This window comes from Eucalyptus grandis, chromosome 10, assembly GCF_016545825.1.
Source record: "Eucalyptus grandis isolate ANBG69807.140 chromosome 10, ASM1654582v1, whole genome shotgun sequence".
NCBI lineage: Eukaryota > Viridiplantae > Streptophyta > Magnoliopsida > Myrtales > Myrtaceae > Eucalyptus > Eucalyptus grandis.
In genome coordinates, this window is record NC_052621.1 from 7,452,498 (window position 1) to 7,574,625 (window position 122,128).

At 38.5% G+C, this 122,128-nt stretch overlaps 7 protein-coding genes and 3 pseudogenes across 10 annotated transcripts; 2 read left to right on the plus strand and 8 right to left on the minus strand.

Moving 5' to 3' along the window:
* Positions 1-5,256: 5,256 nt before the first annotated feature.
* On the minus strand, positions 5,257-16,920 carry LOC104437042 (probable L-type lectin-domain containing receptor kinase S.5). 2 transcript variants are annotated; one of them, XM_039303187.1, is made up of 4 exons: positions 16,496-16,920; positions 12,656-13,104; positions 11,846-12,556; positions 5,257-6,364 (listed from the first exon to the last, which is right to left on the minus strand). In XM_039303187.1, exons 2-4 carry the CDS (start codon positions 13,083-13,085, stop codon positions 6,006-6,008), a joined length of 1,500 nt encoding a protein of 499 aa, XP_039159121.1. In that variant the 5' UTR covers positions 13,086-13,104; positions 16,496-16,920; the 3' UTR covers positions 5,257-6,005. The 2 variants fall into 2 exon arrangements, with proteins under 2 accessions (XP_039159121.1, XP_010048212.2); XM_010049910.3 differs by having other exon boundaries at positions 5,257-6,337; positions 16,496-16,917.
* Positions 16,921-35,916: 18,996 nt separating this feature from the next.
* On the minus strand, positions 35,917-37,040 carry LOC120289245 (probable L-type lectin-domain containing receptor kinase S.7). Its single transcript, XM_039304023.1, has one exon. It carries the CDS (start codon positions 36,961-36,963, stop codon positions 36,130-36,132), a length of 834 nt encoding a protein of 277 aa, XP_039159957.1. The 5' UTR covers positions 36,964-37,040; the 3' UTR covers positions 35,917-36,129.
* A 4,406-nt stretch (positions 37,041-41,446) lies between these two features.
* LOC104437041 (probable L-type lectin-domain containing receptor kinase II.1) lies at positions 41,447-48,142 on the minus strand. The gene is made up of 3 exons (XM_018870761.2): positions 48,097-48,142; positions 42,942-43,388; positions 41,447-42,842 (listed from the first exon to the last, which is right to left on the minus strand). The coding sequence occupies exons 2-3, from the start codon at positions 42,967-42,969 to the stop codon at positions 42,097-42,099; spliced, it is 774 nt and encodes a 257-aa protein (XP_018726306.2). The 5' UTR covers positions 42,970-43,388; positions 48,097-48,142; the 3' UTR covers positions 41,447-42,096.
* An 11,186-nt stretch (positions 48,143-59,328) lies between these two features.
* On the minus strand, positions 59,329-65,314 carry LOC104439367 (probable polygalacturonase At3g15720). Its single transcript, XM_039302780.1, is given in 10 exon segments — positions 59,329-59,577; positions 59,723-59,836; positions 59,983-60,091; positions 60,391-60,472; positions 60,801-60,932; positions 60,935-61,007; positions 61,385-61,594; positions 62,728-62,871; positions 63,860-63,939; positions 65,194-65,314. Coding segments are annotated over 10 exon segments (1,314 nt in total).
* Positions 65,315-70,813: 5,499 nt separating this feature from the next.
* LOC104437040 (DEAD-box ATP-dependent RNA helicase 15) lies at positions 70,814-76,679 on the minus strand. Of its 3 annotated transcripts, XM_010049907.3 has the most exons (13): positions 76,541-76,679; positions 76,379-76,442; positions 76,124-76,248; positions 75,796-75,896; positions 74,862-75,034; positions 74,539-74,770; positions 74,319-74,437; positions 73,690-73,743; positions 73,426-73,610; positions 71,896-72,040; positions 71,721-71,804; positions 71,583-71,646; positions 70,814-71,301 (listed from the first exon to the last, which is right to left on the minus strand). In XM_010049907.3, exons 3-13 carry the CDS (start codon positions 76,237-76,239, stop codon positions 71,291-71,293), a joined length of 1,284 nt encoding a protein of 427 aa, XP_010048209.1. In that variant the 5' UTR covers positions 76,240-76,248; positions 76,379-76,442; positions 76,541-76,679; the 3' UTR covers positions 70,814-71,290. The 3 variants fall into 3 exon arrangements, with proteins under 3 accessions (XP_010048209.1, XP_010048208.1, XP_010048210.1); XM_010049906.3 differs by having other exon boundaries at positions 76,379-76,601; XM_010049908.3 differs by having other exon boundaries at positions 74,862-75,176; positions 76,379-76,600.
* A 2,491-nt stretch (positions 76,680-79,170) lies between these two features.
* LOC120288687 lies at positions 79,171-80,099 on the minus strand (annotated as a pseudogene).
* A 564-nt stretch (positions 80,100-80,663) lies between these two features.
* LOC104437038 (SPX domain-containing protein 2) lies at positions 80,664-83,299 on the minus strand. The gene is made up of 3 exons (XM_010049903.3): positions 82,788-83,299; positions 81,881-82,007; positions 80,664-81,289 (listed from the first exon to the last, which is right to left on the minus strand). Exons 1-3 carry the CDS (start codon positions 83,049-83,051, stop codon positions 80,898-80,900), a joined length of 783 nt encoding a protein of 260 aa, XP_010048205.2. The 5' UTR covers positions 83,052-83,299; the 3' UTR covers positions 80,664-80,897.
* A 2,157-nt stretch (positions 83,300-85,456) lies between these two features.
* LOC120288688 lies at positions 85,457-102,891 on the plus strand (annotated as a pseudogene).
* An 8,604-nt stretch (positions 102,892-111,495) lies between these two features.
* On the plus strand, positions 111,496-113,368 carry LOC120288689 (annotated as a pseudogene).
* A 6,676-nt stretch (positions 113,369-120,044) lies between these two features.
* Positions 120,045-121,378, minus strand: LOC120288690 (protein PATRONUS 2-like). The gene is made up of 3 exons (XM_039302781.1): positions 121,300-121,378; positions 120,616-120,665; positions 120,045-120,388 (listed from the first exon to the last, which is right to left on the minus strand). Exons 1-3 carry the CDS (start codon positions 121,376-121,378, stop codon positions 120,194-120,196), a joined length of 324 nt encoding a protein of 107 aa, XP_039158715.1. The 3' UTR covers positions 120,045-120,193.
* Positions 121,379-122,128: the final 750 nt, after the last annotated feature.

Genomic DNA, 122,128 nt, shown 5'->3' on the forward strand with positions numbered 1-122,128 from the left:
TCTGCAGCTACTTTAATGTCTTATGCTTCCTCACCCCGACAACCTCAACATCCGCATCGTCACTGGCATCGACCTCAACCATGGCGACATCGTCGGTACCTCCCCGAGGAGCTCGGCTTGCTCGCCGACCTCGCGCTCTTCCACCTCAACTCCAACCGAGCGTGCTGCAGAAGTTGTGAAACCTAAAGCGACTCTTCGAGCTGGATCTGAGCAACAACCAGTTTGCCGAGAAGTTCCCGAGGGTCGTGCTAGAGCTCCCGGCACTAAAGTTCTTGGACCTCTAGTTCAACAAGTTCGATGCGTCAGTCCCACAAGAGCTCTTCGACAAGGATCTAGACGCCATTTTCATCAACAACAATCGATTCCGATTCAACCTATCAGATAATCTTGGCCACTCCATGGTGTTGTTTTAAAATTACGATGATTTTCCCTCCTCCTCCCCCTTCAACCGCCCACATCCCTCGCCTCCACCTCCGCTGGTGATGGGCCAGTCACCGTCCTCGACGGCCCCCATGCTCAGCGGCCACGGCTCCGACCCCGACCCCGACCCCGACCCCGATGACGGCCACTCGACAGCCAAGTCGAAGGCTGTGATCTCGCTCAAGTGTGAACCTCACGTCGCCGAGCGATAGTGGCCAAGCGAGCTAGGTCGACGGCCGAGCGACGGCGGCCAAGAGAGGTAGGTCGGCAGCCGATGAGGATCATAACCCTAATTTCAATCTCCAAATAAAATAAAATAAAAATCCCAAAATGAGTTGTGTGGTGTCGCTTTTGTAAGGCCATCCATTTAGGATGGCAAAACGACGTCGTTTTCTTAATACAAACGGAAAACGACGTCGTTTCTCAAGCCATGTCGATTTTTTTTTTTTAAATATAAAAGCCACATAATCATTTTGGCCGGAATCTCTCATCAATGGCACCAAAGTGATCGTTTTTCCTCCGATTTGGCACTGAAGTAATCCGATTGAAACTTTTGGCACCAAAGTGAGCACCATACACAACTTTTGGCACTAAGAGTGTACTTATCCCATTTTTAGAATTTGTTTCTTTCTTGCCCCCGAAGAATTGACTACCATTGATTGGAAGGAGATGCAGTCTCTTGCCTCGTTAGGAAGTGGAGATATAGGGACATATATCTATTCAATGACAAGCTAAGGAGGCCTTTTGATTTAATTGGATGCGGGTAATGCATATGAGCCCAAAAGAACACAATGTGGTTCTTCTCTTTCCCTAGTCAAAGCATAATGCGTGGGCGTCCTTGCACGTTTGAAAATGAAATGTTTCATTGCATTGCGCAATTGACCTCTTCAGCGTGGGGCAAGTAGTTTTCTTCTCCTCTCTTGCGAGCCTTCTTTACAGCATATTAATTGTTTACTTGGTCATAACTCTCTCCTATGGACCTGTTACTTGATAGTTCTAAAGATATATGATGTGCTTTTGGGCGCCGGTTCTTAGTAGCTTGCACTTTTTGAAGTAGTCCAATAAGGTGCAGACTTTCTTAATGATAAATAGAGATAATTTCACTTTTAAAAAAAATGCAAACAAGTCATTTCATTTAATCTATTTGATTTGACTATCAAAAAACGCTGAGGTGATTTTTCTTTTCATATTTTCTCTCTCACGTGATGCTGACATAGCTAAAACATGAGACGTAACAATGTCATTTTGCCTTAAATCTATATATCATATTTATATTATAAGATAGAATTAAATTCGAATTTTTAAATAATAACATTAAATTTTTTTTTAAATGTTATTTTTTGTTTTTTTGAATTTTTATATTATAATTCAAATATTATTTATATTTACATATATTTTTAATTTTATTAATTTAAAAAAAGTATTCAAGAAATATAATTTTCCTATTACGAATATTATAAATCATATCCATCTTTATCCTATCTCCTCATATGATAATTTTTTTAGGGCTATATCTTTCTTATATCCATCTTTATCTTGTCCTAAGCAAACACCAAATGCGGGATATGATATTATCCTATTATAAATTTTATCCTAATTGCCAAATATAGCCTTATCTTTAAAAAAAATAACAAATATTTTGCTACTTTCAAGTTATTATCACTTTGTATTAATAGTTTCTCGAAATGTGAGTTTACATCATAGAGTTAGGGGGATTAGGGATGATCGGTTCGTGAGTTGGTTCAATTTCATTCAGGAACTAGGAACTAAGAAGCAAATCATCTAGTCCTGGGACTAGATCAAACCGGTTTGTTTCCCAGCAATCCAATAGAATCGGTGGATTCTATATCTTGGTTAAAAGTTTTTACTCGTCACTCCGATTAGACCTGACAACTTTGATCCTATATATCTAAAAAAGGTTTTATACCTCTACCTAAGGAACATTCAAATACAACAAATGGAACTGGAACTCTAACAAGTCCAACTCACTCTGTTTTAATTAATTGAATTCCCAAGCCATGTCGCAATTCAAGTTTGGGATTCATCCAAAATTTGCAAAGAAGATTGACAAATGATGGGGCCATGCTTATGGGGGGGCATGCTCGAAAAAACAAGGATTATTTGGTGGATTCTTTTTCATAAATGATGGACTCACAAAGTATGAGTAAGCAAGGAGGTAAAATTAGTGAATAGGAAAAGAAGGAAAAGGTAAAATAAAGAAAGAAGCAAGAAACAAAAGGAGCAACTTGGATGAACCAATACAGTAATATGAAAGAAACAAAGATTTACTTCATCATTTGGAATAAGCGAGGTGTGAGAGGATATTAAAGTTTGGGTTTACACTTTACTTTTTGAAAATATATATTTAAATTGGTCTGGTTTGTTCAGTCTGGTTCTCTCCTTGGAACCGAGAACCGGACCAAAAATCACCAATTTCAATTTTATGGAATCAAGAACCAAACCGGCACCCTCTAGAGCTGCCCAAAATCAGCTGGTTTGATTCAGTTCAAGTGGTTCCAATTCGGGCTGTTCTATATGCTCACCCTAAAGGGGGATTTTTTTCCCTCTATAAGGAACGGTAATTTGGTTCTTTAGATAATGTGGTTTGTCTTAAGATGTAGAATGTACTTCAAAAACTAAAAGGAGAGAAAAGTGGTAATAGAATGAAAAAATAAGGAGGGTGTGCAGTATTTTTACTTTTTAATATAGGATCACATAGTTCATCTCAATTATCATTTTGTGCATTTCTCCTTTTTATCTTATCTTTTTTTTTATGTAAGTTAAGAACTCCATTATTATTTCACTGGCTGCTCGTAATCATGCTCTTTTTAGACTTTAATCGGCCTTACTATCTTTGCTTATATGAATAGAAGTACCACATCACTATCTAATTACTCAAATCGCATATAGCGCACTGCTGGCTAAAAGATATTGAAACTTACTAATAAGAATGGTTTACTTAGTAATATCCAATCACCTAACAACATTTTTTTATAATAATACTCCAAACTAAGTCTATAATTCTAGCACTCTCCATTTTTACAGTAGTAGCATTGCCGACAACCTTGTTTGGAGAGCTCTTTCTTTATGTACTTATGTTTATATCGATGTTATGGTTCTATTTCTACCAAAAAAGTAAAAGTCAACAACATGAATATATTTATGAAAAGACCCAAAAGGGTGTGTTTTCAAGTAAAAAGGGATGTGAGATAGTATGGCCCGAACATCAACTTTAATATCATTCAGGATGTGAAATATATCTATTTCTCTTGAGCGTCGGTGATGCATAAAGTTCATGATATGATTCAGGATTGGGCGTGCTCCATTTGATCCTTGGAGTCAAAACTCGCACTCCACAACAGGGTTAGGTGCGAGCCAAGGCCCGTCCACTTAATAAGCCTTCCAATGACTGATTCAAATGTAGAGTTGGAGAACTACTAATGCGGTCGTGAAAGGAGTGTTCGCCGCTTGTCACTCGGCAATCCAGTGTGGAGTACCCAAGGCTGACCTAAGAATCTCGGGTTTTCGACTTGTTCTTGATTGGGCGAAGACGGAACAACCCATTCATGTGATGTGTCAGTTGGCACAGGTGTGGCCCTAAATGCTTACCTGCATTCATTAGATGTTTGCTTCTGCTTTTATCTCAACCATGATGCTCGAGCCTAATCTGCCCAATGGTTCGTTAGCCGTGCAGCGACCGTGGAAAGGAGATATTTCGACTCTCGGTAAACGCACGTCAATTTGCCTTTTATTTTTTTGTGGGACTTCCTTGTAACTACAAAACCAAGCTCTCTCTCTCTCGCTAGAAACGCTTCTTTTTCATTTTACACATTATTTTTCTTTCATTATATTAATTTGAGCATGAAATTCATAAATATACAAATCGACATATGTAACTTCCCTGTAGCTGCAAAATCAAGCTCTCTCTCTTGCCAGAAACTCTTCTCTTTCATTTTACACATTGTTTTTCTTTCATTAAATTAATTTGAGCCTTGAAATTCATAAATATACAAATCAACATATGTAAATCGTTCCTAATTTAAGTGGGTCTTCTTCTTCATATGCTTCATGTAACTCTTGCAATGAGACGTTAGGACTTGAATCACTCTAGCTTGATTTCACGTAAGAACGTAATATTCACAGAGGAATGTAAATACAACAAGCTAGCTTCAAAGAGTGTCCATTATGCACCACATCATGGCATAATATAGAGTAAAACTCATTCCTATATGAATTAGATGTGAATCATGTGGAATTTTCCGATATGTTCTTTAATTCTCAAGACCATTAACGCAACCCTGACATCCCCTATTTATGATCAAGTTCTATCTCCTATGGTGATCTGAGCTATGAGCAAGTGAAACACTTCTCATTCATTTCATAAATATACAAATCAACATATTTAAATCATTCCTGATTTAAGTGGGTCTTCTTCTTCATCATAACTCCTACAATGAGGCAGCAAGCATTACTTGGACCACTCTGGCTCAATTTCACATAAGAACATACTATTCACAGAGGAATGTATATACAGCACAGCTAGCTTCAAATAGTATCCATTTTGCACTACATCATAGCATAATACTGAGTAAAACTCATTTCTGTATGACTCAAATATGAATCATGTGAAATTTTCTCATATATTATTTAATTCTCAAGACCATTAACACAACCCCAGCATCCCCTATTCATGATCAAGTTCTATCTTTGGTGGTGAACTAAGTCGTGAGCCTTGAAATTCATAAATATACAATCCACATATGTATATCATTCCTGATTTAAGCGGGTCTTCTTCTTTGTATGCTCCATGTAACTCCTGCAATGAGGTGGCATGACTTGAACAACTCCAACTCAATTTCACATAAGAACATAACATTCATAGAGGTATGTAAATACAGCACAGCTACCTTCAAAGAGTATCCATTCCGCACTACATCGTAACATAATAAAGAGTAAAACTTATTCATGTATGACACTTATTCATAAATGACTCAGATATGAATCACGTGAAATTTTCTGATACAATCTTCAATTCTTGAGACCATTAACGCAACCCTGGCATCCCATGTTCATGATCAAGTTCTATCTCCGGGGGTGGACCGAGTCGTGAGCGAGTGAAGGCAAAATTGGTCTTGGATGTGGAGGAGTAGGTGACAGTGGTCAAGCCCGAGAATGAGACAGGCACAAAGGCCATGCTGGGTTGGGACTTGGGCAACTCCATCAGCGGCTCGTCTAGGTTCAGGAAAATTTGGACCACCTTTCGCATCTTTGGCCTGCATGCAGAGTAAGGGTGCAAGCAAGCAAGGGCCACTATTAGTGCCCTCTCCACTTGCTCCTCATCAAATTGACCTTCCATTTGCTCATCCACACACTCCGAGAGTAAGCCTTCTCCATAGAGACTCCACACATAATCCACCAAGTTGTCCTCTTCTGTGATCCCCTTTGACCTCTTCCCACACACCACCTCCAGGACCACCATCCCAAAGCTATACATCCGACTCTGGTGTGGCCTTCCCTAAGTATGCCACCTCGGGGGCTAGGTACCCAGGGGTGCCCGCAAGCACGGTTGTTGCTGAGGCATCGCTTTAGATCAGCCTCGCGAGCCCAAAGTCACCCAAGTAGGCATTGTAGTTGGCGTCTAGCATGACATTGTTGGGCTTGATGTCTCGATGGACCACAGGGTTCCCAAATTCTTCATGGAGGTAGAGTAGTGCCGAGGCCACACCAATTAGGATCTCGTACCGGGTCTCCCAGCTGAGGGACTGCTTGCCAATAAAGCGATCAAGGCTACCATTGGCCATGTATTGGTAGACTAGCAAAAGTTGTTCCCCCTCATGGCACCAACCTTGGAGTTGCACTATGTTCTTATGCCTCATCCTCCCAATCGTGCATATCTCTGCCAAGTAGTGTCTTTCACCTGTTGAATTTGAGGTTGAAAGATTGCCTGAAATTAATTAACGAATACTCGAGAACTTTTTCATAAAGGATCTTTGTAGTTATGGCAGTTGTTAGATATATTTAGGTATTTTCTAGAGATATTTAAGATATTTCCTTTGGTTATTTTGATTATGCATATTCAATTCAATTTCCCTAAATTGTCATGTATTCAAGCCCATGAATAAGCTCCATATACTCTTTTCTAGATACATTGAAATTAAATAGAATTTCTCTCCCACTTTATTCACATGGTATTAGAGCCGTCACTCATTGCGGAAATTCTTATTAAAAAAAAAGTTGCTGGCTTAGATCTGGCATCGCCATCCAACTTAGGTTAGATTTGGCAATCATCAAATGTTGCCTACTCCATCTCTTTGGCTTTTCACCACTCGAGTATAGGTTGTTGAGCTTAACTCTTGCTTCATTGAGGTCAATTTGGTGTTTCCCTCTATTTTCTATTTTTTGAAGTCTTCCAAGGCTGCCTAGATCATGTCTTTTGTCTAATGGTCGAGCTATATTGTATTAGATTGGAATTTTATGGCAATTTTAGCTTGTATTGATTGAGATGTTTCATTATGCAATGCACTGGGTGAGTGAACAATAAGCTGTTGCGTAGTTTGGTGAGTTAATCAGCATGGTCCCTGGAGATGGAGACGTTTAGAATCTCAAGGGTAGTTCAAGGAAATTGGCTTGCGAAAACTGATTTTGCAAGGATCAACTCTGTGAGATATATACGAAATCTGGGAGGGTTACCTAATTTGGTCTTTGTTGCTCTTGTTCTCTATGATTGGTCAGTTGGAATGACATAGATGCATGAACTTTCTACCTAAAGAACCTTCAAACGCTACAACTACTCTATTACTATGTCTGCATTGTTGGTTCAATTGGTTGTTAGTGTTGTGACAACATTGTTAATAGTCCATTGATGATATTTTTCAATTGTGTTGGATTATTAAACTATTGAGTTGATTGCTTGAAGGAAAATATTGTGGTAGTTTTCTTATTTTTATTAAAGAATGGGTGATTTTGAGAAGAGTAATGTTGTGATGATTGAGGTGATTTCCTCTACTTCTAATTGAATTACCAATAAAAAGCTTGAGGATAGTGCCAACTTTCAACAATAGAAGAAAATTGTGAAGCTAACTTTAATAGGCAGAAATTAACCTATAACTTGACTAAGACTAAACCTAGTATTGATGCAACTTGGAATGTAGTTGGTTCACAATTCTTGGTCAGATGTTGAACTCCATAAAGAGTGATATAGTTGATCTCATAACTCACATTGACATAATTAGAGAATTGTGGGAGTATTTGGCTATATTGTACTCTGACCAAAATAACCTTTCACGGATTTATGAGCTATCGTGAGAGTTTTACCGATCTAATAGGAAGGGGTGTCTGTTGCACAATATTTTGCTGATTTTAAGAGGGTGTATAGGAGTTGAATCATCTTTTCTTGATTTTAGCTAATGTTCACCAAAAGCATCTTCAAAGAGAATAATTGGTTGTATTGGGATTCGAATGAGGTTTCAGTCCAAACAATGAAACCGCCATATCTCTAATTCCTAGGAGAGAGACCATCGCTCACTCATAGGTACATTTGCTTGAGTTTTTTGGGTATCTCGTGAGTCTTCTCAAGGACACCACATTTGTGGTAGATAGTCAGCTCTTGTGTCCTAGTCTTGAACCAATAGTGGTAGTGGAAGTGAAAGGGGAACTCATGGATGACATAATGGTCACGGTGGCCATGGTGGTGGCTAAGGCATAAGAATAGGAAGAGGCCAAGGCCAAGAGCAACTTTATGGATAGTCCCACAATTCCATTTATAGCTCAGGGGCCGTTTGGACTTATCATTAATATGGCAAACTTGGTTGCATTTGAAAATCTTGTTACAAGTTATATGGGAGACTAGGATAGCAACAATAGTTTGCAAATGCTACATCAAGTACTAACTCTTCTTCTTTTCCACAATTTTCAGATGGCAACATAGTGGTTATGTTTGATGAGGAATTTGTTTGATACAGCTAGTTTCAAATCTCACAACCTAATTCTTTCGCTACTATTCCGGTATAAACAGGTAATGTTACTGCATGTCTTTTAGCTATATCTCGTCCTTTGTCAGGTCTTTCAAGGTTTTTTTTTTTTTTGGTCTCTTACTCCATCATCATCCACTATTACCTTAGCTAATGGTTCATCTACACAAGGTAATGGGATTGATGTAGTTCATCCAACTTCTTCATTGCCATTATTCTCGATGATTTATCTCCCACAATTACCATTTAACCTTACATTTGTTGGTATATTAACCAAAAACTTTCGGTGTTCGGTGACATTCGACTATGATTCTTGTATTTTGCCAAGATTTGGCTACAAAGATGACGATTGGTAGAGGACATGAGGTAAGGGGCTGTATGTGCTTGAAAATGTTCCATCTATTCCATGCTCTAGTGTTGCTTCCTTACATCAAATCCATTGTTGTCTTGGCCATCCTTAGTTGCACAATCTACAAAATTTAGATTCTAGTTTTCAATCTCTTTTTAGTTTAGAGTGCGAGTCATGTCAACTTGGCAAATTGCATCGTGTTAGTTACCTACCTTAAGTCACTAAGCGAGCGATACCTCCTTTTTCATTAATTCATTCAAATATTTGGTAGGTTTTAGATACTTTGTTACTTTTAGTGGTGATTATTCTAGAGTCACTTGGCTATCTCTAATGGAAAGTCATTCTAAATCGTTTTCTATATTTTGTGCTTTTAATTCTGAAATTCATATTCACTTTGGTGTGCATGTTAAAATTTTGCATTTTGATAATGCTAAAAGCATTTTTTTCGCACCTTTTCTAACTTTATGACTCAACATAGTTTGATCCATGAACCTTCCTATTTCGATACACCACAATAAAATGATGTAGCTAAAAGGAAGAATAGGCACTATCGGAAGTCACCGGGTCCATGTTATCTAAGATGAAGGTCCCCAAAACCTTTTTTTGATGTTGTCCTAATTGCATGCTATCTCATTAATCACATGCCTTCTTATGCTATACAATGTGGTATTCATTTATAATAATAAAAAGAAAAAAAGAAAAGAAGAGAGGGACGGTGGGCTTTATGTCTCTGTTTGATTTTACAAGGTGGTATTTCATTTTCTAATTCGTTTCTCAATCAATCATTATTTTTCTTACCACCTTGTATATTTTATTGTGTCTATTCTATTTGTGGTCATTAACTTGGAGTATCAAAATTTAATCCTAGAGCCATCAAGTATAGGTTTCTATGTTATTCTCGTACTTAAAAGGGATACCATTATTATTCTCCATCAAAATTACTTTACAACTACTAATGTTTCCTTCTTTGAATCTATTGTATATCACGATGTTCCAGTTACTGTTTCTGAGGTGGATGAAATTTTACATGTGATCACCATTTGGTCAATTGTACCACCTACTTCCCTGATATTTGCACAAGAACCAACTTCTCTCAAGGTCTATGCTCGAAATCCTTGACTAGATATTGCTCCCCCCCCCCCTTCCTACTGCCACTACTAGGTCATCTTCAACACTAGATCTATCATTAGTCGACCCATATTGTTCATCCCAAAGGTATCGTGCTTGTACTCAACATTCCATTGTAAACTTTAGTTCATACTCATCTATGTCTCCTTTCTTTCGATCCTTTACATCTACTATTGAACAATATTTTATCCTCAAGTTTGTAGCCGAAGCATTACATAACTCTAGCTGGAGAATACTTATGAAAGAAGAATTAAAGGTCTTACAAGTTAATCAAGCTTGAGACTTGGTACCTCTTCCTTCAGGCAAAATTGCTATTAGTTGTCAATGGGTGTATGCTATCAAAGTCATTCCCAGTGGTTCTCTTGCTTGCTTAAAAAAAAAAAGATTTGTTGCGAAAGGGTATACTCAGGTGTATAGGGTTGACTCTTTATACACTTTTTCTCGTGTTGCAAAGTTCACATTTGTTGGTATTTGATCTCTTTTGTAGCCACATATAACTGGCCATCATTGTAACTTGATGTCAAGAATGCTTTCTTGCATAGGAGGAGGTGTGTATTGAGCAACCTCTTGGGGTTGTTGCTTAAGGGAAGTATGGGAACTAGTTTGCAAGTTAAAAAAATCGTATGGTTTGAAGTAGTCCCCGTAGGAGTGGTTTGGAAGATTTTCTAAAGTTGTCCTCTCTTTTGGAATGTCTAAATGTGGATATGATCATTCCTTTCATAAATAATCAAGGGGAGGCAAGTTGTTCTTAATTATGTATGTTGATGACATTATTGTCATGAGAGATGACTTGGTTAGCATAAAGCTCTATTTTCAGCAATAATTTCAGACTAAGGATTTGGGCAACTTGAAGAATTTCCTAGAAATTGAGATGGCACAGTCACAAAAAGGTATTATTCTATTGCAATGAAAGTTTTCCAGAATTTGCTCACTGAGACAGGCATGTTGGGATCAAAGGCTCTTGATTCACCAATGGAATAAGGAGATAATCCAATTGCTGAGGGAGGAGAGACTCTTGATAATCCTAGTAGATATTAAAAATCTGGTTGGCAAGCTAAATTATCTTGCAATTGCTCAACCAGACATTGCATTTCCAATTAGTGTGGTATGCTAATTTTTATATCTGCTCATTGTACATTTCATTGGGATGCAATTATTCGGATTTTGAGGTACTTGAAGAAGGTTCCAAAAAATAAATTGTTTATCAAAATTATGGCCATAGTAGAGTTGAAGGATTCTTTGATGTTGATTAGAGAAGGTCTCCAAATAAGAGGAGATTGAGTACTAGCTATTGTACCTTGGTTAGAGGAAATCTAGTACCATGGAAGAGTAAGCAATAGAGTGTTGTTGTCCGCTCAAGTGTTGAGTCAAAATATAGAGTCATGACACAAGTAACATGTGAATTAGTGTGCATTTAGTAGCTATTGACTATATTAGGCTTTAAAACTTCAATTCCTATGCCCCTATGTTGTGATGATAAGGCTCTAGTACATATAACTTCCAATCATGTATTTCATGATAGAACACAACACATTTAGGCTATCATTATATACAAGAGAAGCTATAGAGTGGAGTGATCCTTTCAAATCACATTACGATTGGTGAACGACTTGCAGACATATTTACTAAACCTCTGGATCGTGGGAGGATAGAATATACTCGTAACAAGCCGGATTTGATTAATATCTATGCTCTTGTTTGAGGGGAGAGTGTTAGAGATATTTAGGTATTTTCTAGAGATATTTAGGAAATTTTCTTTAATTATTATAATTATACATATCCGATCCAATTTCCCTAGGTTGTCGTCTATTCAAGCCTATAAATAAGCTCCACGTACTCTTTTTCTAGATACATTATATATATATATATATATGGAATTTCTCTCTTCTACTTTATTCACAGCAATTATAAAATTGCTCCAACACTATGTTTCTGTGATGTTTAGATCTTATCTACGAGACCCTGTAAAGAAACAAACCTTGTTTCGAGGTTGCGGAGATCTTTTTCACGGCTATTTCAACCGGAGGATCTAAGATGACCCCTTTGTAAACACTTCCAAAACCACCAGTGCCGAGCAGGTTCTCCTTGCTAAAGTTGTGAGTGGCCTTTGCTAGCTCCTTGTAGGTGAACATTTTTGGAACATTCGCAGCCTCCCTCGATTGGCTCTCTATGTCGACGTCCTTCTTGTCTCTCTTCCTTGGTGCTCTCTTAATGAGGTAGACATATATCATGATGAACAATACCGTCATCACGCTTGGCACGACTAGAACCAGTATGGTTTTGATCCTGTTGTCTCTCTTGAGCCGCTTATCAGCCATAGATAAAGGAAAAGAGCTGAATGCCCAGTTAATCACCTTGTGGCTTTCGGGAAGAGGACCAGTGCCTCCCGAAAAGCCCACGTACACGAGCCTAGGGACCATTTCCGACATTTTGATCGAATAATTGAGAACGCTTGTTAGCGAATTCCCAGAATATGCTATTAAGATTTGGAATTCATTTTTATAGCCATCATATTCAATTTCGACCGTGATGTCCCTTCCACTTCTTAGGTTCACTCCCGTGCTCTTTAGGCTCTGGTTGACGACTGAATTAGTAGTGCTCATCGTGTCTATGCCTACGTGGTTCCCGTCAATATCAAACTCGTTCATGTAAGTGTCCATCTCCACGGCTAGTTGTCGAACAACACCACCTAAATATTCAGTTGAAAAGAAATCGTTTTTTGATCAACACTCTACAGCAAAGTGCCACAGATTTGGTATTCATCTAACGAAAGATTGGGTGGAAGTACCTTGAGTAGACCGATCAAGAATCCCCATGTATGAGCCAGTACTGTTTAGTGGTGAGGGGCTATTGTCCTGTGCAAAAAGGAAAGCCATCCCATCACCAGAGATTGTGGAATTCGGCGATGGGGTGATCCTGACGGTGAATGTGGTGGAGATCATGGCAGGCCAAGCAACCACTGGTTGGGAATAAAGAACCCGCCCTACCTGGTTTGTCGGCATTGAAGCAAGGCTCGAATTACCCTTCTCTGGCGTGATGTTCAAATACCCATCTCGCGAGCTTACCGAGCCCATGCAAATGAGCTCTTTACTAGTGCAAGAGCCAGGGTTGAAAGAAGGGAAAAAGAAACTTGTAGGCTCAAGACTTGAAGAGGAAGTTGAGGAATAAGCTTGCTGAGAACCGAGGAAGAGTGAAACTAGGATCAAAAGCAAGAACATGGTTTGGACACGAGAGATCCTATAACACCAAATGAGGCATTGTTAGTGCCTAATTTTTTTGTGTTGGGTGGTGACATGAGTCAATAGATGGTGATCCAATTTAAGTTACGAGTGCTGAGCTAAAGAGGCAATTCAATTTAAGTGGATGCAGCAGAAATGGAAGCCCAAAAGAACAATTGCAATTTTTATTTTCCTAGTCAAAGCATAATGTGTCCATGCACATTGGAAAATGACATGTTTCACTTCATTGCGCAATTGACCACTTTGGCGTAATGACTACAAAGCTTAGAGAATACGCTTTGCATCCTTTGTTTTTAATATCGAAATAAGAGTTTATACCATAAGTTTTACGTTGGATACCTAACCGTATACCTCATATCGGTTGACAGACTAGACTTACAAAACCGTTTCTTATTCCTTAGCACAAATTCCGATTTCACCAACTCCTGTCCACCCCCAACAACTTCCAACCGTCGTCTATCTCCACGGCCTCCACCACCCTCCAACATGAGGTCACCATGCCCTTTCACGGTCCTTGCGAGAGAGATAGAGGCAGAGACGAGAGAGACGGTGGGCTTGCGCTATAGAGCACAACTGCGGTGCCTATGATAGGTAGCCATGATTGACGAGTGCAAGTGTTGGTGGGTGCAAAAGACTGGGCTTTGGAGATATGTTATGAGTTTGTGGTTGGTAATATTAGATCTAGGTTGATATTGTTTGTATGGGAGACTGATTTGGTTCTTTGGATAATTTGTTTAATAAGAAGCGGAACAGTATTTTAAAAAAGGGATAAATATATTTAAAATTTTAAAATTTATCACCAAAATGCAATTGAGTCTTAAAATTTTCAAAAGTGCAATTAAGTTCGAAGATTTATAAATTAATGTAATCGAGTCTTGTCATTAACTCTATCCAGCTTGACTAATGGGAAAGAAAAAAAAATTAACATGACTTGTTTACTATTTTCTCTATACTACGTGATGTTGACATCACTAAACAAAAAACATAATACTAAAGTGATATCGTTTTGGTCTAAATCTAATTCTTTTTTACCCAAATTTTAAATAAAAGGTTACATTTTTAAAAAGGGACACAAAAAAGGAGAGAGAGAGAGAGAGAGAGAGAGAGAAAAAAAAATGGTGCCCTACAACAATTTCAACCTTAGGTGAGGACTAAAGACCTAGGAACTAGTGGATGTTAGCTAGAGACCTGAGCAATCGAGCATCGCCCTACCATTGCCAGTCGCCCCACCATTGCCAGCCATTTTTAATAAAGATAAAGCGTCCGAAAGTATACTCAATGAAGCACCAATTACAAAATTCACATAGCACTGTTATTAAGGGCCAGGATAGCAGCCCCATGAGTTAAAGTTCAAATTGGGTTGAAGTTGTTACTTAAAAGAACGATCTATCTAAGTCAAAGCTATCTCAAAAGTAACTACTAAAACTCGAAAAATTAAGAGTTACGTTATTCAATCAAAACTAAGCTAAATATATCACTAAAATTTAACAACATAATCAAGAATTCTATGCCTAGCCATTTTCTGAATTTTTTATTTTATTTTGCGAATTTTTCCCCTTTCTTTAAAATTATTACCCTTGTGTGGGATTAGGCATGGGCTTCACATGGACACGGGCCACCACAGGCAAAAGGGCTTACTAGTTAAGCCTCTCTCCAGTAGAAATTCAAAAGCCCAATTTCCTCCAGAAATAAACCAAGCCCCTATTTACTAGAAACAGATTAGGCCCAAATCAACTAGACCCATTGGAACCTACCAGAACGTAAGCGTCAAGCCCACTCTAAGCCTGGGTCCATCAAGCCAATTTCCAAGCCCGAAAATCACCAACCCTATCATAACTAGAACAACTAAGCCCAAATATATCAAACGAATTTAAGCCCAAAAATCTCACTTAAGCCCACCTACACCAAACCCAGTCTCCTCTTCCTTGTGTTCTCGTCGTCTTCCACGCTCACTTCCCATTTCCAGAACTCCACCCCGTGTTATTTTACAAAAGGGTGATGCTAGCATGGTGATGTGACCATCTGACGATTTTTTCCCGTGAAAATTCCCAAGCAAAATACAAATTTTTCTCCCTCATGTGAAAAATATATGGCTGAGGGTTCGCCATCTGTTTTCCAAACTAACAGTACAACTGGCCAATCAATTCCCTTTACAATAAATCACCTTTGACCATTTATGAGTACAAAAAGAAGGGACCCTTTACAATAAACGACAAAATGAGGGAATTGATTTGCTAATAATACCGTTAGCTTGGAAAATAGAGGGTGAACCCTCAACCAAACATTTTCCATCAGAGGGAGAAAACTGTGTTTTGCTTGGCAACTTTCGCGCACTTGTTGGAGAAAGAAAGTTTTTGGATAATAAACGGTGGACCCTCAACCATACATTTTCCATGAAAGGGAGAAAGCTCTGAGTTTTACTTGGCAATTTCCACGCGCTTGTGTTGGAAAAAGAAAGTTTTTGTAAGTTTTTGTTGCAATCCTCCGAAGGTGGTCCGTTAGCATCACCTCAAAAAGAAATAGGGTCCATCCATGATTTACACCTCCAAAGCTTTAAACCAAGCATCGCCTTTGCTCACCACGGAACCACCACCAAATTTATCGCTTAGTCTCCCCTCAGATCGCCAGCCATCAATACCCACGTCTATCATCAACCCCGTTCACACATAAACGAAATGGTCATGACAGAGCAGATAAAGGTACGTCGTAAGCAAAACCAGTTTAGATGCACATGATGGTCAAACACTCATCCATGGATACAACATCATCAACTCACCGACAATCGCCATTGGTTGGGAGCATAAAACACGAGAAAAACGAATGATTGAGGAAAAAAAATACGCATTCAATCATTGGAAAGACTTTCAAAAACAATTAAGGTGACTTAATCCCGGGCAACATGCTCTCGAGTTAGACAAAAAAGGAAAGTAACTTGCATTGGATTGTTAGGACATATTTGGTAATCATGTTTTTCTATTTTTTTGGTTCTTCATAACACAAGTAAATTTGATAACATCAATTAATTTTTATTATTTTTCGGAATAAAAAATAGTATAAATTTGAAACAAAGAAGTAAAAACATTTATATATTTATTTTCGAGAGTAGAAATAAAATATTTTTTTTTTTAAACAAAATTTTTGCAAAAATAAAAAACGTTACCCGACACTCCTATAGGCATTTCGTGAGACAGGTAATGAACGTGGATTTCAGGAAAAAAGTACTCAACCGTTTCAAGACTTGAACTCCCATCCAGGCTCGAAAGAAGTCTCTCAGAAATGTTCGAAAATCAACACAACCAACCTATTCAGATCCGACACGAGCATGAACGGAAGAAACCGAGTCTCGGCGTTCCACTCGTGACAGAGAAAGGCAGAGGGTTCAACATTACCTGGCCAAGGAGGAGTTGTCGGTTGAGGATGCGGGTTAAGTTTACAAGTTTGAAAAGTATTGCCGATGAGAATGCACGCCGGCGATGAAGCTTCAAACACGTACGAGTTGCTTCGGATCTTGACAGCCGAAAAACAGGGGCAAAACAGGGTTTACAGCGCTTGCTGGACCAACAATGATGACACGGCTATCTGCGATGGCGAGGTTCGGCAAAGAAAAGGAAAGAAATGGCTCGGAGAGAATCCTGGAGGGAGCGACTTCTGGACGCCCGAAAAAGGCCGCAATTCTCCTCAGTCCATGCTCTCTGTTCTTGGTCTCTCTTAAAAAGGAGGCTCGTCAGTGGCCGGTAAAGGCGGACTGCTGGTTACTGTTGGATAATGGAGAGCGACCAAGATAAGGATAGGGAATATTCGCCTAGGGAAAACCGTGCTCTCCTTCTCCTTCTAAGATTTTTTGGAATAAAATAAGACCTATTTTCCTTGACGCTGTCCTTTTCTCCTTTCGAACGTGGAAGTTCTTTAATTCCAAAGGCAGCTCCGTTTTTCCAACTGCCCCCACAGCGAACGCAAGAAGACAATCGAGTGTGAAAGAGGCGCCTTTGTCTTCTCTACGGTTTTCCATCCTTGCGCCACTTGACCAAAAGAAATAGACGCCCGAGCAACCATTGTGAATAGTGAGAACTTTGACTGATGGGAACGTGAGTCCATGTGGTATGGGAATTTTGGCCAAAGAGAGAGGGGCACGCTTTTATTGCCGGATCGGATCAAGTCCTATCGGTCCGGGTCAATCCCGATTCAAGTTGAGTTGACCTGAGTCTTTGTAATCTTTCATAACTAACAAAAAATTTTCAGGCCACCCATCAAAAAAATTCATGTGTCAATACTATCCATACTATCCATTTTAACAACGATAGCATTGCCAACAACCTTGTTTGGAGAGCTCTTTCTTTACGTACTTGCATTAATATTGACGTTATGGTTCTATTTTCACCAAAAAGTATAAGGCGACAAAATGAATGTACTTATAAAAAGGACTCAAAAGGATGCGATTTAAAATAAAAAGGGGCATGAAAATAGTTTCACCTGAACATCAATTCTAACACCCTTTGGGCCCTCCCATGAATTACAAAACTCGCACAAATTATCTTGACCACTAGACGTATGTAAGTGTGATTAAACTAATGATATGATCTATCTTGATCTTTGGTCGAGAAAAGAAAACTACCTCAGTCAGCTTATTGCATGGGTGTTGTGGCTACTACGATTAACCTTACGAACTGTGGCAAGAAATGGGAGGATCAACGGAAGTGAAACTAGCATTGACAACATTCTTGCAATCGGCGGTTCCTCTTCTCGGGTTCCAAAGAATTGGGTTTGATGTTTTTCATCACGATGTCCATGCAACCCATCCCCTCCAGCGCAATGCAATGTGATTGATGGCTCATTCCCCGAAGTCTCTCTCACATTTCAATACGTCACGTTATTTACCTCTACTGCTTCAATGCATTTTATACATAGATTTATGATTGCAGCCATATGAGCACACATTAGCAGTGTAAAAGATCCCTAATAAGTCATGCAAGCATTAACTAGAAATGTCGCTTTTCACCTTGCAGCACTAATTTTGATCATCACAATAGTTTTGGTCGATCATTATCAGGTTATGAGCATAGGAAAGAGTAATACTATTGAAAATCGATACCGCTAACATAAATAGATCCACTCTACATGCAATAAAATAAAGATGATGAATTCACTATAAAATATGTTAATGCAAACATGAATTTGGCTAGAAGTATATTTTCTTTTGTGTTGTAAAATATCGCGTGGCGAATATATAATAGAGAAGAGATTTGAGAAGAGAAAGCAAGTGAACACAAGAGATAGTAGAGAGATGAGAGAGCTTTATTTCTAGTATCTCACTGTCGTGTTTTTGTGTGATTGTGTATTGTACATCAAAGCTAAACTCCTATTTATAGGAGAACAAGAATGTACTTATCATTAATATCAATGTATCGAATGATACATGTACAGGATAAGGGAGACGAATGTTCATTGTATAGGAGATGTACTTAGAACATTTGATACAAATGTACCATAATAAGTACATTGTTACGCTTCCACATCAAAGTGAAATATAGTACTTAATTCTTTTTTCTTTCATTTTATGCCTATTGGTGTTCCATTATATTCATTCATGTATTTTATCCATTCATGTATTTCATAACACTCCCCCTTGAATATTCATCATATTCATTACAAATGTGCATTGAATGATACTGCCTCATTAAAAACCTTAAGCCGGAAAAACCCAGTGGGATAAAAACCGGGCAAAAGGGAAAAAGAGTGCAGAGCACAAATATTATGATCTCTCCCTTTTATGGATGCATTAATTGCCTCGTTAAAAACTTTAAGCCGGAAAAACCCTATGGGAAAAAAAAACGGACATAAAGAAAAAAGAGTGCAATGCATATATAGCCACTCCTGGGGCTAATCATTATTGCATCTTGTGAACTAGCCACATATCAATGATGCAATGTATAATTCATAATATATCCCCCTCAATTGAGCCATATAACCACTTCTGGGGTTAATCAATATTGCATTTTAGTTATAGAGTCAAATAAATATTATATAAGGTTCATAAGCATTTCATAACCATATGAAAGAATAATAATAAGTAATATATCTAAAGCGAAACAACTAAAAAGAAATTATTAGAATCATAAAATTCGAAATTCAAATCATCATCCACCAATCTGATGTCTCATCAAAGTAATCAGAGGTCTTCACATTTGCTACTTCAGGAGCAAGATGAGTTCCACCAATGGAGATATTGTTGGCCTCAACAGTGGTTATGGCAGTAGGATTGATTTCAATGGCATGAGATTCACCACGCTTGCCCGTATGCTTTAAAGATGCCTGGTATAGGTCAACAAAATGTTTTGGCGTACGACAGGTACGTGACCAGTGCCCAGTCATGCCACAGCGATGACAAATACTTTCATTAATCACCTTCTTTTGCTTCTTTTCTTTGCCATGATTCAGGCTAGAGTTTGATTTTCTAGGGAGGTTAAATTTCTTGCCATCCCTTCTAGGATTATATTCTTGCCTGCGCTTATAGCCCTTAAAATGGCCAGTATTTTTCTCAAAGTTAGCATGTGCTTCAGGCAATGCTTTTGAGCCAACAGGTCTAAGATCATGATTTTTGAGCAGCAATTCATTAGTTTGCTCGGCAGTAAGAAGCACAGAAATTAATTCAGAATATGTGGCAAATTGACGTTGCCGGTATTGCTGTTGCAATACAATATTCGAAGCATGAAATGTGGAAAAAGTTTTCTCAAGCAATTCTGCATCGGTGAGTTTGATACCGCATAACTCTAGCCGAGAAACGATATCAAATAAAGCAGAATTATAGTCGACACGATTTAAAATCTTGCGTCGAGATTTTGCCAATCATATTGTGCTTGAGGGAGGATAACAGTTTTGATATGATCATACCTATCCTTCAATCTCCTCCACAAGATATGCGGGTCTCGAACGGATAAATATTGAGTCTAAGGGCTCTCATGCAAATGACGGCGAATAAAAATCAGTGCATTTGCTTTATCCTTTTCATTTGAGGTTCCATCCTCTGTAATTGTATTAGCGAGACCTTGCCCTTGGAGGTGCATTTCCATGTCAAGGCGCCAGGATAGATAATTCTTTCCACTCACTTCCAGGATGTGGAATTTGGGCTTTTCAATATTTGCCATAATCCTTGCAAAAATAAATCCTTAAATCAATTAAAAGGATTTCCAAATATCCACCACTACTTCAGGAGCAAAAGGATACTTTTAGACTTGAATTTTGGCTTCGGGCCAAGAAAAATAAAAATGAAGAATTGATAGAAGAAGATGAAGTATAAGTTGATTAATAAAAATAATACCCACCTTGCAAAATTTACTTACTCAATCGGTAGATCTTCGTGCTTGCAAAAGTTACTTACTCAATCAGTAGATCCTCGTGCTGATAACGTGTTGTAAAATATCGCGTGGCAAATATATAATAGAGAAGAGATTTGAGAAGAGAAAGCAAGTGAACACAAGAGATAGTAGAGAGATGAGAGAGCTTTATTTCTAATATCTCACTGTCGTGTTTTTGTGTGATTGTGTATTGTACATCAAAGCTAAACTCCTATTTATAGGAGAACAAGAATGTACTTATCATTAATATCAATGTATCGAATGATACATGTACAGGATAAGGGAGACGAATGTTCATTGTATAGGGAGATGTACTTAGAACATTTGATACAAATGTACCATAATAAGTACATTGTTACACTTCCACATCAAAGTGAAATATAGTACTTAATTCTTTTTTCTTTCATTTTATGCCTATTGGTGTTCCATTATATTCATTCATGTATTTTATCCATTCATGTATTTCATAACATTTTGCCTAATTTTGTCATTAGTTTCTGAAAATTAATTTATACCGACCAATCTCCCATGTCTTGATCCTCGCACCATTTTCAGTTGAGTTGAATACGCAAACCTAATTCCATGGCCGGTCCCACAATGAACGCCAATGACGTTGATACACGGGCCCTAGAGGTGGAAAAATGAATCTTAAACCCATATATGACCCATTTAAATCATAAATTGGTCATATAACGGTCACTTAGTTTTTGAGAAAAAGTAGTTAAATGGGTTTAACAATCAAAGACTTAAGAAAGACAGGTTTTAAGCGGATCTTAAATGAGTTGGATTTAGAACTCACTTTTAACCAAAACCTCACAATCTCTCGCTTCCCTCTTTAACTTTAAAAAATATTTTTTTGTAAAAATCAAATTTATAATTATTTTTATTTTAATTTTCTCTTCTTTTTTTCTTTTTCTTTCTTCCTCCTCCTTCCGATGGTTGTAAGGCAATGGCCGGCGAGCCTCGAGCTCACCGAATCTGGCGAGGCGAAGGCCTCACCGATCTAGCGAGACTTGAACTCGTTAGGGTCAAGCGAGCTCAAGCTTGCCGATCTGGCAAGACTCGAACTCGCCGGCATTAGGCAAGGCTCAAGCCTCGCCAGATCCAGCGAGGCACGAGCTCGAGCTCACCGAATCTAGCAAGGCGGAGGCCTTGCCAACGTCCGGCGAGACTCGAGCTTGCCAACGTCGAGGTGAGCTCAAGGCTCGCCCGTGGCCGATCGCCAATTGTTGTCATGGTTGGTGGCCGGCCAAAGAAGAAGAAGAACAAAAAAAAAAAGAAAAGAGAAAATAAAATTTTAAATTATATAATTAAAAAATAAAAAATAATTAAAATTTTAAATTTTAAAAATAAAAATAATTAATATTCGATTAACATAATTATTTTAAAATTATAAAAATTGTTCATTAAATTTGTGTTGGGTATGAGTCGAGTATAGGTCGAGTCGGGTATGGGTCAAAAATTTTGCATTGCAATAAATTGGTCATAAACGAGTTAAATTGGTCGATTTGAGTCGGACCATTTATGACTCGACCCACCCATTTAACGGGTCTAACGGGCACCCACCCAAAGTGGCAATCGCCATCGCCCGCCCACATTTTCGCTGGATCAATACATCAATAAATAAAAAGTCAACAAAATCATAGGAATTTGAGAGCTGAGACTCCATTTATTTAACGAAAATAATAATCCAAAGAAATATTTTTCTAAAAAATAATTTTCCGTATCACTTATAAAAATATATGAAATAATATTTTCATCATTCACAACAATCTTCGGACATAAATTGTGTCAATAATAAAAGTATTTTTCATTGAATAATTTATCAAGTGATAAAAACGATCAATTTTAGAAAAAAAAATCTGAATTATTTAAATTTTGAGAAATAAATAAATTCTAATGATGCGTTTATTTCGTCAAAAGTGAATGATTTAGAAAAAAAAAATTCTTAGAAACAAAAATGCCTCATGAGCCCAAAGTGGCGTTGATTTTAATCTCAGTGGGTCCATTTGGGGAGAAATTCTTGCCTAAATCTGGATTGATAGCTTCAACTAATCAACAGTCATGATAAGTTCGGTCATGCACGACCTATCGTCAATTATAGAATATCAGACTCACATGCGTATGGTTCACGGAGTAATAGCTCGTGAGGAAATGATAAGTCTTCTTCTAATTCCTTGTAACTTTTTAAATTTTTCCATTTAGGTTGGTTGGTATGTTTTAGGAAGCCCTGTAAATGCAATATTTTAAAATTCATCTATGATAGACCTAAAACAAAACAAAAATAAATATTTGCCAAATAAAAATAAAATAAAAAGAGGGGTTTGACCTTAGGGCTTTTACAAAGGGTGGTGGTTGTTGTTTTTTTGTCGGTCCTACTTATTCCTACTCTACACTCACTCTCGGACTTTTGGCATGCCTCTTGCGGTGCGTGGGAGTCGAAACCTACCCCTGAAACTTACGCGTCCCCACCCCATCCCCCCCTAAGAAGATGGGGATTTGAACCCCTCACCTCCCTCTTCTATATTGGAAGGGTGGCCACCGGGGCGAATCCCAGGTGGTTCAAAAGGTGGAGGTTGTTATCGTGTGAAAAGAGATATGACTTGACTCTGCTCCGCCAATTATGACCACGCTCATCAATGACTCGACGCTCGCTCTCACCCGCTGTCAAATTCGTGATCTCTAGAAAGCAAATCCAGCTTCTAGATTAATTGTTCTCCCATTCCTCTATTTTTTTGTTTCCACCCATTCCTCTATTTTGGTAGGTGCTGTGATATTCCCTAAAACCTGTTTTATTTTAACTTTTTAAATTTTGTAGTTCTCAAAATTTGATTAATCAATAAAAAAATTAAAAAATATTTTTGGAACTCATAATATTACACGTTAGATAAAATCAATAAACTCATATTACATATCTTGGCACTCTCCTTTTCTATAATGAGCAATATTACCTTTGCAAATTGAAAGGATTTTATAAATGGGTAAGCCAAGCCTAAAATCGCTCTATACAGAAAGCATAATCTTTTTCACATAAATTTGATCAAGCTTGGGCAGGCCAAAGTGGGTCAAATAAAGCCCGAGAACATTTTCGCTTGTCCAAGTCAATCCATGCTGCCTTTCACTCCAGTCAAGTCTAAAATGGTCTAATTAAGACTTCATTTATTTCATAAAAAAAAATAACCCTTTGAAAAAAAAATTAGGATTTTCATCATTTGTTGAACGGAATATAAACTGGTAAACATTTTCCATCAACAATTTTTTTTCTAAAATATGGGAAAAAAAATTTCACTTTCTTCCATTCTCATTCTTTTACTTCTAAACCTAGTATTTTTTTTCTTTCACCCAACACGGTTTCTTTTTTTATAAATGATTTTTTTAATTCTTTTTGTATCTTTTTTTCTTTCTTCTTCGACTTGTCACCCACCATGGTTGGTCGCAAGCGATGACAGCTAACAACCAACCACAAGCAAGCTTAAGCCTCGCCACAAGCCGATGAGGCTCAAGCTTGCTAGATTCCAGCAAAGTCAAGCCTCACCTCACCCAAGTGAGCCCGACAATCAAGCGAGCTTGGGCCTTGCTAGATTTAACGAGTTAGCAAGGCTCAAGCCTCGCCTATCTCATTGGATCCGATGAGGCTAGAGCTTGCTGGCCTAGAGCAAGGAACTTTGCCAGCCTATAGTAAGACTCGAGCTAGCCTATGGTTAGTCGTCGTGGCCGAGGAAGAAGAAGAAAAAAAAACGTAAAAATTGATTTAAAAAATATAATAAAATTATTGAAAAGGAATAAATGAAGGAAAAAATTTTCTTTATTGAATAACGGAAAATATTTTCCACTTCATTTTCAGATTTTAGTTAAATACCGGAAAACATTGTCATTTTTCTAAAAGAAATATTTCATGGAAAACTTCTAGAAGCGCTATATTTTTCGTGAAATCAACGGAGCAAAATTAACTAAAGGCCATTGTAATTTGCCTAGTATTTGAAATTTCCATGAGAACAGCCTTGTAAATGTACAAAGACAATCCCAGCAATAGAAATTGTTCGTGATTTGAAAAAGTTGAAATAACAATAAAGAATAAAAAACAATTGACTTTTTATGGCCATCTCTAGGGTCTTCTTTTCTTTTTTTTTTTTTTCCAATTAGCTTTTTTTTAAATCTTTTTAGTACCTGAAAATCGACGGCGGGGAACTAGCAAGGGCCCTTGAAAATGGAGAGGATGGACTAAGGGTGATTTCCTGCTTCGTCACATTTACACGCTGCTTCCCACGTTTTCAATAAGTTAAGGATTTTTTGTGATTAAAGAATTATTTTATGTAAATTTTTCATATGTATATGAGTTTAGGGTGTTTCATGGTGTTAATCATTTTCTTTCACTATATTAATTTGAGCCTTGATTTTAAAAAAAAAAAAAATGTGAATCGACATATTAAATTGTTCCTAATTCAAACGGGTCTTCTTCTTTGTGTGCTCCACATAATTCCCGCCATGGGGCATCATGACTTGAAATACTGAAGCTCAATTTCATTTTGGTCAAAATATGTACGTCTATTGTTTCCCTAGTTCATGTAAGGATGTTTTCCGGTTCTAAGCAAGATCTTAAAAGATTTTGACATCTTGAAAAGACAGGATAGAGAGAGGGTTCCCCCTCCATAAAAATGGAATCCCCACGGGGCCCGGCCACAAGGGAAACCTTGTACAGGGTTTCTCAGGGTAACCCCGCCTGGATTCCCGCGACGCCTTCCCTCTTGAAACACAATTCATGTAAGGATGTAATTTTCACATAGGAAGGTAAACACACCTAGCTTTATAAGAATATTCATTCTGCACAACATGTGTAACATAATAAGTACTCAAAAAGAAAACTCAATCTCGTACAATTCAGGCATGAACTGCTTGAAATTTTCCAATTTAGTCTCTAGTTCTCGATGGCATCATCACAATCCCGATGTCCCCAATTCATGCTCAAGTTCAATCTCATGCAGCGAATCGAGCTATGAGGGATGGAAGGCAAACCTGGTCCTGGAGGAGAAGGTGGCGGCGGTCAAGCCCAAGAATGAGACCGGCACATAGACCCCTCTGGGTCGGGACTCAGGCAACTCCATCACTGGCTTGTTCGGGTTCAAGAAAATCTGGACCACCTTTTGCATCCTTGGCCTAAACAGAGTTCAGGTGTAGGCAAGCAAGACCTACTATCAATGCCCTCTTCACTTGCTCCTCCTCAAATTGGCCTCCCATTTTCCCATCCACGCACTCCAAGAGTGAGCCCTTCATAGAGACGCCACACATTATCCACCAACCTGTTCTCTCCCAAGATTCCCTTTGACCTCCTCCCGCACACCACCTCCAGGACCACCATCCTGAAGCTCTACACGTCCGACTCCAACGTGGCCTTCCCTGTGTATGCCACCTCCGAGACTAGGTACCCAGGGGTGCCCGCAAGAATGGTCCTGACTAAGGCATCATTCCGGAGCAAAGTCACTCAAGTAGGCATTGTAGTTGGAGTCCAGCATGACGTTGTTGGGCTTGACATCTTTGTGGACCATGGGGTTCCCGCATTCTTTGTGGAGGCAAAGCAATGCCAACACCAGGCCAGTCAGGATCTCGTATCGGGTCTCCCAGCCAAGGGACTACTTGCCAATAAAGCAGTCAAGGTTACCGTTGGCCATGTACTGATAGACTAGTAGAAGTCGTTTCCCCCTCGTGGCACCAACCTTGGAGCTGTACTATGTTCTTGTGCCTCATCATTCCAATGGTGGATATCTCTGCCAAATATTGTCTTTCACTTGTTGAATTTGAGGTTGAAAAATTACCTTAAAGTTAATTGGCAGATAGTGAAATTGAGAACAACTTTGCAAAGGATCTTCGCAGTTGTGGTGATTAGTGATATGAACAAAAGCGAAATACAGAATCGCTCCAGCACTATGCTTCTGTAATGTTTAGATCTTATCGACAGGACCATGTTCAAGAAAATGTGCTAAAAGGATGTGATACAAGTACGGAAGCAAACCCAATTTTGATGTTGTCGAGATCTTTTTCACGGCTACTTTGACCGGAGGATCTGAGATCAATCCTTTGTAAAGACTTCCAAAACCACTAGTACCAAGCAGGTGAGTGGCCTTCGCTACCTCATCGCAGGTGAACATCTTTGAAACGTTCACAACCTACCTCCATTGGCTCTATGTCAGCGTCCTTCTTGTTTCTCTTCCTAGGCGCTTTCTCAACGAGTAGGTAGACGAATATCGCGATCAACAATACTGTCATCACGCTTGGCACGACCAGAATCAGTGCAGTTTTGATCTGTTGTCTCTCTTGAGCCGCTCCTCCATAGATAAAGGAAAAGAGATGAATACCCAGTTAATGACCTGATGGCTTTCGGGTAGAGGCCCAGTAGATCCCGAAAAGCCCACTGGGGACCGTTTCCGACATTTTGATCGAATGATTAAGAACACTTATTAGTGAATTCCCAGAATATGTCACTGAGATTATATTTATAGCCATAATAGTCAATTCTGACTCTAATGTCCCTTCCACTTTTTAGGTTTACTCCTGTGCTATTTAGGCTCTCGGCATAGACTGAATCAATAACATTTGTCGTGTCTGCCTACGTGGTTCCCATCAGGATCAAACTCGTTCATGAAAGTATCCAGCTCCACGGCTAGTTGTCGGACAAGGCCACCTATATATATTCAATCGAAGAGAGATTGTCTTTCAATCAACACTCCAGCAAAGTACCACCGATTTCATATTCATCTAACAAAGGATTAGGTGGAGGTACCTTGAGTGGACCGATCGAGAATCCAGATATATGAGCCGTAACTATCCGGTGGTGAGGAGCTATTATCCTGTGCAAAAAGAAAAGCCATCCCGTCACCAGAGGCTATGGAATTCGGCAATGTGGTGATCCTGACGGCAAATGTGGTAGAGATCATGGCAGGCCAAGCCACGACCGGCCAGGAATAAAGAGCCCGCCCTACCTGGTTCGTCGGCATGGGCACAAGGCTCGAATTACCCTACTCCTCCAGCTCTGGTGTGATGTTCAAATACCTTTCTCGCAAGCTCGCCAAACCCGTGCAAATGAGCTCCTTGCAGGTGCAAGAGATGGGGTCAAAAGAAGGGAAAAAGTAATTTGTAGGCTCAAGGCTAGAAGAAGTCGAAGAATAAGCTTCCTGAGAGCCGAGGAAGACTGAGACCAGGATCAGAAGCAAGAACATGGCTTGTACGCGAGAGACCCTGCAAAACAGATGAGGCATTGTTGGCGCATATATAGAACGGTTCGCAGGTTTGCTTCCTAATTTGTTTTCTTGGGTCGTGACATGAATTCGAGATGGGGATCCAGTCGAAGTTACGAGGGCTGTGGATTGGCGGGATGGGAAAGAAGTGAATTCTTGTTCTTGGCTGTATTCAGATTTTAGGGTTTGTTCCTTTCTTGCCCCGAAGAATTGACTACCAATGATTGGAAGGAGATGCAGTCTCTTGTCTCGCGAAAACATGGAGATATAGGGACAGAAATCTATTCAATGACAAGCTAAGAAGGCCTTTTGATTTAATTGGATGCGGGTAATGCAAATGAGCCCAAAAGAACACAGTGTGGTTCTTCTCTTTTCCTATTCAAAGCATAATGCGTGGGGGTCCTTGCACGTTTGATGTTTCATTGCATTGTGCAATTGACCTCTTCAGCGTGGGGCAAGTACTTTTCCTCTCCTCTCTTGCGAGCCTTCTTTACAGCATATTAGTTGTTTACTTGGGCATAACTCTCTCCTCTAGAACTGTCAATTGAAAGTTCTAAAGATATATAATGAATCTTTGAGCGCCAGTTCTTAGTAGTTTGCGGTTTTTGAAGTAGTCCAATAAGGTGCAGACTTTCTTAATGATAAATAGAGATAAGTTCACTTAAAGTTTTTTTTTAATTAAAAAAATGCAATCAAGTCATTTTATTCATTCCATCCAATTTGACTATCAAAAAACGCTGAGGTGATTTTTTTTTTTTTTCATATTTTCTCTCTCACGTGATGTTGCATGAAACATAACAATGTCATTTTTTCAAATATTATTTTAATTTTAAAAAATAAAATAAATAAAAAATGAACATGAAAAAAGAAAATATAAACAAAAACCAAGCGGCTACCTCACTATCATCGAAAGGGTCTGCAATGACTAGTGAGGGTCGTTGGATCTAAGCCAATGGGCTAGCCACATCCAAAATGACATTGTCTTAGTTTTATGTTTCATATTTTAGCCACATCAATGCTATGTGTAAGAGAGAAAAAAAAAAGGTCATACTAATCTTTTTCGTTAATCATGTTCGACAAAGTTAATGAATGACTTAGATTACACTTAGTTGATAAGTTTTAGAACTTAATTACACTTTTTAAAAGTTTTAAGACTCGTTGTACTTTCTTAACAAGAACTTTCAATGCACTTAGGCTATATTTGATTGTCAAGATTTATAACCAATATAAGACTTGATAGGATAAGGCATGAAATTTGGGGATTTTGCTAAATCTTGTCCATTTTTTGGTAAATTGCAATAATAAAATTGAATATATTCATATTATATCATATATACTTTTTAATATAAATAGCATATTAGTGTAAATGAATGTAAAAGTTCACAAATGGAGATAGTAAAAATCTCTTGTGACATTTTTACCTACTTTATTTTATTTGCTTTTTTGTAATTTTTCCTATCTTATTTTTAAAATTATTTTCATTTATATTTCTTTTTCCCCTTCCTCATTCTCTAATAATGTCTTATTGAATAGTAAATTGTACTAATATACCTAAAATACTAAAATACCTATACATTGGATTTATATTATAAGAAAAAAATTTAAGTTCGAATTTATAAATAATAATAAGATTAAATTTTAAAAATAAATTTAATTTTTTTTTATTTTGAATTTTTATATTAGAATTCAAATATTATTTATATTTACATATATTTTTAGTTATATTAATATAAAAAAATTATTCTAGAAAATTAATTTTCCTATTATAAATATTATAAATCTTATCCATCTTTATCCCATAATTTTATTAGGGTTATATCCTTCTTATATCCGACTTTATCTTATTCTAAGCAAACACCAAACATGCGATATAATATTATCATATTATAAATTTTATCCTAACTTGTCAAACATAGCCTTATCTTTAATAAAAATAACAAATATTGTGCTACTTTTCAAGTCATTATCACTTTGTATTAATAGTTTCTTGAAATGCAAGTTTGCATTATAGAGTTAGGGGGATTAGGGGTGACTTGGTTCATGATTCGATTCAGTTTTATTCAAGAACTAGGAACCAAGAAGCAGATGATCTAGTCTTGGGATTAGACCAAATTGGTTTCTTTCTCAAGCAATCCAATAGAATCGATGGATTCCATATCTTGGTCAAAAATTTTTAATTAATTGAATTCCCAAGCCATGTCACAATTCAAATATGGGATTTCATCCAAAATTTGCGAAGAATATTGAGAGATGATGGGGTTGTGCTTATGGGGGCATGCTCGAAAAAAGGAGGAGGATTCAGTGGATTCTTTTTTTTTATAAATGATGGACTCACAAAATACGAGTAAGCAAGGGAGGTAAAATCGATGAATCTTTGCAGGAAAAGAAGAAAGGTAAAACAAAGAAAGAAGCAAGAAACAAAAGGAGCAACTTGGATGAATCGGTGCAGTAATATGAAAGAAACAAATATTTACTTCATCACTTAGAATAAGCGAGGTGTGAGAGGATATTAGAGTTTGGGTTTACACTTTACTTTTTAAAAAATGAAAAAATAAATTTAAATTGGTAATGTATGGTCAATCTTGTTCTCTCCTTGAAACCTAGAACCGGATTGAAAATCACTGATTTCAATTTTATGGAATCAAGAACTGGATCGGCGCCCTCTAGAACCGCCTAAAATTGGCCGGATTGGTTCGATTCAAGCGGTTCCAATTCCAGCTATTCTATATGCTCACCCCTAAGAGGGATTTTTTTTTTTTTCTCTATAAGAGATGGTAATATGGTTCTTTAGATAATCTGGTTTGTCTTGAGATGCAGAATGTATTTTTAAAACTAAAGGAGAGAAAAGTGGTAATAGAATGAAAAAATAAGGAGGGTATGCAGTATTTTTGCTTTTTAATATAGTATCACATAGTTCATCTCAATTATCATTTTGTGCATTTCTCCTTTTTATCTTTTTTTTTTTAAGTTAATAATTCCAATTATTATTTCACTAGCTACTCGTAATCATGCACGTTTTAGACTTTAATCGTCTTTACTACCTTTGCTTATGTGACTATTAATATATGAATAGAAGTACCACATCACTATCTAATTAATCAAATCGCATATAGCGCACTGCTGGCTAAAGATATTAAAACTTACTAATAAGAATGGTTTACTTAGTAATATCCAATCACCTAACAACATTCTTTTTAATAATTCTGCTAACTAAGTCTATAATTCTAGCACTCTCCATTTTTGCAGCAGTAGCATTGCCAACAACCTTGTTTGGAGAGCTCTTTCTTCATGTACTTATGTTTATATAGATGTTATGGTTCTATTTCTACCAAAAAGGTCAAAGTAAACAACACGAATATATTTATAAAAAGACCCAAAAAGGTGTGTTTTCAAGTAAAAAGGGATGTGAGATAGTATGGCCCAAACATCAACTTTAATACCATTCAGGATATGAAGTATATCTGTTTCTCCTAAACATCGGTGATGCGTAAAGTTCATTATATGATTTAGGATTGGGTGTGCTACATTTGATCCTTGGAGTCAAAACTCACACTCCACAACAGGGTTAGGCGCGAGCCGAGGCCCGTCCACTGAATAAGCCCTCCAATGCCCTACTTAAATGTAGAGTTGGCGAACTCCTTATGCGGTCGCGAAAAAAGTGTTCACCGCTTGTCACCGGCAATCCAGTGTGGAGTACCCGAGGCTAACCTAAGAATCTCGGCTTTTCAACTTGTTCTTGATTGGGTGAAGACGGACCAACCCATTCATGTGATGCCAGTTGGCACAGGTGTGCCCCTAAATGCTCACCTGCATTCATTAGATGTTTGCTGCTGCTTTTATCTCAACCACGATGCTCAAGCCTAATCCGCCCAATGGTTCGTTAGCCGTGCAGAGACTGTTGAAAGCAAAGATTTCGACTCCCGGCAAACGCACGTCAATTTGCCTTTCATTTTTTTGTGGGACCCTGTAGCTACAATTTACAAAACCAAGCTCTCTCTCTCTCTCTCTCTCTCTCTCTCTCTCTCTCTCTCTCTCTCTCTCTCGCTAGAAACGCTTCTCTTTCATTTTACACATTATTTTTCTTTCATTTGATTAATTTGAGCCTTGATATTCATAAATATACGAATTGACATATGTAACTTCCCTGTAACTGCAAAACCAAGCTCTCTCTCTCTCACCAAAAACGCTTCTATTTCATTTTACACAGTATTTTTCTTTCTTTAGATTAATTTGAGCTTGGAAATTTATAAATATACGAATCGACATATGTAACTTCCCTATAGCTGCAAAACCAAGATTTCTCTCTCGCCAAAAACGCTTCTCTTTTATTTTAGACATTATTTTTCTATGGCATCCAAGAATTTCGACAACTTGAAATATCAATTTTAAGGAAAGGAGATTTGTCTTTAAATGGCCATATGGACAATTACATTATCAGCCACTTTATTTTATCTCTTGGACCAAACCCCCCATGTGAAATTTTGTTATGGGAATATAATATTGATTCCTATATAAAAATCAAATGCCCTAAAGTGGTGTAGGAATTATGGGCTTATTATTGATATTTTCTGTGCGCTATTTAAATTGGACATGGGACAACTTGGCCCAAAAATTTTGGGCCCAAAGCAGGCCAAGAGGCCCAAAAAAGCGGCCCATGTTTCCTCTTGATCAGTCGACTAAGGCCCATCCGATTGAGGCCCATCATCCTTGGATGAAGATTGACAAGAGGCAAGGGGGAGTAAGCAAGTGTTGCTGCCCCCATTGCTTCACCAGTGATCTCCATGTAAAATCCAATGATTACTAGCTAATCATGAGAGTGCAAGAAAGAAAAGAGAGAGAGAGAGGGGCAGAGTGAGCGAGGGAGTGTTCGCGAGAGAGAGAATCCGAGACAAAGAGAGAGAGTTTGAGAGAAAGAGGGAGTTTGTGAGGGTGCATTGGCAAGGGAAGAAGGAGACCAGCCCCGCCGTGCGTGCACCAGCTGCTGCCATCAACGCCGCCTAGTTCCACCATCGATCAAGCCACGTTCGGAGCCCCAAGTTGCCAACTTGCTTGTTGTGGTTGCTTTGGATTTGAGGCAAGTAGAAGTTCTTCAATCTATGTTTGGCTTGTTGTTTTATCTAGTGAGGAATTGGTAGATGCGAGAAAGATGAGAGCTGCATGTTGGATTTGGACATGAAAGATGAAGCTAGATCAAGAAAACTAGGTGAAAACAGGGCATGCATTGTGGATTTCGAATTTTGTGATGGAACAAGAATTTAAAGATCCGACCATAGAGGATTTTTGGAAGTGATAAGGCTGTGTTATAGTGTAATACACTTGTATACATTTGATTGTAGATGTTGGAGGTCGAAATTCAAGGAGTGGGAAAAATTCTAGTTAGATCAGTGGACTGTTTTGTAAAGGACAGTATGACCTCCGGTGATTTCTCGATTTTTCTGAAATTTTCTAGCAAAAATTTGACTTCAAATACTTAATTAAAGTTGGAGAGCACATCTGTAATAGTAACATATCAAAAATTTAGCATAAATGGATAATATTTGGTCGACGAAATGATTTTCATACGGAAATGCTAAATCTGGAAATTTTACAGAAACTGTAGCAATAAATACCGAAGTTTTTACTCTCTATATGTATGGAATTTGACTTGGTGTTCTTCATGAAATTTTTTCCTTTAGGTCTTATTGATAACGTGTCAAAATTTCATAATTTTATGAGTCAATTTAATATTTATTTCAAAATTTCTACCAGAACTGTGCATTGTAAAAATCGAGCTAGTCTGTTCTTGAATTTTCACAAAAGTATCCGAAAGTGAAGGTATTTCGAATGGCTATGTAATATGATGGTATTGGCTGTGGATATTTTTGCAATATTGAGATGTGTTAGAGGGTCCATGAGACGTCTTGTTTTAGCATTTGAAAATGTTTTGTGAATTAAAATGCTAAATTGTTACCGTTGAACCCTCGGGTCAACAATACCCCGGAAGTGAGGATGCCCAAAGGATCGAGTGAGTCAATGCCTTGTGGATGCCCGGTGGCCTTAAATGGCTGAATGCCAGAGGTTATTCCCCGGGAGCTTCGGGATGCCCGGTGGTATGCTAGTCAGTACGTAATTCCGGATGGCCAGGGTAACCATTTTCATGGGAGGCCCTCGAGGTTCCTCGTGATGCCAGGTGGGGTACGAGATGCCTAGAGGCGTGATTCACTTCAGATGCCCGGTGGCCTTAAATGGCTGAATGCCGGAGGCTTTTGTGATTCCTGAAGGGATGCGAATGCTGGAGGGACGCAAAAATTAGTCCTCAGGAGATGAAACCTTTCGAAAAATAAAATGAATGATTCCATTATAAGTGTGTGTGGGTCTAGATATAAGACTGAGCGTATGGCATGGAATGGAACGTGATGTTTCAGTTTGACCCTATGATTGAGATTTGTCTATCTTGGATATGTTGCACTACATATTAGGACTACATTGTTATTACATTGAAGGTTTTCATGATTTTGATACACATCTATTGTTAAATTTCTTGTTTTGTCTACCATATTTGAATCTGGATATTGATAGTAATGCTTGATATAGCTTGAGGAATCTTTTACTGCTAAGTGGTTGTACTCATCCCTTTGGGGACTAATATTTCAGATTAAGAGATGCCTCTGTTACCGATCACACGTGGTACTTTCTATGGCTTACCGTCTGACGTTGAGGTTGAGTGCTTGAAGTACCCCCTATGTTGGTGTTCGTGGACTGGTGTTCATCCGTGTTCGAGTTTTAGTTATGTATGACGTGGGTCTACCTGATTCCTGTCCGTGCATGTTCGTCGCAACGGGATCATGATGAGGATGCTGCCGCTACCACCAGCCGATGCACCGGGCTGGGTGTGATTGTGTGTGTGGCTGGTAGCGGGTGACACTTTTTGGATAGCCAACACTAGAGGATGGATCGATGTACATGACTGATGTGGGGTCGAGTACTTTTGGGTTATAGCCGAGCTTAGTAAAGCCTTGGCCTTTTGATGTACCGACTCGTGATATTTATCATAGTCGGTATATTTATCATAGTTATGTAAATAAAAGTGTTTCGGCTCTAACGTGTGTGTGTGTGTGTGCGCGCGCGCGCGCATTGCATTGTATTATTAGTTTGAGTATGGGTTAGGGAGATGTCGAATATACTTCCGTTATAAGAACTGCGCTGGGACCGATAAAAAAAAATTATAAACCCCCAGGATATATGGACCCACTATAATCTCAATCGTATCAGAGTGACATGTTATTAGGACAAGTGAAAGGTAAGCAAACTATGACGACCCTAACAGATCGGGGGCCGTTTTTGGGTGCCACATTTTCTTTCATTAGATTAATTTGAGCGTTGAAATTCATAAATATACTGATCGACATATGTAAATCGTTCCTGATTTAAGTGAGTCTTCTTCTTCGTATGCTTCATGTAACTCTTGCAATGAGACGTTATGACTTGAACCACTCTGATTTCACATAAGAATGTAACATTCACAGAGGAATGTAAATACAACACTGCTAGCTTTAAAGAGTATCCATTATGCATCACATCGTAGCATAATATAGAATAATACTCATTCCTATATGACTTAGATGTGAATCGCGTGGAATTTCCCGTTATGATCTTTACTTCCCAAGACCATTAACGCAACCCTAACATCCCCTTTTCATGATCGAGTTCTGTCTCCTATAGTGAACTGTGCCATGAGTGAGTGAAATACTTCTCTTTCATTTTACACATTATTTTTACTTTCATTAGATTAATTTGAGCCTTAAAATTCATAAATACGCAAATCAACATATGTAAATCATTCTTGATTTAAGTGGGCCTTCTTCTTCATATGCTCCATGTAACTCCTGCAATGAGGCGGCAAGCATGACTTGGACCACTCTAGCTTGATTTCACATAAGAACGTAATATTTACAGAGGAATGTATATACAATGCAAACTTCAAATAACATCCATTTTGCACTACATCATAGCATAATGCTGAGTAAAACTCATTTCTGTTTGACTTGGATATGAATCACGTGAAATTTTATGATACGTTCTTTAATTCTCAAGACCATTAACGCAACCCAGGCATCCCCTGTTCATGATCGAGTTATATATCTAGTGGTAAACTAAGTCGTGAGTCTTGAAATTCATAAATATACAAATCGACATATGTAAATTGTTCCTAATTTAAGTGGGTCTTTTTCTTCATATGCTCCATGTAACTCCTACAATGAGGTGGCATGACTTGAACCACTCCAACTCAATTTCACATAAGAACGTAACATTCATAGAGGTATGTAAATACAGTACAACTAGCTTCAAAGAGTATCCATTTTGCACTACATCATAACATAATACAAAGTAAAACTCATTCTTGTATGACTCGGATATGAATTGCGTGAAATTTTTTGATACGATCTTTAATTCTCAAGACCATTAACGCAATCCAAGCATCCCTTGTTCATGATTGAGTTTTATCTCTGGGGTTGAACTGAGCTGTGAGTGAGTGAAGGTGGAATTGGTCTTGTAGGTGGAGGAGTAGCCGACGGTGGTCAAGCCTGAGAATGAGACTGGCACAAAGGCCATGTTGGGGCGGGACTTAGGCAACTCCATCAGCGACTCGTCCGAGTTCAGGAAAATCTGGACCACCTTTCGCATCCTCGGCCTGCACGCAAAGTAGGGGTGCAAGCAAGCAAGGGCCACTATTAGTGCCCTCTCCACTTGCTCCTCATCAAATTGGCCTTCCATTTGCTCATCCACACACTCCAAGATCGAGCCTTCACCATAGAGACTCCACACATAATCCACCAAGGTGTCCTCTTTTGTGATCCCCTTTGACCTCTTCCCGCACACCACCTCTAGGACCACCATCCCAAAGCTGTACACATCCGACTCTGGCATGGCCTTCCCTGAGTATGCCACCTCTGGGGCTAGGTACCCGGGGGTGCCCGCGAGCATGGTTGTCGCTGAGGCATCGCTCTGGATGAGCCTCGCAAGCCCAAAGTCACCCAAGTAGGCATTGTAGTTGACATCTAGCATGACATTGTTGGGCTTGATGTCTCGGTGGACCACAGGGTTCCCACACTCTTCATGGAGGTAGAGTAGTGCCGAGGCCACGCCAATTAGGATCTCATAACGGGTCTCCCAACTGAGGGACTGCTTGCCAATAAAGCGGTCAAGGCTACCATTGGCCATGTATTGGTAGACTAGCAAAAGCTGTTCCCCCTCATGGCACCAACCTTGGAGTTGCACTATGTTCTTGTGCCTCATCCTCCCAATCGTGCATATCTCTGCCAAATACTGTTTCTCACCTGTTGAATTTGAGGTTGAAAAATTGCCTAAGGTTAATTAACAAATACTTGAGAACTTTTTCACAAAGGATCTTTGCAGTTTTGGCAATTGTTAGATATATTTAGGTATTTTCTAGAGATATTTAAGATATTTCATTCGGTTATTTTGATTATGCATATTCAATTCAATTTCCCTAAATTGTCATGTATTCAAGCTAATGAATAAGCTCCATATACTCTTTTCTAGATACATTGAAATTAAACAAAATTTCTCTTACTTACCAAAAACAAAAACAAAAAACAAAAAACAAAAAACAAAAAACAAAACAAAACAAAACAAAATTTCTCTCTCCCACTTTATTCACATGATATTAGACGTTGCGAAAATTCTTATTAAAAAAAAAAAAAGTTGCCAACTTAGATCTTGCGTCGCCATCCAACCTAAGTCAAATTTGGCATCATCAAATGTCACCTACTCCGTCTCTTCAGCTTTTCGCCACTCAAGTATAGGTTCTTGGGCTTAACTCTCGCTTCATTGTGGTCAATTTGGTGTTTCTCTCTAATTGCTATTTTTTCAAAGTCTTCCAAGGCCACCTATATCATGCCTTTTGTCCAATGGTCAAGCTATATTGGATCACATTTGAATTTTATGGTAGTTTTAGTTTGCACCAATTGAGATGTTTCGTTATGCAGTGCTATGGGTGAGTGAGCAATGAGTTGTTGCGTAGTTTGGTGAAGTTAATTGGTGTGGTCTCTGGAGGTGGAGATGTTTGGAATCTCAAGGGTAAATTCAAGGAAATTGGATTGCAAGAACTGATTTTGCAATGATCTACTCTGTGAGATTTATACAAAATTTGGGAGGGTTATCTAATTTGGCCTTTGTTGCTCTTGTTCTCTATGATTGGTCAGTTGGAATGACCATCGGTGCATGAACTTTCTACCTAAAGAACCTTGGAAGGCTACAAGTACTCTGTTACTATGTCTACATTATTGGTTCAATTGGTTGTTAGTGTTGTGACATCATTGTTAATGGTCCATTGATGATATTTTTCAATTGTATTGAATTATTGAACTATTGAAGTTGAGTTGCTTGAAGGAAAATATTGTGGTAGTTTTCTTATTTTTATTAAAGAATGGATGATTTTGAGAAGAGTAACACTTGCGATGATTGAGGTGATTTCCTCTACTTCTAATCGAATTACCAATAAAAAGCTTAAGGATAGTGCCAACTTTCAACAATAGAAGAAAATTGTGAAGCTAACTTTTAATAGGTGAAAATCAACCTATACACTTGACTAAACCTAAACCTAGTATTGATGCAACTTGGAATGTAGTTGGTTCACATATTCTTGGTCAGATGTTGAACTCCATAAAGAGTGATATAGTTGATCTCATAACTGACATTGACATAACTAAAGAATTGTGGGAGTATTTGGCTATATTGTACTCTGGCCAAAATAACCTTTCACGGATTTATGAGCTATCACAAAAGTTTTACCGATCTAATAGGAATGGGTGTTCCATTACACAATATTTTGCTGAGGCATAGGAATAGGAAGAGACCAAGGGCTAGAACAACTTTATGGATAGTCCCACAATTCCACTAATAGCTTAAGGGCCGTTTAGACATATCATTAATGTGGCAAACCCGATCGCATTTGAAAATCTTGTTACTAGTTACATGGGAAACTAGGATAGCAACAACATTTTGCAAATGCTACATCTAGTACTAACTCTTCTTTTTGCCACAGTTTTCTGAAGGCAACGTAGCGGTTATGTTTGATGAGGAATTTATTCAATATAGTTAGTTTCAAATCTCATAGCCTAATTCTTTCACAACTATTTAGGTACAAACAGGTAATGCTACTACATGCCTTTCAGCGATATCTTGTCCTTTGTCAGGTCTTTCAAGTTTTTTTTTTCTGTCTCTTACTCCATTACCTTAGCTAATGGTTCATCTACACATGTTAATAGGGTTGATGCAGTTCATCCAACTTCTTCATTGTCATTATTCTCGATGATTTATCTCCCACAATTTCCATTTAACCTTATGTTTGTTGGTATATTAACCAAAAACTTTTAGTGTTTGGTGACATTCTACTTTGATTCTTATATTTGCCAAGATTTGGCTACAAAGATGAGGATCGGTAGAGGATGTGAGGTAGGGGGCTCTACGTGCTTGAAAATGATTTATCTATTCCATGCTCTAGTGTTGCTTCCTTGCATCAAATCCATTGTCGTCTTGGCCATCCTTAGTTTCACAATCTTCAAAATTTAGATTCTAGTTTTCAATCTCTTTCTAGTTTAGAGTGTGAGTCATGTCAACATGGCAAATTGCATCCTATTAGTTACTTGCCTTAAGTCATTAAGCAAGTGATACCTCCTTTTTTGTTAGTTCATTCAGATATTTTGTTGGTTTTACATACTTTATTACTTTTATCAATGACTATTTCAGAGTCACTTACCTTGGCTATATCTAATGGAAAGTCATTCAAAATTGTTTTCTATATTTTGTGCTTTTAATTCTAAAATTCATACTCACTTTGGTGTGCATGTTAAAATTTTGCGTTCTAATAATGCTAAAAGCACTTTTCTGCACCTTTTCTGATTTTATGACTCAACATGGTTTGATCCATGAATCTTCTTGTTTCGATACACCACAATAAAATGATGTAGCTAAAAAGAAGAATAGGCACTATATATATAGAAAAGGAGAGAGGGATGATGGGCTTTATGTCTCTGTTTGATTTTACAAGGTGGTATTCCATTTTCTTGTTTGTTACTCAATCAATCATTATTTTTTTTACCACACTGTATCTTTTATTGTGTCTATTCTATTCATGGTCATTAACTTGGAATATCAAAATTTGATCATAGGGCCATCAAGTATACATTTCTATGTTATTCTCGTACTTAAAAGGGATACCATTGTTATTCTCCATCATTGCAAAATTACTTTATAACTACCAATGTTTCTTTCTTTGAATCTATTGTATATCATGATGTTCCAGTTACTGTTTCTAAGGTGGATGAAATTTTACATGTGATCACTATTTGATCAATTGATCCACCTATTTTCCTACTATTTGGACAAGAATTAACTTCTCTCAAAGTCTATACTCGACATCCTTGAGTAGATACTACTCCCCCCTTCCTACTACCACTACTAGGTCATTTTCAGCTCCAAATCCATCATTAGCCTACCCATATTGTTCATCCCAAAGGTACCGTGCTTGTACTCAACATTCCATTATAGACTTTTGTTCATACTCTTCTATGTCTCCTCTCTTTCGATCCTTTTTATCTATTGTTGAACAATATTCTATCCTCAAGTTTGTAGCCAAGGCATTACATAACTTTGGCTAGAGAATAGTTATGAAAGAAGAATTAAAGGCCTTACAGGTTAATCAAGCTTGAGACTGGGTACCTCTTCTTTCAGGCAAAAGTGTTATTGGTTGTCAATGGGTGTATGCTATCAAAGTCATTCTCGATAGTCCTCTTGCTTGCTTAAAAGAAAGACTTATTGCAAAAGGGTACGCTCAGGTGTATGAGGTTGACTCTTTATATCTCATGTTGTCAAGTTCACATTTGTTGGTATTTTGATCTCTCTAGTAGCCACATACAACGGCCATTTGCAGCTTGATGTCAAGAATGCTTTCTTGCATATGAAAATGTGTATATTGAGCAACCTCTTGGGGTTGTTGCTTAAGGTAAGTCTAGATGACTAGTTTGTGAGTTAAAAACTTGTATAGTTTGAAGCAATCCCCATAGGTTTGGTTTGGAAGATTTTCTAAAGTTGTCCTCTCTTTTGGAATGTCTAGATGTGGAAATGATCACTCCTTTTTTATAAAAAGCTAAGGGGAGGCAAGTTGTTTTTAATCATGTATGTTGATAATATTATTGTCACGAGAGATGACTTGGTCATTATAGTTGAACTAAAGCTCTATTTTTAGCAATAATTTCAGACTAAGGATTTGGACAAGTTGAAGTATTTCCTAGAAATTGAGGTGACACGGTCACAAAAAGGTATCGTTCTATTACAACGAAAGTTCGATTACAACAAGTTTCTCCAGAAGAGACAGGCATGTTGTGATCAAAGCATCTTGATTCACCAATGGAACAAGGAGATAATCCAACTATTGAGGGAGGAGAGATTCATGATAATCTTGAAAGATATTAAAAACCGGTAGGCAAGCTAAACTATCTCACAGTTGCTCAACCAAACATTGCATTTCCAATTAGTGTGGTAAGTTAATTTATGTCTTCTTGTTGTACATTTCATTGGGATGCAATTATTTGGATTTTGAGGTACTTGAAAAAGGTTCCAAGGAAATAAATTGTTTACCTAAATTATGGCAATAGTAGAGTATAAGGATTCTCTAAAACTGATTGAACAAGGTCTCCAAATAAGAGAAGATCGATTACTAGCTATTGTACCTTGGTTAGAGGAAATCTAGTACCATGGACGAGTAAGCAATAGAGTGTTGTTGTTTGCTCAAGTATTGAGTCAAAATATAGTCATGACATAAGTAACATGTAACCTAGTGTGGATTTAGCAGCTATTGACTAAATTAGGCTTTAAAACTTCAGTTCATATGCCTCTGTGTTGTGACAATAAGGCTGCAGTACATATATCTAAAATCTTGTATTTCATAAGAGAACACAACACATAAGGGTCGACTGTCATTTTATACAAGAGAAGCTATAGAGTGGAGTGATCCTTCCAAATCACATTACGATTGGTGAACAACTTGCAAACATATTTACTAAACCTCCGAATCATGGGAGGATAGAATATATTTATAACAAGCTGGATCTGATTAATATCTATGCTCTAGTTTGAGGGGGGAGTATTAAAGATATTTAGGTATTTTCTGGAGATATTTAAAGTATTTTCTTTAATTATTATAATTATACATATCCGATCTGATTTCCCCAGGTTGTCGTCTATTCAAGCCTATAATTAAGCTCCACGGACACTTTTTCTAGATACATTATAAATATATGGAATTTCTCTCTTCTACTTTATTCACGTCAATTATAAAATTGCTCCAACACTATGTTTCTGTGATGTTTAGATCTTATCTACAAGACCATGTTCAAAAAAAGAGTGCTAAAGGACATGACACAAGTAAAGAAATAAACCTTGTTTTGAGGTTGCAAAGATCTTTTTCACAGCTATTTCGACCGGAGGATCTGAGATGACCCCTTTGTAAACGCTTCCAAAACCACCGGTGCCAAGCAGGTTCTCCTTGCTGAAGTTGCGAGTGGCCTTTGCTAGCTCCTTGCAGGTGAACATCCTTGGAACGTTCGCGGCCTCCCTCGATTGGCTCTCTATGTCAGTGTCCTTCTTGTCTCTCTTCCCCGGTGCTCTATTAACAAGGTAGACACATATCATGATGAACAATACTGTCATCACACTTGGCACGACCAAAATCAGTATGGTTTGGATCCTGTTGTCTCTCCTAAGCCGATCCTCCGCCGAAGATAAAGGAAAAGAGCTAAATGCCCAGTTAAAGACCTTGTGGCTGCTTCCAGGAAGAACACCAGTGCCTCCTGAAAAGCCCACGTACACGTGACTAGGGACAATTTCTGACATTTTGATTGAATGATTGAGAACGCTTATTAGCGAATTCCCAGAATATGCCACTGAGATTTGGAGTTCATGATTATAGCCATCATAGTCAATTCTGACTTTGATGTCCTTTCCACTTTTTAGGTTCACTCCTATGTTGTTTAGGCTCTTCGCATCGACTGGGTCCATAGTGTTCGTTGTGTCTATGCCTACGTGGTTCCCATCAATATCAAACTCGTTCATGAAAGGGTCCAGCTCCACGGCCAGTTGATGGACAACGCCGCCTATATATTCAGTTGAAGAGAAATCATATTTTTATCAACATTCTACAACGAAGTACCACAAATTTCATATTCATCTAACAAAAGATTGGATGGAAGTACCTTGAGTGGACCGATCAAGAATCCCCATGTATGAGCCATAACTGTTCGGCGGAGAGGGTCTATTGTCCTGTGCAAAAGAAAAGCCATCCCGTCATCAGAGACTCTAGAATTTGGCGATGGCGTAATCTTGATGGTGAACGTGGTGGAGATCATGGCAGGCCAAGCAACCACTGGTCGGGAATAAAGAACCCGCCCTATCTGGTTTGTCGGCATTGGTGCAAGGCTTGAATTACCCATGTCCGGCGTAATGTTCAAATACCCATCTTGCGAGGTTGCCGAGCCCATGCAAATGAGCTCTTTACCGGTGCAAGAGTCAGGGTTGAAAGAAGGGAAAAAGAAACCTGTAGACTCTAGACTTGAAGAGGAAGTTGAAGAATAAGTTTGCTGAGAACCAAGGAAGAGTGAGACTAGGATCAGAAGCAAGAACATGTTTGGACACAAGATACCCTGCAACATCAGATGAAGCATTGTTAGTGCCTAATCTTTTTATGTTGGATTGTGACACGAGTCAAGAGATAAAGATGTAATTTAAGTTACAAGTGTTGTGGATTGATGGGAATGGGAAAGAACTGAATTCTTGTTCTTGGCTGCATTCGGATCTAGGGTTCTTTCTTCCCCAAGAATTGATTGTCAATGATAAGAAGAGATGCTATCTCTTGACTCGTTAAGAAATGGAGATATAGGGATGGAGACCTATACAATGACATGCTAAAGAGGCAATTCGATTTAATTGGATGCAACAGGAGCAGAAGCCAAAAAGAACACATTGCGGTTTTTTCTTTTCCTAGTCAAAGCATAATGCGTCCATGCACGTTGGAAAATGACATGTTTCACTGCATTTTCAATTGACCACATCCGTAATGACTACAAAGCTTAGAGAATACACTTTGTATCCTTTTCTTTTTTATTGAAATACAAGTTTGTACCATAAGTTTTATGTTGGATACCTAACTATATACCTCATATCAGTTGACAGACTAAACTTGCTTATAGAACCTTTTTTCATCCTTCAGTACAAATTCCCATCTCCCCAACTCCTGTCCACCCCCAACAACCTCCGACCGTTGTCTGTCTCCACGGCCTCCACCGCCCTAAGACGTGAGTCATGATTTGGTTCTTTGGATAATTTGTTTAATAAGAAGTGGAACGGTATTCTAAAAAAGGGATAAATATACTTGAATTTCTAAAATTTATTACAAAATATAATTTAATTTTAAAACTTTCAAAAGTATAATTAAGTTTGAAGATTTATAAATTAGAGTAATCTATTCTTGTTGTTAAATTTATCCAACTTGACTAATAAAAAAAAAAGACATGACTTGTTTATTATTTTCTCTATGCTACGTGACGTCAACGTCACTAAACATAAAACATAAGACTAAAACCAAATCGTTTTTGTCCAAGTCTAACTTTTTTACCCAAATTTTAAATAAAAAGGTTACATTTTTTTAAAAAGGACACAAATAAGAGAGAAAAATAAAAGAATGATGCCCTGCAACCCTCTCAACCCCAAGATCAGGCGGTTGTTAGCTAAAGACCTAAGCGATCCTGCATCGCCCCACCGTCACCGTTTCTTTTGATTTAAAAAAAAAAAAAAAATATTAAACCTTTTATTTTTTTATTTTTTTTTGGAAACCTTTTATTTTTAATCTAATTTAAACTCAAATTTTGGCTTAAAAAGAAAGATTCAGATCAAAACAATGTCATTTTATCTTAATGTTTCATGTTTTAGTGACGTTACACAGGAGAGAGAAAATAGTAATAAACATTTTATGTTAGCCAAGTAGGATGGAGCTTTTGACTAAAAAAAAAAAAAAAAAAAAATAGGATGGAATTATGGAAGGACTCGATTGCATCAATTAGACAAGTTTTAAGACTTGATTACATTTTTTCGAAATTTTTAAGAATTTAATTGCACTTTTGTAACAAGTTTTAAGATTTCTAAAATTGAAAAAAAGTTGTAATAAAGTGAAAAAGTGAATAAATAAGGAGGGTATTTGGTATGGGTCCTTTGTAATATGATATCATAGTACATCTCAATTTTCATTTTGTGCATTTCTACTATTTATCTTTTTTCTATATAAGTTAGGTAGACCAACAATTATTTTCAATGGTTTATTGTACCCATGTTTTTTTAGACTTTAAACATTCTTTCAATTTTGCTTATGTGACTATTAATATATGAGTGGAAGTACCACATCAGCCTTATTACTCAAATTGTATATAGTGTACTGCTGGCTAGAGATACTAAAACTTACTAGTAAGAATGATTTATCAAGTAATATCCAATCACCTAATAAGATTCTTTCTAATAATTCTACAAACTAAGTCTAAAATACTAACACAAACCCCCCCAAAAAAAAAAGAGGTTCATAATCTAGCACTATCTAATGCGACCCTCCCAACAAGCATGTCAAGGAGATGGTAGGTTTGGAGGTATTGTCGAATTTGGGACCAACAGTCTTCAATCAATGTGGATTTCCCAAATTATTACCTCGCTCGACATTAGGAAACTACGACTGAAATTGATCTATCTATGAAGCCCAATCTAAATAGGAGTCAACACTAGCCTATGAGATTGACTACAAGTCAAGTAAGGCATTGAAGGATACTTCATTTCTCGTGCAATTAGAGATTTAAGAAAAAAGCTTGATTAAACTAATTAACCAACTAGTGCTCTTTCAGTATCCTAACTTGATTGGTTTGTTACCTAAATGATTCAAGCAATCTTTGACCATTTTTAATTAATCTATGCCACTAAATGCTATCCATGCATGAGTGCACAAAAAAAAAAAAGTAGACAATCATAATCGATGCAATTAAAGTGTGTAGGAAAGTAGACTCAAGGAAGCAACAAGTACAAAATATACATGATATTCTTATTAAACCCCAGGATAGCAGCCCCATGAGTTCAAATTGGGTTGAATTTGTTACTTAAAAGATTGATCAATCTAAGTCTAAGCTATATGAAAAGTAACTACTCAAACTCAAAAAATTAAAAGTTATGCCATACAACTGAAACTAAGCTAAATATATCACTAAGATTTAACAACCTAATCAAGGCTTCTATTCCTAGCCATTTTCTGATTATTATTTTTTTTCGAATTTGTTTCCCTTTTCTTTTTAAAATTATTACTCGCTTGTGGGATTAGGCATGGGCTTCACATGGACACGGGCCGCCGCAGGCGAAAGGGCTTACTAGTCAAGCCTCTCTCCATTAGAAATTCAAAAGCCCAGTTTCCTCTAGAAATAAACCAAGCCCCTATTTACTAGAAACAGATTAGGCTCAAATGAACTAGACCCAGTTGAACCGACCAGAACGTAAGCCCATTTTCACTACAGGGTAGCATCAAGCCCACACTAAGGCTGGATCCATCAAGCCAATTCTCAAGCCCGAAAATCACCGACCCAATCATAACTAGAACAACCAAGCGCAAATAATATCAAACCAATGGGCCTAAACTCCCAAATTTGTCAAAAAATCTCACTTAAGCCCACCTAGACTAAACCCATTTTCCTCTTCCTTGTGCTCCCATCGTCTTCCACGCTCACTTCCTATTCCCCGAACTCCAACCCCCGTTCTTTTACAATAGGGTGATGCTAGCATGATGATGTCACCATCTGACGATTCTTTTCCTGTCGAAATTGCCGAGCAAAATACAAATTTTTCTCCCTCTCATGAAAAATGTATGGCTGAGGGTTCGTCATCTGTTCTCCATGCTAACAGTACAGTTAATCAACCAAGTCCCTTCACAATAAACCTCCTCTGAGCATTTGTGAGTACAAAAAGAAGGGACCCTGTACAGTAAACGACAAAAGAAGGGAATTGATTTGCTAACAGTACCATTAGCTTGGAAAATGGACGGTAAACTCTCAATCATACATTTTCGATAAGAGGGAGAAAGCTATGTATTTTTATTTTTTTGGCAATTTCTACGTGCTTGTGTTGGGGAAGGAAAATTTTTACGGCTATCCTCCGATCCTTAGACGGTCGTCATGCTAGGATCACCCCCAAAAAAGGAAACAGGGTTTTGTCCATGATTTACACCTCCGAACCTTTAAACGGGCATCGCCTTCACTCACCCCGAAACCACCACCGGATTCACCGGTCACCCGCACCTGGGACCACCAGCCATCAATACCCCCCTCGATCATCAACCCCATTCACACATTCACAGCATGGTTAGGACGATGCAGATAAAGGGACACCATCAGCAAAACCAATTTAGATGCACAAGATGGTCAAACACTCAGGCCACGGATACAACATCATCAACTCACCGACAATCGCCATTGGTGACCTCAGGAGCTTAATCCGAGAGAAACGGATGATGGAAAAAAAAAAACACGCACAATCATTGGAAAGATTTTGAAAATCAATTAAGGTGATTTAATCTGGGGCAATATGCTCTTGAGTTAGACAAAAAAGGAAATTAACTTGTATGAATCAGGTCTGTTTGGTAACATCCTATTTTTCAATTTTCTGTTCTTTTTTTTTTGGAAACACAAATAAATTTGATAATATCAATTAATTTTTTTATTTTTCAAAATAAAAAAATTAGTTGAAAAATAGATTTAAAATAAAAATAAAAAGTTATGAATACTTTTTTTTTGATCCAGGAAACCCGTACGCCTCAAGCAGCTGGAGTAAACCCTAATGCCCATGGAAAGACCCACCACCCGTGGGAACGGATAAGACACAAAGCGTCTCCGCGGCAAATTGAACCCTCACCTTCGAGAAGGGGTCAGTGGGTCCTCCACAATGGGAAGACTTGCTAGCAAAGCCACCGCGGTCGGTGGTAAAAAAAAATTATTAATATTTACTTTTTATTTTCAAAGAAAAATAAAATAAAATAATATTTCTTTCACCAAAAAAAAATAAAATAATATTTCTAATTATTCTCGTAATAGGTTTTATCACCAAACGCACCACTATAGACATTTCATTGGATAGGTTATGAACGTGGATTCAAGGGAAAAAAGTGCTTGACCGTTTCAGGACTTTGAACTCACATCCAGACTCGAAAGAAATCGCTCAGAAATGTTCGAAAAATCAACACAACCAACCTATTCAGATCCAACACGAGCATGAACGGAAAAACCAAGCTTCGGCGTTTCACTCTTAGCAGGGGAAACGCAGGGGGTTCAACAATACCTTGTCAAGGAGGAGTTGTCGGTTGCGGTTGCTGGTCAAACTCACACGTCTGAGAAGTGTTGCCGACGAGGGTGCACGCCAGCGATGAAGCTTCAAACACGCACGAGTTGCTTCGGATGTTGACAGCAGAAAAACAGGGGCAAAACAGGGTTTACCGCGCTTGCTGGGCCAACGATAACGACACAGCGTTCCGGTGACGGCGAGGATCGGCAACGAAAAGGAAAGAAATGGCTCAGAGAGAATCCTCGAGGCAGCGACTTTTGGACACCCAAAGAGGCCGCAAGTCTCCTGAGTCCATGCCCTCTGTTCTTGCTCTCTTTTAAAAAGGAGACTCGTCAGTGGCCGGTAATGGCGGACAAGGGCTTACTGCTAGCTAATGAAGACCGACCGAGATAAGGCTAGGGAGAATTGGCCTAGGGGAAAACCGTGCTGTCCTTCTTCTAAGATATTTTTGGAATAAAATAAGACCTATTTTCCTGTGACTGTCCTTTTCTTCTTTCGAACGTGCAAGCTCTTTAATTCCAAAGACAGCTCTGTTTTCCCACTGACCCCACGGTGAACGCAAGAAGACATTCGTGAGTCATGTGGTATGGGAATCGTGGCACTGACCCCACGGAAAGAGACGCCTTTGTCCTCGCTAGGGTTTTGTATCCTTGCGCCAGACACCCAAGTGATAATTGTGAACAGTGAGAACAATGACTAATTGGAACGTGAGTCATGTGGTATGGGAATTGTGGCACTGACCCCACGGAAAGAGACGCCTTTGTCCTCGCTAGGGTTTTGTATCCTTGCGCCACGTGAACAAAAGAAATAGACACCCAAGTGATAATTGTGAACAGTGAGAACAATGACTAATTGGAACGTGAGTCATGTGGTATGGGAATTGTGGCTAAAGAGAGGGGGGCACGGTTTTATGGCCTGATTGCGTCGAGTTCTATCGATCTGGGCCTAATGAGCCAGGGTCAATCTCGGGTCAAACTGAGTTGACCTAAGTCTTTGTAATCTTTCATACTTAACAAAATTTTCTCGGGAGCATCGGTCGAAAAAATTCAGGTGTCAACACTATCCATTTTTACAACAATAATATCACTGACAACTTTGCTTGGAGAGCTCTTTTTTATGCGCTGGTGTTTTTATTGATGTTATGGTTCTATTTCTACCAAAAACGTAGAAGTTGACAAAACAAATTTACTAATAGAAGGACTCAAAAGGATGCGTTTTAAAATGAAAAGGGACGTGAAATAATTTCACCCGAACATTAATTCTAACACCTATTGGGCCCTTCCATGAATTACAAAACTCGCACAAATTATCTTGACCACCAAACGTATTTAAGTTTGATAAAACTAACGATATGACCTATCTTGATGTTGGGTCGAGAAAAGAGAACTACCTCGGTCAACTTATTGCAGGGATGTTGTTGGCTTCAACAATTAACCTTACGAAGTGTGGCAAGAAATAGCAGGATCAATGGAAGTGAAACTTGCATTGACGACGTTCTTGCAATTGGCATAGCTCCCCTTCTTGAGTTCCGAAGAGTCAAGGTTGATGTGATTCATCACGATGTCCGTGCAACTTGTCCCCTCCAACACAATGTCACATGACCTACAGTTTGTTCCCCAAAGTCCCCCTCACATTTTGATGTGTCACGCCGTTTACCTTCATTATCGACAACGCTATATATAATCATAACTTGAATAAGACAATACGTAGATTACAAGTTATATTGTTTCAATGCTTTTCATATGTAGATTTATGATTGCAACCACACAAGCACACATTGGCCACTTTAAAAGATCCCTAATAATCCATGCAAGCACTAACTAAAAACATAGTTTTTCACCTTACAATAATACTTTTGATCATCACAATAGCCCCAATCAATTATTATTGGGTTATGAGCATAGGAGATAGTAACATTTGTGAAAATGGATATTGCTAACATAATTAGATCCACTTTACATGACATAAAATAAAGATGATGAATTCACTATAAAATATATTAGTGCAAACATGAATTGGGTACAAGCATATTTTATTTTGCCTAATTTTGTTATTAGTTAGTGAAATTAATGTACACCGACCAACCCCCCGTGTCTTGATCCTCGTACCATTTTCATTTGAGTTGAATACGCAAACCTAATTAAATGGCCGGTCCCACACTGAACGCCAGTGATGTTGATGCACGAGGACCCACCGATGGTGGCATTCGCCATCGCTCGCCCACATTTTCGTTAGATCAATAGAACTATATAAAAACCGACCAAAAAAAAAAAAAAAAAGCAGAACTATATAAAAGGTCAACAAAATAATGAGAATTTGAGGATTGAGACTCCATTTATTTAGTGAAAAATAAATGATCTAAAAATATTTTTCTAGAATGTAATTATTCATACTACTTATAAAAAATACATGAAATAAAAATATATTTATCGTCCACAACAATCTTCGAGCATAAATTATGTCAATATTAAAAATATATTTCATTGAATAATTATATCAAGTTATATAAACAATCAGCTTTAGAAAAATATTTTCTAAATTATTTAACTTTTGGGAAATAAATAAAGTCTAAGGGTGAATTTATTTTACAGATAGTGGATGATTTAGAAAACTTTTTCCTAAAAACAAAAATGCCTCGTGAACCTTATCCGGCACATATTTTAATCTCGGTGGGTCCATCTAAGGAGAAACTCTTGCCTAAATCTAGATCGATAGCTCCAACTAAGGCTCATGTAATCAACGATTGCGATAGATCCAATCATACACAGCCTATCATCGATTATAGAACATCGAACTCACTTGCATCTAGTGTACAGAGTAATAGCTAGTAAGGAAATGGAAAAGTATTCTTCTTAATTCCTCGTAACTTTTTTTATTTTTTTCATTTTGGTTGGTTGGTATGTTTTAGGAAGCCATGTAAATGCAATCTTTTATAATTTATCCTGTAGATCCAAAACAAAACAAAAATAAATATTTTCCAAATAAAAAGAAAATAAAAAGAGGGTTTTGACCTTAGGGCTTCGGCAAGTGTGGTTGTTATCACGTGAAAAGAGCTTGGACTTGACTCTGCTCCACCAATTATGACCACGATCGTCGATGACTCCACGCTCGCTCCCACCGTCAGATTAATGATATCTAGAAAGCAAATCCAGCCTCTAGATTAACAGTTTTCCCATTCCTCTGTTTCGGTAGGCGTTGTGATGTTCCCCAAAACGTGTTTTATTTTAACTTTTTAAATTTTTTAGTTCTCACCGACCAAAAACAAAAAATTTAGCTCTCAAAATTTGATAAATCAATAAAACAATGGAAAATCTCAATAAGGATCCAAAATGAGTATACTTTCTTAAATAAAGACTCGAAGCGACCGTTGTTCAAAATAAGAACCCGAAGTGGCTAACAAGTTTCAAATAAAGACCTGAACCACCGGCCGACCAAAATGTTCACCGACCAGCAAGTGTATGACATTTCCAATTGCAGGAATATGGGCAATTTTGTCCCAAAAAATTATAGATAGAAATTAACAAACCCTAAAAACAAAACTCTCCAAACTCTTCACATTCTTCTTCTTCCGCTCTTCATCTTTTACGTTATTTGTCCCCTCTCGTTTGGAGAACCCAAATTCTCTATTAATGAAGCAAGATCCCTGTCTCCCCAAGCTCCAAAGGTATGTGCCCTCCCTCTCAATTTGAACGAAACTGACCTCGATTGAACGGGAGTGTGAATCACAGTGTATAGGAAACCTAGGAAAAGATAATGAAGAATTGAGGTCCTCGTGTTACACATGAGTGTCTCAATAACGAAAAAGTGGCTTTACTCGATTTGTCTTCTTTGTTGGAAAGAAACGAAGACATAAAACAAAAGAAGAAGATGTGAATAAACGAAGGTAGGGGTTTCTTGTTGTGTTTCAATTTGTGTTCCATTAACAGAAAATTTTTGTGCTCCAAGCGAGAGAGGACAAAGAATGGAGAAGATGAAGAGCAGAAGAAGAAAAACGTGAGAACATAAAGAGTTTTTCTTTTTAGGTCAAACGAACGTGAAGAGTTTGGAGAGTGATTTTTAGGGTTTGTTAATTTCTATCTATATTTTTTTGGACAAAATTGCCCATATTCCGACCATAGGAAATGTCACACTCTCGCCGACCGGTGAACATTTTGGTCGGCCGGCAAGTTAAGGTCCTTATTTGAGGCTTGTTAGCCATTTCAGGTCCTTATTTTGAGACAACGGCCACTCCGGGTCCTTATTTGAGAAAATAGGCTCACTTTAAGTCCTTATTTGAAACTTTCCCATAAAACAATTAGAAAAGATTGTTGCGACTCTTAATATTACACATTACATAAAATCAATAAACTCGTGTTACATATTTTGGTACTCTTCTTTTCTATAATGAGCAATATTACCTTCACTAATTGAGGGGATTTGATCAATAGATAAGTCAAGCCTAAAATCACTCTATATAGAGAGTATTAATTTTTTCACATAAATTTGATCAGGCTTAGGCGGGTCAAAGTGAGTCAAATAAAGCTCGATAATATTTTTGCTTGTCCAAGTCAACCCATCTTGCCTTTCACTTTGGTCAGGTCTAAAATTGTCTAACTAAAATTTTATTTATTTCATGGAAAAAAATTTCTAAAAAAACATTTTCCTGATTGTGATCGCGAAACAATTGAAATAACAATAAAAGGAAAATAAATAATTAACTTTTTTATGGCCATCTCTTGGGTCTTCTTGGCATTTTATTTTTTTCCAATTAGTTTTTTTATTTTCTTTTTAGTACCTGAAAATCGACGGCCGGGCACTTGCAAGGGCCTTTTAAAATGGAGGGGATGGACTGAGGGTGATTTCCCACCAGGAACAACAAGTCTTGGACATTGTCCTGCTTTGTCACATTCACACGCTGCTTCCCATGTTTTCAATAAGCCAGGGAATTTTAATGCGGGGGCGTCCTTGCACATTTTCAATGCGAGGGCGTACTTGCACGTTAGAAAATGAAATGTTTCATTGCATTGCGCAATTGACCTCTTCAGCGTGGGGCGAGTACTTTTTGTTCCTCTCCTCTCTTGCGAGCCTTCTTTACAGCATAATAAATTGTTTACTTGGTCATAACTCTCTCCTCTAGACGTGTCAATTGAAAGTTCTAAAGATATATAATGAATTTTTGAGCGCCAGTTCTTGGTTGCTTGCACTTCTGAAGTAGTCCAATAAGGTGCAGACTTTCTTAATGATAAATAGAGATAAGCTCACTTATTTTTTTAAATGCAATCAAGTCATTTCATTCATTCCATCCAATTTAACCATAAAAAAATGCTGACGTGACCCTTTTTTTTCATATTTTCTCTATTTCGTGATGTTGACATAGCTAAAACATGAAATGTAACAGTGTCATTTTGCCTTAAGTCTTATTTTAATTTTAAAAAATAAACTAATAAAAAATGAATGCAAAAAAAGAAAAACATAAACAAAAACCAAGCAACTGCCTCACCATCATTGAAAAGGGTCTGCAATGACTGGAGAGGGTCATTGGATCTAATCCAATGGGCTAGCCACATTCAAAACGACATCATCTTAGTTTTATGTTTCATATTTTAGCCACAGTAGTGCTGCGTATGAGAGAGAAAATAATTATTAAAAAAAAATGTCACGCCTATCTTTTTCGTTAATCATGTTGGATGAAGTTAACGAAAGACTTGGATTATACTTATATGATAAGTTTTAAAACTCGAAACTTTTTTAAAGTTTTAGGACTTGATTATACTTTCTAAACAAGTTTTGGAACTTTCAATGCACTTAGGGTATATTTGATTGTCTAGATTTCTAACCAAAATAAGACTTGATAGGATAATGCATGAAATTTAAGGATTTTGTTATATCTCATCCATTATTTGGTAAATTTTAGGACTTGATTATACTTTCTTAACAAGTTTTAGAACTTTCAATGCACTTAAGCTATATTTGATTGTCTAGATTTCTAACCAAAATAAGGCTTGATAGGATAATGCATGAAAGTTAGGGATTTTATTATATCTTATCCATTATTTGGTAAATCGCAGTAAAAAGTCGAATATATTCACATTATATCATATATATTTTTTTACATAAATAACATATTAGTGTAAATGAATGTAAAAGTTCACAAATGGAGATGATAAAAATCTCTTGCAACATTCTTACCTACTTTATATTTATTTGCTTTTTTGTAATTCTTTTGTCTTTTTTTAAAATTATTTTGTTTTATATTTTTTCCCTTCCATCATTCTCTAATAAAACTTTATTGAATAGTAAATTGTACTGATATACCTAAAATACTAAAATACCTAAAGTTATATCTATATTTTGGATTTATATTATAAGATAGAATAAAATTTGAATTTATAAATAATAAGATTAAATTTAAAAAATAAATTGTTACTTTTTTATTTTGAATTTTTTATATTAGAATTCAAATTTCATTTATATTTACATATATTTGTAATTTTATTAATTTAAAAAAATTATTCGAGAAAAATAATTTTCCTACACAAGATTGTCGAGACAAAGCCATGACATTCCAACAAGTGCCAGATACCTCTGCCAATAGAAGGATGCAACAGAGCTGGAGCCTTAGCCCCTCTATCTTCTCTGAGTGAGCTATGGCTTGGCCTTTTTGTTTATCTCCTCTTTTGGCCGAGGTTGTTTTCCCCGCTTCTCTCATTTGGGTACCATGACACCCTTGCACTCTTATTGACATTTACTATTGTCACCATGAGTGCAAATCCTTGTTGTTGGTGTCGGGTCTCCTTTCTCTTGTATAGTTTCCTTGTGGGTTAAAGTTAATACATACATTACCTTTACCAAAAAAATATTATAAATTTTATTCATCTTTATCCTACCTCCCCCTATGATAATTTTGTTCAAGCTATATCATTCTTATATCTAACTTTATCTTATCCTGAGCAAACACCGAACACGGGATATGTTATTATCCTATTCTGAATTTTATCTTAACTATCAAACGTAGCCTTATCTCTAGGAAAAACAACAAATATTTTGCTACTTTTCAAGTCATTATCACTTTGTATTAATAATTTCTAGAAATGTGAGTTTGCGACATAGAGTTAGGGGGATTAGGGATAATCGGTTCGTGATCTAGTTCAGTGTCATTCAAGAACTAGGAACCAAGAAGAAGATCACTTGGTCCTGGGACTAGACCAAACCGGTCTATTTCTCGAGCAATCCAATAGAACTGATAGATTCCATATCTTGGTCAAAAAAAAATTATTAATTGAATTGCCAAGCCATGTCGCAATTCAAATTTGGGATTTCATCCAAAATTTTGCAAAAAAGATTGAGAGATGATGGGGCCGTGCTTATAGGGGCATGCTCATAAAAAGGAGGACGATTCGGTGGATTCTTTTTCTTTTTTTTATAAATGATGGACTCACAAAGTAGGAGTAAGCAAGGGAGGTAAAATTGGTGAATCTTTGCAGGAAAAAAAAAAAAGGTAAAATGAAGAAGGAAACAAGAAATAAAAGGAGCAACTTGGATGAGCCAGTGCAGTAATATGAAAGAAACAAAGATTTACTTCATCATTTCCTGCCAAAATCAGAAATTTCCATTAAGCAAAATGCAATAAAAGCGAAGTTAGGTGAAGATGGGGTAAAAGAACGTGTCTCACCATCGTTGTAATCAAGAAGAAGATGGGAGATTTTTAGGTGCTTGCGACCGTGCAAACAAGATGTGTCCGAAGTCGGGGTACCAGCGCTGTCTTCGTTCTTCCTCTCTAGATTAATTGGGGACTTGTCCTAGAATATAAATAGGAAAATGAACCATGAAAGGCTTAGACCAGATTAAAAAGAAAACCACGAAAGGCAAGAGGCAACAGTTGCAACTTCCCAAAAGGAAATGTGATCTGACAAGATACGTTGAAGAAGCAATCCTAAGTTCTCTTTGTACCACAGTCGATCGCACTATGTGATTAATGTGAATATCCACTCACAATCTGAAATGCTTCTATCCATGACAAATTTCTATGCATAAAATTCCCTTAACCCTTTTTCTTTTCTTTCATTAATTTCTGCAAATTTAATTATCTACTGATATCAGAATATGCCCAGCCAAATCCACTTTACTTTTTACGAGTATTAATTTGGTTGACTTTATTTTTCTTTATATACTTCTTTATTTCGAGAATAAAAAGGAAATGGCCTTGTATGTTACTAAAAAAGGTACTAAACTTATTACATTTTTACCATTCAGTCATAAATCTTTTAATTGTGTTAATTAAATTATAAATATTGTTCAAATTTTGCCAATCAAGTCCATCCAATCAATTTTAATCGGAAATTGTTGGTATGAACGTCGGCTATCCTACATTATAGATTATATGACTAGCGCAAACATGGATATCTTTTGAAATTAATTTTGAACTTTTTATAAAGTGTATGATTTTTTTTCTTTTTCTGTACTTTTTTTCTTCTTCTTTGCAATGAGGGCCGCAAGCCGGCGAGGGCTTGGCTACCCTCGCCCTAGCCCTCAAGTGGGGGCCACAACACCCTCATCAGCCAACGCATGGGCATGCCAGCCCTCGTTAGATCCCTAGCAAGGACCACTAGTCAGGGTGTCGCAGCCCTTGCCTGTAGTCGATGACCCTTGCCGACCCTCACAACAAAGAATAAAAAAAAAAAAACTAAAGAAAAGGGGGAAAAAAGAAGTAAACAAAAAACCAAAAAACAAAAATTAAAAAATTCAACGAATATTTTAAAAACTAAAAATTTCCACATTAGTAACGACTATATACATAGGATGGTAGGCATTTACGTTAGTAATTTTTTGCCAAAATAGGCTCAATTGAAAAAATATGAAAAAAAAAATTAAAACTCAATTAGTACATTTTAAAGGTTTTGAATAGAATTAGTAAGAGTACAATAGAATTATTGCTTTTTTGGTAATTTTACCCTTTTTGACAAAGTCCACTTATCAATCTACGCAGTAAACCACTGGGATTCGCCCCAGTGACCACCCTTCCAACATGGAAATGGGAGGTGAGAAGTTCAAATCCCCACCTTCTCATGGAGGGATGGGGTGGGGACGCGTAAGTTTCAGGAGTGGGTTTCGACTCCCACGTCCTGCAAGAGGCAAGGCAAAAGTCTGAGAGTGAGTGTAGAGTAGGAATAGAGTAGAGAGACCAAAAAAAAAAAAATCTACGCAGTAATTACTCCACATTGACTCCATATAATCCCATTTTTTTGTGTGATTATTTTTAGTTCGTGTAGTTCTTTGTATATAAAAATAGGGCTACCTTGAGGACGAGGGAAAAATTACCAAAACAAACATAAACTTATTGCAATCTTTCCAATTTAATGATAAACCTTTGGCATTTATGTCAACTCAATTCATCTTACCAATTTTGGCCAATCAATACTGATGTGGATGCCAATCATCTGACCGACGTTGACATGTCAATTTTTTTATTTTTATTTTTATTTTATTTTATTTACTTTTTTCGAGAGAGAGATAAAAATAAAAATATTGACACATTAGTGTCGGTTGACGACTAACGTGGTCAGCCAAAATTGGTCAGGTGGATTAAATTGACATAAATGTAAAACGTATAGGACTAAATTGGCAACAAAAAAAGATTTATAATTAAATTGAAAAAAAAATGCACTAGGTTTAAGACTATTTTGGTAATTTTCCTTGAGAACGAATGTCAACAAACTAAAATGACTTAAACTCCCCGTTATTCTTTTACTTGAAAGATACAAAATCTAATTATTAATTGATTCCACTAAACGAAATGATTTGAGTCCGTTTTTCTTCTTTTAGCAAAGAGCACAATCATATTTCACCAAAAAAATTTCATCAATTACTTTCCATGAACTCCACTTTCTGCAAGTTTGAATGCATTTCAATTGCAGCTCAAATTTGTTTCTTTTTACCATCCAGTGGAATTATAATAACGCACGCTATACAATCTTTGTATAATCAACCTTTTATAGGTACATGTTGGACTTCTTCCTGACAGATTTTACATCTTCAGTTTACATCCTTAACCATGGATTGACTTGGTCATTGTTTGAGGGACATCCTTGTCAACCGAGACGTGAGGTCGCCACGCCCTTTCACGATCCCACAGTGGGCTTGCGCCGGAGAGCAACGCTGCGGTGCCTGTGATAGGTAGGGCTTTGGAGGTTTGTTATGGGTTTGTGGTTAGTCATTTTAGAGTTAGGGTGAGACAATTTACTAAGGGAGGGTAATTTGATTTTTTGGGATAATATGGTTTGTCTTAATATGCAGAACGGTATTTTAAAAAATAGAGAAGGGAAAAGTTGTAATCGAGTGAAGGAAATGAGGAGGGTATCTGTTATTTTTTCCTCTTTTTAATAGGTATCATGGATAGTACATCTCAATTTTAATGTTGAGCATTTCATCTTTTTTATCTTTTTCTATATAAGTTAAGAATTCTCGTTGGACAAGTCCTTGAAAGGCTCAAGGCAGAAATGACAAGAGAAAAATACCTTCAAGAGGTGGAGACTCCCTCTTGCATACTCCAGTATTCCCTTCTTTCCGGGAAGAAAAATGTATGGGGGGGAATTGAGAAGATTCATCTCATCCTTTTTTATCTTTTTCCTATATAAGTTATGAATTCTAACTATTATTTCACCCATGTCTCGTAATCATGAGATTTTTACAGTCTAATTGTCCTTGAAATCTTTGCTTATGTGATTATTTATATACAAAAGAAGTATCGCATCACTATTTGAATACTCAAATTGCATATAGTGCACCGTTGGCTAAAGATACTAAAACTCATTAATAAAAACGATTTACCAAGTAATATCCAATCACCTAACAAGATTCTTTTAATAATTCTGCGAACTAAGTCTATAATTCTAGCACTATCTATTTTAGCATCGCCGACGATCTTGCTTGGAGGAGCTCTTTCTTTGTGTACTTACGTTTATATTGATGTAATGGGTCTATTCCTACCAAAAAAGTAGAACTCAACAAAACAAATGTACTTATACAAAGACAAAAAGAGGCACGTGCTATTCAGATATAAATGAAAATAGTTTCACCCGAACATCAACTCTAGTACATCCATTGCCTGAACTACAAATTGCATAAGTCATCTCGACCACCAGACACATATAAGTCTGATTAAATTAACCATATAACCTATCTAGATTTTTGGACCGGAAAATAGCAACCACCTCGGTCAACTTATTGCATGGATACCATCAGCTACAACAATTAACCCTCCGAAGTTCGGCAAGAAACTTGAGGATCAACGTCGTCGAAATTGCCATCGACCACGTTCTCACAATCGGCGTAGCTCTTCTCCCCAGGTTCCTGAGGGTTGAGTTTGACGTGGTCTAGCACGATGTTCGTGCAACCTACGCCTCCCGCACACTGCAGTTTGATCGACGGCTGGTTCCCTGAAGTGCCTCGCACATTTCGAAATGTCACATTGCTCACCTTCACTACCGACGACGAACTCATCTGCAATCGTGGTTCGAATGAGACACAACACGGATCACAAATTCTGCTGTTTTAATGCATTCTATATGGATAGACTTATGATGGCAGCTATTTGATAAAGTTCCCTAACGAGCCATGCAAGCATTACTGGAAACATGGTGTTTACCTTGCACTTGGTCTTTTGATCGTCGCAATAGTTCTGATCGATTATGATTGGGTTACGAGCGTCAGAAATAACAATATTTTCGAAATGGATACCTCTAACATAGCCGGATCCACCCTACACAACACAAAATAAAGATGATTAATTCAATATAAAATAATTAATACAAATTAATACAGACGTCGATTTGGGTATTATGATTGAAATTTGTGTTATGCCTAATTTTGTTATTGATTACTGAAAATTAATGTATCCCAACCGACCTGCCATGTCTTGATCCTCGCGCCATTATCAGATGATTTGAATTCGCAATTTCGAACATTGACTTCTTCCACCGTCTCGTATTCTCCTTCGTATCCTAGGCTTCCCACACTGTGATTGATTTGTATGCACTCAACTCAGCAAGAAAGGGATTTCAATAATGTCATTGGAAAAGTGTATCAAATAACATTTTTGAAAGGTTAAAATCATAATACTAAACTACCATTTATACTTCAATTTCGTTGTTTGGCAATCTCTGTTTTCAATACATTCCAACATGGCCTGTTTACGAGATTTATCCTCACTTTATACATGGTACGCCAAACGAAAGGCTGAGAATTCCGGGTCGAAGTAAATAAGATACAAAGAATTTGTGGGGATCTATGTTATGAGGAGGAAGAATGGCAAACCTAATTCCATGGCCAGGCCCGCATTTAACGCGGTTGACGTCGAGGAACGAGGTCCCACCCTTGATGGCAATGCAATCATCACCTGCTCACATTCTCATTAGCTCACCAGGGTAGTCAAAAAGTCAACAAAATGATGGAAATTTAAGTCAAAAGGCCCACCTTATTTCATGAAAAATAAATGATTTGAAAAAATATTTTCTTAAAATTAATCGTCCGTATCACTTAAAAAAACAAATGAATGAAAAATATTTACATCGCCCCACAAAAATATTTAGACAGAAATTGGCACCAATAATGAAAACATCAGTCATTAATTAATTATTTCAAATAAAATGAGCGATCATATTTAGAAAAAATATGTTTTAAATCATTTATTTTTTAGCGAAATAGACGGAGCATGGCGGGCTTACCAGTTCTGATGGTGGAGTCATGGATTTGGATGTGGCTTGAGGAACCAATGGCGATCCCATCGGTGTTGGGGCTGTCATCAGGGGCCTGGATTAGAAGGGAAGTGAGCTTTGCACCAGTGCAGTTCTCAAGCTTATGTGGACCCTTGGGCTGTCCAAATGGGTGAGCCCACTGAGTTCAAGGTTCTCTATTTGGTAGAAGGTTACTCCCTGCAAAATTCCACCCATGATCAAGCCAAGAAAGGAAAGAGAGAGAGAAATAAAAGAAAACCCCTTCGATTTTAATTCCAGCAGGTCCGTCCATTTGGCAAAAGACTCTTGTTTGGACCCAAATCGACGGGCCTTAAGTGAGGTTTCACATAATCAACTGTTACGATGGATCTGGTCGTGAACAAAATGCTGGACTTGTATGCCTCCGGTGTTACATATATTAAGAATCAATGTAAACGCAATTTTCTATATAAAATTAATTTATTGTAGACTTAAATGATAAATGGTGTCCTAGTGTTTTTTTTTTTTTCTTACCCAAAAAAAAAAAAAAAAACATATTTGCTAATTAAAAAGGAAATAAAAAAGAGGGGACTGACCTTAGGTCTTTCGCAATCGCCGTTGCTGTCATCATGTGGAAGGATGTCGGACTTGACTTTGTTCCACCAAATCTGACCACGACCGTCGAGGTATCCAGTCCCTTCCCCAGTCACCTTCAGACCGTTGATCTTCGAAAAGAGAATCCAGCTCTGAGATTCACAATTTTTCCACTCCTCTATTTTGGCGGGCGCTGTGATATTCCCCAAAATCTGTTTTTTTTTATAAAAAAAAATTATATTCAAATCCCCAGAAGAATTGATAATTCAATGAAACGATTAGCCAAGATTGCTGGGAAATTAAAGTTCATTTTTTTTTTATCTTTTATTTTGAACAGTCCAAGAGGATTTGATCAATGGCGAATTGAGTCAAAAATCTCTGTCATAAATAAGAAAATACTAATTTTCCCATGTAAATTTTACTGGGCCAGGCTGGCCGAAGTGGGCAAGTCGAGCCCAAGAAATTTGCTTGTCTAAGTTGGCCCATTTTTCTGTTCACTCCAGTCTAAAACGGAGCCGTGGCTCCGCCTATCCAATTACCCAATCTAAAGTTGACTATCTCGTATTGATTAAGGAACAATTTAACTAAAATTAACCTAAGAGGTTACTGACCAAAAAAAAAAATCTAAGAGGTGATTGTGATTTCCATGATATTGAGAATGGCCGTGAGAACAGCCCCATAAAATGTACTAAGACAACTTGAATAAATTAAAGGGTTAATACCCTGAAAAACTCTAAACTGGTACACTTGTAACAAATTTACCCCAAACTATTTTTTTTATCATGAAAAATCCCAAATTGATACGCCTGTGCCAAATTTACCCTGACTGACCATAAAAAATCATAAATTTGTTTATTTATGACAAATTTATCCCAAACTAATTTATTCGACTGCAAAAAACTCCAAACTGATAAATTTGTGACAAATATATCATTCGCTAAATTAGATTAATACCACAAAAAAATCATAAAAATTGTAAACTCAACCATAAAATTTCAAATTGGTATATTAGTCAATTGTCACGTGTCATTTAACTTAATAATTTGATAATAAAATTTAACGAAAATAAACATAGAATAAATTTGTCACAAGTATACCAGTTTATGATAAATTTGTCAAAGGTATACCAGTTTGGGGGTTTTTTGTGGTCAAAAAAATAGTTTGGGGTAAATTTATCACAAGTGTACCAGTTTGGGGTTTTTCAAGATATTAATCATAAATTAAAACCTCATAAAATAAAAATGTTCATAATATATAAACATAAAAAAAAAAACAAACAATTGGCTTTTTATGGCCATCTCTAGCGTTTTCTTTTCTTTTAATTTATTTATTTTTCCCGAAATACCTTAAAATTGATGACGGCGGATTTGCAAGGGCCTTGAAAATGGAGGGGATGGACTAAGAATGATTTCCCAGCAGGAGCCACAACTGTTGGAGTTTGTCTTGCTTGGTCACCTGTACATGCTGCTTCCCACGTTTTCAAGAAGGCCTTTCAATACACACACACAAAAATTAGTTCTTCATTAATGTAATATAAGTAAATAAAACCTTGTGAATTATACATATGGTGTTTTGATTGAGTATGTTATGCCACATCCCCTAATCTTGAATTCTCTTCATCGAAGTAATTTCATATTGACATTAGAGTTTAGCTTAAATCTACATTTTCTCTCTAACTTCTTTTGGCGAGCTCTTCAAAAAATATGATCTTGGAAATTTTTTATAATTGGGCATCTTAGAGGTTAATGCATGGAGTCACGATTATAAAAGATTATGCTTCCATAGAACTCTCGAGTACGGAAATTTAAAGGGAAAATTACCAAGAAGGATGGATTATAAAAAGTCAAAAGGTGAAAACTTAAAGAGTTAATTATTGTAATGGGTCAAGTCAAAAATGATCCAACACAAATTGACAAATTTCCATACAATGTAAATCTAGCGATTTATAATCAACCCATACTCAACCCAATCGATCTATAGTGCTAAAACGTTCTTATATTTACCGAATCTTGATTAAATGCGAGATCTAACAAGCAAGAGAATTTGAAGAGTCATAGGATTACATTAGATCTAAGTAAGTTGAGAACTCATTTTTTACCTATATTATTTTAGACTTTATCAGTTTAAATATATTTATGACTCATTTATTGAATATAAATGACATTTATAAGGACTCAACTCATCAAATATGGGTTAAAAATGGGTGTATGACCCATTTTGACAAGTCTAATCACATTCTATAAGAACTGGACGTGTGGTTACTTTTCACACTTCGATTCACTCTAGTAACTGATTATTTCTTTTCAAGAACATACCCAAAAGTCTCACAACTTTAGTATCGGCACACCTATTCATGCATCTCCTCATATCTTAAACAGGTAAAAGCTTAACGATCAAAGACCAATTAAAATAGAAAAAATAAAAATTCTAGGAGATCCATGCATGTACGAGAATTGAAAATATCTTAGAGGACTTACCTGGGAATCATCGGAGTTGCCATCTCCTTTGGCGCCGTGATCCAAAACATTGAAGACGCTGTTGCCAAACGCTGTCGAAGCTACACATAAAATCACGATACCAGCCAAAAATCCCTGCCAAAATTTTAAAAAAATAATAATAATAATTTAGCAAAATGCAAGAAAAGTAGAGACGGGTGGAGATGGGGTTCAGGATAGAGATAGGGGACAGAGAGATGGGAGATATATAGAAACATGTCTCACCATTATCGTATCGAGAAGAAACTGAGAAATTTTTACGTGCTTCTTCTTCGTTCTTCCTCTATATATTTATTGGGGACTCGTCCTAGAGAATAATAACCAGGAAAATGAAACATGAAAGGCAGGAATTACAACTTTCCTTTTACGATGTGATCCTATTTTCTGATATGATCTGATGCTTACCAGATCTCTTACGCCCTTTTTTGCTAATTCGCCGATGCCTAAAAAAGTTATCTTCTTTCAATATATCTTATCTTCACTGATTAGTTTCCTTTTTCATTTTGGATATTTTCTCAAAAGTGAGATGTATATCCAATTTTGGCAACACTATCCTTTCCCTAATTGGGAAAAGGTTAAGGATTCCCGATAGGTTGAAATCGGTCATACTTTAAGGGGCAGATTAACCAGCAAATATGGATACTTCGATCATATGATCATATGATGCAAATGACACGTGGGCATTCGATAGCTCACTGGGAGATTTACTTCATTTTTGAATCAGGATCAAGTTTTGTTAAGAGAGTGGACAACGATATTTCCACCCTACATATATGAATATCCACCCTTATTTCCACTAAAGAAAATAAAAATAAATTGCCTTCAATCATTTAATTGCAATTCGATATGCTGATCCCATCTAATTTATTTATTTGTTTATTTCTCTTTAGGATTTGGTTATTATAATTAAGCATTTCACATGTTTCATTTTTGTTTATTGTGGTATCCCACATATATGGGAAAATTTTAAAAAAAGTCCTAAACCTTTTGTATTTGTGCCAATTTAGTCCTAAACTTTTTTTTTGTGCCAATTTAATCCTAAACATTTTTACGCTATGCTAATTTAGTCATTTCTGGCCAATTTTGACCGGATTTTGCTAACTGGATACAGGTCAGCAAATGTGGTCTTAATGACGCTAATATGAACAACTTTTAATAATATTTTAATATTTTTGAATTTTTTTCTTTTTTTTTTTCTTTTTTTTCTTTTTTCCTTCTCCTCCTCCTCCTCCTTCCTCTAGCCAGTCATCGAACCTCAGCGATCGGCTAGAGGTGATGGCCGGCAAGGTCAAGGTCGACCTTGCCGACCGCCTTACCAATAGCCACGAGGGCGACCTCGTGCTGGGTGACAAGGGTCGAGCCTCGCCCATGGCCGGTGAGGCTTGCCCGCCCGGCGCTGAGCCTCACCAAATTAGGCAAGGGTCGAGCCTCCCCCATGGTTGGCAAGGCTTGCCCTCACTGCCCAAGCCTCGAGGGTGGCCTCGCGCCGAGCGGGCAAGGCTCACTCTCGCCGGATCAGGTGAGGGTCGAGCTTTGCCCATGGCAGCACCGAGCGGCCAAGCTTCACCACCCAACGCAAGGCCGCCCTCACAGCCATTGGCGAGATGGCGGGCAAGGTCGACCTTGACCTCGCTGGCTAGAGGAAGGAGTAGAAAGAAAATAAATAAATAAATAAAAATTCAAAAATATCAAAAATATTATTAAAAGTTATCTACGTTAGCGCAAATGATGCTACGTCAGCCAGCCGACGTCCAATCAGCAAATTCTGACCAAAATTGGCCGGAAATGACTAAATTGGCACAATGTAAAAATGTTTACGACTAAATTGACACAAATGTAAAAGGTTTAAAACTTTTTTAATACTTCTCCCCACATATACTAAAGGGCAGTATGTTTTCTTTTCTATTTTTAAATCTTACTTCCATTGAAATAAGTTTTATCAAAAGAGATATTTCCAAGAAAATGTATATCAACTCTCTTAATTTATTAAATCAAATAATTTGTCTTTTTCCTTACCATTAGTAGATATCTTTACACATAACATGTAAGGACAATATTGGAGTATATAGGATTACACTAAAAACATTGACAAGAAAAAGTTATGTATAATGAGACATTTTGATATTTTTTTTCTAACAGCTCATCAATGATATCACTTTCTATTCATCCAATGATTTTTAAAAATATATTTTTATGCAATTGATTTAATTATATTTTACCTTTTAAAGTCTCTTTTTGGAAAAAAGTAACTATGATTATAATTTGGAAAAATTTTCAAGACGGTCTCTTTTTTGTTTCATCCTATGATCCCACTATGTGTATGTATAAATGACAATTGATAGGGAAATATTTGATAGTGAAATGCCCAATAAAAGTGTAAGTTTATAAACAAGTGATTGTGTTAAGAAATCGCCTAGGTCAAAATTTGTATACATTCTACTTGACGATTGACCCATTCATATGGGCAAAAGAACAATAAGAGTGTCAAAGCTTAACATAGAATGAAACTTAAGTACTAAAAGTTACGAAAAGTACACTTAAGTGCCACTTTTTTTTTTTAAATTGAGATATTTGAATGTTAAGTCCGGTGACCTCTTATGTGGCAATTTTTTTAATAATATAATTTGCCTATGTGGCTCGCTGAAAAGCTGAGTCAACAAAGAAGAGCCAAAACAACGTTGCTCTATCCTCTTTTTTGAATTTTAATATAAATATTAATTAAATTAAATTAAATTATTTATTTTTATTATTTAATTGAGAGAGAGAGAGAGAGAGAGAGAGAGAGAGAGAGTGAGAGTGATGAAGATTGCAGAAGGCGAGGGCCCAGCCCTCGCCATCGCCTCCCCACTATCACCGGGAAGGGTTAGTGTCGCCTGGTCGATGGCAAGGGCATGTAAGCCCTCACCCAACTAGGCCAAGGGTTGTCGTCTACTGGGGCAACCCTTGCCCCAAATTTGGGTGAGGGGCCACAACCTCACCCCAGATCAAGGTCACCAAGTCCTAACCGACCCTTCCCTACTATCATTAGCCTTTCTCAGCGATGATGGGGAGGCGATGGCAAGGGTTGAGCCCTCACATTCTACAATCTTCATCTTTGTCTTTTTTTATATAAATAATTTAGTTTTAATTTAATTTAATTAATATTTATATTAAAATTCAAAATTCGAAAGCAAAACAACATCGTTTTGGTTTATCTAGCCACGTTAGAGTACAAAACGACCGTTTTGCACTTTTCTTGCCAAAAAAATGCCACATTAATATTTTGGCTAGATTTTCTCATCATTAATACTTAACCGGTCAATTTTACTCCGATTTTGATACTTAAATATCTCTTTGTCCCAAATTTTGGCACTCTAGGGGTACGAGTCTCAATTTGCTCACCAACATAGAATAGAATTAGGTTTCTTGACAATTTTCTTTTCAACAAAACTAATTTCTATGAAAGTAAAATTCTAAATTAAAGATGAAAAAATATTGCCTACAATAAACAAAAAAAACAAGTGAAATTCTTAATCATGACAACTAAATCCTACATAAAAATTGAAATCAGCCGCCACTTTAATCTACGATGGATTGGTTAGGGAGATTTTGTTATTTAGGTAAAAATTTGGTGGATTTAATCATATTGGGGATGAAAACAGCACCGCCCAGAAAAACTAGCATATCCATTGCTTAAAAGAAAGCCTTCATTCACTGACCCGCTTGTTGCAAGACTTTAACCCACACCTTACAACACGATGGTTCCGGAGGATTCTACTACAGGAGAATCGGTGGATCTCCAAAACCCTATGTTGTAGGTATTCAAATCCTACATAGCGTGGTTATACGAAAATTTCATTATTCTCATTGGATCTATCCTTGTCTTTTGGTGCCCACTGTAAGCCTATTTCTAAAAAAAAGGGGATAATCGTCCAAAAAGTTCTAAACCCTAAATCTTTTAATTATACAAATTTAGTTCTAAAACTTTTAATAATTTATCAATTTAGTTCTTAACTTTTTTTTGTGTCAATTTAATCGAGTGTCAAACACTAAGAGTGCCAAAACTTAGCACGGATGGACACTTAAGTGCCAAAAGTTATAAAAGTGACACTTAAGTGCCAAAATCAGAACAAAATGGATCATTTAACTACCAATGGCAAGAAAATCCAGCCAAAATGCTAACATGGTGATTTCCGGACAAAGTAAATGCAAAACGACATCGTTTTGTATGCTGACATGGCTAGACAAATACAAAAACGATATTGTTTTGCTACTGACATCGTAATAAATTAATATAAAAATTAAATAAATTAAATTTCAAACTAAATTTATTTAAAACATTTATTTTTAAAAAAAAAACCAAGGAAGGAAGAAACTGGTTGAAAGCTAGCACTCCCTTCCGCTGTTGGGATTTGGACAAGGGCTTGTGGGCCCTTGCCATCAACCCTGGCTGACCCCCTCGCCGCCTCCTTCCTCCCTTGGCTCTTTTTTTGTTTTTTAATTATTTATTTAATTTTTAATTAATTTTTTACAATTTAATTTAATTAATTTTTATATTAAAACTTAAATCTACGCCAAAACGACGTTGTTTTTGCGGTTCTTTGCTAAGTTAGCTCTCCGGTGAGCCACATAAGCGATAAAAATAATAAAAAATTGCTACGTAAAATTTTCAATGAAGTTCGTTGGAAGTGGCACTTAAGGATACGAATGAAAAAATTTCTGGAACAAAAATTAATTTCTCAATTTCTATTTCAAAAATTGAGAAGTTAAAAGTTTTTAACTTATGACTTCTTCTTCAAATTTATTTCTAGAATATAAATCTGTTCCGAAAATAGAAAAATCAAATTGCGTTACCAAACGGATTTATGTTCCAAACCTGTTCTGGGAAACAGAGAAATAGAGAAATAAAGAAATAGAAATTTTATCATATACACCCTAAGTGTCCCTTTATGCTAAGTTTTGGCACTTAGAGTATACTTCTTCCTAATTTAATCTTAAACCCTTGGAAGATTTACCAATTTAGTCTTGGATAGTTACTCGGAAGAACTACATTGGCAAATCGTCAAAAGGTTAATGAGAAGATAAGCAAATCATCAAAAAATTTAAAACTAAATTGGAACAATTAAAAGTTTAGGACTAAATTGGCCTCTATATAATAGGTTAAAGGCTTTTTGAACAATATTTTCTTAAAAGAGACTGCTTTTAGAGTTGAAAATGAAGATTTTGTGCTTAAACCTGTAGTTAGCTCAATTTTTGCTCGTGATTCCGAGAAGCAATATAGAATCAACGCAGTCAACTCAATGACCTAGAAAAGAAAAATATATGTGCTTATAAAATTACTGCAAATTTAATTACCCATATGTTACAAGAATATTCTCTGCCAACTACATTTTTGACTTTTTACGAGTATTGATCTGTTTGACTTCAATTTTTTCTTTATATATTTATAAATTAAAAAAAAAAAAAAAAAAAAAAAGGAAGTGCCTCGAATCCTTCTTTTTCTCGTTTGGACGATTAAGGAAAGTCCACTTATAAATCCACGCATTAATTACTCTACATTAACTCCATACGATCCCATTCCTTTTGTTTGAGTACGTTGTTTAGCTTTTGTAATTCTTTGCTACATGAAATAGAGTTGCCACGACGATGAGTGTCGACGGACAAAATGACTAAACTCTCTTTTGGTTCTTTTACTAAAAAAATTAAAATTTCATTATCATTCTGCACATGAATTAACCACTACAAACCCACTCCATTTTTCAGAAGCTTTGTTTGAAAAAAAATTATTTTACCTTTTTACGTTCTCCCTATATATGATATAGAGTGATACAAAATGAAACGATTCGAGTCCCTTTTGCTTCATCCAATAATAAGCAAGATCCCATTTTACCTATATGATTCTCCATAAACTCCAATTTTTAAAAGTTCGAATTAATCTTCAATCTATAGTTTTTAACCACTGAGACGCTTGGTTATTCTTTGGGGTACACACAAGCAAGCATGTGCTTTAAGCGCAATTTTTCTAGTACTATCAAATGCTATCAATTTCACGTAGGAGTTGTTCCATCTCGGGAATCTTACGTAATCCACAAAGTTGTTAAATTACTCAAGGGAAATAAGTTATATATACGGTGTTCCCTCTCATAGTGAAAAGGAAAAAAATGAAAGGAGAACTACATTAAACTGCTACTTGAAAAATAATTTAGTTGATTCATACCCATATCATCCATCATATTCGATAGCATTTTGCACAAGACATCTGACTATGACGTAATTTCTAGACACTAGACATATAAGAACTTGGATTTAGCAACCGCCAAAGCTTACACATCCGAGAGAATCGACCCGGCATCCAGCGACCGCCAAACGATGTTACCGATGCAATGGCCGAGGATAGTCAATGAGAGTCAATGGTGGGCGGTGGTGAGCCTGTCACCCTACCGACGACCAAGTTGGACTTGGAACAACCATGAAAATAGAAAAGGTAAAAGGGTGACCAAGATGTAAAATCTCAAAGAGCAACCATAGCACCGTTTATTTCATGAAGAATTAAGAATTGAAAAACATTTTGTAAAAACCAATTACATATGGTACTCATGAAATTAAATGAAAGAAAAAAGGTGTGCCTTCGCACTAGCTCATGCCATGAGGTGTTTGGGTATTGCCTCGCAACAAGCAGCCCTTATGCTTCGTTGCCAACATTGAATTTGAAACCCTAAACGTACTACTGGCGACGTGTCCAAGGTGAGGATTTTTTACGATCAGTTAGACTAAACAATACAATCATTTCTAAGAAAACATTTTTCAATTCATTCATTCTCTGATTTTCCGCAAAATGAAAAACATATCTTCTTCAAATGTCGAATGACAGTTTAATCTACCATCCAATGACCATAGTAATCTAAGAAACCAATCGCTAAAAGTCAACACCAGACAGGGTAGTGCAAGAATCACTCCAGAAAGATGTGACATTCACAGATTGACCTCATCACTTTCGTGATTAAGTTCACATGTTGGAAATGCAGCCGTGCAATAAAAGTTTTGACAGTCAGTTTTGAACAGGCTCCTAACGACCCCGAGCAAAACTCCGTAATCCCAAAATAATTGGAATCGTCTCATCTACTTGATCTGAATTAAAGAGATATACGGATAACATCTAAGGACTAAGTCACTAAAGTATTACTGCAATTAAAAGTCAAAAATAGTTCTCGAACTCTAATGGCACACCGGATATATGATAAAAGCAGAGTAGAGATGGCTTAATACTAAAAATTACAAATTCCTCAAAGAAAGGGTGAGCGCCAGAAGCATGCAACTCTCTTCACAACGCAAGAGTCTGTCAGAGAAAGTTCGAGGAACAAAACCCACAATGCCTCTGGCAGCAAAACCCGTCTTCTGCGAACGGTGTAGCCTTCGATATCGCCAAGCAATCATTTAAGATGGCACTGCACAACGGAAATCATACATAAAAGTCCTCATTAGAAATTCTGACCCCAACAAAGCGTGTACTCATACAATATAAACTCATGAAAGAGGAGATCAAATGCCATGCATACGAACTTGATGTCAAGATGAAAGGAAAGAAGTCTATCAAAAAACAGCCTGTCCTACAGTGTGAGGCTGAGACATGCTAAAATACATCATGCAACACTAAAACCGGACACTCATGCAATCGTCAATTGACAAACCAAAGCTTCTGAATGAGTTCAGGAAAAAGAAAACATACTATATGTAGACGTATCAATCTGCTCAGGAAGCTCCTTTATGTCAACCTCAAATCGTGCTTGCACCTAAAACCACACAAGAAGTTTAAAACACATCCCTATGGATCAAGATAATAAAAGACTAGGAACACCAAATCTACCTGATTGAGAATGTCAGAATCAGAGGCAGAGGAGACAAATGTGATCGCAAGTCCTTTAGTACCAAACCTCCCAGCTCTACCAACCTGTCATTTAAGTGGGCCCAGAATATCATTTTGAAAGTACTATGAATATATTCAAAAGTAGAACTTCACGTTGAAAAAGTCAATAGCATACCCTGTGCAGATAAGTATCAGCAGAATCTGGCATATCGTAGTTGATCACGATGTTGACACGCTCAATGTCTATTCCACGACCAACCAAGTCTGTAGCAACCAGGATTCTTTTATGCCCCTCCTTAAAGCCCTTGTAGCGTGTTAACCTACAACCACATTAAATTCAGCTTAAGGTCAATCACTTCTTAGCACGCCATGGTGAACACCAAAACAGCATTCCCAACATCAAAGGCAAAAATAGAACATGACACTAGTTGAAGGCCTTTCGCAACTGATACCAATATTCACTTTAGCAGTGCACATTCACAAAAACGACATAGGGGCAACATGTGTAGCTCAGTGTGAAATTGTCTATGCAGACTAAACCAACAAATAAACCTAAAAGGAATCACACAACAGTATTAGCAACAGGAAAGAGAACAAAAACACCAAGCAATGCTAACCTCTAAATCCTACACTAGAAAAGCCAGTCCTTGAAGTCGACAGCAACAGAATTACCACACCAACACAAGTGAAACTACTCACGCTAGAAAAAGAATAATATAATACACATTCAAGAAAGGAACATCAGTGACAATCCTCAAGATTGGCTATACATTAAACATTAGTTACAGTCCTAGACAAAGGATATCTAAAGAGTTAATCTGTTTAAGGGTCAATGGGTAAGAAGCCAACCAGCTTCCTATAGGGTGACTTAAAGGAGCAGTCTGTAAGAGAATAAAAGATATGATGCTAATCAAGCACAAGCAACACATACATGCCATTCCAGTATACTTGAAAGAAATAAAAACACATTAGTCTTGCACTACCACAAGTGATGGCTCTTTAACATGAAGCCCACAAAAGCTTCTCATTCCCTTAAGGTCAAGAATAAAATCTCCCAGTTAACATTCCCAATTGCCTCAACTACCTATAAATTGGATAGAAAATTTTTGAAATTCACATGAGGCTGATAAAGTTATATGGCCCCCATACCATTACATTAAGCACATAAAGTTTTCCACAAATGAGAAGACATTTCCCACAGCTGAACTGTTATCACAGTGCAGAAACCTAATCAGATATTGCTCCTAATGCATCTCAGATTACATAAAAAATCAAGAGTGAAGATTAAAAAGCTACTGAGGATGTTAGAGCTGCTGCGAGTTGGCTGTTGGCAAAATTAAAACTCATCTAGCACCATTATGTCCCAGATGGTAGCAAAAAAAGGTGATGAGAAGTCTTAACAAGTCTTGAATAACACTGACAGTGTCATGTCTCCTAGATGGGTTCTCATCTCAATCTGTTATAGACACAATAAAATGTCACAAATCAAAAAGATACATAAAAACACCTCCACCTCCACTCTATAAGCACCATACCAGTAAATGAACCAAAAGGATCTCTTCCGCAGGCACACATTGATAGTGCTCACCCAAAATCCTTAGTATATAGCAGGGGCCAAGATAAAATACAAAAATAAAAACTATACACCAAGACAACATTAAACAAGCGAACAAGAGCTAGTGAAAGGAAGCTCGCCATGACTAACCTCTCCTCCTGGGACATGCCAGAGTGAATGCATATTGAGGGGAAGTTGCAGTCAACTAATAACTTGTTCAGCTCGGCAGCTCTATTCACACTCTTGACAAATATGACAACTTGATTGAAGTCCAATGCATCAAGTAGGTCATTCAGTTTGCGATTTTTCTCCCCTTCGCTCAATTTGATGTAGTGCTGCATAATTTTCCAAGTTAAAATATTACTTCACACAAAGCAGACCAATTAAGCAGAAAACAAAGGAATCAACTCATACCTGTACAAGACCATGAAGAGTCAACTTGGCCTCATCGACATATATTTCCATTGGCTGAAAGGAACAAAGGTCATAGCAAAATAATATTAGATGCCTTCTCGAAGCTAACAGAATCCAGTGCTAATGACTCATGGAAGCAGATCGCTTAGTCTTGCTTCATCTGGTGCCTCCTTGCTGGATTTTCAGAATGTGTACCACGCAAGTGCCAGAATCCTTTTACACATCCTACCTAGGAGGAGCCATCCCACAAGAGGCTGCAAAACTAACCCCAAGCTAGACAAACCCCTCTATGGGTGGCAAAAAGTTAAAAAGGTCATCTTGAGCTATGCACAGCCAAACTCGAAACAACTATATAAAGCAAAACTAGTGCAGGGACAGACTGAACGATCTTCAAGACCTTGACAATCAACTCATGTCACTACGTGCATCTCAACATCCTCAACTTTCACCAACTCTTCCACCATCAAGCTGCGATTCCAACAAGATGACTCAATGAAATAATGTGACAGTGAGAGCAGACAACTGTAGCACCCAAATTGAATTATGACTATCTTAAAACCCATGGACTTAGCTCGGAAAACAGAAGAGAGACTTCTAAATTGAAGCGATAACTGGCCACGAGAAATTACATCTTGCATAAACTTCTTGCAAACTGGACGGATCTCCTTGCTGAGTGTTGCTGAGAACATCATGACTTGCTTATCATGTGGGGTCATCTTGAATATCTCCTGCACATCTCTCCTCATGTCTGCAAAAGCACATGAATAAGTTAGCCATAAAAAAAGGCCCGGCAAAATATTAAGTAGACCAGCATACCAAGTTAGAGACATAAAAGGACAAGAATCATACCAAGTGATTCAAGCATCTTATCACACTCATCAAGTATGAAATGCCTGACATTCTTTAAAGAAAGGTCCTTATCTCTTGCTAGAGCAAGTATCCGGCCAGGAGTTCCAACAACAATATGGGGGCACTCATTCTTCAATAGTTCTTTATGGATTTTGATATTGACGCCACCATAGAACACAGCAACCTTGATATCAGGTAAGTATACACTGAACCTCTCAAACTCGTGGCATATCTGCAGAGCAGATAAGCATTAGAAAACTTAATGTGATGCCCACAAAATTTACAACAATAAACATTAAATCAATCTCGTATCTAGCAAGAACCTGATAAGCTAATTCCCTCGTATGACAGAGGACAAGTGCAGCAACTTGCCCTGCCACAGGCTCAATCTGCTGCAAAGTCGACAGGACAAACACAGCAGTCTTTCCCATTCCAGATTTAGCTTGACAAATGACATCCATGCCCAAAATGGCTTGCGGAATACACTCATGTTGAACTGGTGAAGAACCAAAGAAAATTGGATGGAAGGAACCGTCGGTAAGTAAAATTATAACCTCCCAGAACCTTTCAAGTGAAAGGTTTATCAAACCAGGTTATTTCTCCAAAATCAAGAGAATGGCTTTAGTATGTTATATTACCTGAAAGAAAATAAGACCAAAATGAAAGTCATTGAAGCAGAACATTCACCAGGAAAGCCAATAAAAGTAAGGCAATTCAAGAGGATGAAGTTAAAATTGAAGCAGCAACTAGACAGAGATATCTTTTGAAAGACTCATTCTAAGTCCCTATTTTGAGGTTGAAGCTTCTTACAAGCAAATAGACAGATCATTTTGTCTAATCTGATGCACACATGCTTTCATTTTTATTTTATTTTATTTGGGGGGGGGACTTTTACTAATTGTCCCATAACTCTTTGTTACGGAATAAAATACTTGGGATATAGCTCAAAAATCTCGATTAAGGTCTCCTGTTCTGAATTCAAGGCCTCTTACTAACAAATCAACAGATAATTCTTCTAAAATCTAATGGCTATATCTTTGTCACTTCTTATGTGCTTGTTACTGTTTAAACGGCTACTCAGGTTTTAGAATTAAAATTGCATGCCGGTTAAATACTTAATTGGACCAGTACAACATCCCCAGAAAGCCATCCACTTCAACCAAAGCACACCACAGGAAAACACACACCTTTACACACAGCAAAAAGAGATATATTCAGATAAAAGAGAAGAGCAACGAATCATTTAATAAACTTTGCCTTCAGAGGGATGCTCAAATCCAGAGTCAACAATAGCTCGAAGTAGTTCCGGCTTCAAAAGGAAGTCTCTGAATCCTGAACTGTGAATTCCCACGTATCCCCTGGCATTAGGCACATGAAAACCCAATTAGACACGCTCCCAAAAGCACAGACTGATATAAAGCCCCGAAACTCCAGCTTCTACTGTCCGTTTCCCTTCATCCCACGCCAAAACGAGACCCAAATCTATTAAATCCCCCTCTCAACGAGCAAGAACAACAGCAGCAACTGAACTAGAACGGACCCCATAGCCCAAAAAACCGAAAAAACAAAAAAAAAAAAATCAAACCTTTTGGCGGCCTCGCCGTTGGCCTTAGCGTTGACGGAGTCGGGGGCTTTGTCTTCCTCTTCTTCGTAGTCGAGGAGCTCTTCTTCGTAGGCATCGTTGTCCCTAGCATCCCCCATTTCTTTCTCCTGCAAAACACGAACACTCCACACGTCAACCCAAAAAAACCCCCCACACGACCGACAGAAACCCACGACCGCGGAAGCCGCGAAGTGGGGGAAAAATTAGGGTTTTACAGCGGGGCGAAAGAGCGAGTACCTCCGAGCTCGGCGAGAAGAGGGGCTTAGGGTTTTACACACACACACACACACACACGGAGCGTCTGCAATGGAAACACAAGGTTAGCTGCTGCTGCTAGAGAGAGAGAAAATCGGGGGAGGCGAAGATCTCTCTGGTTTTTGTGCAGAGGAGGAAGACGACCTCGATCGGGAAGGGGGAGGAGGAGCGGATTAGGGTTCTCTCGGTCTCGATTGGGATTGCGATGACGAGCGGGTCCTATTTATAGGGAAATTCGGGTTTCCCCATTTTGCCCCTCCCGCAGTCCGCTGCGGAGGAAATCGCCAATCATCGATCATAATCTTTCTCGCGCTTCGCAGCAGCGTCGTCGAAAGTTCTCTCCCCCACTTCTCTCTTATGTTTTTTCAGGATTAGGGGGGGATGTGCGGGCGCGTTTGGTCTCTTGTATTTTGCCAATTTAGGGCAAACGATCGTGGATCCTATGTTGACCACAAAGGGAAGGAAAAAATTAAAGAATTCATGCGTCCTATTATGATTTGATGCCAAGTAACGTACTATTCAATTTTAGTCATCTGATCGGCAATCGAACTTTTGAATTATGTTCCATTAAAGGCCCGTGCCATTAGGAAACTTTATGACGATACCCGATATCGCGGTCGCCTATGCCCCGTCGATCTGCTCATCTAGTTGAACATTGATGGCGAAGGAGGAAAAAAATCTAGAACCAAGAACCAATGAAAGGGGGCGATGGCGATAGGTTAGAGATGAAGAAGAAATTGAAGGTATCGTTTGAAATTATTTCGGTTTCTATGGAATTCATAATTGTCTCAATATCAATTTTATTTTATTTTTTTGCTTTTTTATTTGTCTAAATATATAGGAACTAAGACTAAATAAACTATACCTACAATAAAGATAAACGACTCTTATTACATGGTATCTCGTTGTCCATAAATAAAGAAAAACCATTTCATCATAAAAAGTTAAGAGCAAACATATACAACAACAGTGGCATGCCTAGCCTTCGACTGGGGTTAATGAACTGTTGCCCGATGGTCCGATGCACCGATACTCCCCTCCCTCCTCCTTGCTCTAATTCTAGATTTTTAGGATGCGTTTAGTAACATTTTTGTTCAAAAATTATTCCCAATTTCTGTTCTTGGGAACCATTTTTGAAACGCAAAACACATTTGATAATTATACAAAATTTCTGTTTTTAAAATAAAAAAGAATGTAAACACATTTGGAAAACTTGTATTTTTTTTTTTTTTTTTAATTTTTAATTTTATTTTCCTTTTTTTCTTCTTTTTTATTTTTTCCTTTTTATTTTTCTCTTTGGCCGGTTCTTGCGAGGCCAACTGGCCCTTTGGCCTTGCCGGGCCACCAACGAGACCCGGCCTCGCCCAGGTGGCGTGAGGTCGGCCTCGCCCTAGCTTAGCAAGGCCCAACCTCACGCCGGCTGGGGAGGCCGAGCCCACCGTGGCTGCACGAGGCTCGACCTCCCCAGCCGATGCAAGGCCAACCTTGCCCAGATCTGGCACAGCTCGGCCTCGCCCAGCCACTAGTGAGGCTCGGCCTCGTCAAGCCACCACCAAGCGACGCCATTCTGGAGGTGGCCCAGCGAGGCCAAGCCTTGCGCGGCCACAGTGACGCTCCAGCAAGGTCGTCGACCCTCATCTGGCCAGTCACTGGCGTCGATCATGGCCAAGGCCGATGACCGACAAAAAGAAGAAGAAGAAGAAGAAAAAAATGGAAAGAAAAAAAAAATGTTTCTCAGAAATGTTCCCAAAAACAAGAAACAAGTTTTTTTTACTACTTGTTTCTATTCCAAATCATTCTTAAACAAAAGTATAAACAAACGCATTTCTATTCATTTTTTGTTCTCCTAACTAAGAAAAAAAGAAATTGTGTTCCGGGAGAAGAAACAATTTTAAACAAACAAACCCTTAGTTTTTCCTTTCAATCACAATGATGCTTAGTTGGACGATAATACTGATGTGGCATTAGCGTGGATTTAAGTCAACAATTTTGTTAGTTTATAGAAGTACCAATCTGAACAAATAAATATATAATTTCAAATGGCATTAATAAATCAACTGGCAAAAGTCCAAGGCACTTGTGTCGTCATCCCTAATATTATTTAGGCGTGTATTTTGCTATTAAACTACGATCTCTTTTGGGCAAGACATCATCGAAAGCCCTTAACTTTACACCTTTCATAAAAGGGATATATCTTGATCTATAAAATATCCTCCAACTCATTATTTTCTTACCAAAGATATTCTCTAATGAATAAACCACTAAGATATTAACATGGTGATGAATACTCCAAATAAGCTAGCGTGGGCACCACGTTAAGTTGACAATGGCATCAACCAGATCCCGAATCTAACTTCTAGGACGAGAACAGATCCCGTTCAAAAACTGCACCGTATATTGTCAAGTTAAATTTGCTATTAAGTCGCATGTGATCAAACTAGTAGATCTCGACTTAGAGGCCTCAAGCCTAGTCCAAGTTATACGTGTATTTCTACACTTTAAAGTTCAAAGATTTTGATTCTGAGCTCCACCAAATACCGTCAAGAACATTGATTTCGCATTTGGGGACATGGAATGCTTCACCAAGGCAAGCTAGAGTGCTAGAAATGTCAACTCATTTTGTCGAGAACCCACTAAAATGGGTATTATGTTCTATTTATTCTTTAGACAACTAACAAGAACTTGAGGGACTTTCGAGATTGAATCTCCAATTTTCCTCTAATTGGGTCCACTTCCATAAGCATTAGTAGTTTAAATGACCCATCTAAGATATGCTAAAATCGCTTCATGAAGTGAATCATTTGCTTATGGAGCAAAGAAGTGGCCTCAGATTTAGGATGAAACACATGATAAACATGTTGCTCCCCCTTAGCCTCCACCAGCTCCACCTCCTTCACTCCTTGCCCCTTCAGGAACTCTGCATACTTCACCCCCTCTCCTTGAGAAAATCCAGCTCCGCCACGTGAACCACCACCGCGGGGAACCGCCGCCACTCCTCGCCGACATTCTCGCCATCTCGAAGTTGCACCCGGGATAGTCGCGGTCTGAGCCTTCCGGTATGCTCAGTCTCCAGAACAAGTCGTTTGTGCTGACGCTTTTGCCTCCTCCATCTGCTAATTCCATCTTGGTCCTTCTCTCGCTGCCAAAGTACGGATGTATCGACATCAACCCCACGATTGACACGGGGCAGGCGGCATCCTGCAGCGCCCTGATCGCCATGTGGTGAGCTATGTTTGCCCCGGCGCTGTCTCCGGACAAAAACAGGCGGGAGAGGTCGGCTCGCTCGAGCCAAGGGTCGGTGCCTTTAGAGCGGCTTAGCCACTCCAGGGAGGCGTAACAGTCTTCATAGGCAACAGGAAGGCGGTTCTCGGGCGCCAGTCGGTAGTCCACCGAGAGGACAATGCACTGGGACGCGAGACAGAAGTCCCCGAGAAAATGGTGGTAGCCTAGCCATGTTGTGGAGCCAATGCAGAAGCCGCCGCCGTGGAAATAGGCTAGGACGGGGAGGCGGGCTAAGGAAGTAGGAGGAGCATTGGGGATAAAAATTCTTGCAGTTATTGGTTTGGACGGGTCGATCGTCACATCCTTTGAGAAATACCCAAGGGAAGAATCAGTCGAGGCGGGCGATTTCGGGCACGAAGCGCTTGACAGATCCGTCAGACAGGACTTGAAGGAAACCGGGCACTTCTTCACGAATGGACATCTTGTTGGAAACCTTTGAACTGATCCACACGGCTTAGAAGATTTGGAGCATTCAGAAGAAAAATCAGAGTGGAAGAACTTGGACGGAGGCATAGGTTGATATATAGGGCGTCATAATGGAAAAAGGTTGGAGCCTGTCACATGGAACTTGCCCCTAGGATTAAACTCGATGTTTGGTAAGTCTCATGCCAGGTGTGAGTTGCTCCAGTTTCGTTCATGAAGAGCGTGAGCGATGGAGATCACGAAAAGAACATGGAATACCAGATGCAAAGAGTCAAATGGCTATTACATTATAGGCGCAATGCGAAGATGGTGACGCGACAAAAGGGGATGGAACTGTGGCATTGCTACAAAAGCTTCATATGAGAACCCGATGCAGTCTCGACAGCAACTAAATCCCTATAAAAATCGACTTTAGTTCATAAAACGCAAAACATTCTGCAACAATTTGATCTTTCAGACACTCGTGAGAAATTCGAAGCAAGGACATGAAAAATAGCAGGGTCTTGCTCCACAGAAGAGCAAGCAATCAAGAAAATGAAGCAATGAAAAGTGTTGCCAAAGATGAAACAAAATATTTTGCTTAAATTCCACACTAGAAGCTCAATGTTTTATTCTGCTTGTTCAAGGATAATTTTAGGACAAGAAGCACCAACTGACTCTGGAAAAGAAGAAGGATAACCAACATCGACATCAGTAGACCTTTCGAGCAGGAAGAGAAAAGATACTGCATAATAAGAAGCCAAGGATCCTTCCAAATCACTAATTAGCTTGTGTGATACCAAAATGGGTGATTCTTCTAATCTTCACCCTTTTGATTATTATGCAGAGGCGGTAGCGAGAACGTGCTCACTGTTGAGCTCCTGCTCTGAATCTCCTCAAATACACGCAAAGCTGATAAAGTGAGCTTCTTGTACACGCTCTCCATGATCTCGATCCCAACGAGTTCACTGGGAACTCTAACCAGGCTATCTTTCGGATCAGCCACAGTCTCGCCGTACTTTGCCTCGAAGTTTACCCTCTGGTGGTCATTCTTGAAGGGAAGTTGATTGAGTATTATGTCGCACTCCTTCACAAACTTTTTGAGCACATCTGTCCTGCAAAATGGCTGTTGCAGAACCTTCTGGATGAAAGGCAAGCAGATCAGCGCGCCGCTTCGCTTGTCGTACTTCTTTATTATCTTCACTAACCCTGCGGTTTGAAACATGATCTAAGGCAAGAAAAACAAGGGAAGCGGCAAAGCAGTCATCTTGAACCTTCAAGTAGGAAGTTTCTTTCAAGTGAGATGTTAAGCCGTTTTGATTTTATGAGACAGATCTACTCGATGGCTCCGTAGTTATGATTTAATCGGCATGCCTTTTGCTGCAACTAGCAGATATTATGATTTCCGAGTGGTTCCACAAAATTATGAAAGGTCACCAGCAGTGTAGTCGGCCTATCAGTACAGAAACTAATTACAATAACACTACCCAAATTACAGCAATCCAATGCTATTCTTAGAAAAGGCTTTCACCCAAGCAAATCATCCTGAGATGGAACGTATATTCATCTCCATGCATCATCTAGACCAGATTTCCAGATAACTAAACGGACAGAAACCATGTTCCGAGTAACTATGGACTAATACTGCATGATTGCTAATTCACAAATTCTGAACTTCATGTCCGTTGCTATATGTTTCTGTGGATGTATGCACTTAAATGGAGCTTCAATGACCAGACTATTTTACACGTTGTCATAGCACAAGCTTTATCCAACAAAAATCTTTCGCCTATTAGATACCTATGCAGTTAATAGCGCTGTAATTCTGCAGCAAAATCATTTCTCCATGGAAATCCACTATTTCTCTATGCACTTCCATCAGCTTGTTGTCCATGCCCTCGACCTCTGCTACCCGATCTTGCAATGCCTACACTCCAATGAGACCCATGAGGAATGAGACTGGAGTTTCAAGTTAAGAGTATCACAGTAGTAAAACCAATGGATTGCTTTTAAATTAGAAGAAAAGTAGGAAAGACACCGAACAAAGACACGCATGAAAAAGTTGGAAAAAGGGGGTAGTTATCACAAACAGCAGCACCGTGTTAATGAAGTTGCCGGCTTTCAGAATTCTGGTCCTTCCTAAGGCATTTTATCAGTCCAAAGCACCTTTGTTCAGTATCATATACCGAACACGAGCAAAATCTCAGTTTTGAAATAGGTTCTGTCCTCAAGAAACAGAAAGGAATTCATAGTGATGTGCAGGCCTGATTATAAAATTCCAAGATGATGTCTTCTGATATTTCCACCGTGCTATTCTATAAGCATTGAAACACAAATACCAATCAAGTTGATCGTGCGGCTCGTTATTCTGAAATTTACCATCCAGCTCAGATCCTTTCGTCTTTCTAGCTCAACCCCATGAGTAATTTGATCAAGCCCTCAGTTGGTAAGGCTCTTGCATGATTACCAGTAAGATGCTAGAAAACAGAACCATTTCATTCATTCATTGATTACCAGACTAATTCAACAAGTATGAATCACACCCTCTGCCATTCACAGAAAACAAGCTATCGTAAATGTTAAATCTCACTCCTGGTGCACTGGATTCCGTTGCCTCAAATCTCACCCACAGATTTCTAATTCAAAATTATAAAAAAATCTAGGGAGATGAAAACCAAGCAAGAAAAGTGAGAAAGAAATTACTTACCTCCCACTTGACGATATGCCCTTCCTCTTGGTCCATGAAGAACTCATTGATCTTGTTGATCTCGCCATCCAACAGTTCCACAAATTCGACTGCCTTTTCCGCCTCCACGGAATCCAGGCGTAGGCGCTTGACCTGGCGCACGCTGCTGTCTTTCGGGTAAGTGAGCTTGAGCCACTTCTTCAAGTCCTTGTAGGACAAGAACTTGTCACGCCAATCGGGCTGTGCCTCATCGATCAGCCTCTTCAGGATCTTCCAGAACTTCATTGGTAATCGCAATGGTGTCTCACGGTCCCTCTCTGGTTTTTGAAGGAAGGGGAAAGAGACAGGGTGAAAGAGCACGGGTGAGAATATTCGGACTGGAGCCTAGTCCTTCTTCTCGGGTTTCTCGGGTGTTCCTGGGAGATATCATCGGACATATACGATTGGATTAACTTCGTTTACTTCTTCCAACATTTGGAGCTGGCGAAAACGTTGGCGTTGAAATTCCGTTTCCGGGAAGCGAACGAACGTTGTTGTCCGTTATGCTGACGAGGTGGAAGACGAGACATGCTTGGGATCTTATCTCTTTTTTTTTCTTTTCTTTTCTTTTTTTTTTTTTTTATGATCTAGAATCTCTTATAGCTGATGGCCGGCCAAGCAAACTTGGGTGACGTTAGCGAGGAATCTCTTATAGCTGATGGCCGGCCAAGCAAACTTGGGTGACGCTAGCGGAAGACCCACCACCCGGCATCACACTTAAAACACCAAGTGCCTCTACTGGGTTTCAAACCCCTCACCTTGAACAAGGATCAATGGAGTTCTTATCTAGCGAAACCATCATGGGCTGGTGGTTTGGATCTTCTTCATTCCTTCCTTTTCCTTTTGTTCTTCCTCCCCCTGATTTCGTAACCTCCGACAGGAAGACAGAGTAGATATCAGCTCGACACAATCACCACTGGTTCCAGATCATGACTCAAACGCGGCGTGAGCCTACTTAAAAAATATATGAAATTTTAACATGATCTGCAGCCAAAGGCGATCGAAATTCAGAAATGACACGACTCGATGCGTTTGGCCGATGCGTCGTTACACGCAGAAACATTTGGCTTGAGCGTGTATGATGAATTTTAAACGAGTCCATATGGTGAGAAATGGGGAAGCTTCTGTTTTGCTTGATTGAATCCCGAGAAACACCAGGCGAGAGCAGGGGTTGATCAAGGATAGGAAGTGATTGGTACGTTTGAGTGAAACAATTTTCCATGAATTGGTTTTCTAGACTTTCAGGCATTTGATTTGTCGAAAACAATCAGTCGATGAAAAACTATTAACAGTCAAAGAAAATATAAATACTTAAAGTAGATTTGTCAAGTCATAAACATTTGACAAAAAAAAATATGAGTGTTAAACTCATTTATAAACCCAAACTTGGTGGAATGGGTCATCACGCTAGGGGTGAGCATAATTCAAAGATAAAACCTGAAATTAAAAATTAGACCAGTGGGAACCTATTCAATTTCAAGTTTCAAAATATGTAAAATAGATTTCCTATTAAAAAAATTGAGGAATCTATTATGACAAATAGATTTCATGTTCAAAATTTTTTATACCAGATAGGTTCCAAGTTCTAAATAGATGGAGCATAAAACCTAAAATAAGTTTTTGTATTTTTTTAGTCTGTTTTCGTGCGATCTTGCGGTATTTCATGACGTCCGATGATGAGTCTGACGAGTCTGAGCTTTCAATTTATGATTGAGACTTTGATCTTGTTCATATTTCATATTCTTTGTGCATCCAAGTGTAAATTGTAGTTAGTAGATTGTAGTAGCAATTGGTGGTCATTAAAAGTAATAACTAATAATATAAGTAAAACCCAGGGTAGAATTTGGACAGACCTTAAAGGCTTTGACAGGATAGGTTTTAAGTTATGAGATTTGCATGATAGGTTCCGAGTTTAAAAAAAAAAAAAAGAAAAAAAAGAATTTATCATAGTTGATAAGTTTTAGGTTCCATCTAGAGTTTATACAAAACATAGGATTGCTCACCCTTACATATACTTCAAATTTGAAGAACCTAATCATAATGTGTTGTAAAATTTGGAGCCCAAAACAAATGGATACGTCACCCGTTCAAACAAATTTGAAGAACCTAATCATAATGTGTTGTAAAATTTAAAGCCCAAAACAAATGGATTCTACAATGAACCCATTTCCAATTTACAAAGGCCCAAACTCTCCCTTCTCCCTCTTCACTCGTAGTCTTCTCACTTGAGTTACTTAGCCTCTCGTTTAACGCTTTGCTCTTCTATTCGCTTCACCGATTGGGCATGCTTGGCTCTCCTGGAGCAGATCGTGCCCTTGCGCAACGGGTCGAGGGACGCTGTCACTCGTACAAGCCAGCGCTCGAGGACCGACTCGCGCTTACGGAGGTTCTCGATGAAGCGGAGAAGCTCAGACATGTCTGAAGGCAAAGGCTAAACCTGGGCAGAGGAGTGTGGGAAGTAGGCATTGAAGGAGCAGCCGAATGCCACCTTCGCGAGGAGCTCTTGGCTCGACGATGGAGACAACGGCTCCGACGGTGACCTATCATTGAGGACCAAATCTAAAGGTCATTTGTGGCCATCTTATCACTCGCACGGCACAGCTCTCAATCAAGTGATTGTTCGTTAAAGGGAAGGTCATCCTTATGCGACGATGAGGGTGACGTACCATCTGGACGCCCTGGGGAGGCTAGAGGAGATGTTGGGAAAGGACAGGCCGGAGCATTGGCAGACTTTTGGGGAAGACAGCGGTAAGAAGTGGCATTCCTGCAGATGAAGAGGGTGGTGGCGGGGGTGCTGTAGCAGTTCAAGGTGGTGTCAGCGGCGAAGGAAGGAGCAGAGCCATTGCTCACTTCGTGCCTGGCCATGGAAATCAATCTGGCTGAATGTTTGTTCTTTATTAAGTTGAATTCTTCTAAGATCCATTGCTCGATTTTGCATGCTCTGCTCCCAAAATGCAGAGAAAATTTCGAGGCAAATCCGGGTTGGTTGGTCCGAAAAGTATCAATACTGTTACATGAATCGTAAATGCATGAATGTGATGTTCCTAATGGAATAGGTAATAAAGCAACCTTGCCACCTATTGCCACTAAAATTTGGGTGTGAGTGAGTTAGATATGAGTTAGATTGGGTATGGGCCATCCAAATTGTCAAATGAGATAAACTGGTGAATTTGAATTGAACCTATTTATAACCCACTCAAATCCAATTCAATCCACATTTAGTTTAAAGTTAGAAATATAAATTTCTATAATCTAAAAAAGGAAAAATATTTTCCCGTAAAATGATTTTTTTAAAAATATTTTTCTTTATCATGACATGAAGACATCTTGGCACCCTATAATTGTCAAACTTAATGTCTAAAAAATTAAAGCCAATAAGCAATTGGTGTTGTCAATTAAGCATTTGCTACGACTTTAAATATGGTATCGACTTGAGGCCTGGCTCGATGAGAAAGTTTGGAGAGTATAGGGCAAAGCAGCAAAAGGGAAACTCATAAGTCAAAGCAAGTAGAGGATCGACTTATATGAAGTCAAGGCATAGTATGGATGGGTAACAGATGATGAATGGAGCAAATGAGACCTTGGATAGCACTATGATCTGTAAGGAAAAGAGATTAGGTATATTCCCAAGTCAATAGGTGAGAATTGACATGACCGATGAAAATTGCAATCAAGCTCTTTAGGCTAGAGCGACTATTTAGAGTAGCTCAATTCTCATCAATCGATAACCGAGTCGATATAGAAATGTTGGGATCGGCTGACGAAATTTAATTGAAATCACCACTAGAAATCCGGCCTTGACCAACTAATTTTTAGCGACAAAAGTCAAGTTTTTCACTACAAGGGTACCCTCTACCGACGAAATCAGCTTTCAGCTTTCAGCTCCAAACACATTTCGTCGCCAAGAAAAGTACTTTCTAGCCACAAAGTAATTATTTTCGTAGATATTTGTTGGGGATTTGGCTACAAAACTTGTGTTTCCATTGCCTAACAGTATTTTTACCCATTCTTGTCAAATAGCCTCATCAACGGATTTGCCATTTATTTGGTAACCAATCAATTCTTGCCTATCTTTATTCTTTTGTTCCCCAGAAAAAAAAAAAAAAAAAGGGAAAGAGAGAGAACAAAAATTTCTTTGGTAACATCGGTTAATTTTTCTATTCCGGAATATATCAATGCTTAAAGAATAGATTTAAAAAAAACAGGATATAGAAAAAAAGTTACTTCTTTGTTCCCATAAATAAATTATGAAACCAAGTCATTTTCTTTTTCCTTTTCTTCTTCTTCCTTCTCTAACCAATTGTTGGGATTGGCAATGGCTGCGATCAGCTAGAGACGAGGTTTGGCGACCTTGCCAAAGCATTGCTAGCCCTTGGCGGGCTCAACCTCGATCAACCACAGCAAGGTCGACCTCATTGGGGGTTGGCAAGGCTCCCCGAGATTGGCGGCTAGAGGAGGAAGAAAAATAGAGGAAAAAAAAAGAATAGAAAAAAAGGAAAATCTCAGAAAATTATTTAAAAATTAAAAGAAAGTATATGTCATGAAAAAGTTTAAGGGTTATATCAAAAGCATTTTGGTTTTTAGTTTTAGAAAAAGAAATCTTGTATAATTATCATAGAATACTTAGATATTCCTCCAGAAATTGAATAAAAAAAAACTAATTCTAAGTAGAAATTGTTCCTAGAAATATAATAGTTACCAAACACATCATTAGCTACAAATGTAGGTCTCGTTGCTAGACATGCTTAAAGTACCATAATTTTGCAAGCTCCTTGGACTCATGAAAACACTTCTTTCCCTATAGCTTTGTTTGATTCCCTTGAAATTCTAAGTCCACTGCCGCTGCCGCCATCATGAACCGAGCACCACTACAAGGTCGACCACCACTACCAACCGAGCACTATAATCCGTCCCTCCAGAGTTGGTAGGAGCATTAGCCATGTTGGAACAGAAGTAAAAGTAAGTGTTGACACCTAAATTTTGACATCACATTTAGTAAGTCATTTCATATAAATTTAAGGATCGATCCTAACCCCTAATAAAAATATTAAGTTAAATTGCATATAGACTTTAGGAGCATTTATTATTTAGTTTATATATTTTCATTATTGCATTTGTATTGGATCGCTAAGTTTGAATTGATGGTTCTGAGCTTTAATTTAGCAAATTAGACTTAGTCCATCGAAGCATGAAATTCAAGTCCAATGAATATCCCATGTGGCTGAAAATATCATGTGCCGCAATAATTAAAATTGGAAAATTTTGAAAACTTTGGAGAGCAATTCGACCATAAAAGGACAAGAAAAAAACTATATTCACATATTTGCAGTAAAGGCAAGCATACGAAGGAGTTATTGTGCGCTTATCTTGTTGGAATTCAGGAAATTTCGGCTGGTTCTTCTGTGGTTGTATCTCCACAATCCTGAATTTATGGCATGATATTTGACTAACTTGTGGGCTGGTATATGGTTTAAAGAAATAAAATCAATGGAAAATATTATGCTTGCATGGTCAAGAAAGGAAAGAAATAAATGGTGCAAGTTCTCGGGGAAAAAGATAGAATATGATATTTTTTTTAGATCTTCCAAGAAGGAAAGTATAGATGCGTTTGGTAATATTTTTGTTTTGAAGAATAAGTTATTTTCAGAAATAGTTTTTTTCCTATTTCTATTCTTTGAAATAATTTTTGAGTAAAAAAATGTGTTTAGTAACTATACAAAATTTCTTTTCTCAAAATAGAAAAGAAATAATGCATTTGGTATGACCTATAATTTTTTTGATGTAGAACTTATTTTAACTTTTAATTTTTTTTAGGTTTTCTTTTCTTTTTCCTCTTTTCTTATTCCTCTAGCCAACGGTTATGGCTAGCTAGTGATGTCGGCAACCAGTTAGAAGAGGAAGAAGAAGAAAATAAAAAATGAATTATTCTAGAAATTATTTTTTTTTGGTAAAAGTAAGAATAATTCTAGAAATTATTCTCGGAAACAAGAAGAAGCTTCTTCTTTTTTTTACTTCTTGTTTATATTCCAAATCCACTCCTCGGCTATTTTTCTATAGGAATAGAAAATTTAGTAAACATTATTAAATGAATTTATGTTTTTTTTTTTCTATTTTGAAGAATAAAAAATAAAAATTTAGAACAATGAAAACGTTGTTAAATGGAAGGATTACCTTTAATTTATAAAGAGAGAAAAAGAAAAGGTGCAAAATATAATATATTCACAAGAAGAGGAGACTTATTCTCTTTCCTAGAAAGTCTAGCCCCGCCCTATCCATAGAAGGATTGGGCAAATAAATAGGTTCTTAGAGAGCTGGTGGAAGGCTCAAGACAGAAGGAATTGACATATAATAAGAAGGATCTCATGATTACCTATGGACAAGCGAAATCGGGGGTCACTAAGCCGGTACGTTGTTCTCGGTCAATAGAGTGCAGAAAGTGGGGTCTCTTTCTACAAGAGAATTGAGAAAAAGAGGGAGTTCGGCCGCCGCATTGAGAGATAATGAAGTGTTTGTCCTCTATTTGCGCCTCGGACACGCGAGGGACACTCTTTTAATGAAAAGACAAAAAGGAGACCGAAAGGATGAGAGGGGAAATTGGGTCTTCCTCGGCCTGTTTGTTTATTTTTGTTTCTGCTCTTCGGAACAAAAATTTCCTTTCTTTTTTATTATGAGAAAAAATAAATAAATAAAAAGTTTACGTCGCCAGGTTAATGGTGTGCACGGCGGTTCCTGAGTCAACAAAAAAAAACAGGCTGTCGGTATCGGCTATTTTTTTTAGTTAAAATAGATTTAACGAAATAAAAGTAGAAAAAAAGTTACTTTTGTTCCGAAAAATAATTTTCTCCTCTTTCTTTTTTTCTTCTTTTTTTCCTTTTGCCGATCACCTTGGCCATGGCTAGCGCCGACGGCCGGCTGAGGCGAGGCCGAGACAATGAGCCTCGCCGGGCCGGGTGAGGCCAAGCCTCGCCGGTGGCCTCGGTGGCTAGGCAAGCCTTGCGAGGCCACCGGCGAGGCTCAACCTCGCCCGGGCGATGCGAGGCTCGCTTGGCCACCGAGGCCACATAATAAAAAAATTGAAAAATTAAAAGAAATAATAAAATTATACAAGTTTCCCAAACACATTTCTATTCCTAGAGTAGAAATTTTTTATAGTTACCAAGCGCGTTCTTATATTCAAAAATTGTTCCTAGGAACAGAAAAAAAAAAAAAAAAAACTATTTCTATTCAAAAATTATTTCTCGGAATAGAAACGTTACCAAACGCGCCCTTCCTCAAACGTGCCCTTCTCGACCATGACCAGCGTGGTCACAGAACTTCCTCGTTTGGCCTTCACGATCGCCGCTTCCGCGACCAAGCTTAGACCGGCCAAACCACTTGGTGTGACCAGAAGCCCCGAACCAATCGAGTCATTTGCCCCCTCATCACAACGAGCGGCCCATCACCACACCAGCTACACCACGACGACTAGGAAGCACATCTGACACTCGCCTTGAGTCTTTGCCGGTCTAGCCAGAACTAGGAGAGCACCAGTTCATCCCAATGATCCTTTCCGATTCTCCAACCCACGCGGTCACGTCTGGTCGCGATTCGGCAACCCACCAACAACTCGTCTGATGACTGGCAACCAGAAATGACGCTACTGACCACGTTGTTCTCTCTATGCAAACATTGGAGACTCAGCTTCTGACATAACTGCACGGCCACACCCACAAAGCTTCTACGTTTACGGTGTGTTAGCAGTGAGCTTGGCCCCACCGAGACCACCACCGTTGGCCACCGTCATGATCCACTAGAAGTGTGCAACGGAACCGCCCGAACCGGGACCGCTCAGACCGGACCAGACCTACCAATTTTGAATGGTTTTCAAAGAGGGTAATCTAGTTCCTGATTCCTACTCTTGGAACCAATGGTTGGTCGCTCTCGGTTCCCGGTTTCAAGGTGGAAACCAGACCAATCGAACCGATCGATTAATTATATATATATATATATATATATATATATATATATAATATTTTTTTTTAAATTTTCTAAAAAACAAACCTAATTCCTCCCAATTTCTCAAATTATTCATTTTATTTTTGGCCAAAAACAACAAATTTACCGGTTTTTGATTCTAAGACCAATTGGTCCGGTTCTCGGTCTAGTTCCGGTTCCACCTCATAACCGGGACCAAACCGGAACCAATCATCCTATGATCCACTTGTCGGCTGAAATTGGAAACGACTTCCACAAACTAGGTAACAATCAATATATTCAAATTTCATTACCTATTTTAAACAATTGTTTTTTGACTTTATTTTATTGGAATTTTAGGTACTATACAAAAAAATTATTGACAAAAATCATTATAATTACTGATTTGATCCATAAGTCCTTCGATCATTTTTCTTGATTATTCTTGCAAAATAATTGTTAATTTCATCCATATCATTATAATTATTAATTTGATCCTTAATTATTTTAATTCTTCCTATGTGTTGGTGATGTTTATAATTGTTAATTTAATATGTGGACAATGGATTATTTTTTCCTATTATCTTAACCTTCATTTGAAATATCTTAAGATGGATCGGATGTAACGCTTATTTTTAAAACATCAAAAGGCCAAATTGTGTGATAAATAGGATAGTTTTCTAAACATATTAGGATTGCATGTTTAAAATTTGTCTAGTTAAATTTGTCTTTTAAATTAGATTGCATGTTAGGGTAAAATCTATTAATTAAGTTTCCGAATTAAAATAGGATTTGATAAAATTATTTCCTAGTTTAAATAAAATAACTTATCGAGTTTAGTATTACATTTTCATTAATTATTTATTTCAATTTTAATATAAAAATACTAAAATATTATATGCATGTTAGGTATTTTAGGCCATGTTACATGTGTGTCAGATAGTATGCATGTTAAGTTCATTTAATTTGAAATTGCGTGTCATATAAGCTAATTTTAATTCCATAATTAAAAGAAAATCCAAAGAATATTACATGTTTTGGTGTTTAATTTCCTACAATTTATTTATTTATTGAGTGTTGCCTTTAATGCTTACGCACTCGCATGATCAATCCTTTTAATTTTAGTGATTCAAGCTAAAATCAATCTAGACGGCTTACCAAATATTTTCAAAATGAAAGAGAAAATGTACCAGCGTAATTAAGTCACTATACTTATTTACTCTAGTTTGTCGAAGTAGAGTATTTCCCCCAATGCTTTATTTCGATATCTAATCGACATACCATAAACTAATTAGTAGCGACTTCTAGATAAAAATTATTTACATGTTAAATAACTTGACTAATGTCGCATATTAGTGTGGATTTGGAAGAACTCGAGTTAAGTTTAAATTTAATAATTAATTAACTGAATCTCTGGGTGGTTCACCCGAGGTAAGACTGCGAAGGTAGATTTTGTAAACTTGAAGTTTCGAAATATATCAAATTTAAGGGAGTCGGGAACAACCAATTTTAAAGAAAATTAACCTAATCGGACACCTAACTGCAAGCAAAAGTATCATCATTTTGTGAAAACCAAAAATTGCAGACCGGTTTGCCAAGCAGATTGGAAATCGGGTGTGATCCTCAAAAGAAGCCTCGACATTTTCTCTTCATGGAGTGATCTTCTCCCAACAAAAATAAGAGCGACATCTTTCTTTCTGGAGGCGATCCCGCTTTGTGCAAATGAGAATCCTCCTAGCATTTGGTTTTCGAAGGTAAACTCCCGATTCGGTACCTTGGAGTGTCGATTATCTCAAAGAGGTTGAGTAAAGGCTGACTGTACTCAATTAATTGACCGCATTACCGCGAGCCCGCCTCCCCTGTCCCACAAGTTCCTCTTTGCTTGGGAGACTTCAGCTCATAAGGTCGGTGCTTCACGCTATTCGGTCTTTTTGGGCTAGTGTCTTCACTTTGCCCTCCTCGGTTATCCTGGGAATTGAAAGCATTTTTCGTAGATTTCTTTTGGAAAGGCACCTCCTTGGATAAGGGAGGTGCTAAAGTCTCATGGGCGGATGTTTGTTTGCCTAAGGAGGAAGGGGGCTTGGGTATTCGGTCTATCAAAGATTGTAACAAAGCCTCAACGATGAAATTCATTTGGATCCTCTTTACGGATAAGGAATCTCTGTGGTGCCGTTGGATCCACTCAACTTTTAAAGAAACATAACTTCGGGTTGCCCTCGGCCTTTGGTTTGTGCATGGAGTTGGAAGAAGATCCTTCAACTTCGGGCGGTTGTAGACAATCCTTCGGTTGGAAGGTCGGTGACGGCGATCTATCTCATTGTGGTTCGATAGCTGGTTGCCTTGTGGCCCTCTTCATTTACAAGTTCCTCAATCTTTTTGTTGGACCGACGTTCACAAAGAAAGGCGACTGTGGCTTCTTTATATTCGTGTCTTTGGAAGATTCTCGTAAATTGCGGTTGGAGAATTGTGGTTTCTCGCTTCCTCCTCTTTCGGTTGATAGCGTTCGTTTTGTGTGGTGTCAAGATTCTTCGGGGGCCTTCTCTGTAGCTTCGCTTGAACGCCATCGAGCTTCTAAAGCCAAAGCACCTTGGACTTCTTTTGTGTGGATAAGGATTTAGCCCCTCGGTTTCAATTCCTCTTGTGGCTTATTACTAAAAACCGCTTGCCAACGCAGTCACTTCTTCTCTCATATGGAAGGATCGATTACTCGGTTTGCACCTTTTGTAATACTCAGCCTAACTCAACTAACCATTTGTACTTTGAGTGTAATATTTTAAATACCGTTATTTACTTTTGGGCAACTAGGTGCAATTTGCCGTGGAGGAACGGCACTTGGGCGAAAACCTTGCTTGGGCTATGAAATTCCCTTCTTGGTAAAGACTTCTTTCATAGTCTCTCCCGCTATTCCTTTGGAGCTCTTTGCTATCTAATTTGGAAGAAGAGAAATGCTATGATTTTTCGAGGGAATCTCTTGATATTCCCGCTTTGAAGAACCATTTGATAAAGATGGTTAAAGATAAATCAATTACATACAAGGATGTCCCCGACACTCCAAGGAATCGGCGTCTTCGAGGGGTTGGGAGCTTGACCAATTATCTTCACTTAACCCTTTGGGGTTTCTATCCTTTGATCCTACTAGGGTCGTCTTCAGCTCGATGTTCCGGGGCTTCGTCCATGGAGATCCGGTTGCCTTGAATGGGTGGGGAAATGTCCATTGTTTGCGCTCTTCTGTCCTTGCCCTTTGTGGCTTTTATACGGCTCCCTTCCACTCTTTTTGTTCATATTTAGAGTGTAAGTTTTGGTGCCGTTTGTGTACATTTGTCCTTTGCTTATCAATATATTCTTGCCTTTACCAAAAAAAAAAAAAAAAAAATTGCAGACCAGGCATTCGGTTAAGCATAAGAGGTTAGTGTCCACACAATGCCATTTGAAACCACATTTTCTATTAGATTCTTAAGGGCGCGTTTGGTAATGATTAGTTCAGAGAGTAGATTATGATCGAAATGATTTTTTTTTTATTCCTTCCCGGGAGCGATTCTAAACATTTTAAACCGTTTGGTAGCTGTCCAAAATTTCTGATTCTCAGAATAATCAATTGTGTTTGAGTACCGTATTCATTAATTCTATTCCAAATCAATTTATTTTAATTTTTAAATAATTTTTTTTTTTCCTTTTTTTTTTCTTTTTTCCTTTTTCCTTTTCTTTTTTCTTTTTCTCATCTTCTTCTTCTTCTTGTGGCTTCGCCCAGGGACCGAGGCGGATGAGGGCGATGACCTCACCGGAGCGTCACCTTGCCTCGTCGGCGGCTAGGCGAGGCTCGCCTAGCCACCGATGGGGCTGGGCGTCATGAGACTTGCCCAGCCCTTCCGAGCCTCACTAGTGGTTGGGCAAGCCTCCGACAAGCTCGTCGGTGGCTGGGCTGCCCGCGAACTCATCGGATTAGCGGCCGACGGCCGGCGGCGGCGTGGACGACGGCGGTGGACGGCGGACGGGAAGCGGGCGGTGGTGGACGGCCCCGGTGCGAGATGGCCGAAGGGAAGAATAAGAGTTCTTGATTTTGATTCTCAAATTCATTCGCGGAACAAAATCAACTTTTTTTTTTTTTCTTGATTCTATTCCCAATTTGTTTCCAGGAACAAAATTTTTTACCAAATGCGATTCTAAGCCCAAACGATTCTAGAAACAAAGAATCATAATTTGGCCCTATTTTGATGGTTATCAAACAGGACCTAATTGTCAAAATAATTCTCAAAAACCATTAATGCAATTTTTTCATGGAGACGAAATCGAGTGAAACACATTCGTCATTTTACGGCCCCAAATGACTCCATGTGCCGTTTGTGTTTGTACTTTGAATTATAATTATTGGCATGCAAACTATGAATAAGCCCTAGTATGCAAGTGTATGCTTACGTAATAGACTAAAGGGCGTTTTCTTAAATGATACATACTCAGTTTTGAAATTGACAAATTCCTTTTATTATCCGGCCTACTTAAACGGGGTACTTTCATCCTTTCAGTCCACACATGATAACAACGTCCGACGCCTACAATACTTTTAGGGACAGTAGCTATAGTTTTGAAAATACTCTTGGAAATCATGACATACAAAATTATGGCCCAGAGATTATAAAATTTCCTAAGTTTATTCTAGTAGAATAATAATGATAAAAGCATATTTTTCATATTTTTAGAATGCGAATTTTGTCATCACGACAACCTATTGATATATAAAAGATAACAAGATGCAAAAATCCATACATTGCCCTTTTAGATAAATGACTTTCTGATGAAGGAAGGGACTAAGGCTTGAGAGACAATTTTAGTATAGCAAGAGGAAGAAATGAAGGGACATGCTAGTGATTCTTGGAAGCAAAGGTGGGAACAGATTCCGGCTTCCATCGTGTACGAAATTATCTCTTTCTTCCCCAACAGATTCCGACATGAATTATCTCTTTCTTCTCTGTACATCTTACATTGCCCTAATCTCCTCTCTCTCTCTCTCTGCTTCTTTCTTTATAACCCAAACACTTCTTACCGGCCATTGTGCTCCGTTCTGTCCAAAAAGTAGCAAATTCTTACACAAACACCAAAAAAGTATGTTCCTCTGCTAAATTGACCTTTCTTTTTCCCATTTTGTCTTCCTCTTTTTTACTCTTCTCTCGATTTTTGAGCATTCTGGTTCATGCTTGACTCACCTTTCTACTTCCTTCTTGACCCCAATTTTGATTTCAGGTATTTTCCTCTCTTTTTCCCCCCTTGCGGCCGGACATGTGGATCAAGAGTACGTATGTTCGGTCCTTGAAATACCTCTCGAATCTGGTGAAATTATTTTCGAGTTTGTTTAGGTTGATGGTTGCGTGTGTTTTGAAGAGGAAAGGACGACGTCTGCTTCATGGAGTGCTCAATGTGGAAATATTTGATATCGATAGACTTCAACTAGGATGTGGATTTATGCTTTGCGGACAGGTACGCAATTTCATAGTACAATTTATTTCTTGATTTTTATTGCTAGAAATACTACTTTCATTTTTATAAAATAATCAGAGGATTCCTCCAAGAGGACAATGTATTTAAAGCTAATAATCGGCATTGCTTTTTCTTCCTCTTTTTTTTTTTTTTTTTTTGTTGTTGAAATTGATGAAACAAAAATGTTGTTAGACCACAATTGTACCCACTTTTCCCATTTTAATAATAGACATAAGACTATCTAAGTAAGATATCGTCAAATGATGTATCCTCATTTGAACTATGCTTTATATTTCTAGCATTGAGATTGTATGCAATTATTGGTCTCATGATCATTCAGGCTATAATATATGATGAAATTTTCCTTTTTTCACGATCAAACAAGTATTTTCACTACCAAGATCTTGCTTAAATACGATCGGTTTTAGAGCTAATAAGTTACATTCTGAACCAATAACTTAGAGCCCTGCCTCGTTATAGCCGGTCTCAGTTTCAAAAATTGGGAAGCAAACCCGTTGATCAAGGAATCGACCTACTTTTTTTCCTTCTTTCTGTTTCATTGACTCTTCTTCCCCCCTTTTTCCCTTTTTTTTATTATTCCTCTTTTTACGCACCTACCTTGAGGTGGAATTTCGAGGTTTGTTGCTTATTTAAGAATGGACCGTGTCTAGACTAGTTTGGGCCATTTTGGGCTTTCAGAGAATAGCAGGGCTACCTGATTTCCATGCTTTGTTTGGAAAGTCACAATAGAAAAGTCAAGAGGATGAGAAGCTGGATATCCTGTATTTGACCCATGAAAGTGAGGAGACTTTTTAAAGTTTGATTTTAGTCGGTTCAAATTTTGTTCATACCCAATAACCGGCCTCGACTGACCGGACCAGTTTAAGATAGGAAACCGAACCGATCAAGGTTGGATCCCAATTTTTGTTTCTTGGGACCTGATTTGGAAGTGATTCGATCGAGTTGGTTCGATTCGGTTTCCAAATTGAACGGGCTTCCTTGCATATCTCTAGTCTCACTAAACCTAATAGTACTTTCCTTTTAGTTTCGAGTGTTATGTTTGATTATGAACATGAATCTACTTTCTTTTCGGCCTTTGAACTCAGAAATTTCAAGACCACAACTAGCCAGAGTTTCACGAAAGATTCCTATCCGAGGTCAAGAGGGTGATGTTGTGCCGCCCCGAGTACTGTTCCATCTTCGCCGGTCCTTCCGTTTCCTGATCCTTTCGCTCGGCCTGAGTAGATAAAAAGAGTGTTTTAACACCTGACCGTGCAGGCCCTGGGATCGTATCTCTACGCGTCTGTGGATTTGGGCCGGGCGAGGGTTGCGCGGACGAGGAGGATCAGAACGAAAACTCGCACCCGCAGTGGAACGAGAACTTCCACATCTACTGTGCTCATTTGATCTCCCAGATCACACTCACCATCAAAGATGACGATCCTGTCGGAGCAACCTTGATCGGGAGGGCCTATATTCCTGTCGAGGATGTCATAAAGGGCTACATAGTGGACAGGTGGGTCCCGATCGAAGACGACGAGCACAACCCGATCTACGGCGGGGGCAAGATTCGTGTCCGGATGCAATTCTCGAGCGCCGAAAAAGACAGCAACTGGTCGCGCGGGATCATTAGCCCGACGTTCGAAGGTGTTCCGCGCACCTTCTTCCCCCAGAGGCGAGGTTGCAGGGTCACTCTGTATCAAGATGCTCACGTTTCAGATCGTTTCAGTCCTCGCATCCCGCTCTCTCACGGCGGCGCATGGAAGCCCCACCGGTGCTGGGAGGACATCTTCGACGCGATCGACAACGCGAAGCACTTGATTTACATAGCGGGATGGTCGGTCTACACCGACATCGCCTTGATAAGGGACCCGCGCGGGCTCAGGAAAGGGACTGGGGTCACGCTAGGCGAGCTGCTGAAGAACAAGGCTGATGAGGAGGGCATGACAGTCCTGATGCTTGTCTGGGCCGATCGGACATCGGTCCCACGACTGAAACGGGACGGGCTGATGAGCACGCACGACCAAAACACGGAACTGTACTTTAAGGGCACGAAAGTGCATTGCGTCCTGTGCCCGCGGAATCCTGCAGAGGGCGCGGAGAGCATAATTCATGGCGTAAAGGTGGCAACGATGTTCACTCATCACCAGAAGATCGTGGTGGTTGATGCCGAGATTCCTGAGGCAGGATTGGAGAAGCGGAGGATCGTGAGCTTCATCGGCGGCATTGATCTGTGCGATGGCCGTACGACACCCAGGACCACCCGCTGTTCAAGACTCTGTATTCAGACATCCACAGGAATGATTTCCATCAACCGAATTTCGAAGGCGCTTCGATCAAGAAAGGCGGCCCAAGGGAACCGTGGCACGACGTTCATTGCTGTCTTGAAGGCCCCGTCGCGTGGGACGTCCTCTATAACTTCGAGCAGAGGTGGAGGAAGCAAGTAGGGGACCAATTCCTCATCCCGATAAGCAAGATGGAGGAGATTGTGATCCACCCATCGCAAGCCGCAATAGCGGATGACCTGGAGACATGGAATGTACAGTTGTTCCGGTCCATCGATGCTGGCGCAGTGGCTGACTTCCCCACAGACCCCCAATTCTGCAGCTGCCTTTGGCCTCGTCGGCAGCAAGGACAACATCATCGACCGGAGCATCCAGGACGCCTACATCAACGCGATCCGACGGGCCAAGAACTTTATCTACATCGAGAACCAGTACTTCCTTGGCAGCTCCTACGGGTGGAAGGACGAGGGGGACATCGTGGTCCCAGACATCCAGGCGCTGCACCTGGTCCCCAAGGAGCTGTCGCTGAAGATCGTGAGCAAGATCGAGGCTGGAGAGAGGTTCGCCGTGTACGTGGTGATCCCGATGTGGCCCGAGGGCATACCGGAGAGCGAGGCGGTGAAGGCAATCCTGGATTGGCAGAGGAGGACGATGGAGATGATGTACACGGACATTGCCCATGCCCTCCACAGGAAGGGGGTTGCAGCCACTCCTAGAGATTACTTGACCTTCTACTGCCTTGGAAACAAGGAAGCAAGGAGGGGCGGTGAGCCGGTTCCTGAAGAGCAACCCGCACCAGATAGTGACTATTCCAGAGCCCAGCAAGCAAGAAGGTTCATGATCTATGTCCATTCGAAGATGATGATAGGTGAGTGAACCGGCATTGAGCACTAAATTCTCATTCATTGATTCAGCGACCGATGAACTTTAATCAGATCGCGTCGGATTTTTTTTTATTTTATGAAGGTGCTGATTTGTGTCCCCTTTTCAGTTGACGATGAGTACATAATCGTCGGATCGGCCAACATCAACCAGAGGTCCATGGAGGGCGCCCGGGACACGGAGATTGCAATGGGGCGTTCCAACCGAAGCATCTGGTGACTCTCTAAAGGGCCGCCTAGGGGCCAAATCTACGGCTTCCGAATGTCCTTGTGGCACGAGCACCTCGGCCATACAGAGGATATTTTACTCATCCGGAGTCTCTGGAATGCATTCGAGAGATGAACGATCTCGCTGAGCGCCGTTGGGACTTCTACGACGAAAACTTCGGCGGAGACTTGCCGGCTCACTTGCTACGTTACCCGATCGAGGTCGCCGAAAATGGAGCCGTCAAGCCCTTGCCTGGGTTCACGCAATTTCCCGACACCAAGGCTCCAGTCTTGGGAGCAAAATCTGATAGATATCCTCCTATTCTGACGACTTTAGAAGATGTATCAGATGCAAACATCGTTTGCTGTAGTGACAATGCTCTATTGAGCACCCCAAATTGACAATCATCGACCTTTACTAGCTTGCAAAGCACAAAACTCGTTTCATAATGCATAGTATGATCGAATAGTTAGCGATTCTCGACACGATGAGCAGATCGCCGCCACCGCCACTACTACCGCAAGAACAGCCTCGTCACAAGCTCAAGCAGGTCTCCGGCGGCATGGCCTAACTTTCTACCTCCTCCACCTCTCCCTCCGTAGTGAGCTTCCGAGCCATGTGTTGGCTTTCTCCATCAGGGCCAGCCAATGCATGGCTGCTCGCGGCGATGGTGCCTGCAGCCATGCGAGGTCGGCCGCCCGCCGAGACCTCAGCACCCGGACCTCATCGGCGATCGGAGGCAGCGCCATCTCTCTCTCTTAATCCAACTTGCGCTATCAGTCCATTAAAATTTGTTTTTTTTTTAAATTTTTTTCCTAATAATTTTGCTAATCTGAGTCTCATGGCCGAGACGAGCCTGAAAGATGAAACTGGTACACGTTAAAAGAGTTCGGAAAAACGAATCGAATAAAATTAATTAAAAATCAAAGTTCAATGATTAAAAAAGAGCACGAACAAAAGATTATCCATAAATCAAGAAAAGGAAGAAATCAAAAACGGCTTCGACAGCGACACAGAAGGTACCTTAATCTTTCTTCCCTTCCGACCCCAAAAAAAAAAAAAAAAAGAGTCTTTCTTGCAGAAACCAGTGACCACGGAGGCCAGCGAGCAGACTCGAAGGGGAAGACGAAGACGGAGGCGAGAGAGAGAAGGCGGCGGACAAGCCTACGCCATGCTTGAGGTACTGGGCGAAGCATCTTGATGTCGGTCCTTCCCTCTCGTTTATAAAGCCGCAAAATTTAGGGGAAAGTTATGGGTGTTCTTGGTCCTTTTTCCCTCGTGGGTTCTGTTGTTGTTCGTGCTTCGTGGCCGGAGTGGACTCGAACATCATCGGAAGTGAAGAATCGTTTCTGGGTTTTGATTTAATCCGATGAAGATGGTTTAAGGTGTAATCTTTTTTCCGCAGGGTCGCGAGATCTCTGCCTTGGGTTCTACCAGAGGGTCTCGAGCTCGAGGGTTGTAGCCGTAAATGCAGCTCTGGGGACGCCTCCACCTTCCATCTGTCAAATTCTTGCATGCATGGGGTGAGCTTCTTTTGCTCTCTGGGTTTGTGCTCGTTCTCGAGAGATGTTTTCTTGCTGGGCAGATTTTATTGCGGGAATTTCAGATATGCAGGGGTCATGATGCCCGTTTACTGTTCAAACACACTCGGTTGAATGTGATACTTTGTAATCCTTCTTTGTAATGTGGATTATTATTCATTTTTGATACGTTTCAAAAAAAAAAAAAAAGTTTTGGGATTCTTTGGTCTCAGTTGGGGCTAGCTTGAAAAATGTAGAATGATAATTAGATTGCTTCTAAGGTGGAAAAAGTAGAGAGTTTCATTTCATGAGGTTTATCCGTATGAGTTTCACGTCACCAAAAAGGTTTCTTTGAACTGATTGATAAGTGTTATATTCCGGGCTCGATATGGCTCACATATCGGTTTTATTTCGGTTTTATTGGTTCAAACCTATTGAGAGTATCTATCATCAGATTCTTGAACTTGGGCTCTTCACTCTTTGTTTCTTGTTTGCAACTTTTCGGCTCCAGCAGAGTTGCTTTCTTTCTGGTTCCAGGAATCTTTTATGCACATTGATATGCTCTTATTGGGAATGTTAGTTTCTTGTTCTTAACTTCCTGGGCAAAACGAAGTGCATGTTTGCAATGCACACTCTAAGGTTGCTTTGCAGCTGGTATGGAATCCTTTTTGTGCTTGCTTGTTCAGCAAGTGAAAGCTTTCAAGAGTTGTGAACGTTGTAAATCTATGTTTAATAAGAATCTGTTTTGCCTTTCATAGTTGCCATTCTTCACTTTAAAGCTTTCGTATCTGGTTGCCCTATCTGGGAGTCCTTTTTCCTTCCTTTCAGGATTTTGTGAGGTTGATGCATTTTAGAGATAAATGCTGTTCGATTTCTTCGTTAGATAGATATTTTCGAAGGAGAAGTGGCTGCTTGTTTTTAGGAGCCTATTTTCGTATTCTTGCACTTCACGTAATGGAGAAGTTTAAGGAAAGTTTCAAGACACTTTTTTAATGTAAGGAATTGTCTTTATAAGTATTAGAGGCGAAAGAATTGTATTTTGAGATGTTAGCATCTGCAAAGTTGACGTGCAATTTTTTTGTCTTTTTCCCCTTGGGTCAGTTGATCTAGGTAATTTTGACTTGCCATGCATTGAGATTAACATTTAAAACTGTTAACCAAGTTTTTAAGGGCAGCCCTGGTGCAAGAATTTTCCGGAATGCGTAAAGTCCAGGCAAAGGCTGGACCAGTTTGGGTTGAAGATATGCGGCCTTAAGTTGTGACTCTTTTTTTTGTTTGCAATTGTGTCAAATAACAGGAAGGCAAATTTAGCTAAAATTCTTTCATACTTGGGACATCATTTATTTGATGGAACATTTATCGCACTGGAATACGCTTTCATGGTGAAATGCTGGTATCTAAACAATTACTAGTACTTGATGATGGCATAGTTGCTCTCATAATCTTTCTTTAGTTTGGTAGTTGATGGAGCATCAAGTTGTTTTAATCCAGTACTAATACTAATCATTTTTTCGGTTGGACCTGATTTGTAACAGAGCAGAGGCTGTCTCGGATGCTTTACTAAACCTGCATCAATTATCTCTGTGGATGATCCTTCAAAAGATACCAAATTCAAGGCCAAGCAGTGAAGAAACGATTCTTTGCAGACAGCTCCTCGAGCACTTGCTCTTGTGAAATGGATAAAAGTGTTGCACCTTCTCAGATAAGTACATCCTCCATCAGCACATTAAACCAGATCCTTGATCCTCCTCACAGCGACACTGGTGAACCGAGCAGCAACTGAGTTTGTAAATCCACGGCAAGTCTGATTGCTTCATGCATTATTTTGTTTAACATATTGGAAACACCTTTGGCTTCTCATTGTGAAGATGTTAATTAGTATGTAATGTCTTCTTTCTTTTTGGTCAAAATTAGTATGTGATGTCATGCAGTGGTAATTTAACTGTTTCTAGAGGTTAATGGTTTCTTGGGCATTACTGGAATGTACTTCAGAATGTTAATTTAAACTTCTCTCTAATTTGGGTACATGAGTAATCTTCCATGAATATCGGTGGCATGCTGGTTCTTATATACCTTGTCACCTGTACACATAAACTAAGAGAAATTATACGAGTCCTTATTTTTGTAATGAGGTAGTTTTTTAGGCAAAGCATATTGTTATCTCCAATTCCATTCCTATGTCATCTCCATATGCTCTTTTTTTGGGTTTCTAAAGTTTGTTGGTTTCTATGCTCTTATGGTGAGTATTTTGACATGGTCAGCCTGGTAAATTCTTGATCTATGACATTTTTGATTGGGAGTTGAGAACAGTACAGTCATTATTTTAAAGAAGAAGATGCTCTCTTTGATATTGGTCTGGTTACTTTACTTGACCGCTTAAAACAATTTACAGGGCCTTACATTTGATCTCTTAGCTTTTGCATTCATGCAAGTTCTTTTTTTCCTTTTGTTTATGCTTTTCACTTGAGCAATTTGCTGGGGCAGGCCTTCTTCTGTGGAACCAGACAGGCCAGCAATGGACTGCAAATAAGGGAGCTCAGAATCACAAACAAGTCCATAAACCTAAAATCAGGTGAAATAGCTTTTATCGTCATCTATTATGACATAGTCACTCTGATGAAACAATAAGTATATTATGCTGTTGATAGCTTCCTTGAGGTCATTTATCTGTTCGAGATAGGACCTTTGTCTAGGATCAAAGTTACAGGATTCAGTGAACCTAAAGTAAAGCAGAGCCTATGCTTAACTCGTTTTGTAAGGTAGAAATTAGGTGGTAATCATTGGAATTAGCTGTCACGTTGCTACATCCAGCTCATACCTTATTATTCACTGCTGATTATGGTCTTATTTAAGCAAATCAACACCATGGAGAACCAGTCAAACTCCACTAAGAGACTTGATATTTGATTTTAAGTGAGCATGTCATGCAGTTGAGTAGATGATGGACCTGTTCGTCTAGGCTCACATCCATAGTAATCGGTCTATGTCGAGGGATATACTGTCCATGCTTAACTCCAAGTATACAGAAAGGAGTAAAGAGTACCAGTTACAAGAATTAGGCTTGTGAGCTAGTTCAAAATTTTAAATCCGTTTCAAAAACGTCCAAGCAGCTCTTTGAGTATCTTGTCTCGGGCGCAGGTCACTTGTATCCTTACAATGACGTTCGCATGAAAAAGCTTCGTGAGTTTTGCTCTTTTCCCGAAGTTTATTGCTGAAGGACTGAATTTCAATCACCAACATTTTTGTAGCTGGAATGCGACACAGAGCCTACTCAGGACCAGCAAGCCTTCCCACAGCCCATTCCACTTGCAGTAAGTCATTTTTAAGGAGAAGATGTTTTCTATTTCTCACTGGCGTTACAAGTTCGTCGGCCCTGATTGCTTTTGGATCGGATGGCAGGAAATAATAGATTTTCTAGTCGATGTCTGGGAGCAGGAGGGCTGCAGTTGACTGTTTAGCAATTTCGGTAATATCAGCATTCTGGGCTGCTTGAGAATTCTATCATGCGAAACCGCATATCATTGTGTTGCGCATTTGACTCGACTGAATGCCCGGCTAGTCATGTGCACAGAGGGCTTGGATGTATTACCTGCCGGGCATCCACAGGAACTTGCAAATGTGTGGACGACTGAACAAAATGTTTGTGTTCGTGTCGTCATGGATTCAATTACCTTGTTTTTAGGCCCTGCAAACTTCTTTATTGATGAAGGTCTAAGCTTACATTAAACATTAACAAATTATTCAAAGCCTGAACAGGCGAAAGTGAATAATGCCATGGTACTTTGGTATATCGCCATCGAATTAGAAGAATTATCGACAACGCTAGAAATAAATTATTGACAACACTGACGAAAATGAACCTGCAGAAACATTCCACGGACGCCAGCCGAGAACTCTTTCATGAAGCTCCTTCAAGATTCACGATCCATCAACCCCTAACACCACTCCATTGTTATTTATATAATGTGAGGAAAGCATTAAAAGGTCCTAAACCTGTTGTATTAGTATCAATTCAGTCCATAAATGTGGCGAACTTTTGGTTAGTGATTTTCGGTTAAAATTAAATAATTGACTTAATTGTTACAAATATAAAAGATTTAAGACTAAAATTACCTCAATTGAAAAGTTTAGGATTAACACAATAAGTTTAGAACTTTTTTTGGTGTTTTCTCATAATGTGGAGTGCCAAATGCTCACATATTGAGCCGGCGGTTCTGCAAAAATATTCACTAATGCCGGCCAGAACCTCAAGATTCACTATCCATCAACCTGACACCAATGCAATAAATTTAGGACTTTTATAACCTTTTTTATGCTATTAGAGTACCAAACACGGAGCGATCATCACATATCGAGCCAGCGGTTCGACTGGTGTCGGTTTCCTGTGCCCAGGCCGGTTCAAACGCGAAGCATGTAGCACTCACGCGGTTGCTTCTCGGAATCTAGATGTGGGGGGGGCCTAATTTCAGCAATGTCCACGTTAACAGCAGCGAAAGGGACGGGCGATGGAGAGATGCATGAACGAGGGGGCGATGGACCCCAGTTGTCTTTCCCACTGATGGGGATAAGAAAGGGAGGCAGGTCCTTTCCAATTTGAAATGCTGAGGAGCTCCATTCCATGTCCCGCCTGACTTTTTCATCTGTTCAGTTCGTCATCCACGCAACGGTGGAAATTACAATGTGAAACCGTGTCTTGCTCTCTCTCTCTCTCTCTCTCTCTCTCTGTGTTTGGCAGGATGATGTCTAATTCCAGACATGGTCTCCTGTTGTGTTGGACTTGGGACAAGCAAGTTCGATTCATTGCTTGCAGAACTACATTTAGGCTGACCTTGTTACGCTTAGCGACGCGGAAACGTGATCTCTGGCATTGAAAGTCTGTGTGTTCAGGCTGTATTAGCTGGAAAATTTCAAAAGGAAACGTCACAATTGCTATAACTGTGGACTTCTTTTCTTCCATTTAGTGAACCTTTTGAAATTTATCAATTTATTCATTTCGGCCAAATCCTAAAATGACCTGAATGTCACCATCTTGTGATGATTGATATAGCAAACTGTGAAGACAATTGAAAATGACGAAAGAAAGTTTGTCTTTGAAAGGTTATTATCACAACCAAAGAGACCAAAAGAGAAAGCGAGGGAGAAAGATTGAAAATGGGTGCCGTAACTGGTGGTGGCGATTGGCATCACGATGGCAAGTGACAACAACGGCCACATGGAATACGAGACGCTACTCAAAGGAAGTAGAAAGAAGGAAGAAGAAAAGAAAATTTAACAAGGGAAACGCGTTTCAACCATTAAAATTTAACACGTCGATGTATCGACATTGGGTTGCATTACTATCTCAAAGTATAAGGTTTTAAGACGTAAGTTCTATCCCTTCAATTCAAAGAATACCAATCTACATCAGGATATCAGACTTAGGCTTTAGAAATATCAAGTAACAGGATCCACTTACATATTTTCTAACATATACAAACAGCTAATCACCAATCTCGATTCCCTATATTTTTTTGTATCCTTCCACTTGAGCCATGTTATGCCTGACTGAGCTCCTCTTAGCTTTCTTCTTGGTCATTCGAAAGGACGGATAGTCTAACCAAAATAAAATAAAATAAAAGCGCAGAAAACTGTCTAAAGAAGAAAATATAAATTTCTTATTTCGCCAGAGAGAAAATCTCCAAGTTGGTCATGCGAATTTGGTTAAGAAAGACTGACACGGAAGAGGATGCATGCATGTAGTGAAAATGGCATGATGGGGTTGGCCGTGATAGGTCTGTGTCGATTTTAGATTGCCATGATTCTTAATCTAATACAGACTGGCTTATGCACATAAAATTTATCTAAGGGGAACAAGGAAATACATTTTATGCTTGAATTTATTCCAGGTAGTCTCAACTTTCTCAAGGGGTAATACTTTTAGCTTGATTTTTAGAATCTTGCCCAACCTGATGGATTCCACCAAATTGGATGGCACTATCACGTCCTCCCTGAATGGGAAACTTTCATTCAAATAAGTTGAAAGTACACACGTCCTTCTGACTGCCTCAAGACATTTCAAAAGGCAAAAATGCGAATTTCATTTTATTTGAATCCTATTCGTACTTTTTATTGAAGCCATGGACATAACTGTGCCTAAGACTATCGGATCAAGAGGATTCCTTTTGTTTGTATGTGGAAGAAAACAAAGTTATAAAGTATTGACTGATTCCTTACAGAGGCATGATCGAAAAAGATTCACAAACGGGTGTTCATTTACAGCTTGCACATTTGCCAAATATAAAGTCTAAATTCCTCCACTATCTGTTTGACATTATTGCCAATAATGTATTTGACTTAAAAACATGCAATTTTCATCCTTACTATGTTATACATGAGCTCTAGAATTCTTTATTTGATCCTTCTTCCCATTTTCATCATCAACAGCTACTGTTTTGAAACTTTCTAAAATAAATTGATGTATTTCAAGGTACTTTGATGAATCTATTGTCTTTTAATTTTTCAATAGTCGTATGGACTCAAAATTTGTGGTTTTTGTCTATTTTCATAATGGTCCCAGATAGATGGGGTAAACTGACATGAAATCTTTGATGTGAAACATTAAAAACTCAAATGCCAATTAGAAATCTAAATGAAATTCTGGGCAATAAGTGTACTTTAATCCCTCGATAACTTCAGTTGTGCTGCAAAATGTGGGAAATATATTGAAATCTTCATTATATCCACTTGAGAGGCAGCCACACAATTTGGGAGAGAGATCCAAGGAATGAGACAAGTTAGTCTCTTTCTCGATGTTTTATCTATGAATTTGATTGGTAGTTACTGTTAGTTATTTTCTTGGCTATATGGATGCTAGGGCTCATCTGATCCTCCAAAAGAGATGTGGTGGCAGCCTCTCAAGAGGTTAAATTTATGAAAGATCCTTAATCCTTTTTGTTAGTCATTTTGATGTGATGTCACTGATGCCTAGGTTAGGGTCCATGAAGGGTGAGATTATCAGTATTATCTTCTTGCATATGTTAAACTAAATTTTTACCTTGCAGGTGGAAAATCTAGCCGCAAGACCCAACTACAAGAGGTTGAGCTTGAGCGACAACTAAACAGCTGAAGGAGGCAATAGCCTTCACAGAAGAGACTGCAAAATGCAAAAGCGGCAAAAGAAGTGATCAAGTCACTTACTGCCCAAGTAAGTCCGCAGTTTTTTGGTGTGTAGTTGTCTATAAGATTAGCCATTGCATAAGGTATACACTGAATAATGATGGAGTTGAAGATATCAGTATCTTGCATTACTTATGAAGTTCTGCTTCGCATCTGTATTGATTGTTGCTTCTGTTTCTGTCTGTATTCTGTCTCCTAATTAAATGAAGTGTCAAAGTCAAATACTTTTTTTTTTTTGTTAGCTGCTTTGGCGATATGATAGAGTAGTCTTCGCCTTTTCGTAAGATGCCAACTTTTGACCTCATCGTAGTGATGTGTTCCGACTGCTGCGTATATTCCGATAAGATGTCCGGTACTTGTCAGGTGTCTCAAGTCATCATGCTGAGGTCTACTGAATCTTTCTTCTTTAGCTTTATAGCTGTCCAGTTTGAAAGGTGAAACGGCAGGTTGAATGCACTTTTAATGCATATTCTTAGAAACTGCAAAGTTATGAGCTTGGCTATTGGATGTTTATTTTTGTGATGGTTCTTATTACCTATTCCCTCTTGGCCTTTGATTTTGACGGCCAGCCTTTTTATCTGCTATATAAGTTCCAGTGAGTAGCTTACAGCAACTAGTATTGCCTCAAACAAACTGTGGGACATTTGGATGGAGTTTATGCATTGATCTTATTAGCAGTTATCATCCATTGCTCTTCAACTGTTGCCATGTTTTTTCACCATTAGTGGAATTCCTCTCTCAGGGGTTTTTGATTCGAGTTCCTTACTTATGTTTTCATTGTTTTATACCATTTGAACAGTTGAAAGACATGGCTGAAAGGCTGCCATTGGGAACTGCCCGAAATGTTAGATCCCCCAGTTCTACTTCGTTGGTCTCGCCTGCTGCTTCTGATGACACTTTCCATACTTCCATGGACCGGTTGAGTGGTCAAATCACATCTCAAGAGCCAGATTTAAACATATCAAACACTAGTATCCTTCCGAATGGGTCAAGCAGTTATCACAGTTCAAGTCATAGCAGACAAGTGAATTCAGAAGCAGTTAGTAGAAACAGTACTAGAGGTAAAGAAAGTGAATCTCGCTCTGGAAAGTGAATGGGTTGGAGCAAGATGAGCCTGGTGTCTATATTACCTTTACCTCCCTGCCTGAGGTGCTAAAGATCTAAAGCGAGTTCCGCCAGGTACCTCTTCATTTTATTTATGGAAAGGAAGTCTCCTATTCTCTATGCCTTCAGCATAGGAAAGTGCCATTGAGTCTGCGTATGTTTTAATCTGGGCATCCTAGTTATGCAGTCAGCTTAAATCTGGTTTGGAGCTTCTGTTCAGAACATAAGATAATTCCTTGGTTCATTTGGACGTCAAGTTCCTGCTCATAGAATGGAACCATCTTAAAGAAGGGATCTGTCTCGTTTTTGAACTAGGTTTATTCTTGTTAAAGAGTGGAGCTCTGCCAGTTCTTTACCCTTGTCTGCTCATATTATTATAATTGAACTATTGTCTTCTTAATAATCTTTCCTTTCAGATGTTCAAGGACTGAACTATTATATTTGCATGCAAATTGGGCGCTTTAGTGAGAAACAAGCGGAACAATGGTGGCAGAGAACAGGGCAAGGGTATACGAACAGTACAATGTGCGCACGATTGACAAGTCAAGCATTGCTGGAAGTGAGGACTAGGCTTCACTGAGACACAGATATCCATTAGCCACGTAAATGAGAAGGTAAGTTTCCCGGAGTTTAGCTGCATTTAGGTCATATTCATCGGCACGAATTGGCTCTCTTATTGTACATAGAGTGCCAATCATAACCGGGCGGGTATAGAGGCAAGATTTAGAGGGGTTTGGCGTGTATTTTGGTTTTCCTTTTGTCGATGCGTTATTTGTCCTAGATTTCTTTTTACCTGGGTCACCGAGATATTTTTTTTCCCCCTGTTAGTGTGAGTTGCCTTGGGGTTGAGGGTTGAGAATTGTAAATTCTTGGTAGTTGCTGGGTCTTATTGAAAAGCAGCTACTTTGTATATTCATAAGGAAATATATCTTTGAAGAAATTGATGTTTTTGGTTCATAAAATTTAGTTCCGCCTCGTTTGGGTTCTTTTGCCTATCCTTTTGAACCCGACCACCAACTCCTGAGTGCTTGATGTTTTTTCCAAGTGGATCGGCGGAGGGATGCCGACAGGTCTCGTTCGGTTATCTACTATATATTTCATAAATTTTAAGGTTGGGATTGCTGCACATTGGTCTCCTGATCTCATTTTTTGCTGGAGAAATGGGGATCTATATGCTACCATGTATTGCCTACCAATTATTAGTTGGGGTAATTTGATTGATGAATTTGAACTATTCACTTTCAGTATTGTCGCGAAGTCAAAACCTGAATTTGAATTAGGATTAATATCGAAAAATTCAAAATTAAGAAATTTATGATAAATTGATCTAACATTAATTTTAACCACCAAAATGCTAAATTGGTATATTTATAATGAATTAATATCATGAAAAATCAAAAAAAAATTAAAATTTTAAATTGGTATACTTGTTAACTATTATGTATTACATAATATAGTAATTTTGATGGAAAAATTTATAAAAGGTAGATTTATTGTAAATGTATTAGTTTTTGGTAGTAGAACTAATCACTCTCCACCTCTTCAGTTGGTCAATCCGTCGCAAAGTTTTGTAACAAAAAACTTTATAACAAAGGTGGTAATATTTTACCTTTTACCAAAGAAAAAAACAAAGGTGGTAACTTCTGCTTGATGGTCGCGATGATTTAAGTTCTTCGAATCTTCTCATGACCACTCTGGGTCTTATGAAATGCCGGAGGATAGATCCTTTCACTTATGTGTACCTTCAAATTGCTGTCGGCTGTGGGTCACCAAAAAATACAAACAAAGGTGGTAATCAGAAGGGGCAGTCGCTCGACACGAGAGATTTAACTCCTCATACATCGCGATTTCTCATGCAAACCTCCGACGCTGTTCTCGTTCTCCGAATCGCCGCTTTGGAATGGTGGTCAGAAGATTATCTGCTCTGTTGAGAGCGTGCACCTCGTTGACTCGGGGGCAGAGTCATCCATCAGAAGATAATATCTCTGCCTCCGTAACAACCCCCGCCCTGTGCAAAGACCTCGTGAACTTCTACTTCTCCTGCCGTTCGTGCCACGCCGCGAGGCTCGTGTTCCGGCACCGGCCCAGGTCTCGTCGTCGGACGTCTCGGTTTGAATTGCCTTCGTGGCCGCTTTCAAGAGCTGCATGTTCTCTGAAGCCCTCGAGCTTTTTCGAGAGTTGCTGGCCGACCCATTTGTGGAACCGGGACGTTTATACGTACCCAAATGTCTTGAAGGCGTGTGGCGGTTTGGGGAGCTGGCTACGGCGAAATGATCCATTGCGGGTTGCTGAAGACTGGGTTTGTTTTGGATGTGGTCGTCATGAGCTCTGCTGTGAGCATGTACGCGAAATGCAACATGTTTCGACAGGCCACCCGGCTGTTCGATGAAATGGCGGAGAGATGTGGTGTGTTGAATGCTGTCATTTTTGTTATTATCAAGATGGGCAGGCGGAGAAGGCTTTGAATATTTCGAGAGAATGAAAGATGCTGGGTTTGAGCCCAATTCAGTGACTCTGACTACTGCGATCAGTTCATGTGCTCGGCTTCGGACCTAGAGAGAGGGAAGAAGATTCATGAGGAGTTGGTTAAAAGTAGATTTAAACTCGACGGTTTTGTCTGCTCTGCTCTTGTCGACATGTACGGCAAATGTGGATGCTTAGAGATCGCTAGAGAGATATTTGAACAAATTCCACAGAAGAATGTGGTTGCCTGGAATGCAATGATCACGGGATTTAGTCTAAAGGGTGATAGTGGATCGTGTATTGAACTCTTAAAAGGATGAACGAAGGAGGAGTTAAAGCATCATTGACTACCTTTTAGCAGTGTGCTTGCAGCTTGTTCAAGGTCAGGCCCACCTGCTGCATGGAAGGTTCATGCATGGTTATATAATCAGAAGTGAAATTGAGGTTGATATCTTTGTCACCTGTTCACTCATCGATTTTTATTTTAATTAGTGGGAAGGGTTACATTGGCAGAAAATGTATTTAGGGATATGGAAAAGAAAATATTATCTCTTGGAATGTTATGGGATTTCCGGATATCTGAAGGTAGGCAATTACTTGAGGCTCTTGCATGTTTGATGAAATGAAAACAGCTTGTGTTGCACCAGATGCTGTCACTTTCACTAGCATTCTGTCGGTTTGTTCCCAGCTGGCAAGCTTTGGAAAAAGGTAAGGAGATCCACAATTCTGTAATGGAGAGTAAGTATAGCAAAAATGAAATTGTCATGGGACGCTTCTTGATATGTATGCTAAATGCGGTGCTGTGGATGAAGCAGTTCAAGTTTTCAAGCAGTTACCAAAGAGGGATCTGATGTCATGGACTTCTATGATCACTGCTTATGGGTCCCATGGTCAAGTCAAGCCTGGAATCTTTTTACAAAATGAGGCAATCCAACATTGAGCCAGATCAGGTTACTTTCCTGGCAGTATTATCAGCTTGTAGCCATGCTGGACTGGTTGATCAAGGTTGTTACTATTTTGACGAGATGATCAATGTGCATCGTATTAAACCTGGCATTGAACATTATGCTTGTCTGATAGATCTCCTTGGACGTGCTGGAAGATTACATGAAGCTTACAGATTTCTGCAAAGAGCCCCGGAAGTTTCTGGAAATCTTGAATTGTTAAGCACTCTATTCTCAGGATGCTGTTTGCACAAAGATCTAGAATTAGAGAGGAAATTGCAAATGCTGTTGCTAAAAACCAATCCAGATGAATCAAGCCTCCAGTTATATAATGTTGTCAAACTTATATGCTTCAAGAGATGGGATAAAGTACGAGGTGAGATCAAAAATGAAAGAACTGGGATTGAAGAAGAATCCTGGATGTAGCTGGATTGAGATTGACCAGAAGATTCAATCTTTTCTTTGTAGGCGATAAGTCACTCCCACTGGCTGAAAAGGTGTGCGACTGTCTCATGCTTCTCAGTAGTCAAATGGAAAAGGATGAATTGGCTCCATCACGAGATATTCCACAGAACCTGTGAAGAATCTGACTTCTAATTGTGCATGTTAAACAAGACTAGTGGACAATTACTTCCCATTCCTCCTGGGTTCAAGACTTGGTGGTAGATCAAGGAGGGTATCCAAGTTTTCATCAAATTTATAACGAACTGGAGCAAAATACACTAAGGAGATTGTCTCGGCAGTGCTTACAGTTATTCTTCTGGTTACACTAATATCTGCCTTTCCAGAAGGACACTAACAACAGCAGCATTGTGATAAATTATGCTGCGATATAGGACAACCAAGGAAAATATTCTTATTATCATGAGAGGCTACAAGTGGTTTTTTTTTTTTGAGCCTGTCGTGCCTAAATGTGAGAGCTTCCACTGCAAATTGCTTGGGAGAATTAAGACTGCAAAAAGGAAAATTGAAGAAACTTGAATAATACTTTGTACAGCAGTAAGTTTCTCAGAATGAGTTCTAACCATGCGGAAAACACTGGTTGCCAACTGATTTGATTTTGTGGGCAAGCTCTTAGAACTGCTCTTTGAAGATAAAATTAACAGGGTATTTGTAGAGAAAATACTATTCTACAAAATGCTTAAGAATATTTCAATAGCTTCTGAATCCTGTTCAAGAAAAATCATAGTTTTCCTCCTTTCGCATCATTGTGTTGTTTGCATCAATATAAAGGAAGAAGTGTGTTGTAAAAGAATTTCATTCTCTGTTCCATTGCTTTAAGATTTATCTGCCTCTGAACTTGAAACAGTACAAAACAGCTTCTTAACTTGCTGCAGTCCTGACAAAATGTCGCCTATCTTGGGGTTATTCTCGTCACCTTCAACATTTGAACTACTATTAATGCACCATATAGCAATTTCCCCAAATTTTGCCAAAGCCCTCATCTTGCTATTTTCGGGGGGAATACCCAACCTTCTGTCTAGGCGGTCCTGACCATCAACAAGCTCATTGATTTCTTCACGGCTCCTCAAGTTTCTATTCTCCAGAGGCTCCCTCTTAGAAGCTCTAGCATCAATAGACCAAAAAGTTCATACGTCTTCGGTCATTACTATTAGTTCTTCATCATCACTTCCATCAAAATACAACAGAACTGAAAACCACCCAGCTTTTGCATTGCAGAACTCATCAAGTAAAATGTTGTCAGATGTAATGTTGCCATGACATTCTGGTGGATTGATGTGCATGTGCAGCATTTGGATTGTCGAGGATATCTGCATTGCTATCATTAACCTCTTCTCCCATTCTTCTACTGTTTCTCCTTTCTCTCTCAAGTTAGCTCAGACATCCCTACTCATGAACTCAAAGACCATATACATCGACTCTGAAATCTATGTCTGGTATTTCCATCAAGGAAATTATGTATGAATAAGAAGAAGTTTTGAGCAATATTTCTTCTTCTACTTTTTTGCTGATTTTAAGAGAATGTATGAGGAGTTGAATGTCAAGTTCTCCCTATTTCAGCTAATGTTCAGCAAATGCAACTTCAAAGAGAATAATTGGTTGTGATGGGATTTTTTTAGGAGGTCTAGGCCCTGAATATGAACTTGTTAGGTCTCAGATTTTGGGAGGAGAGACTGCTGCATCACTTGCTAATACATTTGCACGGGTTCTTCGAGTATCTCGTGACTCTTCTCAGGCACATCTATGATAAATAGTTTAGCTCTTGTGTCCCAATCTAAAATTGGCAGCGTATTAGATGGAGGAAGTCATGGGGGATATGGTGACTGGTGGCCGAGGGGAGGCCAAGGCATAGGAGCAGGAAGAGGTCAAGGTCAGCATAATGATAATGGACAATCTTATATGTTTGCTGATACCTCTAGTGGTCACACGTAGATGTCATTATTGTGGCAAACCCTGATCATATTCAGAAATTTTTTGCTACAAATTACATGAAAGACCAGCATAGCATAGTTTATAATATGCATCCAATGCTGATCCTTCTCCACAGTCTTCTCAAGGCAAGGTAGTTGTTATGTTTGTGGAGGAATTTGCTCGATATAACCAGTTTCCAAATTTCACAGCCTCTTCTTCCTTTGCTACTTTGGTTCATCCTTGGGTCATTGATTCAGGGTTTCTGATCACATGTCGCCTTTCAAATATATTTTCCACTCTTACTCCATCTTCATCCATAGTTACCTTAGCCGATGGATAATCCACATGTTAAGGGGTTGGCATCCGTTGACCCAACTCCTTCATTGCCATTGTCTTCAATCCTTTATTTTCCACAATTTCCATTTAACCTCATGTCATTCAGTAAATTAACAAAAATTCAGTGTTTAGTGACATTCTACCCCGATTCTCCTGTATTTTTCAAGATTTGGCCATGAAGAGAACAATTGGTAGAGGACGAAGGTGGGGGAGAGTTTTAAGTGCTGGAAGACGTCCTTCAATTGCTTGCCCTAGTGTTACATCACTACATCAAATTCATTGTCATCTTGGTCATCCTTCTTACATAGTTTTCAAAAGTTAGATTCTAGTTTTCTGCTTCTCTTTCTAGTCTAGAATGTGAGTCATGCCAACTTGGTAAATTACATTGTATTAGCTATCTCATTCGAGTCATTAAACGAGCAACGCTCTTTTATTAGTTCATCAAAATATTTGGGGTCCTTTGTCATGTGGTTTTCAATTTGGATTTTCGATATTTTGTTACTATTGTTAATGACTACCAAGAGTTACTAGGTTATATTTAATGAAAATTAAGTTTAGAATTATTTTTCATATTTCGTGTATTTATATATGAAATTCATACTCAATTTGGTGTGCATGTTAAAGTTTTGCATTATGATAACGCTAAGGAGTATTTTTCTGCACCATTCTCTAATTTTATGACACAGCATGGTATGATTCATGAATCTTCTTATCCTAATACTTCTCAACAGAATGGTGTTGCTGAAAGAAAGAATCAATATTTGTTAGAAGTTACTAGATCTATGTTATTTGAGATGAAGGTCCCTAAAATCTGCATATGATTCATGAATCTTCTTGTCCTAATACACCTCAACAAAATGGTGTTGTCTGAAAGAAAGAATTACTTACATTTATCAGAAGTTACTAGATCTATGTTTTGAGATGAAGGTCCCTAAAATCTTTTGGTTAGATGCCATTCTAATCGCATGCTATCTTTACTAATCACATGCCTTCTTCTATATTGCTGGGTGGCATTCCATTTTCTACTTTTGTTTCCAAAATGAGTCTGCTGTTTGTCTTACCACCTCGAATTTTTGGTCGCGTTTGTTTTGTTCGTGATCATCAACCTAAAATATCAAAACTTCATCCAAAGGCCATCAAGTGTGTGTTTATGGGTTATTCTTGTACTCAAAAGGGGTATCGTTGTTATTCTCCATCATTAAGAAAATACTTTATAACTGCCGATGTCACATTCTTTGTTCCTTTCCTTATCATGATGTTCCAATTATTGTGTTTGAATTGGATGAACACTTATATGTGATCACCATTCGATCTACCACTTCAATAGTTTCATCAATATCTCCACAAGAACCGCTCCCTCTCTAGGTTTATACTTGACGTTCTTGAGCAGTTACCGCTCCTCCCCGTCTCTTGTCACTACTATGTCATCTTTTGCATTAGATCCACCATTAGACTCTTCTCCCATGTCTAATCTTGATCTTTTTATTGCTCATTGAAAAGGTACACGTGCGCTTGTACTCAACATTCTATTGCAAATTTTATCTCTTACTCTTCTATGTCTCAATTCTTTTCGGTCTTTTTTATCTACTGTTGAACAACATCCTATCCCTAAGTCTATAGCTGAAGCATCACAAAATTATCCTATCCCTAAGTCTATAGCTACATCACAAAATTTGACAGAGGACACCGATGGAAGAAGAATTAAAGGCTCTGGAAATGAATCAAACATGGATTTGTATTTTCTTTTAAGAAAAACTGCTATTGGTTGTTGATGGTGTATGTCGGAAGGTCAATCATGATGGTTCTTTGCTCGCTAAAAAGCAATGGTGATTTGTTGCCAAAGGGTATGCCCAAGTGTATGGGGTTGATTGTTTGGACACTTTTTCTCCTATTGCAAACTTACTGTCAATTTGATCTCTCTTTGTTGCCACAAATAATCGATCCTTATTTCAGCTTGATGTTAAGAATGCTTTATTGCATAGTACTGTTATATGGAGCAAATCCTCGGGATTTGTTGCCTCAGGGGAGTCTGGGATTGGTTTGCAAATTAAAAAAAAAAAAAAAATCTTTATATGGTTTGAAGCAATCTCCAAGCATGATTTGAAGATTTTATGAGGCCATACTTTCTTTTGGAATATCGAGATGTGAAAATGATCACCCTTTCTTTTTATAAACATTCAAAGGGGAGACAAACCTGTTCTTGGTTATATATGTTGGTGATATTAGCATTACGAGAGATGACTTGGTTGGTATAATTGAGCTAAAGATCTATCTTTGGTACCAGCTTAATTAAAGACTTAGGAAAATTAAAGTATTTTCTAAGAATTGAAGTTGCACAATCAAAGAAATGTATTGTTTTTGTCACAACGAAAATATATATTGATTTTTTTACTAAGACAGTATGGGGATCAAAGCTTTGATTCACCTATGGAACAAGGAGCTAAATTGATCGCTAAGGATGGGAGATCTTTGATAATCCCGAGAGATATAGAAATAAGATGGATAAGTTGAATTATCTTACGCTTACTCATCCAAATATTGCTTTTCCAATGGGCAGTGATAAGCCGCTTTTGTCTCCCTCGAACGCCTCATTGGGACGCAATTATTCGTATATTGCGCACTTGGAAGAAAAACTCCAAGGAAAGTGATTATTTATCGTAACCACAATCATAGCAAAGTTGAAGGATTTTCTCTCGATGTTAATTGGGCAGGGTCTCCAAATGAAAGGAGGTCAACCACAAGTTATTTATTTATTTTTATTTTTTTGGTACCCAAGAAGGGAAGGGGAAAAGAAGCGGAGTAGGTCAACCACAGGCTATTGTACCCTAGTTAGAGGGAATCTAGTATCATGAAAGAGTAAGAAATAGAGTATTGTTGCTCACTCCAATGCCAAGTCAAAATATAGAGCCAAGGCACAAGTGATGTGTGAATCACTATGGATTCAATAGTTATTGACTGAGTTAGGTTTCAAAGCTTCAACACCTATGACCCTATGGTGTGATAGTAAAGCGCATATAGCCTCAAATCCCGTGTTTATGAGAGAACAAACACATTGAGATTGATTGGTATTTTATTCGAGAGAAGTTGCGTAATGGATTGATTCTTCCAAGTCATGTTTGAACTAGTGAACAACTTGCAGATATTTTTACTAAACCTCTAGGTAATGGAGGATAGATTATATTTTGTAAATGCTTCCGCATGATTAATATCTATGCTCTAGCTTAAGGGGGAGGTTAGAGTATGAGGGTAAAATAGTCTTTAGGAGCTTTAGGTTTATTTATGTATATATATAGAACATTACTGAATAAAAAGTAGTATTTTTCCCCCCTCACACTTTCCAACCAACAACTATATGGAGGAAGTCAAAGAATTAATGGCATTTCTTATGATTGCTTTATCAGATTCTGCCATTGAGGACCAAACCACAGAACAGAAACAGTAACCGGTTGTGTCATGATCTTGCCCACTATAAGAGAGGCCATTGAGCTGTCATCTTGAGATAGACAAGGAAACTTCGGGTGGAAGAAAGAAAAGTAGGGTAACTATGAAAATGCCCACCATTTGTTAGGCTATGTAATTACAGTAGAAGTTAACAGAGTTTGAGAAGATGGCGAGAAGCATCTTAGTGTTCTTGGTTTTGAACTAAATAGAGCAGCATCCGTCCTGTTGCTGAAGTGAAGAATAAGAGCAATTCAACAGTAATGGTCAAGAAAGCAATTCAATGGCCGGCCTGCAAATAAAATACGAGGCTTATGGCAGAAAAATACTTCACAATATAATCGGCAATGCTCACTAGTTTCATAAGTTGACCAGAAACAGAGACAAAAACCACAATTCTTATGACAACCTGTTTTGCTTAAGTCTCTGAAGAAACTTTCGAGGCATCACTTTTTTTGTTTCCCCAGAAAAGTAGAAAACTCCTGACGAATAAACTCTGTAGTATGCAGGGACACGCATGCAGCCAAAGGTAGGACGTAAGAGTTAGTGTTTTATCTGCAAGTGAAGTGCAAAGGAACCTAGATGCAATTTTGAGCCATCCATGCATAATGCCAAGAACTGCCACGATGGTGCAGAAATCACGTCTTCAGTCCGGCAGAAAACTATTATTTTTTTAGAGTCACGTGGATATAATTACGAAAGGCGACAACAAAAATTTGGGACACAACAGAACGAGTTGAACTGGTCAAGCGATAGAAGACGGTTAATGCATTCAATGCGATTGGAATCGATAATTGGAATCATTCAGACAGTATCGATTCCATTAGGCTTCCGATGATCTCTGCAATTGTCACAATGACCTACTGAATGAGGTCACAATGACCTACCGAATGAAGTCATTTCGAGATTTCAACTGGCACCAATCACCGTGGCCAAAAATTATGAAAAAATTGCACACCACCCATGAACAAAAGGTATGGCAAGAAGATTAGAAAAGATCATAAACCACTGTGCACTATCCATCCTCGACTTCTTTGGTAAATACCATAGATTAGTTCAAATAGACTTTTTGAGAAGACACTAAATAGATGAATTAAACAAAACACATAATAAAGGAAGACGCCATTGCAGCAATATTTATTGCTGTCACCGAAATTTGGCATATTAGACTAGAAAATCATAGTAGTGAATTACAAAAGTCCAGTACAAGGGCTGCTTGCAATAAACAAGCAGATGCTGCCAAATAAAAAGAGTAAAGTTCAAAAATCAGTCTCTTGCTTGAGGAGAAATTCCACATCCTCAAATCGCCATGCATATTCACAAGATGTGGGCGTGTCCCAGAGCATCGGCGAACATGGAGGAGAACTCCATTGTGTTGAATATTCGAAGTAATCAGAAAACTCATCCATGGGAAGTTCAGATGGCTCAGGGCAGCGAGGGCTATCATAATCAGCCTAACATGAGAAACATATATAGCAGAAGAAAATCAATAAGCAACAAAGAGTGATAGTTAGAAATATCATTGATAGGCACAATGTAAAGGAAGAACTTTTAGGTAGGAAACAACGAATTTGGTAAACCAAACTACTACATATGCTCTGCTACTAACAATCCATAGAATAACGTGTGCTTTGCAATGGCCGAAAAGAAAGAAAAGATGCCTTATTTGCTGATGGAGTACCTCAGCCTTCGCCTGTTCATATTCTGAACGTTCTGCAGTAGACACAGAATCTGGCAAAGAAACTAAAATTATTTCTTGTTCCATTAATAATCATTGATAAGGAAAGATGTAAAATGCAGAATCAGAATACATAGTCAAGATCATTGAATGAAGATAGGCCTGTTAAAAGTCTTCAACTTTTCATAATTTTCTCATAAATAATGCCAATTCGAGCCAAATCTTCTGCATCCTTTTATATGGGTAATTTAAGGTCACTCTTGGACTAGAGAGGCTTCTGCTCTATTCAGTTTAGTTTCTGGAATTTCTGCTTGATTGTGGCAACAGGATAATGATATATTAAACATAAAAATGGCATGAGAAAAGTGTGCTTCATACCAATCGTAGCTTCTGTCATAATGAAGTGCAGTTTCTGCAAAGATAGCATAAACTAATCTGATCTGAATTTCTTAAAACTTCCTAAGCAATCATTAACTTAGTCAAACGTATTGCTGCGCTATATTCCTAAGGGATTACAAGAAGCACTGTACAAAGAGCCTATCCAGTAAATTGACTGGTAAGTGTAAACACAAATATACCTAAATCTAAGATGTAAGACCTTAGCTCAAGCATTGCTGCATAACATACCATGTCAGCAGGGATGTGAACTTCCAATCTGAAGTATATTTTTGTAAAAGAATCAATTACCATGACCAGGAAGAACCAAGTTCAAGTCAAAATTGTTGAAGGCTGCTTGTTGTGCCTCAATGCACTTTTTGGTGGTCATGCAAAAACATCTCCCTCAGCTACATTAAATTCTTTTCCTTCTGTGGATCTTTTCTTTATTGATGCTTCAGTATGAAGGGATGATTTGTTTGTAATGTCCTGTAAAGTTTTTTACGACTTCCCAAACCCCTTCATTCTCTTTGAAACAGTCTTAGAACTCCTAGCTGCTCCATCAACAGTACTCTCTAGATAGAAATTAAACAAGTAAATTAGTGATCTTCCAAATTACTAAGAGAATTGACCAAATACATAGTTCCAACATATGTTTATGAAGGACCGATTGCACCTCTGTGGTGCAAGAGTGTGTGCATAATCAGACCTTTAAATGGGATCACCTATCATATTGTAGCATTTATTCCAAATGTAACAGTTATTCACAATTGAAAATTAGCTCAAATAGAAAGAGAAATAATACTTTGTGACGAGCAACTTGATTCTCATCCTGAACAAAACAGCAGCCCCTGAGTGACCCGACTTGCCATCGCTGTCTTCAGCTCTAAAGGGAGCAAAGCTTGAGGGTGTACAGCTGCACAGCCCTATAGCCAGACAACATTAAGATATCTCAAACATTTGACGATCCATCTGAAACTAAATCTAAAATAAGTCCTAACCAATTGCATTTAACATATGGATGTGAAAAAAATAGGCAAAAAGTAAATCTCCAAAAGTATTCCTATGCTCAATTTGTTCAAGGGAATATGCTGCCATCTACTGATGGAACAAAAGACTTCTCCTGCAGATTGTATAGAGC

Coding starts and splice junctions, on each gene's coding strand:
- LOC120288690 (XM_039302781.1), bottom strand. CDS start 121,378: ATGACCACCAAAAAGTGCATTGAGGCACAACAAGCAGCCTTCAACAAT. Junction 120,666..121,299: donor CTTGGTTCTTCCTGGTCATG/GTAATTGATTCT, acceptor TTTCTTTGCCAG/ATTCTGTGTCTACTGCAGAA. Junction 120,389..120,615: donor ATGAACAGGCGAAGGCTGAG/GTACTCCATCAG, acceptor TTCTCATGTTAG/GCTGATTATGATAGCCCTCG.
- LOC104437038 (XM_010049903.3), bottom strand. CDS start 83,051: ATGAAGTTCTGGAAGATCCTGAAGAGGCTGATCGATGAGGCACAGCCC. Junction 82,008..82,787: donor GGCATATCGTCAAGTGGGAG/GTAAGTAATTTC, acceptor ATTGGAGTGTAG/GCATTGCAAGATCGGGTAGC. Junction 81,290..81,880: donor CAGCGCTATTAACTGCATAG/GTATCTAATAGG, acceptor TTCAAACCGCAG/GGTTAGTGAAGATAATAAAG.
- LOC104437042 (XM_039303187.1), bottom strand. CDS start 13,085: ATGTTCTTGCTTTTGATCCTAGTTTCACTCTTCCTCGGTTCTCAGCAA. Junction 12,557..12,655: donor TCTTGATCGGTCTACTCAAG/GTACTTCCACCC, acceptor CTGAATATTTAG/GTGGTGTTGTTCGACAACTA. Junction 6,365..11,845: donor CTCCGCAACCTCGAAACAAG/GTTTGTTTCTTT, acceptor AATTAATTTCAG/GCAATCTTTCAACCTCAAAT.
- LOC104437040 (XM_010049907.3), bottom strand. CDS start 76,239: ATGGGGGATGCTAGGGACAACGATGCCTACGAAGAAGAGCTCCTCGAC. Junction 74,438..74,538: donor TAAGATGCTTGAATCACTTG/GTATGATTCTTG, acceptor GTGCTTTTGCAG/ACATGAGGAGAGATGTGCAG. Junction 72,041..73,425: donor GGCATGTCCCAGGAGGAGAG/GTTAGTCATGGC, acceptor ATGTGGTTGTAG/GTTAACACGCTACAAGGGCT.
- LOC104437041 (XM_018870761.2), bottom strand. CDS start 42,969: ATGGGGATTCTTGATCGGTCCACTCAAG. Junction 42,843..42,941: donor TCTTGATCGGTCCACTCAAG/GTACTTCCATCC, acceptor CTGAATATATAG/GCGGCGTTGTCCATCAACTG.
- LOC120289245 (XM_039304023.1), bottom strand. CDS start 36,963: ATGAGGCACAAGAACATAGTGCAACTCCAAGGTTGGTGCCATGAGGGG.